This window comes from Ceratotherium simum, chromosome 23, assembly GCF_057802395.1.
Source record: "Ceratotherium simum simum isolate JZ-2026a chromosome 23, ASM5780239v1, whole genome shotgun sequence".
Lineage (NCBI taxonomy): Eukaryota > Metazoa > Chordata > Mammalia > Perissodactyla > Rhinocerotidae > Ceratotherium > Ceratotherium simum.
In genome coordinates this window covers 43,502,187-43,646,365 of record NC_141922.1, presented here as the reverse complement: position 1 = coordinate 43,646,365, position 144,179 = coordinate 43,502,187, and the positions used below count along the sequence as shown (strand labels likewise).

Below are 144,179 nucleotides of genomic sequence, written 5' to 3'. Positions count from 1 at the left end.
AGTAGAAGCTATTCACAAAACACAGTGGACTTCTGAGGCGCCCAGGCAGGCGTACACCCAAGGACAGAGGTGCTGGAATCCCCAGAGTAAGCGGAAGGAGGTAAGAGGAGCTCCCTTCCTTCCCCAAGGACTGCGACCCAGAGACTGAGACCACGTGGCTCTCAGAGGAGGGGGAGGGGTGGCTCACCGAGTGAAAATCAGCACTCTCCAAGGCCCCTCACAGCCTGAGGGGATCCCCCGATGGAGGGAGCGGAACTGGAACTGTTGTGAGGGTAGTTTCAACAGTTTCAACAAGCTAGCCCCTCAGGAGAGCAGAGAGCAACAGCGAGGCGAGAAACCTCTGAGATCAGGGAGGCAAGAGTAAGCTCCCCTCCACCACCCGGCCCGCCCGACTGGCACTTCAGCACAGTGGCACTTCAGCTCAGCCCCGTCCCCAGAGGTAGTGGCCCCCAGGTGCCCGGGCCCCACCAGCAGGTACAGCGTGACCACCCCATCCCCACAGGCAGTGGCCCCCAGGTGCCCAGGCCTGACCAGCACTGAGGCGAGCCTGTGCCTCCGCACCAGAGGCAGCGACAGCTCAGGCCCCACCACGCCACAGCCCCAGCTGCTCTGGCTGGACCAAGCCATCGCCCCAGCTTCCCCAGCTCCACCATGCCCCCCTCTAGCTCCTTCGGCTTGACCGCCTCCCCACCCCTGGCTCCAGCAGCTTCGGCTTGGCCTGTGCTCAGGCTCCAGCTGACTTGGCGCCAGTAACTTCAGCCCACCGCACTCCAGTTCCAGCTTCTTTGGCCCAGCGGTGCTCCAGCTCCTCCTTCTTCGGCTCAGCGCACTCCAGGTCCAGCTTCTTTGGCCCAGTGCACTCCAGCTCCTCCTTCTTTGGACCAGTGCACTCCAGCTCTTCCTTCTTCGGCTCAGCGCACTCAAGTTCCAGCTTCTTTGGCTCAGCGCACACCAGTTCCAGCTTCTTTGGCTCAGTGCACTCCAGCTTCCTTTTTTTTTTTTTTTTTTTAAGATGCAGACTTTCTTTCTTTTTTTTTTTTTTTTACTTTTCCCCCCACAGCCCCAGTAGATAGTTGTATGTCATAGCTGCACATCCTTCTAGTTGCTGTATGTGGGACACGGCCTCAGCATGGCCGGAGAAGTGGTGCGTCGGTGCGCGCCCGGGATCCGAACCCGGGCCACCAGCAGCAGAGCGCACACACTTAACCGCTAAGCCACGGGGCCGGCCCAAGTTCCAGCTTCTTTGGCCCAGCTCACACCAGTTCCAGCTTCTTTGGCCCAGCGCACTCCAGTTCCAGCTTCTTTGGCCAAGTGCACTCCAGCTCCTCTTTCTTTGGCCCAGCGCACTCCAGCTCCAGCTTCTTTGGCCCAGCGCACTCCAGCTCCAGCTTCTTTGGCCCAGTGCACTCTAGCTCCTCCTTCTTTGGCCCAGCGCACTCCAGCTGCAGCTTCTTTGGCCCAGTGCACTCCAGCTGCAGCTTCTTTGGCACAGCGCACTCCAGCTGCAGCTTCTTTGGCACAGCGCACTCCAGCTCCAGCTTCTTTGGCACAGCGCACTCCAGCTCCAGCTTCTTTGGCACAGCGCACTCCAGCTCCAGCTTCTTTGGACCAGCGCACTCCAGCTCCAGCTTCTTTGGCCCAGCGCACTCCAGTTCCAGCTTCTTTGGCCCAGCGCACTCCAGTTCCAGCTTCTTTGGCCCAGTGCACTCCAGTTCCAGCTTCTTTGGCCCAGTGCACTCCAGTTCCAGCTTCTTTGGTGCAGCGGTGCTCCAGCTCTTTCTTCTTCGGCCCAGCAGTTCTCCAGCTCCTGCTTCTTTGGCCCAGCGGCACTTCAGCTGCAGCTTCTTCAACCCACCCGCACCTGAGCCCCAGCTACTTCGGCCTAGCTATGCTCCAGTCCCAGCTGTTCCCACGCTTCCCCCCCCAGCAGCCTCCACTCAGCCATGCCTCAGATCAGCCAGGGGCTGACAAGAGTGTCCCTGGATTGAGGCGGGCCAGAATACACAGCCCTTGACCCTCACCCAGTGGCAGCAAGAGGAAACTGTGACCATGTATTTTCACTATGAGGAAAAGTAAGCAAACACTGACAGGCACCATGCAAAAATATATTAAATCTCCAGACCAAAAGGAAAATGACAAGCACCCAGAAGTCAACCCAGAAAGCACAGAAATGTATAACCTTAATGACAGAGAATTCAAAATAGCCATCATAAAAAAGCTTAATGAAATACAAGAAAACACAGACAGACAATTCAATGAAATCAGAAGTTTCTTCACAAAAGAGATTGAAACTGTAAGGAAAAAAACAATCAGAAATCTTAGAGATGAAAAACACAATAGAGGAGATAAAGACAAATCTGGAAGACTTAAGCATCAGTGCTGACAATATGGAGGAAAGAATTAGCAATATTGAGGACAGCAATGCAGAAATGCTCCAATGGAGGAGGAAAGAGAACTAAGACTAAAAAGAAATGAAGAAACTCTCTGAGAAATATCCAAATCAATTAGGAAATCCAACATAAGGATTATAGGTATTCCAGAGGGAGAAGAGAGGAGAAAAGGAGCAGAGAACTTGTTCAAAGAAATAACATCTGAGAACTTCCCAAACCTGGGGAAGGAGCTGGAAATACCAGTGAATGAAATAAATAGATCTCCTAAATATATCAACACGAAAAGACCCTCTCCAAGGCATATAGTAGTAAAGCTGGCAAAAGTCACCAACAAAGAAAAAACATTAAGGGCAGCTAGACAAAAAAAAATAACATACAAAGGATTTCCATCAGGCTCTCAGCCAATGGTTCGACAGAAACTTTACAGGCTAGGAGAGAGTGGAACGATATATTCAAAATTCTGAAGGACAAAAACTTTCAGCCAAGAATACTCTATCCAGCGAAAATATCCATCAGATATGATGGAGAAATAATAACTACCCCAGATAAACAACAGCTAAGGGAGTTCATTGCCACAAGACCCCCACTACAAGAAGTGCTCAAGAAGGCCCTCATGTCTGAGAAAAAAAAGAGAAAGCAGATTCGAAGTTTTGAACAAGGAGGAAAATAGGTCAACAAAACGAGAAAAATTGCAGTACTCTATCAAAATAGATTAGCAAACACTTAAATGTAAAACCAAAGATCAAGGGAGGGTAAACACCAAGTATAAATATAACCTCATCATGTTAAACACGATCTCACAACACAAGAGGGTATAAGATGTGACAACAATAACTTAGAAGGGGAAGAGGAAAGGGATCGAATCGACTTAGTCTAAGGGAATAAGAGGCCATCAAAAAATGGACTATCACATCCACGAGATTTTTTATACAAACCTCATGGTAACCACTAACCAAATAATCAGAACAGAATCACACACAATGAAGAAAGAGAAAACTAAGAGAACCTCCATACAGAACTACCAAACTAAATTGGTAGTCCGAAACACACAGGATGAGAAACAAAAGAAATGCAAAAGAACCAGAAAAATATTGACAAAATAACAACAACAAGCCCCCATATATCAATAATTACCCTAAATGTAAATGGACTGAACTCTCCAATCAAAAGACACAGAGTGGTGGGATGGATTAAAAAACAAGACCCAACAATATGCTGCCTCCAGGAAACACATCTCAGCTCTAAAGACAAACACAGGCTCAGAGTGAAAGGATGGAAGACAATACGCCAAGCTAATGGCAAACAAAAGAAAGCAGGTGTTGCCGTACTTAGACAAAGTTGACTTCAAGATAAAACAGGTAATGAGAGAAAAAGAGGGGCATTATATAATGATAAAAGGGACACTCCAAGAAGACATATCACTTTTAAATATATATGCACCCAATACGGGAACACAAAGGTACATAAAGCAACTGTTAACAAACCTAAAAGGAGATATTAAAAACAACACAATAGTAGTAGGGGATCTTGACACCCCACTCTCATCAATGGACAGATCATCCAGACAGAAAATAAATAAGGAAATAATAGACCTAAATGAAAAACTAGATGAGATGGACTTAATAGACATATACAGAGCACTCCATCCAAACACAGCACGTTACACATTATTCTCAAGCACACGTAGAACATTCTCAAGAATAGACCATATGTTGGGAAACAAGCCATGCTTATATAAATTTAAGAAGGTTGAAATGATAACAAGCATCTTTTCAGACCATAATGCCATGAAGTTAGAAATCAACTACAAGGAAAAAACCGGGAAAGTGACAAAGCTGTGGAGACTCAACAACATGCTACTAAACAACCAATGAATCATTGATGAAGTTAAAGGAGAAATCAAAGCATATCTGGAGACAAATGAAAATGAAAATACACCGTACCAACTCATATGGAAAACAGCAAAAGCGGTCCTGAGAGGGAAACTCATAGCAATACAGGCCCACCTTAACAAACAAGAAAAAGCCCAAATAAGCAACCTCAAACTACACCTAACAGAATTAGAAAAAGAAGAGCAAACAAAGCCTAAAGTCAGCAGGAGGGAAATAATAAAAATCAGAGCAGAAATAAATGAAATTGAAATAAAAAAACAGTAGAAAGGATCAATGAAACAAAGAGCTGGTTCTTTAAGAAGATAAACAAAATTGACAAACTCTTAGCCAGACTCACCAAGATAAAGGTAGAGAAGGCTCAAATCAATAAAATTAGAAATGAAAGAGGAGAAATTACAACAGATACCACAGAAATGCAAAAGATTATAAGAGAATACTATGAAAAACTATATGCCAACAAATTGGACAATCTAGAAGAAATAGATAAATTCCTAGACTCATACAACCTCCCAAAACTGAATCAAGAAGAAATAGAGAACCTGAATAGACCAGTCACAAGTAAAGAGGTTGAAACAGTAATCAAAAACCTCCGAAAAAATAAAAGTCCAGGACCAGATGGCATCTCTGGAGAATTTTACCAAACATTCAAAGAAGACTTAATACCTATCCTTCTCAAACTATTCCAAAAAGTAGAGGAAGATGGAACACTTCCCAACACATTCTACAAGGCCAACATCACCCTGATACCAAAGCCAGGCAAAGACAATATGAAGAAGGAAAACTACAGACCAATAACCCTGATGAACATAGAGGCAAAAAATCCTCAACAAAATATTGGCAAAGCGAATACAGCAATACATTAAAAAGATCATACACCATGATCAAGTGGGATTTATACCAGGGACACAGGGATGGTTCAACATCCGCAAATCAATCAATGTGATACACCACATTAACAAAACAAGGAATAAAAACCATATGATCATCTCAATAGATGCAGAGAAGTCTTTTGACAAGATCCAACATCCATTTATGATAAAAACTCTCGACAAAATGGGTATAGAAGGAAAGCACCTTAACATAATAAAGGCCATATATGATAAACCCACAGCCAACATCATACTTAATGGGGAAAAACTGAAAGCCATCTCTCTGAAAACAGGGACAAGACAAGGGTGCCCACTCTCACCACTGTTATTCAACACAGTACTGGAGGTTCTGGCCGGAGCAATTAGGCAAGAAAAAGGAATAAAAGGAATCCAAATAGGCAACAAAGAAATGAAACTCTTGCAATTTACAGACCACATGATCTTATATATAGAAAACCCTAAAGAATCCATTCAAAAACTATTAGAAATAATCAACAACTACAGCCAAGTGGCAGGGTACAAATTCACCTTACAGAAATCAGTTGCATTTCTATATACCAACAATGAACTAACAGAAAGAGAACTCAAGAAGACAATTCCATTTACAATTTCAACAAAAAGAATAAAATATCTAGGAGTAAATTTAACCAAGGAAGTGAAAGACCTATACAATGAAAACTATAAAACATTATTGAGTGAAATCAGTGATGACATAAAGAAATGGAAAAACATTCCATGCACTTGGATTGGAAGAATAAACATTGTTAAAATGTCCATACTACCTAAAGCAATCTACAAATTCAATGCAATAGCAATCAGAATCCCAAGGACATTCTTCACAGAAATAGAACAAAGAATACTAGCATTCATATGGGGCAACAAAAGACCCCATATAGCTAAAGCAATCCTGAAAAAGAAGAATAAGGCTGGAGGCATCACAATGCCTGACTTCAAAACATACTACAAAGTGATAGTAAATAAAACAGCATGGTATTGGTACAAAAACAGACACACAGATCAACGGAACAGAATTGAAAGTCCTGAAATAAAACCTCATATCTATGGGCAGCTAATCTTTGACAAAGGAGCTAAGGACATACGTGGAGAAAGGAAAGTCTCTTCAATAAATGGTGCTGGGAAAACTGGACAGCCACTTGCAAAAGAATGAAAGTAGACCATCTTCTTTCGCCATACACAAAAGTTAACTCAAAATGGATCAAAGACCTGAAGGTGAGACCTGAAACTATAAAACTCCTGGAGGAAAATATAGGTAGTACACTACTTGTCATCAGCCATAAAGGGATCTTTTTGAGTTCCATGTCTACTCCGACAAGGGAAACAACAGAAAAAATAAACAAGTGGGACTTCATCAGGTTAAAGAGCTTCTACAAGGCAAATGAAATCAGGATCAAAATGAATAGGGAACACACCAGCTGGGAAAAAATATTTGCAAACCATATATCTGGCTAGGGATTAATCTCTATAATATATAAAGAACCTACACAACTGAATAACAAAAAAACAAACAACACAATCAAAAAGTGGGCAGAGGAAATGAACAGACACTTCTCCAAAGAAGATATACAGATGGCCAATAGGCACATGAAAAGATGCTCAACATCACTAGTCATCAGGGAAATGCAAATCAAAACCACACTAAGATATCACCTTACACCTGTTAGAATGTTGGCTATAATCACCAAGACAAAAAGCAACAAATGCTGGAGAGACTGTGGAGAAATGGGAACCCTAATCCACTGCTGGTGGGAATGCAAACTGGTGCAGCCTCTATGGAAAACAGTATGGAGATTCCTCAAAAAATTAACAATAGAAATACCTTATGATCCAGCTATCCCACTACTGGGTATCTACCCAACGAACCTGAAATCAACAATCCAAAGAGGCTTAAGCACCCCTATGCTCACTGCAGCATTATTCACTATAGCCAAGACATGGAAGCAACCCAAGTGTCCCTCAACTGATGATTGGATCAAGAAGATGTGGTATATATATACCATGGAATACTACTCAACCATAAAAAAAGACAAAATCTTCCCATTTGCAACAACATGGATGGACCTGGAGAGTATTATGTGAAGTGAAATAAGCCAGAAAGAGAAAGACAGTGCATGATTTCACACATATGTGGAAGATAAACCAACACACAGACAGACAGAACTGTTTGGTGGTTACCAGGGGCTAGGAGGGTGAGGGGTGGGCACAAGGGGTGGAGGGATGCACTTATATGGTGACTGATAAACAATAATGTACAACAAAAATTTCACAATAATAAATAAATAAATAAATAAATAAATAAATAAATATAAAGCATCTGGATGGTAATAGGGTTTTCTATTCTTTATTGTATGCTCTAATTGCTGTATCACTACCAGATCAAGGGGCCCTATGTACTTGCTACTGGCTGATCAAGCTTGATGCCTTATCTCATTTTAATTCCACTCTTAGTAAGTGGTTGTAGGATTTCCTGAGGTTAACAGTTTCCTTACTTCTAAGACTGAAACAGCAACACTTTGCTAGTTGCTTTTACAAAGATGTCATAAAAAAAGAATGGAGAGAAAAACAGATTGGAAAGTAAGTATACCTTTCTTTTGTTTATAGCAGGCAGCTGATTTTTTCTACAAATTGATTTTTTAAAATTTTGATTCAATACCATATAAGTTTAATTTTGCCACGTTGTAGTAATATGTTTTAAAATCTAGTCCTAGATCCTAAATTTAAATGAATATTGATATGTTAATATCGGTAATACTGGATCTATACACATATCCTTAAAATATTCATGCTCTTTGACCCAATACTTTTCATTTTGAAAATTTCCCCTAAGGAAGTTATCACAAAATGGTGAAACAGCTTTATTTACAAAATATGTATCACATCATTTGTAATATGAAATTGGAAATAATGTAAATGTCCAATTAAATAGTAATTGTACACAATGCTATAAACATAAGATGAAATATTTTACCGCCATCAAAATGATATTCATGAATAACTTAGAATTACATGGGAAAGTGTATATAAAAATGCATATATGGTATGATTGCAACTATATAAAACTAAACAAAATTTTAATGATCCATGCATATATAAAAGCCTAGAAAGAAATATACCAAGGATCAGGGCTGTTTGACTACGAATATCACTTTATTTTTTTTATATTCTCCATGGTGAATTACTAAAGTCCTATATGGAACCTATCAAATATCATGTATTCAATAAGTATTCATTCCTTTCTTCTGCCTAACCACTCCTGGGGGTGGAGAGAGATTGTGTGTATTGCTTTATATTTTTATTCTTACTAACTTATGGAATATTTTCATCTTTTCTCTATTTGGTATTCCTAAATGAGACCATGTACTTTTGAATCTGTGTCAGAATGTTAGCTGTAAGAACATGGAAAATAAGTTGGCTGGCTGTTTCAGGCAGGACTCACAGTGAGGGTGCAGCATCTTAGCATGATCATGGTCTAGGTCCTAGATCTAGAAATAGGAGCTGAGCTTTGGCCTCATAGGGTTAGCAACTCTGGTTAACTGGTTTCCTCAGAAGTGATCAGAATAGAGCCATTTTAATCATACTCACAAATGACTAATTATGAACTAGATTTTAATGTTTTAATTTTCAGTGAAAAATGAGAACACATATGTTAACTCATCATTATAGACCTAATGTAATCAAAGTTGTGGAGGTGATGGCTGAACTCAGGAAACTCCAAAGCCCAGTATAATCAAGCTCTGAATGCCCTTTTCTTCTACTGGGATTTATCTAATAAGGGGATGATAACTGTAGCAGAAACAGACGGTTGCATCTTCTTCAATGCTGAGAATCCTGATTTGTTGAGGATACACACTCTTCATTTTCCTCCCTGAAACCATGCATTTCAGGAAAGCACACATTTCTTAGTCCTGATAATAGATCAGTTCAATTAAGTTCATTTTAGAAGGTGGTGATGCAGGTGGGCTCTCAAGGTTACGCCTATATTGTGGAAGCAAGCAATCAAGTATTTAATAGAAGCATTTGTATGTAAACAAAAGAAAAACAAGGTTAATGGTTGGAGCAAGTTGTAAAGCAGTTTATGAGTTTAGAGGACGGCCAGTTAAGAAGACTTTTAGATGTCAGGTCAAAGCATCTTTTGCAGTTTAAAATGTCTCTGATGATGTCATCGGGTAATCTCTTAAATTTATATCAAGCCCATTGGCTTCAGTTTGTAAGGCTTCAGGATAAAGGGCAGGTTTAGTTCTCAGTGATTCCAAATGAAAATCATGGAAAAAATGAAAAACATTAGTTTGGAGATCTGTAGCCAACTATTTTAGGAGACTAGAAGAAATCAGGATCCAGTCCAGTAAACAGATATAAAACAAAAACCTCAAAAGACAGTTAACAAAACTAGGATCTAATATCCACAAATGTATACTATAGTTTTTACTGAAATATAATTTTTCTTTCTAAAATCACCCTCATTTTTATCAAAGATAGCCAAATTAAAACTAACTAGTTTGCAAAATAAGTCTAGTTCCAATAGAGTTGGCCCAATTATTTACATAAGTACAGCAAGAAGTAGCAATTGATCATATAAGCTCTTTTATTTTTTTATTTATTTTTTTAAATAATTTTATTTATTTATTTTCCCCCAAAGCCCCAGTAGATAGTTGTATGTCATAGCTGCACATCCTTCTAGTTGCTGTATGTGAGACGCAGCCTCAGCATGGCCGGAGAAGCATGCGTCGATGCGCGCCCAAGATCCGAACCCGGGCCGCCAGCAGCGGAGCGCACGCACTTAACCATTAAGCCATGGGGCCGGCCCCATATAAGCTCTTTTAAATCTGCTTTGCTGGAACTTTTTATAAGGAATCTCAGATTGAACTTTAAAGGCCTCTCAAGGCCAGGAAAGCCAAGCCAAGAATTTTGTCATCAGACTTCACCTGCAATACCTACAGATTTGGGTGAATTCCTCCCTTCCGAGGTTCCCCCAAAATATTTCGAGGTTCCTTGTACCTGCCAGATAAGTGACATTCTTTACTTATCCTGGTAAGTGCTGCTTGGAACATAAGGTACCAGGCCAATATTTCCACGTGGCTTTATTCCATAAAGTCCAATCTTCATTCCTCAAAAGCTGTATGGTTATATCGCAAATATGATGTTCCAGTCACAGCCTTGGTAATATAACCAGTGTTTCCAATTGTGTCCTGTTATAAGGAGAACAGATTCTTATTGAACTTATGCAAATAACTATATTGCAATGAAAACAACAACACTCACTTACTATGAGTTTTTAAATTCTGGAGGGATCAGGTAGAGAGAAAAAGAAATATTTCAATTTTGCTTACAAAAGTATCATTTACCAAATTGCTATAAATCATAGCTAGCTCAGGAGAAAAGAGAAAAAGTTTTCCTTAAATCTGAAAAAACAAAACATTAAAAATTCAGCAATACTTCAAATGAAAAATCATAAAAATTATAATCATCCTTATCAGTTCATTTAGTCCTGTGTAATCCATTCTTGATCCCAATCTTTTTGTTAGCAGCTTCATGAAGTCATCAGTCTTTCCATCAGATTTCTGTAATTTCTTACCAAGTTCAGTTTTATGATCAGAAAGTTTGTCAGAAACCTGTACTCCAGTGTAAATGTCAGAGTCCTTTCCATGAATTTTTCTGAAGTTGAAACATTTTGCAAAAGCATTAGAGCAAAGAAATGTCTGTAAACAAGACCTCAAAATGGCAATTGACAAAGAAATTTGGTTAATTTTGTGACATACAACACTTTAAAATAATAATAACCAGAATTATGACTGGACAGATCAGAATTTCAGTAATGTTACACAATTTTAAAACACCTATATCAATAACATTTACCCACATAATAGCACCTAAGCAGGCTTATCATCACTTGTCTGACAATGCTTTCCGTGTAATTTAACATACTGAATAAGCCTAATAAGTTTAGTATCTTTCTCCTTATAGGAAGAGAGCAAATTTCTTTGAGAAGTTCCAGGGCCCTTTGAAAGTTCTCAAAGAAAAAAAGCAAAAAAAAGTACTTTATTTAAGATATGAATTTTGGGGAGCTTGTCAAAAATATAAAAAGTCAAAGCAAACAGAGCATTAACAGTCCAAAAAGCCTTAATAGAGAGACCTCAGTCTTTTGAACGCAGGAAATTATTTTAACAGGTTTTTTTTTTTCTGTCTTTTAGGTAGACTTACCCAAAGGTAAAGAAAAATCTTTCATAACCTCTTTATCAAGTTCAAGAAAATTATCCTTTTAAGAGAAATAAGACCAAATTATAATTTTGTACCAGCTTATTTCTGATATTAAAACTCATTTACTTAATTAAATTCATTTTAATCTTAGCCAACTTGACCATGCATAAAACTCTTTTTCCAGAATTCCTCTTCCACAAACTTTCTATAACTTCCTTTTTACATTCAGAATTTGTCCCTTGTCTTTCTTTTCCCTCCTAGTACTTGAGGACAAATTTATCTTTCTTAATCAATCAAACAAAATATTTTCATTCTTTGTATCTTTTTTATATATCTTATTTTCCCTGTACACAGATATATTTTTCTAAACTTTTAGTAGCTTCAATCACCTATATTAATTAGAAATTTTAACCTATAGAAACCTTGATTTGTAAGTAAAAACTAAGTAAACAATTATAAACTTTCTTTTACATTAGTATCTTGTGGCTTGGAAAATTTATGAACACTTCATAACTTCTAGAAATATGTTACTTTATAGTACAATCTTTTAATAAAACACATGTTTACCAATAGACCCAAAACACCTTTTAGTTTTCCTGTAATGAAAAGCCAAAAGTAGACAAATGTACATTTAGCAATCAATGTCTAATATCTTATCTTATTTGGAAATGATGATACTCAGAGAATTTTTTTTTTTTTTTTGTGAGGAGGACCAGCCCTGAGCTAACATCCAATGCCAATCCTCCTCTTTTTTGCTGAGGAAGACTGGCCCTGGGCCAACATCCATGCCCATCTTCCTCCACTTTATATGGGACGCCGCCACAGCATGGCCTAACAAGCGGTGCGTCGGTGCGCACCCGGGATCCAAACCGGCGAACCCCGGGCCGCTGCAGCGGAACGTGCGCACCCAACCGCCTGCGCCACCGGGCCGGCCCCTACTCAGAGAATTTTTATCATAAAATTTAGCAAAACTCTAAAGTTTTAAGTCACCAAAAAGAGTTTGGAAGCTGTAACCACCATAACACATAATTATTGTTTAAAGTTCATCCAACATTCATTTTTTTCACAAGTATTTAGTTACTTATTCCCAATAATTATTTAGATTGCCTACAAGACTTCATAAGACTTCAGATAAAATTAGCCATCATTTAAATTACTATTTTTGTTAACCAGTTCTGTAATAGAAATAACATCAGTTTTTTCCTACAAAATTTCATGTAAATTTCATCACCTCTTATACCTCTAAACATAGTTATCATTAAGATTTTTATCAATAGGTCTTGGTCTTCTAATTTTGGACAAGGGAAGCACTCCCAGTCAGACATTTTAAAACATACTCAGGCAAAGTTGATGTAACCTCTTTATATAAAATTAGCTCAAACATTCTAACCTTTATAATCTTATCAATACTTCCACTTTTACATGTTCTCAATTCAATTGTAACCTGAGTTAAGGTCTTAAGGCTATTCAAATTTTTCCCTTGCTTTTTCTGGCCTTTTCTTAGGTACCAAATAAATAATTATGTGAGAGTTCTCAAAACATTTTTTTCCCCCAATTTAGAAGTTTTTCCAATTCAAAGGATCTGTCGTCTGGCCATTGACGAGTAGGATCTTCATTTGTCTATTTATTCCAATAGCGACTCGATCCAATAAGCGTTTTTAAGGAAAGACCCGGAGGTAACTTTCCACGCTTAGAATAAATCTTTACCATGGACGCAAGAGGCGTCCCTGGTGAGGGCACAGATGATGTAGACCCCATGATTCACAGAATTCACTCCCAAAGATATTCAGAGAAAGTAAAGATCTTCGTTGCACAGGCGGTAAGGATGGTGTAGTGTAAATGGTGTCTCCGGTCTCCCACAATAGTGGGGGATGCCTCCAGTCACAGACCCGCTAATCTGTGACACCGGGCAGGCGATACTGGAATGGGATTTTTCCAGCACTAACAAGCAATAAAGGCTAAGATGACAAAAGCTCTTACGGACTGCGCCCTTTATGACAAACTCCCCTGAGAGCTTGGCACAGCCGGACAAAGACAGTTCGGAACCCCAGTCTACTCGACTGGCCACCAAGGTGCACTCCGATAAATGCACCTTCCGTATGGTGGAGACCAAGGAGAATATTCTCACTGGTCACAAAGCCAAGTTCTCAGGACACAGAACAAGACAGAGGCTATCTGGGAGGAAAAGGGATCAAGATCAGAACCAAGAGTACTCTACCAAATTTACCAGAGTCACTAAAAGCACAAGAAACTAGTTTCCCAAATATTTTCTCCTGCCAATCTAAATTTAGAAAGAGAAAAAAATTCTCACCGCTTGCTTCCACCAGACCCCACAGATAGAGATTCCGGGAGGCTGACATGGTAAGAAGTCTTACCTTTTGCCGGCTTTCATCAGGCGTTCCCGTATCTCATCATCTGCAGTAGTCCAGGGAGAAGGCAGTTCTTCTAGCCAGAGAAGGCAACTTGCCAGCCAGTGTGGTCCCTTCTTGGTCGCCAAAACTGTTGGGAGAGAGGGAGAATCTCCTTCTGCCCTTTTCCTTAAGGTTCTTATGGCTGGCCAAATAATTAACAAGACAGGTTAGCAGGAAAAAATAATACCAAGTTTAATAACATGTATACATGGGAGAAACTCAGAAATGAGCAACTCGTCCCTCTGTCTAAGCTGCTTGCTTAAGTATTGTAGCTAAAGGCAAGGAAGGTGTTGGGGGTGGGTAGTGGTCTGGGACTTCAGAGGGCAAGAAGACAATTCTTTTCAGGGTCATCTATAGATAATGTGGTCAGGGAGAGAGAGAGTTTTTTTGATAAAAGGAGCTTGGTGCCTTTCCTATTGTAACCTCTATCCTACATTATCTTTACAGCCATCATGATAATAACTCCTTCCTGAAACAGATCCTTTGTTTTAAATTCTTTAGGCAGTTAGTGGGGGAGGTCAAATGTCCCTCAGAGAAAACAATCAAGGTAAAGGGATATATTTCAGGGTGGCCAAATCTTGATCTCCCACACAACCCAAATGTCCATTGACGGATGAGTGGATAAACAAAACTAGAATGATATACAGCCTTAAAAAGGAAAGAAATTCTGACACATGCTACATCACAAATGAATGTTGAGGACATTATAGTAAGTGAAATAAGACAGTCACAAAAGGACAAATATTGTATGATTCCATTTAAATGAGGAAGCTAGAACAGTCAAATTCACAGAGCTATAAAGTAGAATGGTGGTTGCCAGGGACAGTGGGGAGGGAGAAAAGGAGAGTTACGGTTTAATGGATACAGAGTTTCAGTTTTGCAAGATGAAAAGAGTCCTGTAGATGATGGTAGTGAGGGCTGCACAAAATGTGAGTGTACTTAATGTCACTCAACTATACACTTAAAAATGGTTAAGATGGTAAATTTTATGTTATGTGTATTTTACCACAGTTTAAAAAAAGAGAGCAAGACCCCAGGATGAAATAGTTCCTTTTCTACTTCCTATTGTTAATGTGGAGTGCTACCTGGAGCTGCTGGAGCTTCAGTAGCCATCTTGCAACCATGAGGGGACTGCCCAACACTCTGAGGGTAGCAGAGCAGAAAGACAGAAAGACCTGGGCTCTTGGTGACACGGTTAATTCCCTGAATTAGTGAACTTTGGTACTGCCATACTTCCAGACCTCTTGTTATATAATATACTACATTACCCTTTCTGTTTAAGTCCTTCTGAGTTGGGTTTTCTGTTATTTACAACTGAAACATCTTAACACATATAGTAACATTGTTGTTCATTGGCTAGCATAGCATGTTCCCCAGGCAGGGCTAGAGTCATAATGAACAATGGTTTTCTCTAACTTTCCTTTTCTAAACCCTTCATGAAGGACTAGAAACTTATATTACTACAGTATCACCTCATGACCCATTATAGTTTTCAAGATTTCTAGCTTTAAGGTGATAGAATTCCAGATCAATAGTTTTTCCTTCTCTGGCTATTCCCTGAGGATATCTGCAAGAAAAAGTAGCTCTCTGTTACTAGATGTGTGCAATTCTCTGTTACTAGATGTGTGCAATTCTCTGTTACATAAATGTTATGATTATCGTGCTTTGTTATATTAAGACAGTATTACACTGGAGGGATGAAGCTACATCTTGTGGGTCTCCCAGGAAGGTCATTTCTGATGTCAGATACTGAGAGAAGAAGCATGTTTTTCAGACAGAAGCTTAAAACAAAGAGGACAGTCTAAGATAAAGAGTTAAGGTAGTTTTGCTGAATGAAGGGTCAAATGCCTAGAAACCACAGGACATTATCAAGAAAGTGAAAAGGCAACCTACAGAATGGGAGAAAATATTTGCAAATCATATATCTGATAAGAGTCTACTATCCAGAATATGTAAAGAACTTTTATTTATTTATTTTTTATTTTTATTTATTTATTTATTTATTTATTTATTTATTTATTTTTTTGTGAGGAAGATCAGCCCTGAGCTAACATCTGTGCTAATCCTCCTCTTTTTGCTGAGGAAGACCGGCTCTGAGCTAACATCTATTGCCAATCCTCCTCCTTTTTGTTTTTTCCCCGAAGCCCCAGTCAATAGTTGTATGTCATAGTTGCACATCCTTCTAGTTGCTGTATGTGGGACGCGGCCTCAGCATGGCCAGAGAAGTGGTGCATCAGTGCACGCCCGGGATCCAAACCTGGGCCGCCAGTAGTGGAGCGCACGCACCTAACCACTAAGCCACGGGGCCGGCCCTATAAAGAACTTTTATAGCTCAACAACAAAAAGACAAACAGTTCAATTAAAACGTGAGCAAATGACTTCATAGACACGTCTCCAAAGAAGATATGCAAATGGTCAACAAACACATGAAAAGATGTTCAACATCATTAGTTATTAGGGACATGAAAATAAAAACCACAATGAAATGCCACTTCATACCCATTGTTAGGGCTATAATAAAAAAACAAAAATAACAAGTGTTGGTGAGGATGTGGAGAAATTAGAACACTCACACATTGCTGGTGAGAATGTAAAATGTTACATCTGTGTGGAAAACAGTTTCTTGGTTCCTCAAAAACTTAAACACAGAATTAGCATATGACCCAGAAATTCTACTCCTAGATATATACCCAAAGAAATGAAAACAGAGACTCAAATACTCGTATACGCATGATCATAGCAGCACTATTCACAATAGCTCAAAAGTGAAAACAACCCAAATGTCCATCAACTGATGAACTGATAAACAAATTGTGGTATATATGTACAAACTAATATTAGCCATAAAAAAGAATGAAGTACTAATATATGCTACAACATGAATGAACCTTGAAAACATTATGCTGAGTGAGAGAAACCATACACAAAAGACCACATATTGTGTGATTCCATTTATATTAAATATCCAGAATAGGTAAATCCATAGAGTAGAAAGCAAATTGGTAGTTCCCAGGGACTAAGGGGAGGAAGGAAAGGGGAACGACTGCTTAATGGGTTCAGGGTTTTCTGAGGAGTGATGAAAATGTTTTGGAACTAGGTAGGGGTTGCAATTGTTTTGGGGGTGATGAACATGTTGTGCATTGTAAATGTATTAAAAACCACTGAACTCTTCACTTTAAAATGATTAATTTTATGTTATGTGAATTTTACCTCAAAAAAAGTAAATAAATAAAACCAAGATGCCTAGGTAGCTACTTCTGGGTATTGAATAAAGACGGCTTCTTCCATGGAGAGAAAAAGGAGCAGCCAGGAGGTGAGGGACCTAGACAGGCTACTTTAGGCCAACTTTTTGGAGCTAGAGTGAAAAGATCTCAAAAGGGCAGGCAGAATGGGAACAGATTAGCTGTGCTGAACACGGAAACTTCTTTGTGAAACACTGTTTATAATGCTTCCAATTTCTATATTTATTTACCACAATTTTGAGTAAAATTATTTGGAAAATTGAAACTATCTTAGACTATGAGCTTTTTGAAAGTCAAGAACTGTCATATCTTTGAGCCCTTTTCCCCTGGTACATAGTCGGTTCTATAAATGCTGATTTGATGAAATGTGAGTGGGAGGTTTTGATTACACTTGTACAGGAGCATAAAAATGAGAACAGCCTGCTTTGGAACATCGTTGTCATAGCAACAGTAAACAATTACAGATCCCAAGGAAAAGTGAAACTCTGAAACTCGGCTAGAGGGAGGAAGAGGACAGGAGTATATCTTTTTATGGTTAAATCAGTGTTTATTTTCTTAAAAGAGGTGGCAATCCCTTATGATATATGTCTTGCTATGGTAAGCAAACTCTATCAGTAAGAGGAATTTTGTCACAAGTAATAGAAAGCAGAACTCAACTGGCTTAACAATAAAGGAAATTTATTGGGTTGGACATATAAACGTCCAGAGGTAGGGCTGGCTCCAAGCTTAACCCTGAGGGCCAGTTTCTCACTATTTGTACACTCTGCCTTCTTTGTTATTTTCTGCTTCATAAAGCTGGCTCTCTTTGCATTTCCAGGGTGGTAGGCCAATGTTCCTGGGACGGCTTGCTTTCTCACTCACATCCAGCGGGAGAAGCCAGCACAGTTCTCCCATCAGCTTTTGCAGGAAAAATTCTGATTGGATTGGCCTTGATCCCTGCCCACCCCTGAACCAATCAGGGTAGCCTGTTGGCTGGACCACACTAAATGGTTTAGCCTAGGCCATATGTTTCATCCCTGGATTCAAGGGTGGAATCAGCCTCCCTGGAACCTTGGGATCCCAAAATGGAAACTGAAGATGGGGGAAGGGAGAGGAGGATAATGTTGCTGGGAAGGCAACTGACAAAAGTCCACTGCATAAACTATCTCAAAATCACATCGTAAAATCCATCTCACTTTTGTGGTCTAAAGCCCAAACTCAATTATGCTTAATATTAGCCCTATGGGATGCTCCTCAAAGAAAAGGTCCTATGATCAGATAAATTTGGCAAATAGTATATAATGTAAGCCCCTCTTAGAGGTTCTCACTGTACATTAGTATAGTGAAGGTTTTGGGAAATGATTCAGTAGAGAGGCCATCAAACTTGGTTTAGTCAACTGTTTCACAAACTTCTTTAACTGAAGAAACCTCTTTTTGAGTAACACCTATTAACAGCCATGGGACCTATTTTGGAAAAGACTTTGTCAGTGCAAACATGTGATGTCTTCAGATGTGGTTCTGTCTTTGGTGGCTGCAAATGGTTTGTACTTAGCTGCCAAGTCAACAATTACAGAGCCAGGAGTGATCTAGCAACCATACGATTTAATGCTGTTTTAGAATTTTTTAGCAATATAAGATTATTATTTCATAATTTCACGAGCCTCTTGTCTGCCAAAGATTGCCATGCCAAATCTTTTTGTATCCGGTTTTGATACCGTGGTTAGAAAGAAATGAATCAATAGTAAATAATTATCTCTGGGAAGAGCAAACTGTTAAGGGCACTGTCACAGTAAAAATTTTAGACTCTAAAATGACAAGAGCTCTAAAATCATAGGAGAATGAAACCTAGAATTTTCTAATATTCCCAGAAAATGTTCCCTATTAAAAGCTGTCTTTGTTCTACACCCATCTCTATTTCACAAAATGAAGAGGTCTCCTGCATATTCTTATAAAAAATCTTCTGGGAATATCCACTTTTTATTATGCTTAACCTGCCATTAGCATTTTCAAACTTCCTCCCAAATTATGTCACTGATTTAGAGGGCACTGGAGAAAAAATTCCAAAAGTGAGTAATGTAAAAGAAACACGAAAACTGTGACTCTCCATCAAAAAGCAGAAGAAATGTGGGCGCAGACGAAATTCTCTTTGAATATCCAGTGAAGGAGTTGAATGGTATCCAATTCCCAGCGTGATAGTGGTTGATAATATAACCTGCTATAGAGCCTCATATGATTCTTTATTCTTTTCCTATCTTTACCCCCTAGCTTTCTCTTAGTTCTCCCCATCTTGATACCTTGGTCTTCAGTTATATATTCATATAAAATGCCCAATTTCACACTAAACTCTGGTTTCAGAGACTTTTCAAAACATCACAACAGATCAATCAACAGTGTCCAGCAAGGTATATGATCTTTTGTAGGAACAACAGCTGCAGATTTATTTCCTGCACTAAGCATTGCTTACTTGATAGGCCATCTGGCTTTACTTTTTTATTGCATTGATGATTGAAACAATCCTTTAAAATCTGTAGTCTTATCCACATCCCTGTGGCCCAGGAAAAGCAAAGCAAAATGTGATGTTTGTGGAATGAATTATGATCAAGTTAATCAGATTTTCCAGTTTATTTAGCAGCATATATATTCTTGGTATATTTTGCATGATGTATTTGTGGAATTGCTGTCTAGAACTCCAGTATGCACCATAATACTCATTAGAAATATAGTTCTAAAGCCAAAAGATGGAGATTTCATTGGAATGCAGAAGAGGAAAAATAAATTCAGCTCAATTAGTAAATATTATTTGAGCCATTCCATGTACCAGAAATTATACCAGGCACTGGAGATACACAGATGAGTAAGACATATTCCCTGGCCTCACCTAGTTCAATCCCTGCTCATCTTTTCACCAGACTGTTGCATTAATCTCTTGATTAAACTCCTGCCCTCCAGTTTTGCCCCTCTTTAAGCCATCTGCCACACTGCAGCATAGCAGCACATCTACAATGTATATCTAACCTGCAGAAAGTCCAAATTCTCTAGCATCTTAGCTAAGACCGTCAAGACACTGCCTCCCTCTCTGTCTCCTATCACTCTTTACCTTGACGTTTATGTTCTAATTATATCTGACTCCTTGAGCTTTCTGCACATGTGCCATATTAATTGACACCTCTGAGCCTTTGCTCATGGCCTGAGCCTCTGCCAGGCTTGCCTTTCTCAGCATCTTCTTCCAGCTCAATTTTATTCTTTCTTCAAAGTTCAGTTCTTTCCTCCATGAAGCCTTTCCTGAATGTGCTGGATAATCTAAGTTCTCCCATATCTCTAGGCATCTCTCTAACATTGGACCTAGCATGTTATGTTAAAATCACGTGTGGGGGCCTGCCCCGTGGCTTAGTGGTTAAGTGCACGCGCTCCGCTACTGGTGGCCCGGGTTCGGATCCCGGGCGTGCACCGACGCACCGCTTCTCCGGCCATGCTGAGGCAGTGTCCCACATACAGCAACTAGAGGGATGTGCAACTGTGACATACAACTATCCACTGGGGCTTTAGGGAGAAAAAGGGAAAAAAAGGAGCAGGATTGGCAATAGATGTTAGCTCAGGGCTGATCTTCCTCACATAAAAAAAAAAAATCACATGTATGTCTCTTCCTTCTCAGCATTGGCTCCTTGAGGGCAGAGACTGTGCCCTATTCATCTTTGTACTCCCAGCATCCAGCACAGTCCCTGGCCCATACTTCACTCTCAACTATTGTTTATTTAATAAAATGGAACTGAATTGATAATCTTTAAGACAATTACTCCTTCTTTAAATTTTACATTTGTTAAATGAAATTAAATTTTCTTAGTAACTTTTTACAGTTAATGCAACCTACCAAGGCCTAGAGAAAATAATTAAAGTTGGAGATAATTTTCCTACCAAACATAAATGTAAACCTGTAAGAAAATCTCTTCAGTCTCAGCATAAACTCTGAGATCCATAATGGTGCAAATTACAGCTTTTTTCTTTTTGCAAAATAATGATCAATCCAGCAGTATTGTCATTTTCCAAATGAGGACAATCCAGCTTTAGCCCCCACAAGTCTGTTCACAGATGACAATCATCTTGAAAGGAAACTTTAGTGGACAAATGTGATTTCTCTGCCCCAAATGCCTTCCTTTGGGAACCGCCAATTCCCCACTCCATGTGGTCCAGAATGTGGTGCCGTCATTGAACCCCACCCCCTAAAGATGGCTTCGGATTAACCTGTCCATGTGGCAACAGCAATTGCTTCAAAGGTGAGTCCATAACTCAAGCTGGGGGAACCAGAGCCATTCCCTGATGACTGCACTGTTCCTGTGAGGCAGCGGAGCTGGGAGTACATGAAACTAAGGTGGTCAATGACTATCAAAGTGAATTACTATCACTTGACCAAGAGTTGTTTTTTTGTTTTGTTTTTTTTTGTGAGGAAGATCAGCCCTGAGCTAACATCCGTGCTAATCCTCCTCCTTTTGCTGAGGTAGACCGGCTCTGAGCTAACATCTATTGCCAATCCTCCTCCTTTTTTTGTCCCCCCAAAGCCCCAGTAGATAGTTGTATGTCATAGTTGCACATCCTTCTAGTTGCTGTATGTGGGACGTGGCCTCAGCATGGCCAGAGAAGTGGTGCGTCTGTGCGCGCCTGGGATCTGAACCCGGGCCGCCAGTAGCGGAGCGTGCGCACTTAACCACTAAGCCACAGCGCTGGCCCAAGAGTTTTGTTTAATACAACACAGAGTATTATTTAAAGTAGACTATTTTCATTAATGATATAGTCAGCAAAACAACTTTCAACAGTTTATAATTGTAAACACAACCAACCTTCTACACTTTATATCTGTAACAACACTATAACATTTTATAACTATAAACAAAACAATTTTCTATAATCTTTTATAACTAGAAACACACCAATCTTCTACACTTTATAACTGTAAACAACCTTCTGTGACATTTCATAACTGTAAACAAAACAACTTTTACAATATTTTATAACTGCGATCACAAGTTTAACATGACGAGAGAGACCTGCTGCCTATTTGACATTTTGAACACATATAAAGGTTTGAACAATACTGGCTTATCAGTTAATAAACAGTTTTAGATAAAAAATTTTGACTATTTAATGCATTTAGCATTTTTTAGCATACATATTCTCTCAGCGTACATCTCAATCATTATCATTTATGTAACAAGCATAAATTTATGTAACTACTATAAGTTACTCTGAAATTTAAAAAACCTATTCTATTTCTATTAAATTTCTATTAAAAAAATAGAAAATCCAAAGAAAGATTGAAACTACAAATTTTTTGTGTGTGTATGAGGAAGATCAGCCCTGAGCTAACATCTAATGCCAATCCTCCTCTTTTTTTTTTTTTTTTTGCTGAGAAAGATTGACCCTGAGCTAACATCCGTGCCCATCTTCCTTCATTTTATATGGGACGCCACCACAGCATGGCCTAACAAGCGGTGCATTGGTGTGTGCCAGGGGTCCGAACCTGTGAACCCCAGGCCGCCAAATCGTAGTGCGCACACTTAACCCCTTGCGCCACCAGGCAGCCCCAAAACTACAAATTTTAAAGAAGAATTTTTTAGTGACTGATTAAATTACAAAACTGGATGGAAGTAAATCTATACCTTTACAAATATATATTAAGCAGGATATGACCTAATCTTTTTTCCTTTGAATCATTAGTAAAACCAGAACATGACTTCCTTTTAGTTAAATCATTACTTTCATTTTATTCTGATATGGCTGTATCTTCATTAGAATAAACAGGTTATTTTGGCCAGAAAGGGTCACAGAATATTGAGTCTCAACATAAATGGTCCAAATATTGAAAAGGGCATTAAGACAAATTTTTATCTTACCAGTGTATAAAACCTACAAATGATAAATTTGTTCCTGAATTATTGAGTGCCACTCTATACATTTGTTTTATATTTCACTAGACTATTATCTTAAGAAAAAAATTTTTTGTATTCCTTTTCTAGAGTTAGTACAGTTAGGTAATCAGTTGATGTTTAATTAACATTCATTAGGAGCCAGCCCTGTGGCGCAAGCGGTTAAGTGCATGCGCTCCACTGCGGCGGCCTGGGGTTCGCCGGTTTGGATCCCGGGCACGCACCGGCCCACTGCTTGGCAAGCCATGCTTTGGTGGCGTCCCATATAAAGTGGAGGAAGATGGGCACGGATGTTAGGCCAGGGCCAGTCTTCCTCAGCAAAAAAAGAGGAGGATTGGCAGATGTTAGCTCAGGGCCCATCTTCCTCACAAAATAAATAAATAAATAAATAAATAAATAAATAATTAACATTCATTAAATAAACAATGAGCTTTAAGGGTACCCACACTATCAAGTGAAAATGAACATTGACCAGAGCCTCTCAGAGGTAATGAGAGACCTAGGTCACTCAGATTCGGAGAGGCTACTGATATACTAAGAATTGAAAAAAATGCCAAAACAGAGTTATAAGAATTTTGGTGTATTTTAAATGCTTATATTTAACACATTAATCCTTTTTAATATAAAATATAGAATGCAATATAATTAATTACATAAATCATGAAATAACTAGAGGATTTATTTAAAAAGTATTCATAGTATTCTACAGGCTGTGTGGTCTGGTAACAGGACATGAATTGAAAGTTACATGATGAATTTCTTCCTTCCCTTGTAACAGTATATCTCTGTTGTGATCATTCCCATCACCGAAGGTTGAGGTCCATTAGGTTGAGGCTTCATTGTGAATCTCTGACGGGGGCCCCTAGCCCCCTGGACCTACCTGTGAAAGAACACCCTGATTATTATAGAATTGAGAGATATTCATCATAATCATCAGGATCAACAACAAGGAACACTTGAACCACGTGAAATTGCAGCTGTTTGACATTTTTTGACCTACAAAATCCAGGGTTGCAACCTAATATTATGCCCTAGGAACTGAGTTGTTGAGGATGCAAGAAAGTGTAAGTCACACTTACAGCCCTCCAGGGGCAGTTGGGTAAACGGATCATAAGGAAGGTTCTATCTCCTTTGACAGAATCCAGCTGAGGTTTGACAAAGGTTGGAGACTCCCAACAGGAAAAGGGCCGCTCTACTCACAGCCTCGACTCTTGTTCACTCCAAGTCATTCTCCCTTTGGATATCGCTAGTGCTGCCCTTCTGGTACACTCCCGAAGTTCTGACCTCCACATCCTTTCCTCGTAACTCCCTACAACACTTACAGACGCCTTTCTTCTTTCACAGAGGTAGCTAAACTGTTGTGCTTCAGAAATGGCAGGAATTCGTGAATTAGGGGCAAATGACCCAAGGAGAAGTGAGGAGAATTTCAGGAGACAGGGTGGGCTGGGATGTACCTAGCATTTTTGACACCACGAGTGGATCGTTTTTAATAAACAAGAAATTAAATGAATGACAATAATGACCAGAAAAGAAATACAGAGACAATGACGAATTTCCTCTACTGTACTTTATCCATATATATGTGTGCCAGTAAAAATTTTTTAAATTAAATAATAAAATAAATATTGTAGTACAAAAAGGAAAAAAGCACAACTGCTTATTGAAAAGATTTCATATCTACCTACCGGTCTGAACTTTGATCCTTTGGTTACAATGTAACATAATAATATATTCTGTACATAATTGTCAGTAACTAATAAATTTTAATAAAATCAAACTGCTTGCAAAAGGTACATTTAGCAGTTGCCTAAATTGTACAACTGATGTAACTTTGTATTTTCTTGATTCTTTCTCTAGGTTTAAAACAATTAACAATTTTAAAAGAATACTACATTTCAATTGTAAAGATAGCATTCAAATCTGGTAAAATATTTCATGTATGAACTAAAACTTGTACTCACCAAACCAAAATATCAAAACTTGCAGTTTACACTCTATTTCACTGTTTTTTTTTTTTTTTGAGGAAGATCAGCCCTGAGCTAACATCCATGCCAATCTTCCTCTTTTTTTGCTGAGGAAGACCGGCCCTGAGCTAACATCTAAAGCCAATCCTCCTCCTTTTTTTCCCTTTCCTCCCCAAAGCCCCAGTAGATAGTTGTACATCATAGTTGCACATCCCTCTAGTTGCTGTATGTGAGACACCGCCTCAGCATGGCTGGACAAGCGGTGCGTCAGTGCGCGCCTGGGATCCGAACCTGGGCTGCCAGTAGCAGAGCGTGCGCACTTAGCCACTAAGCCACGGGCCGGCCCCTATTTCACTGTTGTAAATTTTAAACACAAATGAAGAGTTCAAGTCGTCACACAGAATGGCATAAATGAAGTAATTCAAATTCTTTTTCTTCGTCTATACAATTACTGTGCTGTCTTTATTTATTTCAAATCTAGTCTTTAAGAACAAGGATATGTAATAACACAAAGGTTGGAGATATGAACTGAGCCCAAAGTAAGCTCAGATCATTCCTCTATGAACTTACTCTTGAAATGACTGTGGAGAGCTGAGTCTATGTGTAACAGGAGCGACTGTATAATTAGGAGTCCTCCCAATTCACTTCCATGTAGAATACCAAGTTTATTAAAGAATAACTAATAAAAATATGTCAATTTGAAGTTGTTAAACCTCTCAACAGTACCTGTAGCAAGTCTTTAGAACTTACAAGACTTTTTAGGGGGGTAGGTTATTGCTTACATCATTTAGAGTTACTGGCACATAGTGACAATGAAAATCAGACCAAATTTTAGTTAAGTTTATTTTTGGTTTAGAAATACAGACAATGCACTCCCTCACTGCAAACAGAAATATTAAAAATAAAATTTCAACTTGTTTGCTCTGTTGTACAGTTAAGTTTGTGATTTACTACAAAGTCTTTACCAAAGATTTAAGAGCAACAAGTGGGAAATAAAGTTGAGAGTATGTACAGCTAGAGAATGTGATCTACAAAATCTCTGGTGCACAGCGCACACCTATCCAGGTCATGCTCTACTGCTATGAGTTGAATTGTGTACTCCCAAAATTCATATGTTGAAGGCCTAATCTCCAATGTAATTGTATTTGGAGATAGGCTTTTAGGAGATAATTAAGGTTAAATGAGACCTCTTTCTTTGCATACACAAATAGAGGAAGGACCGTGTGAGGGCATAGCAAGAAGGTTGCTGTCTGCAAGCCAGAAAGAGAGCTCTCACCAGGACCAAACTGGCAGGCACCTTGATCTTGAACTTCCCAGCCTCCAGAACTATGAGGAATAAATTTCTATTGTTTAAGCCCCCCTGCTATGGTATTTGGTAATGACAGTCTGAGCAGACTAATACACTGTCCCTCATAGTGAACCCACTTTTGCCCCATGGGAGTTGATAGAGGAGGTGGCTATAATCAAGGGGGCTATTCAGTCCATGGCAAGCAAAGAAAGTTCTTGGGCCTTAGAGTGTCCTTATTGGAGATGGCTGCGGACTTGGTGAGAGGGACTGCGGCTGGAAGGGCGACGCGTGAGACTGACTCCTGTGCCTCAGTGCTAGCTTTCCTTTCACCCCCAATATATGAGCACATCTGTGTGTGTGTGCCTGTGCATATTTTACTATGCCTCCCAGTATCTTTGGAATTAAGGCATTTTAAGTATAGCTTACAGTGAGTACAAGAAGAATGAAAGGAGGGGCATTAGAGAATAACCATAGAAGCAAATAGAAAGAGGCAGAACAGAACGAAAGAGGAGAAAATTAGAAGATGGGAATAAATGGTAGAGGAAACAGACTAAATAGTGTAAATTCCCTGCATCCACATCAACTGGCAACATGAGAGGTGACTAAAGAGTCAGCAGGTCAAGAAAAATTCAACCAGAGATTTTAAAAAAGTTACATTGATTATCGTTGGGGGAAGTTGCATGATTGGCAGCTAAGAACTCTCAGTACTGTTTTGTGAGTCAAATTATTTCAAAATAAAAAGTATATGCATATGTAAAAAAAATTGTAGCTTAGAATAAAAACTACCTTGAAAAACTCTACAAAGCAGATAATGTAGTGTACTATCAAATAAGAGTATAGTTCATATATATATTAATTGATCTGTTGAATAAGTATTCTTTTACATAGATTTTGTGCCAACCAGTATGCTAAGTGCTATGGATACAGAGGTGAAAAGACAAGATCACTATCCTCAAGGAATAGATGGTTTAGTGGAGAAATAGACACACAAAAATATAATATAACATGACTACTATTTCAAAGGAGATACGGACAAATTCTGTAGTGGACATTTGCTCATTCCGATTGTCCAGCTTCTAAATACCCTTCCTATTTGAAAACAATCTCAAAATCAACAAGAGGCAGGGCCTCACTGCCCAATATGGAAAACTAAAGGGGGCCCCGGCATTGTCTCCTGGCAACTAAAGCATGGGCATGTGATTAAGTGCCTCTAACTCTCACTCTTGAGGGAATGACCCAAAGCCGCAGGGTTGGGTAGAGCTATTCAAGGTAGCTACAGTGGAGTCGAGTCCAGTGGCTCACGGAGGAGTGTCCAAGGGTGGTGAACTCTACCAGCCCAGCAGCAAGAGGCCTGTGGCCGTATATCAGCAGTGGTAGCCTAAAAAATTCATTCCTACCGTAGGAATTTAGCTATGCTTCCCTTGCTTGGTTTTAGCCTGGGCCTGGCTCTCCAGCATTCTTGTATATTCTATGAGCCACCTCAATAGTATAACTACTTAACAATAAAAAAGTATGAACTACTATTACATATAAGCACATAGATGAATTCAAAAACATATGCCGAGCGTAAAAAAACAGAACCAAAGAGTACATACTGTATTATTCCATTTATACAAAGTACTAAAGTAGGCAGAACTAATCTACAGTGATAGAAAGCACATCAGTGATTATCTGGGACAGAAGACGGGGGCAGAGGGGAGATTGTCTACAAAGAGACATGAGAAAACTTTTTGAGGTGATGAAAATGTTCTATATTTTGATTGGGGTGGTGCTTACATGAGTGTATACATTTGTCAAAACTCATCAAAGCAAAGACTTACAATGGGTGCATTTTATTGTATGTAAATTATACCTCAATAAAGCCGATTTTTTAAAAGGTTAGAAGTCAGAATATATAGAGGTTTTAACATGAGACATATGGAAGAATATCCAATAAATTGAAAACATTGGTATCCTCTGAGGAAGGAAACTAGGTGACTAGGGGAGAGGTATCACCTTTAAAATTTTTTAATTTATGTGAGTGTATTATCTATTAAAAAATAAGTTTAAAAAAAAAAAAAAGTCCCCTGGAGAATTCCTGAGATGAATGACATTGTCAGTGACTTGGAGGAGGTGGTGATACCTAGCACATCCCATTTAAATCTCCACCATGGCAGGCACAGAAAAGGAATGGATTTTGAATAATGCCAGTGAATTATCAGGGTCAGGAAGGTTTTGAGATGTGGTATACCTACTGGAGCAAATCAGTACAGATCCCAGCACCTGGTATACATCTGCTGATCTAGAAAATGCTGTTTTTCTCCATCCCCGTATTCAAAAAGTACCAGAAACAATTTCTTGCACCTTTTGGGGATAACAATATAACTTCACACCTTTGACTTGGGGCTCAATTAACTCTCCATTTCTGGCAATAACATAAACTTTAGGAACCTTGATCACCTCATCATTCTACAAAACATCACACTGGTTCACGACATTGCTGATTTTATGTTAACAGATCTTGGAGCTCAGAAAATAATAAATCTCTCTCTCTAAGATACCTGAATGCCAATTGGTAGGAAATAAATACCATGAAAACAGGAAAGTATCACCTCAGTTAAGTCATTCGCCATTATTATTCTCGTTGCAGTAGTACGTTGAAGTCAGCTTGTACCAGCTCACGAGAGCTTATTATTAATTATTCAGGAATATTGTGAGAATATTGTGTCAATGCTGAGTGTATTAATTTCCTATGTCTGCTGTAACAAATTGCCACAAACTCAGTGCTTTAAAACATCACAAATTTATTATCTTATAGCTCTAGAGGTAACAAGTCTAAAATTGGTCACCAGGGCTGTATTCCGTCAGAAGACTTTAAGGGAAAATCTGTTTCATTGCCTTTTCTATTCCTTGGCTATAGGAATTACCTTCATCCAGCTTCAAAGCCAGCAGCATAGCATCTTCTACTCTCTCAATTTTTGACCTCTGCTTCTATCATCACATCTTCTCCTCTTATAAGGATACTTGTGATTACATCAGGCCCCCCTAGATAATCCAGGATAATCTTTCCATCTCTAAATCTTTAACTTAATCACATCTACAAAGTCCATTTTGCCATTTGAGGAAACATATTCACAGGTTCCAGTGACTATGTTGAGGACAGTTTTGGGAGCCATTATTCAGCCTACCATAATGATCAGTCATTCAACTCTTACTGAGTACAGACTTGGTCTCAGAATCATTCCCAACATAAGCATTCCATAGCAATAGGTCTGAGTCAGCATGGGAGATAAAAGTTATACTGTATTCCTATTTTTAGGAATGTTAAATTTATCCAACTATTCACTACATATGTATAAAGTTTTTACTATGAGCCATGTGCTATGCTGGACAAATGTTGATGGAAATGAACACCTAATGGATTCTGCCCTAATGGAGTTTAGAGTCTATGGAGGGAGAGACACACTAACCACGTAAACAAATCAATAAATACCATTAAAAATTAAGAAGAGTGCTAGGAAGGAAACCAATAGAGTGCTGATGGAGAAGAACAGACACAATGGTCAGAAGGTAATGTTTAAGCTGAGACTTGAAGGATAGGGAACCAGTGCTACGAAGAGTGGTGAAAGAGGGAACCGCACATGGGAAAGCTCTAAGGCTAGACTAAATGCATACATGGTACCAACATCGACAGCGTTGAGTCAGCAATAGAACGCTGTGGCAGCCACAGATTGCTTCCTCGAGGTAGAGATTCTCTGAAGAAAGCCACCTCATTTCCACACAGAGGACTTGCCACAGTGAGACTGCATTCACCTGTGGCCAGCTCCTGTCCCAACTTGGCCACAGACCAAGCCACACCCTTTGATTAGATCCATCTAGCAAAGAAAGCTGTTACGAAAATAACCTTTGCTCTGATTCTTCACCTGCCCAGGCTGTTACGCTTTGGCACTTGAGTTTGGTGAGAATTTTGCAACAGTCTGTTTTTCTATGTAGGAAGGAAAAATTGGATTTGTGTATTAGTTCAGAGGGATGTAACATTCTAGACAACTAAGTATTTCTTTTACTTTAAAAGAGCAACTGGTATGTAGTCTGCCCAGGAATCTGTTATTCATATTGACACTGTTCTTGGATTTATGGAGCTTACCACTTATGAGCACAAAATTAAACAGATACACTTCAGCTGAATAAAAAATGTAGTTTTACCTGCCTGTTGAGTATTTGAGAACATCATAGTAGTAGTTTTTCTTTATTTCCAGAACTGCTGTTTCTGTCTGGTTCATATTTCATATTTGATTAATATTAGCATTGTTCCTAAATGCCCCAACTGTTAACTACATTTTATTCACTGGAACCTACAATTTGTCTTTTATTATTGTCCTTGGTATGAAGAACTCCTCAACAGGGATGTCTATTTTAAGGAACTTGAACAAAGGGCTGGGAGGGGGGCAGTTGTAATTCTGCAAATTACTGTACTGACTCCATGTGGCCACCAGGGGGAGCCTGAACTGTACAGGCTCTGCCTATTTTATCGCCAGAGTCTCTGCAGTTTTTTCTTTAGGGGTAATCTTTGCCTTTGACTTGCTCCAACCCAAACGTCTATCTAACCTAGACGATCCAATTGCATAAGGCAGCCAGTCTTGTTTTCCTCATATTATATAATGCCTGGGAGCCTTTTCTGTTTATTTGCTGCTCCACCAAAGTGGTTAAGGAGCCAGTGTTCCAAGCAAAATCAAGGTTCTGAGGATCCAAATTCTAATCACTATTTGTGTGCAGACATGCCCCAGTAGATCGTGTAGCAAAGAAAGTGAACTCAGCTTTTCACATAGATCTGTGCTTCTTTTACACTCCAAATAGATCACTCTCAAAAGTGGCTGAAAAAAGAATTTAGGGGCCCTGAGTACTGAAAAGATAGTGTCTCAGCCATGCTGAAAGCAACACTAAACCATAAAAGAACAAGTCCAACACATTCTGAGTGCTACCCACCACTTCACAGAGGAGGAATCGCGAGGATAACCTCATGTACAGAAGTTCCCGCCAATACTGCAGTCAGCTGATCACCAATAGGCAGCTAGAATCATCCCAGCATGTATAAGTACAGATGCAGGGGTGAGAGGTCAATTTATAACTAGCGTCTAATCAATTTCATGGAAAAAATGCCTCTATTTCACATCTCTATTAATGAATCTAATAAAAGGAACGTGCTCAAATTTATCAAAAAAACCTAATAGTGTCAATTCAATTTTTTATTTCATTTATTATTTATTTTATATATATTTTTATAAATATATTTTGTATATTTATTTATTTTATTTTGCTTTTTTTTTAACTATGTCTTCTGGATTCTCTCTTAATGTTCCAATCTCCTGTGGAGTCTTAAACAAACAAAAAAACTATTTGGCCATGCTTTCTTAAATTCAGATTCAATGGCTAGGGGAGCTGGGCTTAGATACCTGAAATTTTTTTTTTTTTTCGTAAGGAAGATTAGCCCTGAGCTAACATCTGTCGCCAATCCTCCTCTTTTTGCTGAGGAAGACTGGCCCTGGGCTAACATCAGTGCCCATCTTCCTCTACTGTATACGGGACGCCGCATTGACAGGCAGTGTGTCGGTGTGCACCAGGGATCCGGACCCTGGGCCGCCGAAGCGGAGCACGCACACTTAACTGCTACACCACCGGGCAGGCCCAGACAGCTGAATTTTTAAAAAGCCAGAGATGAGCTTGATTCATAGTCAGACCTGAGAAAGGGTCACCTGGCCTATGCATTTGACACACTGAAATGCCATTTACAATCTCTGAAAAACTTTCGACCTTTCCACGTCCATGACCTGTCCAAGCCTAGCCCACTTCTTTCACTAAACATTTCTGATCTCCCAAATGGACTCGCTACAGCCATTTGTTCTTTTCTTACGTAATTATTGTAAACTTCCCTGAACTATTGGGGTTTATATACCTGTATTATCTCCTTAGTAGACTGAGAATTCTTTGGCGGCAAGCCTGCAACTTACTTATTTTTGCATCCTCTACAATATCTAGAATGTCTTAGACGGCCAAAAATACTTGTTCTAAATGCAATGTGATATCCCAGATTGGATCCTGTAACAGAAAAAGGAGATTAATTGAAAAATTAGTGACATTCAAATAAATAAAGTCTGCAGTTTAGTAGTGCACCAAGATGAATTTATTATTTTTGACAAATGTGTCGAGGTTGTGTAAGATGTTAACGTAAGGGGAAGCTGGGTGAAGGGTATACAGGAACTCTCTATACCATCTTTGCAACTTTTCTGTAAATCTAAAATTATTCCAAAATAAAACTTTATTTAAAGACAAAGAAAAAAAACTTGATAGAGCAAATTTAATTAAATAACCATCAGTTTATCTAAATGTTTCCCATCAAAAGATATTTATAATAAATCATTAAATTAAAAAAGGAGCTTATAAAACAGCTATACATATATACATTCTATAGATATAGATATAGATGAAATACAAAGAATTGACAGGATATCCAGCAAAATGTTACAGTTAGCTCTCCTTGGATGATGGGATTATAGGTGATTTTTATTTCCTGGTTACTTTTATTTCTAAATTTTCTGTAATAAAACAGGTGTTATTTTGGTAATAAAAGTAAGAGTTATTTTTAAAATTTAATATTCTTCAATATATTAACTCTAGAGAAGTCCCATATTACAACCAGTTACAACGCACAGCTCTGGGCTTTTCCCAGGGCTCTGATTCTGATTAGATGGTTCTTTCCAGGAACTGCTCCACTTAACGACGCTGGGCAGATTTTAGGGCTTTTCCACTCTAGGCAGGTATTAGGGAAGACAGATTCAATCTCCTCTGGGCCTTAGAGTCGGAGCAGACTCAGAGCTGGCTCAGAAAGCCCAAAGATGGCTCTCGTGAGAAAAAAGTGCTGTAGCCGAACCCAATCTGGGCTGGCCACAAGCCACCTACATTTGTTTCTGTGTAGTAAAACATACACAACATAAAATTTACCATGGTAATCATTTTTACGTCTACAATTTGGTGGCAATGCAGTAAGTACATTAACAATGTTATGCAACCGTCACCACTATCCATTTCCAGAACTTTTTCATCATCCCAAACTGAAACTCTGTACCCATTAAGCACTAATTCCTCATATCTCCTCACCCCCAGGCTCTGGCAAACACTTTTCTTCTGTCTCCATGAATTCAACTACTCCAGGTAGCTCATATAAGTGGAATCATTCAACATTTGTCCTTTTGTGTCTGGTTTATTTCACTTAGCCTAATGTTTTCAAAGTTTATGCATGTTGTATCATGTGCCAGAATTTCATTCATTTTTATGGCTGAATAATATTCCATTGTGTATCTGTATATATATGTATACACACACACACACACACACACACACCACATTTTGTTTATTCAGTATCAGTTGATGGACATTTGGGTTGCTTCCACCTTTTGGCCATTGTGAATAATGCTACTATGAACACTGGTGTACAAGTATCTGTTCAAGTCCCTGCTTTTAATTCTTCTGGGTGTATACCTAGGAGTGGAATTGCTGGGTCATAGGGTAATTCTACGTTTAACTTTTTGAGGAATCGCCAAACTATTTTCTACAGCAGCTGTACCATTTTACATTCCCACCAGCAATGCACAAATATTCCAATTTCTCTACACCCTTGCCAATAGTTGTTTTTTTCTGTTTTTGTTTTGTTTTGTTTTTTTATAATAGCCATTCTACTGGGTGTGAGAGCCACCCACATTTTGTGTCTCGTGTATCCTTAGCAAGCACACTACCAACAAACAATTATACTTGTTTGTTAAAGTTTGTCACACTAATTAACATTTGACCCAGGATGGTTGAAAAGCAAAGTATGCTGTTTACTTTTCCACCCCCGGACACCACCTAAACACTTTGTGTAGGAAAATAGGCATGTAACTAGATGGCCACAGGAAAGCCTGACAAGTGAGGGCAGGAGGTGGTCCAAGAGAAACGCTAGAGAGGGCAAGCACAGAACCCAGGGGAGACCAAGCAAAGCCAAAGGACATGACACAGAGATAAAAGTAGAAAAAAGAGAAAGATTAAGGAGTTAAGATTAAGAGTTAAGAGTTAATGAGAGCAAGAGACCAAAAATTCAAGGGAGATTTTACCCGAACAGAAATATCACCATCTGTCACTCATCCAGACCAAACCTGTCTCCAGAAAAGCCAGTTTGGCAGCTTGGAAAGAGAGGGTAAAAGTCAAAGCTTCTGATTTGAGTGTTAAAAAACATATCTAGACGTGACCCTTTTACATTTTGGTCTTTTTTGGTTACCTTGCTAATCCCCACCCATCTTTAAGCGATTTCTGAAATTAACCTGGGCATTACATAATCACAAAATTATTCAGGCATCTGCAATGAAATTCCTTTCACTAGTTTTCGAAAATAGATGTCTGGGTGTGTGCAATCAGGTAATTACCAAACCTGCATGTCTCATACACCATTCTATCCCACAAAAGCATTTTCTGGATCAACAACATACTTTACATTTTAAAAGATTATTAAAAAAATTTTCATTTCTATTTTTTGCTAGACTTGTTAGGTTTTAATAGAAGCCTTCTATTTCACCTGTAAAGAATTAACTTTTAAGCCTCAAATAAAAAACTTTAAAGAATATATAATATTTTTTGTTGCAAAAATTAACTCCTTTAGGGCCAGCCTTGGTGGCCTAGCAGTTAAGTTGAGCGCTCTGCTTCAGCAGCCCAGGTTCAGTTCTGGGGCTCAGACCTACACCACTCGTCTCGGTGGCCACACTGTGGCGGTGGCCCGCATACAAAACAGAGGAAGATTGGCAACAGATGTTAGCTCAGGGTGAATCTTCCTTAGCAAAAAAAAAGAAAAAGAAAGAAAAGAAAGGACTCATTTCCTCCATTTCACACCTGAACATGGTGGTCTGAAAAGAGATTTTTTTTTTAATCTTAAAATTAAAAACAACACTTGTGAAAAATGTTCTTCCTGAAAAATATTTTAAATTTTCTTGAAATGTTTGTCATAGGAAAAAAAAGTGAAAAATTCTAAATGGAATCCTGATCTATTATATTATTCTCCCCAGTTAATTTCATTTCTAGGCCTAAATGGATGCCTTTGGAAACCTTCAGGGAAAACCTAGTGTGCTGGGTCGGCCCTGTGGCTTAGCGGTTAAGTGTGCACGCTCCACTACTGGCGGCCGGGGTTCAGATCCCAGGCGCGCACTGACGCACCACTTCTCCGGCCATGCTGAGGCCACATCCCACATACAGCAACTAGAAGCATGTGCAACTATGACATACAACTATCTACTGGGGCTTTGGGGGAAAAAAAGGGAGGAGGATTGGCAATAGATGTTAGCTCAGAGCCGGTCTTCCTCAGCAAAAAGAGGAGGATTAGCATGGACGTTAGCTCAGGGCTGGTCTTCCTCACACACACACACACAATAAATAAATAAAAAATAAAAAATAAATTAAAAAACCTAGTGTTCTCAGGGACATAATATAGGGGATTTAGTGAAACGAAATTTCCTTCTGAGTCAGCACTGGGATGATACTGTTTATACTTAAAATAGTACATAAGGCATAAGCAGGTATCTCAGGCTGAAATTTAAAGGTGCCAAGTAAGCATTGTCTTATCTATTACTATATGACATTTCAAGAACATGTTTATTTACAACTCATCTCTTTCTTAACCTCTGCTGAGGCATCTTTTTTTCTTTTTTTTTGAGGAAGATTGGCCCTGAGCTAACATCTGTTGCCAGTCTTCCTCCTTTTTTCCTTTTTTTTCTCCCCAAAGCCCCAGTAGATAGTTGTATGTCATAGTTGTACATCCTTCTAATTGCTCTATGTGGGATGCCGCCTCAGCATGCCTTGATGAGCAGTGCATAGGTCTGCACCCAGGATCCGAACCTGTGAACCCTGGGCCACTGAAGCGGAGTGCACAAAGTTAACTGCTCCGCCACTGGGCCGATGAGACACCTTTTTTATACCATCAACCAATTTCTCTATACCAGAGAATCAATCAAACACTGTTTATTGAGCCACTTTTGTGAACATCACACTGGCAGGCATCTTGAGTGATGGAAATGAGGTAAATCATAATTTTTGGTCCTTAGAGAAGTGACTTTTTAAAAAAAATATTTCACAAGAGCTATGTGGCCTGTGTTTTTGTATGTATGTTTTGCCTTTGGTTATAATTAGTTATTTAAATGCCTGTCTCTCCCAACAGAATCTACATGTAAATTCCTGAGGACAGGAATAAAAGCTGTCCAGGAAGCAGTTTTTATTCTACCATGGATCCCTCCCAAGGCAATAAGTATTTGTTAAAGTATATAAACAGATGGGCCACGACTTATAATATCATGTGTTTCTATAGTTTATTAGTTAGTTTTAGGAACTCAGCACGACATTTCCAACAGAAACTTTTTATCTTTTTATTTATTTTTATTTATTTATTTATTTTTTGGTGGGGAAGATTGGCCCTGAGCTAACATCTGTGCCAATCTTCCTCTATTTTGTACATGGGTTGCCGCCACAGCACGGCTTGATGAGTGGTGTGTATGTCCATGCCTGGGAACCGAACTTGCGAACTCAGGGCCACTGAACCGGAGCGTGTGAACTTAACCACTATGCCACCAGGCTGGCCCCAGAAAATTTTTAAATTGCTAGTTCAATGACCAAACTGGTAAAAATGGAAATTTAGTGACCAAACCCACAACACTGGAAGTTGAATTTTGATACTAGATAAGTCTCCTTCTAGAATGTAAGGTGTAGGAAAGCAGGAGATGTGTCTACCTTGGTGTATCAGTAAGGATGTCTGTGCTACGAGCACCAGTAGTTAACTCTGGGGGAGCCTGTTGTGTAAAGGAATGTCATCAATGAAGCAGTGTGACAGAGGAACACATAGTGTACTATAAGAGCATGAGATGGAGAAGGGACATGAAGTTTCCAAGAGGCTGTTTCATTTAAGGTGAATCATAGAGGACACATTCCCAGGCAGACAAGACAAGAAAAGACCACGCAAATGGAGGAGGCAGCCTGTGCAAAGGGGGGAAAGTAAGAGGTTATTTGAGGCATCCAGTGAATGGCTGCTGTTTAGTATGGCAGGAAATAAAAATTTCGAGTATTCATTCATTGATTCACATTGAAATATTTATTGAGTGCTCACTATGCGTTAGTATAATGAATGTTTGTTTTCTTTTTAGCTAGTAGGTATCCATTTTCCCTTCCCAGTATCATGTAATTTCCTTTCAAGAAATTACCTTATCTCCATTGGTCAGTTATATGAGACTTCATCAGGGGCCTTGCTCTCATGGCTAGAGATGGGCATAGCTAGTACGACTAGATATTCCTTTCTTGAAATTTGCCTACCCAGAGACCAAAAATGGTTGAAGTTCACCCAGTTTGCTCCACTTACTGTTCTTACTGCTCCAACACTGTTCTCTCCACTTCTGTTTCCGATCTCTCAAGAACAGCCCTGGACCCTTCCTACTTCCAGATCTGGCTCTCCATCCTTCTCATTGAAGCTGATATCCCTCTTATAAATTCCCTTTGGTTTAGGTTAATCATAGTCAGGCTTCCATTGTAAATAACAGAAGACTCTAACTGATATAGTCAGTCTCCATGTTGGCAATGAGAATATACTACTAAAAAAGATGTTGTTTTTATTCTGAAGAAGCATATTTTCCAGAATGAGGTAAGGGGAGTAGTGAAGATTATATAAACAAACATAATTGAGTTATGTAAAAGATATAAGGAGAACAATCCTAAGTCTCTCTGGGAAATCAAGGCAGGCTTCACACAAGAGGAAGCTCTTGCTCAATCTCCTGAAGGAGAGGTAGGAATGTACGGATAGAGAAATGTGGAAGGACATACCAAGAAAAGAGAACCATAAACACGAAGGAAAAATCATGGCTTATTTGGGAGAACTGCAAGTATATTTCAGAATGTGAAAATGACATAGTATAGGATTCAAATATGATTGGATTTTATCCTACAAGCAGAGCCAAGTCATTCAAGAATTTTAGGTGCAGAATTGTATGATCCGATTTATATTTCAAAATATAACTCTGCAGACTCTTGAGGATAGACTGAAAGACAATAAGGGATGGGAAGGAGGAAGCAGTGTGAGGAGGAGGGGAGGGATGGAGAGGAGGGAAGCATTAGACTGGAAGAAGAGCTACAGAAACAAAAAGATTATGCAGAAGAGAAATGACAAGAGCACAAACTCAAAAAATTGTAGTGGGAAGGACTGAGTCTAGAGATATATCAAAAGGTAGTTGACAGAGTTCAAGTCTGTTGGCTGTAGGAATTGAGGGAGAGGAGAGGGAGAGGTAGGATGGTCTAAGATGAAGGATAAATCACTGGGTAATTGGTAATAACTAAGATAAGGCAGGCAGGGGAGGAGCAGTTTTGGGAAAAGATAATATGGCACCTCCAGGAGACTATGTCTGCAGGTCAGGTCTAGAGCTCAGGAGATGTGGATGTGGGAGTCATCATGAGCCAGTAATTAAAGGAATGGAAGTAGATGAAATTGCCTGGGAGAGTATGTACATGAGAAGGAAAGAAGAGGGCCCCAAATGGAAGCTTGACGTGTAGCAAGTCTCCAAAGATGGCCCCGATGAACCACGCCTCCCACTAATCACACCCTTGTGTAGTCCCCTCTCACACTGAGTCTGAGCTGGCAATGTTCTATGTCTTGATTGTGTAATAGCTACACAACCATATATATTTGTCAAAACTCATCAAATTGTATACCTAATATGAGTGAATTTAACATAAGTCAATTACACTACAATAAACCTGACTTTTAAAAAATAAAGAAGAGGAATAAAGCAAATGAGAAATTATGTGATACTTTATTTCTATTATCTACAGTGTCCTTGAGAATCAGGATTTTTAGTGAGGAGAAAATAAGGCACAGAAGTAATATACAAGGTTATATAAAACTCTTGTACTCCTGAGTTTGAATGAAAAGCATCAGTATGACTCATGAAGTATTCTATCAAAAAAAGGAAGGAAGGAAGGAAAGAAGGAAGGAAAGAAACAATGACCAACACAATATAATTAACAACCCTAACATCCAAATGTGATCTTGAAATACCATTTCCCACTAAAAAAAAAGCAAATCTTCTCGGGGAAAAAAGGCTAATCCCAGAACTAAAGCAGGAGGTGTGTAAGATGAGCCTGGGAAATCACGTCACATGAGAAAGAGAAAAACAAAATCTGTCAAAAATTGATGGACTTATGTTAAAAGGATTTCAGAGCTAATTTGAAGAGGTTGCCACTGGCCAAGAAAAGGACAGTTTGTGTATCAATAAAGATAAAAATACGTTTCAATTCGTATGTTTCATAATAATATTAAAGAAAAGTTTAGTCATCTTGGGAGGCTGCTTGGGAACCAACTCTTTACAGTATTTTGAAAACTAGTAAATAAGGAGAAAGACTCAAGAATTTATCTTGCCTTTCCCTTGAATATACTGCTGTGTAGCCGAATAACTGATGAGGGGAAGTTTGTCTGTATAGAAAGATTTCAACAATAAATGAAGAAGGGATGATAGAATTGGACTATCATCATTTTGCAACTCCTGATGAATTGAGCCTCAATGGCGGCTAGCAACATGAAAAGAGAGCTACCCAGACACTATGTGCTTCTTGATGAAGAAGACCACACCACCTGCAAAAGAATCATCCTCCCAAGAAGTCAAACCTGAGTCTGATGAAGCCTCTAGATTCAACTATCAGTTTGCAGGAAGTACAGAGGGCAACCTTATAATGTAGTTATAAGGTTGCAGTCAACAAAACGCTGACTCTGGGAAATTCTGTAGAACAATTTATCCAGTTTCTTCAACAAATAAATTGTGAAGAGGAAAAAAGAGATAAAGGAGAATCTATAGATTTAGAGACCTAAAAGACATATTTACAGAAGAAAAAAATCACCTTCACAGAGGGTGATTACAAGGGTGTTTGCCTTATAATAACTTATTAAGCTGTATATTAATTTTATGCTTTTAAAAAATAGTTGTTATAACTAAAAATGATTTTAGGTTTTAGATGGTACAGTGAAGGTATTTTCATTGCCATCTCCAAAATAAAGAAGAATAATAAGAGAGACACACCCCTATGCCCTGAATTTTCCAAGCAATGACCTATAAGGGATGCTAAAACCATCACTAGAATAGATCTGAAATATTATACCTGTTAACGTGAGCTCCACCTGACTCCTTACACAACTGAACAAAAGCACACAGCATTTTTTGAAGAAATAAAAAGCCACACCTTGCTAGAACTGACCAATCTAGAGTGACTAATTTTGTGACCTGAATGTACAATTTGTGCAATACATCTAAAAGATGAGCCTCCAGCCCCGAGACCTTCCAGCTGAGAGTTTCCTGGAGTCTAGTCGTCACAACCTATGAAAGTCTAACCCTGAATAAAGCATAGTGTAGGGCTAGTCACTGAGGGTGAGTTATTTTATTATCTAAATTTTAAATAGTTTTATATGTCTCCCAAAATGTAAAATGACACAACCATTTTGGAAAAGTGGCAGTTTCTAATAAACTTAAATATATGCCCTATGCCCCAGTAATTCTACTTCTAAATAACTTCCCAAGAGAAATTATAACATATGTCCGTGAAAAGAGTTGTACACAAATGTTCATAGAAACTTTATTCATAATAGCCTGAAAAGATCTAGAAACAGTCTAAATATCCATCAATGGATAAACAATAGGGAACGGATATGCAAATTATGGTATGTCTATACGATAGAATACTATTCAGTAATAAAAAGAACTATTACATGCAACAACATGGATAAATCTCAAAAACATGCCACGTGAAAGAAGCCCAGAGCAAAAAAAATTACATATTGTATAATTCTATTTATATAAAGTTCAACAACAGGAAAATCTAATCTATGGTAATAGAAGTCAAAATTGCAGTTATCTCCACTCTTCCCAGGAAGTTTTCTGATTTTGAAAATTACATGCTATAAATCCTTTAGTTTGAGTAATTTATGTTAATAGAAAACTAGTTTCTCTCCACCGTCACTAAATAAATGTTGAACATTTACAGAATATCTGTTAATTTGATGGGGTACCAAATTCTCAGTCCAGCCCTGGAGGCGCCATCCCTGTCATGAACAAGGGACATGGAGAAAAAAAGGAAGCATACCATTGAAGGGGTGAGGCAGAAAGTGTGACTTGTAGACAGAAACCCCTTGGCCTGCAGCATGCCCTAGAGAAAGCCAGTTCTCCTGAACCCCTTGAGTTGAGAGATTCTCCAGCAATTGGGTCCTTCTGGGAATGAAAGTTGATGACGGAGGTAGCTGCTCTAGAAAGAGGAAGTGCTGTGATTCCCATGAGAGGGGTGTCTTTCCAGTTTCAGCTACTAGGGGGCAGAATTGCAGCAACAGTAATGATGGAATGTTTCCAGAAATGGAGAAACTGGAAGCAGAATTAGGCATCTAGCCAGTAAAAAAGCAAGAAAAGGTACAGGCCAAAAAAGGCACAGGAAACATGGGCTCAGCAGAGTTGGTAGGCGGGAATGAGGGTGTGGACACACCAGGAGCACAATGCTGAGGTGGCAGTAGGCTACTGAAAACTGCTGAGATGCAGGGTGAGAGGGGCTCAACCGACCACCGGAACCTGGCATTGCTTCAACGGTACCCAAGGTGTAGCTACTACACACAAGAATCTGTAAGCCTGGATGCTTAGATATCTGTTAAAGGAGGAGGGGGTTCAACTAGGGAAGAACAGTTTTCCGAGGGAACCTCCCAGGAAAGTTGGAGGTGATCCAGAAGCAAGTACAGACAGAAAATGGGGGTGCCCATCAAATAGAGGTGTGATTTTTCAGGGGAGTGGTGAAGAAATTCTCCTTGGTCAGTAAATTGATGATTGAAATCTTGCCAGCTTGCTTTTTCCTGATCTTAAAGCTTTCATCCCAGTTAAAAGCTATGCCCAAGAAAAATGGAATACTTACAGCACCGTCAGTCATTTACACTGTGGAGCTAATGAGTAATTTGTCAAACAAACGCTAAATTGAACATCTGCTTGGTGGAGCTAGAGCTTGCATTCTAGTGGGGCTGGACCAGCAACAAACAAGTAAACAAAGGCATAAATAAAAATTTCAGTTGGTGAAAGGGCAATGGAGAAAATAAATCAGGTAAGGAGAAAGAGAAAGACTGGGCAGGCTGAGAGAGTCTTCGGATAAGACGCTCAGGGAGAGTCTCTCTAAGGGCGATGCTCTCCAAGACATAAATGCCAAGGAGTCAGCAATGCAAAGATCTGTTGGAAGAACCTTCCAGGCAGAGGGGACAGCAATACCAGGGTTCAGGACTGTGTTGTTTAGACTTAGGAAGCTCTAAAATAAGGGGTTAGATGTTATTCTGTTTACAATGAAAAGTCATTAGACAGTTTTAGATAAGAGAGTGGTCTGACTTCATTTACATTTTTAACAGTGCTCAGTGGAGCATCAACTCCAAGGAGGCAAAAACAGAAGCAGAGAGACCAAATAGGGAGAGATTGCAATAGCTTCCCATGAGAGATGACAGTGGCATGGACTGGAGAAACAGAGATGGTGAGAACAGAAGGATTTTGACTATGTTTTGTAGGTGGATGAGGGAGGTAAGCAGAAGCACAGATGACTGCCAAATGTTTAGTTTGAACAACTGTATGGATGGTGATGCTGTTAAATGAATGTGGAAGACTGCAGAATCAGCTGATAGTGTTGGTGGGGGGATCAAGAGCTCTATTTTGGACTTGTTAAGTTTGAGACGCCTATTAGATAGCCAATGGAGATGTCAAGCTGGCAGCTCTGGAAGAAGGTCAGGGGTGGAACTGTAAACACCATTAGCATATGGATAGTATTTAAAGCCATCTACCTAAATGGGATCATCTGGGGACAGAGCAGAGGGGCAGAAAAGAGAGCCAGCCAGAGCTCCAGGCATGGATCTTGAGGAGTGAGGCAGGGGAGGTGGAGCCAGCAAAGGAGCTGAGAAGGAAGAATCTGAGAGGTAGGACAGCTCAACATTGGGGAACTCAAGTTGAAAGTATTTCAAGCTGAGAGGGCGTGCCACCACGTCCAATGCTGCTGAGCTGTTGAGTAAGTGAGAAAAAGAAGTGATGATGACCTGGACAAGGGTAGTTCCAGGGAGTGAAGAGGTTGAAACCCCACTGGAAAGCAGGTTTTAATAAAAAGGAAAACTTTTGTGAAGACAGATCTTCCAGGAGAGAAGAATATCCAGAGATGTCAGAAAAAGTCCATCAGGGGGCACTGAAGACAAATCCTAAATAGAAGAGGTTCCCAATCTGGTTAAATGTTAGAATCACCAGAGGAAATTTAAAAAAAAAACAAAAAACAAGTTCCCTGGTCCCCTCCCAGCCAGATCTACTGAATTAGTAGGAGTGGGAATTGGAATATATATATATTTGTAAATTATTATTTTTATTGTCATTAGTTTTGAATTTAGTTTTTTTTTCTTTTTTTTTGGTGAGGAAGATTGGCCCTGAGCTAACATCTGTTGCCAATCTTCCTCTTTTTGCTGGAGAAAGATTGTCCCCAAGCGAGCTAACAGCTGCGCCAGTCCTCCTCTACCTTGTACGTGGGATGCCACCACAGCATGGCTTGATGAGCAGTGTATAAGTCTGTGCCTGGGATCCAAACCTGTGAACCCCAGGCCACCAAAGTGGAGCTCAAGAACTGAACCTCTATGCCACCAGGCTGGCCCCTGAATTTAGTTTTTACTAATGGAATTTATATTTTTTAAAAGCTCCTCGTCTAATCCTGATTTAGCTGATTAGAGTAGAAGGTGAGCTGGGCAGAAATATTCCCACCAGAACAGAATAAATACCTTCTCCTGGTTTGAAAAGAAAAAGGTTAATAAGTAGAACTTTCAAAGTTTATCTCCCCTGAATTTTTTTTCAACCCTTAGAGCTTGCTATCACTTGTCTTCTGATGAACTTTAGAACACAAAATGAATATTTACAGAAAACTCAGAAACAGGTAACCATGCTTAGATATCCTGCTCTTTTTCATGGATATTTGTGCTCATGACCATGATTTTATACTGCACATGTAGAATTAGAGGTATGTTTTTCTGCCATTGAAATTGTTTATTGTGCTGAATAGTGGAGCCGTTTTTAGCAATGTTGACAGTGTTATGCAAATTACATGCAGACTTTTATGGACTCTGCCATCAGAATAGGTTTGAGAATGCTTGAAAAAAGTCCTGCAAACCTCATGCTCTGTCTCTCTTTCTCCTCCTCTTTCCTTCTGTCTTTCTCTCTCTCCACCCCCCTTGCTCCCTCTCTCTCTTTCTCTCTCTCTTTTCCTCTCTCATTCTCCCTCCCCACCCCCACCACCTCTCCCTATCTCTGTTCAGGTAAGCAATTTCCTCAAGGGAGGCCTGAAAGTTAAATTTCTGTCCCTCTTGAGTTTAGCTGGCTGGGAGAAAAACTCAAAATGGGAGTAATTTGGTATGTCTGGAAGAAGCAGGGAAAAGCAAAATATAAAATAGGAGCTTCCCTCAAAGAGGCCATTATAATAACTTAGTCTTACATGGGTACCTCACTTTACAGTTCACAATGCATCATTATGTCTATTACTTCATTTGATCTTTATATCAATCTTGGGAGAAACTATGCTCTTATCAACTTCCCACTATTTAAAACAAACAAAACAAAAAACAGATGAATAAATGGAGGCTTAGAAGGGTTAAGACAATTTCCAGGGTCCTTCAGGTAAAAAAGTACAAACTTCTAAGTGACTTGTTCACAGTCACAGAGTAAAAAGGTAAATGAACTCAGCAATGAAAAGGAACAAACTAGTGATACATGTAGCAATTTGGATGATTCTTCAAGGAATTATGCTGAGTGAAAAAAGCCAACCCCCAAAAGTTATATACTCTATGGTTCATTTATATAAAGTTTTTGACATGACGAAATTTTAGAAACACAATACAGTAGTGGTTGCCAAGGGGTTAGCTATGGTGGAGGGGAGGTGGGGCAGGAGGGAGGAGGGTGTGGCCATAATAGAGCAACACAAGGGATCTTTGTGGTGACGGAACTGCACAGTATCTACACTGCAATGGTGGATACATGAACCTTCACGTGTGATAAAAGTGCCCAGATCTAGATACGCACGCACACAAATGAGTACAAGGAAAACTGGAGAAATCTGAACAATGGATTACATCAATGTCAACATCCTGGTTTTGATATTGTACTACAGTTTTGCAAAATGTCACCATTGGGAAACACCGGGTAGAGGGTACACAGGATCTCTCTGTTTAATTTCTTACAACTGCATATGAATCCATAATTATCTCAATAAAAACTTCAATTAAAAAAAATGAATGAGTCAGGGTGTGTCTTTGGCTCCTGGTTCTTGCCTATGCATTACTTACCTTCCCAAAGTGTAATGGAATGAGACATGGCCTTGTTCTTGGAATCCCCAGGTTGACTCAGTGCCCTTTGAGTGAGTGAGTTAGAGATGGAGGTATATCCAAATTTGACCCTGATTATTAAATCAGGCAAAGAAATAGTTTCCCCAGAATAATTAAACTCCCAGAGTGTTTCCTACATTGAGAGCCAGGGGAAACTAAATTCTGTACCGAGCTTTGCAACATTTTTATTTTTCTGAGCTAGCTATTCCAACACATATACCCTGAGTCTTCCCTGATTTTCGGGGCTCAGCTACTGACGAGGGACAGTGTTAAGGGTAGGGAAAAAAGGGAACAGTAATAGAGCCTTAGATCTGTGGGGTGGGGCAGTTGGGTTGGTGGTGGGAAAGGAGATGTTCTCTCACTGATTATGTGTGCAACGGAAGCAGAAGCTGAGGGTCGGCCTCCGACCAACAAGGCTGGAGTGCGATGCTCACGCATTCCACGCCTCAGAGTTTATTCCCCATTTTCCTTCTCTTCTCTTTCTGTCACATAATTTTAGCTGCTTCTCTCCCCACCCCCCTCTTCTTTTCAGTCTCTTTCTCTTGATTTTTATTTTTCTTCTTTTTGCTACATTTTTCTACTATGATCACATTTTAATTAATACACAATTTAAAATACTAACAAAATAAATTACAAGAAAGTCACCGAAAACTAATATGGTCACAGGATTGCAAGTCTAGTCCAGAGCAGTCTCCACTATGAAACAACCTCCTGATGCAGGGGTGCTTTATTGGGGGTAGGACAACCTGAGTTATAGTCTGGTCTCCTCCGCTAACTTGCCACTTGACCTAGAGAAGTTTGTTTCCTCACCTACAAACCAAAAGAGATGGGCTCAAAATTCCCTCTTTAAGTTTTGTCTGAGTCTAGAGAAACAAGCCTTTCTGGCCAGGAGTAGGGGGATGCTGAAAAAAGACTGGCGAATCTAGGTGGAGAATGAAAAGTTAGAAGGTCACTTCATTTGGAGCCTTTCCAGAGGATGTATATTCTTTTGCACCGGGAGGTTATGTTCAAACCATGTGCCATCGACCCAAGGCTGTGCAGGCCAACATTGTAATTACACTTAGGCCTCAAGGGCAGGCAAGACCTTGTAGGCATTGGACCATAGAGATGGGGCGGTTCATCAGGAGAGGAGGAGGGATCTGATTTGTGCATAATGACTGTCAAACTAGAAAATAGAGGTGACTCATTTCATGCATTTAGGCAAAGGTTTGGGTGGGGTGATTCAAACAGTGGCAGGGAGAAGGAAGAATTGGCTCTCATTAGGGACTGAGGGAAACATAGAAAATGTAGAGTCATCTACTGGAAAACAGGGAAGAAAGAGAAATTGCTATTTCCGAGGCTGATTCCCACGCACATAACAACCCCCAACTCCTAGGCCCTAACAGGTTAGGGTCAAAGTGGAGGAGGAATTTATCATCGGGGCGGGATAAACAAACATTTATCATGCTCTTAGTTTATGCAGACACTACCATGGGTGTTATTTAATCTTCACAGCAACTCTACAAAGTATTAATACTTCTATATTGTACCTGAGGACACTGATGTTCAGGGAATTTAAATCACCAAGTAGGACCTTGGGCAGAGCCAGCATTAAAGCTGGGTTTGTCTGAGTCTAAACCTGAGCTCTTCCCCCAGAAGAGCTGAAGGCTTCTTTGTAGGTTCTTTTTAGCAGTTGCTGAGCCACCACCTACAATGAAGTCTCTAGTCTCACCTTGCCGCTGACCACACTTGCTCATACACTGATGATAGCTCTGAGAATGCTGTATATCTGGCAGTGGGTAGGGAGCTGTGGCCCAGATTTTGAGTCAGAGAATTCTGAGTTTGAATCCTGACTCTGCTAACTTGGTGCCTGTGGGCAAGATGCAAAACTTTCTCTTAAGCCTCAATATTAATTTCTTTAAAGTGGGAACAACAATATCCTAAAGTCCTAGAGTTGTTGTGAGGATGATATGTAAACATAAATGAGAAGTCCAATGCTTGGCACATTATAAGTGCTTAATAAATGATAGCTATTACATTACATTAGTGTGAACCTAAGTGGTGGCTCTCTGGCTTCACTGCACATTGGAATCACCTGTGAAGCTCAAAAAAACACTGAGGCCTGGGTTGGCTCCACCCCCAGAGATTCTGGTTTTATAGGTCTGCGGTGCAGTCTGGGCATGGGAGTTTTGCAAACTCTCCAGGTGATTCTGTTGTGGTTCTCAAGACTTTAGCGCATACTTCAGAATCACCTGGAGGGCTTGTTAAAACACAGTTCGCTGGATCCCATCCTCCAAGCTTTCCAGATTCCTTAATGAAAATAGCATTTTAAAAAAATATATTTTATTGAGATCATATTGGTATATAACATTGTGTAATTTCAGGTGTACATTTTTTTTGTGTGTGTGTGTGAGGAGATCAGCCCTGTGCCAACATCCGCCAATCCTCCTCTTTTTTTGCTGAGGAAGACTGGCCTTGGGCTAACATCCATGCCTGGACTTTATATGGGAGGCCGCCACAGCGTGGCTTGCCAAGCAGTGAGTTGGTGCGTGCCGGGAATCCGAACCGGGGAATCCCACGCCGCTGCAGTGGAGCACGCGCACTTAACCGCTTGCGCCACCAGGCCGGCCCTCTGGGTGTACATTATTATGTATCAGTTTCTGTATAGACTGCCTCATGGTCACCACCAATAGACTATTTTTTATGCGTCACCATACGTATGTGCCCCTTCACCCCTTTCGCCCACTCCCCCACACCCTTCCCCTCTGGTAACCACTAGTCTGTTCTCTTTATCCATGTGTTTGTTTATCTTCCACATATGAGTGAAGTCATACAGTGTTTGTCTTTCTCTGTCTGGCTTATTTCGCTTAGCATAATACCCTCAAGGTCCATCCATATTGTTGTAAATGGGACAATTTTGTCTTTTTTCATGGCTGAGTGGTATTCCATGGTACATATATACACCACATCTTCTTTATCCATTCATCAGTTGATGGGCACTTGGGTTACTTCCACATCTTTGCTATTGTGAATAAAATGCTGCAATGAAGAAAGGGGTGCATACGTCTCTACATATTGTTGATTTCATGTTCTTTGGATAAATATCCAGTAGTGGGATAGTTGGATCATATGGTATCTCTATTTTAATTTTTTGAGAAATCTCCATACTATTTTCTACAGTGGCTGCACCAGTTTGCATTCCCACCAGCTGCGTATGAGGGTTCCTTTTTCTCCACATCCTCTCTAACATTTATTATTTTTTGTCTTGGTAATTATAGCCATTCTGACAAGTATAAGGTGATATCTCATTGTAGTTTTGATTTGCATTTCCCTAATAATTAGTGACATTGAACATCTTTTCATGTGCCTCTTGGTTATCTGTATATCTTCTTTGGTAAAATGTCTGTTCATATCCTCTGTCCATTTTTTGATCCGGTTGTTTGTTTTTTTGTTGTTGAGTTCTTTATATATTTTGGAAATTAACCCCTTGTCGGATATATGATTTGCAAATATTTTCTCCCAGTTGGTGGGTTGTCTTTTCATTTTCTTCATGGTTTCCTTTGACTTGCAGAAGCTTTTTAGTCTGATGTAGTCCCATATGTTTATTTTTTCTTTTGTTTTCCTTGCCTGAGTAGACATGGTATTCTAAAAGATGCTGGTAAGACTGATGTCAAAGAGCATACTGCCTATATTTTCTTCCAGGAGTTTTATGGTATCAGGTCTTACATTCAAATCTTTAATCGATTCTGAGTTAATTTTTGTGTATGGTGTAAGACAACAGTCTACTTTCATTCTTTTGCATGTGGCTATCCAGTTTTCCCAACACCATTTATTTATTTTAAAATAATTTTATTTATTTATTTTTCCCCCAAAGCCCCGATAGATAGTTGTATGTCATAGTTGCACATCCTTCTAGTTGCTGTATGTGGGACACGGCCTCAGCATGGCTGGAGAAGCTGTGCGTTGGTGCGCGCCGAGGATCCAAACCCAGGCCGCCAGCAGCGGAGCGCGCACACTTAACCGCTAAGCCACGGGGCCAGCCCAAGATGTGTGGTTTTATTTCTGGGCTTTCAGTTCTGTTCCATTGATCTGTGTGTCTGTTTTTGTGCCAGTACTATGCTGTTTTGATTACTATAGCTTTGAGGTATATTATGAAATCAGGCATTGTGATGCCTCCAGCTTTGTTCTTTTTTCTCAGGATTGCTTTGGCTATTCAGGGTCTTTTGTTGTTCCATATAAATTTTAGGATTCTTTGTTCTATTTCCGTGAAGAATGTTACTGAGATTCTGATTGGGATTGCATTGAATCTGTAGATTGCTTTAGGTAACATGGACATTTTAACTATGTTTATACTTCCAATCCATAAGCATGGAATATCTTTCCATTTCTTCATGTCTTTGATTTCTTTCAATAATGTCTTATAATTTTCAGTGTATAGGCCTTTTACCTCCTTGGTTAAGTTTATTCCTAGATATTTTATTCTTTTCATTGTGATTAGAAATGAGATTATATTTTTCTCTTTCTGCTAGTTTGTTATTAGTGTATAGAAATGCAACTGATTTTTGTAAGTTGATTTTTTACCCTGCAACTTTGCTGTAGTTGTTGATTATTTCTAATAGTTTTCTGGTGGATTCTTTAGGGTTTTCTATATATAGAATCATGTCGTCCACAAACAGCAAGAGTTTTACTTCTTCCTTTCTAATTTTGAATACTTTTTATTTCTTTTTCTTGCCTAATTGCTCTGCCCAAAACCTCCACTACTATGTTGAGTAAGAGTGGTAAGAGTGGGCACCCTTGTGTTGTTCCTGTTTTCAGAGGGATGGCTTTTAGTTTTTCACTGTTAAGTATAATGTTGGCTGTGGGTTTGTCATATATGGCCTTTATTATGTTGAGGTACTTTCCTTCTATACCTATTCTATCAAGAGTTTTTATCATTAATGGATGTTGGATCTTGTCAAATGTGTTCTCTGCATCTTTTGAAATGATCATGTGATTTTTATTCCTCATTTTGTTAATGTGGTATATCACATTGATTTGCAGATGTTGAACAATCCCTGCTATAAATCCCTGGTATAAATCCCACTTGATTATTGTGTACGATCCTTTTAAGTTAGTGCTGTATTTGGTTTGCCAATATTTTGTTGAGGATTTTTGCATTTATGTTCATCAGCGATATTGGCCTGTAATTTTCCTTCTTTGTGTTGTCCTTGTCTGGTTTTAGTATCAGGGTAATGGCCTCATAGAATGACTTAGGAAATGTTCTATCTTCTTCAATTTTTTGCAACAGTTTGAGAAGGATAGGTATTAAATCTTCTTTGAATGTTTGGTGGAATTCTCCAGAGAAGCCATCTGGTCCTGGACTTTTGTTTTTTGGGAGGTTTTTGATTACTGTTTCAAACTCTTTATTTGTGATTTGTCTACTCATGTTCTCTATTTCTACTTGATTTGGTTTTTGGAGGTTGTATGAGTCTAAGAATTTATCCATTTCTTCTAGGTTATCCAATTTGTTGGCATATAGTTTTTCATAGTATTCTCTTATAGTCCTTTGTATTTCTGTGGTATCCATTGTTATTTCTCCTCTTTTATTTTTTTATTTATTTTTTGGTGAGGAAGATCAGCCCTGAGCTAACTTCCAAAGCCAATCTTCCTCTTTTTGCAGAGGAAGATTGCAAAAAGAGGAAGATTGGCCCTGGGCTAACATCCGTGTCCGTCTTCCTCTACTTTATATGGGATGCCGCCACAGCATGGCTTGATAAGCAGTGCATCAGTGTGCACCCAGGATCCGAACCCTGGGCCACCACAGCGGAGTGCACACACTTAACCGCTATGCCACCAGGCCAGCCCCTCCTCTTTTATTTTTAATTTTAGTTTTTGAGCCTTCTCTCTATTTTTCTTAGTGAGTCTGGCTAAGGGTTTGTCAACTTTGTTTATCTTCTCAAAGAAACAGCTCTTACTTTCATTGATCCTTTCTATTGTTTTTTAGTCTCTATTTCATTTACTTCTGCTCTAATTTTTATTATTTCCCTCCTTCTGCTGACTTTGGGCTTTGTTTGTTCTTTTTATAGTTCTGTTAGGTGTAGTTTAAGATTACTTATTTTATATTTTTATTGTTTGTTGAGGTGGGCCTGTATTGCTATAAATTTCCCTCTTAGGACTGCTTCTGCTGCATCCCATAAGAGTTGGTATGTTGTGTTTTCATTTTCACTTGTCTCCAGGTGTTTTTGATTTCTCCTTTGATTTCTTCATTGATCCCATGGTTGTTCAGTAGCATGTTGTTTAGTCTCCACATATTTGTGACTTTCCCAGCCTTTTTCTTGTAGTTGATTTCTAGTTTCATAGTATTGTGGTTGGAAAATATGCTTTATATGATTTCTTTTTTTTTTTTAATAATTTTATTTATTTATTTATTTATTTCCCCCCCCCCAAATCTCCAGTAGATAGCTGTATGTCATAGCTGCACATCCTTCTAGTTGCTGTATGTGGGACATGGCCTCAGCATGGCCAGAGAAGTGGTGCGTCAGTGCTGCCTGGGATCCGAACCCGGGCCGCCAGCAGCGGAGCGCGCGCACTTAACCGCTAAGCCACGGAGCCAGCCCTACTTTATATGATTTCAATCTTAAATTTATCAAGGCTTGCCTTGTTTCCCAACATATGGTCTATCTTTGAGAATGTTCCATGTGCACTTGAGAAGAATGTGTATTCTACTGTTTTTGGATGGAGTGTTCTACATATATCTATTAAGTCCATCTGGTCTACTATTTCATTTAAGGCCACTATTGCCTTGTTGACTTTCTGTCTGGATGATCTGCCCATCGATGTAAGTGGGGTGTTGAAGTCCCCTACTATAAATGTGTTGCTGTCAGTTTCTACCTTTAGGTCTGTTAATAGTTGCATTATATACTTTTGAGCTCCTGTGTTAGGTGCATATATATTCGTAAATGTTATGTCCTCTTGGTGGAATGTCCTTTTTATCATTATATAATGCCCCTCTTTGTCTCTCATTGTCTTTTTTATCTTGAAGTCTGCTTTGTGATATAAGTATGGCAACACCTGCTTTCCTTTGCTTGCTATTTGCTTGGAGTATTGTCTTCCATCCCTTCACTCTGAGCCTATGTTTGTCTTTAGAGCTGAGATGTGTTTCCTGGAGGCAGCATATTGTTGGGTCTTGTTTTTTAATCCACCCAGCCACTCTGTGTCTTTTGATTGGATAATTCAATACATTTACATTTAAAGTGATTATTGATATATGAGGTCTTAGTACTGCCATTTTATCTCTTGTTTTCTGGTTGTTCTATATTTCCATTGTTTCTTTTCCCTTTTCCCTTGTATTTCTGACTGCCATTTCAGTTTGGTGGTTTTCTGCAATGGTTTTCTCAGTTTTCTCTTTATTTATGATTTGTGGCTTTGCTCTGAAATTTTCTTTAGTAATTACCATGAAATTTGTATAAAAGGTCTTATAGATGAGATAGTCCATTTTCTGACAGCCTCCTATCTCCATTAGCCTAAGCAGGTTCCATCTCTTTCCTCTTCCCTTTCTGAGTTATTGTTGTCACAAATTATCCCTTTTTGTGTGTGAGTTTGTGACTAAATTGAAGTATTTATAGGTATTTTTTTTAAAGATTTTATTTATTTATTTTTCCCCCAAAGCCCCAGTAGATAGTTGTCTGTCATAGCTGCACATCCTTCTAGTTGCTGTATGTGGGACGCGGCCTCAGCATGGCTGGAGGAGTGGTGCCTCTGTGCGCACCCGGGATCCGAACCCAGGCCACCGGCAGCAGAGCGCACGCACTTAACCGCTAAGCCACGGGGCCGGCCCATTTTATAGGTATTTTTGATGCTTTCTTTCCCGTTATCTTTCATGTGATAATTGTTTACTAACCTATTCTGATACAGAGCTACAATTTTCTGATTCTATTTATCTCCTTGCTCAAGGTTTTGTAAACTTTCGCTTTTTAGTTTCAGATGGGAGGGTTTCTTTCGACGGTTCTTGTAAGGCAGGCCTAGTGGCCATGAACTCCATCAGCTTTTGTTTATCTGGGAAAGCTTTTATTTCTCCATTGTCTGAAGGGTAGTTTTTCTGGATACAGTATTCTTGGCTGAAAGTTTTTGTCTTTCAGTATTTCATTCCATTTTCTCCTAGCCTGTAAGGTTTCTGCTGAGAAATCTGCTGAAAGAGTGATGGGGGTTCCTTTGTAGGTTATTTTCCTCTGCCCTTAATATTTTTTCTTTGTCATTGACTTCTGCCAGTTTTAATATTATGTGCCTTGGAGAAGGTCTTTTTGCATTAATGTAATTAGGAGTGCTATTGGTTTCATGTACTTGTAAGTCCAGTTCTTTCCCCAGGTTTGGGAACTTCTCAGCTATTACTTCTTTGAACAAGCTCTCTGTTCCTTTGTCCCTCTGGAATACCTATAATCCTTATGTTGCTTTTCCTAATTGATTCAGATATTTCTTGAAAGATTTCTTGATTTTTTTAAAATCTTAGTTCTCTCCTACTCCGCTTGATGCATTTCTATATTTCTATCCTCTAAATCACTAATTCTATCCTCTATAATGTCAGCTCTGTTTTTTATGGTTTCTATATTATTTTTTATCTCATTAATTGCGTTCTTCATATCGAGAATTTCTTTCCTTTTTTTTTTTTTAGAGCTTCAATCTCTTTGGTGAATTATTTCTTCTGCTCATTAATTTAATTCCTGAGCTCATTGAACTGCCTTTCTGAGAAAATTGATGAGTTTCTTTTTGACAACTATTTTGAATTCTCTGCCATTTAGATTGTAAATTTCTGTGAGTTCAGGATTGGTTTCAGGAGACTTGTCATTTTCCTTCTGCTCTGAAGTGTTACTGTAGTTCTTCCTGGTGTTTGATGAGTTGATCCTTTGCTGGCACATTTGTGGTAGTATCAGGTCACAGATTCCACCTGCCATCACTGGGGGGATGGGCAGGAGCTGTGTTTCTGATCCTACCCTGTCTGCTGGAAGTGGTGCCAGTAGGGCTGCTCTGCATTTGCATGCTGGCTACAGCCCCTTGGTAGGTCACACACACACGCAGGCAGGGCCTCTGTGCTCCATCTGCTGGTTGCTCTCATGGGGTCAGGACCACTGTGCTCAGTGGCATGGGACCACTGAGCTGCTGCACTAGGCAGGAGGGGAGTGGTGCTTTCTTTTCTGCCTGGGCTGGCTCTGTGCTTGTGGGCTGGCTCTGTTCAGCTAAGCTTCTGTGCTTGGTAGGTGGGGCTCTTTCATGGGGGCTGAGCCACCGCCACTCAACACTCAGTGGGGAGTGTTTCCATGGCAGGGCACTGCGGCACACAGCACGGGGTGGGGGGCGGGCCAGTGGGCAGGGGACACTCCCGTGGGCTGGGCTACCACTCTGAAAGTGTTCACACACAGGCTGGGCTGCTCCTGCCTCTTCTTATAGTTGAACTGGCCACTATGTGAGGACCCACAACCTGGATTGATGTCACCAGGGAGGAGGAGGGGTCTGCTCACCTGGTTCCACTGCTTCCTGGGGGTCCAGTCCACTCACCTTCAGATGTATGGCTCCATGGATCTTTCAGGCATTCTGTTTTGCTGTGTAGGGAATCCTCTGTTGGTTAATGAATGTGTGTTTAGTTGTAACTTAGAGTGGAGGGCCAAAGGAAACAATTCACCTTACCATGATACTGATGTCACCTCACTCTGAAAATAGCATTTTTGGGGGCCAGCCCCGTGGTGTAGTGGTTAAGTTCATGTGCTTTGCTTTGGCAGCCCAGGGTTTGCAGGTTCGAATCCCAGGTGTGGACTGATGCACCACTCATCAAGCCATGCTGTAGAGGCATCCCACGTACAAAATAGAGGGAGATGGTCACAGATGTTAGCTCAGGGCCAATATTCCTCAGCAAAAAGAGGAAGATTGACAACAGATGTTAGCCCAGGGCCAGTCTTCCTCACCAAAAAAAAAAAAATAAAATGGCATTTTTTTTTTTTTTATTGAATATCTATTATGTGCTGGACATCATGCTAACTGCTTTATAGGTAGTATATCTCATTTTATCCTCACAACAACCCTATGATTATTTTTCATTTAATAGATGAAGAATCAGGCTCAGAGAGGTTAAATGACTTGTTCCAGGTCCCACACCTGCTAAATAGACAGACACAGTTTGGGCTCCCAAGTGCATCCTCTTAATCAAGACCCTATAGGGCCTCCTGTCCTTCTAATGCAGCTGTTCTTTGATCTTACTGAGACCTCCACAGCTTGGCCTCTTTTTTCTCCCAGTATCTCAGCCATCTTCCTTCCTTCCTTCTCTCTCTATCATCCAGCGACACCAAGGGTAGAGCCTGAGAATTTGTGTTTCTAACAAGTTCTCAAGGTGATGGTGATGCTGCTGGTCTGGGGACGACACTTTGAGAACCACTAGCCTAGAGGAAGTGGAGAAAGGACTGAAAGGTGAAAGAACACTTGTTTTGAAATCTCATACCCAGGCATCATGTTTAGGTCTTCAGTGACTCACAAACTATTTGCTTCCAAGAGCAGAACAGGGTTGCAAGACTGGATTTCCTCGCCTATTAAATGAGTTGGTTCTGAGTTGTTGGGAGATGTGGACAAAAGGCCTAGGATCTGGTAGGTGGCATTGAGTCCACGTCCAACATCTATTCTAGTCTGTGACCAAAGGGCCACCTTGGCCCTAAGCCCCAATATATTTAGAAAAGGGAGTCCAATCAGGAAAGGAACATTCTTACAAGATCTTTACACATTGCTAGACAAAAACTTTTCCTCAGTGGCCCCATTCAGAGAGTCCCATACAATGGCCTTCTCTCTCAAACTCTGCACAATAAAGCATCATAGGTTTACTCTATTATCACCCACTGGAACATTTGCAATTTAAAAGAGATTTATGGGGAGTGTGAAGTTAATCACAAAGAAGTGAATTGCTATTAGATGGAACTATATAGAACTAATAAAAATGCCTTTCAGTGTGGAGAGAGAGAGCTCAGTGAGAAGCCACCAAACTGTACCAATGGGCAGGGTCCTTCCCTTTGCTCAGTTTCCTTGTTAACTCTGAAACACTGTTAGGGTTTGGAGATGAGCTGACCAAGTCAGAGTAATGTTTTAGCAAGGTCACCAAAGTGGGGTGGAGGATGGATTTAAGAGGGCAAACCTGGAGTCAGTGAGATGGGTTCAGAGGCTCTTGGAGTACTTAAGATGAGCAACCAGGGGGCCTGAACCAGCCAAGAGGAAGCACAGATGGAGAAAAAGCACTGGGCATGAGATTTTAAGGAACAAGAATCTGCAAGGCCATGTGATACATTGAAAGTGAGGGGTGACAGGGAAGGAGAAAAGTCTGGCATGATGCAGGATTCTAACTAGTGTAAACCAGAAGGGAGTTTAGAAAGATGAGTGGATTTACAAGTAGAGAAAATAACGAGTTTGGTTTGGGACATATGTAGTTTTTTTCATGTATTTGGAACAGCTGAGTGGAGGTGTTAAGTAGCTAACATTTACTGATCAAATATGATAGATACTGTGATCGGTCCCATACAATAAGAAACTTTATTTCTCAACTCTTTTGGAGAGGTACTTTATTTTCAGATGAGACAAACAATTAATAAATAAGCTAAATAAGTTGCCTAAGGTAGATGGTAGAATTAGGATTGAAGCCCAGACTCTGAACTAGAGGATATTAACATGGGGAGGAGAGGTCTGCACTGAAGATGGGAGACCTGGGAGTTATCAACAAATAAAGGGTAGCTAGAGCCATGGCAGTGGATGAGAGAAAGAAGGTGGAGTGAGATGGGTGTTCAGAGGAGGAGAAATCTGCAAAGGGCATCGAGAAGGCCTGGCCACAGAGGTAGGAGGAAGACCAGGATAGACTGTTCCCTTAAAAACCAAGCAGAAGGAAGTGGTGCACCATGTGAAATACCATGTAGGAGAAGACAAAACAGCGGCAGTGGGATTTGGCAACTTCTCACTGGTGACCTTTGCCAGGGTGAGCGTCAGCAGTGCATGGGGACCTAAAGCTAGACTATTGCTGGGTTGAAAGAGGGACTACAAAAGGAAGAGGAGGAAGATACTATTTTTTTGAGGTAGTGGCTTAGAAGAGCAGGAAAGAGCAAAGGCTTTAGCTAGAGGAGAGTCCAAGAAAGGTTTCCTTAACGAGAGGGAAGGTTTGAAAATACAATTAAAAAATATAGATATACATATTATTTTTAATCATCTAAACTTTTGTATTATGAAATCTTTCAAGCAAACTGAAAATTGTAATGAGGTAATGCATCCTCCACTCACTTTTGTCATATCTTAATGTTTTGCCACATTTTATGTTAAAAAAATAACCACACCATGTCTAAGTTTTCAAATGGAGAATATTATTGCGTGTCCTCAGAGTCTGTAGAGATAATGATATGATTTATTTTTACTCATTAAGTGCAGTGGCCCTTTGCCCTTCATGATGCCTATGGTACAAGCCTGTTCAGTCAGAGTGGGGAGCACTTGACCATGTCTGTGTAGCACAGTTGGGTTGCACTCACATTCGAAAACAGAATTAATCTGTAAATATTTTCTTTCTGGCTATTATTCTTGTCAAGTTTTTGGAATGGAAATGCTTTAGCCTCATATTGATCAAAGGGTGCAAACTTTCAGTTATAAGATGAATAAGTTCTGGAGTCCTAATTTACAGCATAGTGACTGTAGTTAATAATATATACTTGAAATTTGCAAAAAGTAGATCTCAAATGTTTTCTTTTTTTTTTTTTATAATTTTATTTATTCATTTATTTTTTTTCCCAAAGCCCCAGTAGATAGTTGTATGGCATAGCTGCACATCCTTCTAGTTGCTGTATGTGGGACGCGGCCTCAGCATGGCTGGAGAAGCGGTGCGTCGGTGCACGGCCGGGATCCGAACCCGGGCCGCCAGCAGCGGAGCGTGCGCACTTAACCGCTAAGCCATGGGGCCGGCCCTCAAATGTTTTCAACACACACACACACACACAATGGTAACCATGTGAGGTGATGGATATGTTGATTAGCTTGATTAGCTAGATTGATTGAAAGGATTGGTGTCCTTTCACAATGTATATGTATATCAAAACATCACACTGTACATTTTAAATATATTCAATTTTTATTTGTCAATCATACCTCAGTAAAGCTGGGAAAAAAATTAAAATAACATTAATCTCATAAAGTAAGTAACATTGTAAATCATGTCCCCATTTTTTAAAAAAATAGTGATGTAATATAACATGGGGATTATGTAATGTAATGTAATATGGGTATTGTATAGTTTTTGAAAGTTTAGAAAAGTCTTCTAAGAATCATTTGAGTCAAGTGACCATTTTTCCCTAAACAGAAATATCTTTATTGATTTTACCGGTTTTAGTCACTGTAAAAAAAAAAGAACAATTGAAATGTTTTAAGTAAAAGAGAAGTCTTCGAATCTCACTCACTAGAGATAAACACTGTTACCAGTTTCATATACATCCTCCCAGCCTTTTTTCTTTCTTTTTTTTTTTTTGAGGAAGATTGGCCCTGCGCTAACATCTGTTGCCAATCTTCCTCTTTTTCTTTTTTTCTCCCCCAAGTCCCAGTACATAGTTTTGTATCACAGTTGTAAAGTTGTAGCTTTTCTATGTGGGATGCCGCCTCAGCATGGTTTAATGAGTGGTGAGCAGGTCTGCACCCAAGATCCGAACAGGCGTACCCCAGGCCGCAAAAGCAGAACTCATGAACTTAACCACTATGCTACCAGGCTGGCCTCAGTCCCAGCCTTTTTTTATTGGATTATATATACATACCTTTCATAATTTGTGATTTTCTTTTGTCAATAGATTTTGGCCATCAATACATAGAAAATCGTACTGTTTTTATACCACATCAAATTTAGACAGTTTCTAAATTTTTTATTCTTAAAAACAATCTGTGGTGAAAAATCTCTCTTTTTTTTTTTTTTTGGAACATTCATATTTAAACATTTCTTTAGTAAAAATATCTAAGGTACAATTGCTGGGTCAAATGGTAGCCACAAAAAAATCTTGATATTTCTAAATGGTATTCCAGAAAAGTTCTACCACTCACCCTCCCAGCAATAGTGCATGAAATGGTGGATTTTTTGTTGTTGTTCTATTAATCATTTGATAAGTGCCAATTTCTTTCTTTGCTGAGTTTATCTTCCTGGTTTCTCTCTTTGGCTACCTTGAATTTTGTATCTTTACACTATTATAAGTAGTTATCCTCTTCCACTTTAGCATATTTTATAAGCTTGTGGCTTAAAATTATGTTCCTGTCATTAAAAAAATGTTTGAGTTACATCACTTTTTTCTGTCTATTGTTTTGTTAATATGAATTTTCCTTTTATTTTATTAACTATGCTGGTGGTTTCTCAATTTTTTCTCAAGCCAGACTGTTGATTTGTCATCAACTATGTAAAATAAAGACAAAAACTAGAATTGATAAGCAAACCAATATAGTTCTTTAAAAATTAATAAAACTGATTTTACACAACCCTAATGTTAAATAAAATATGGCAAAATGTTAAGATATGGCAGAACTTGGTTGTAAAAGAAACATTTGTTTCTTTTCATAGTCTTTAGACAGAGACTTAATTCATCATATTTCTTTCCTAAGAAAATTTTTTTTACTACTATAAGCATTTAAGAGCAAAGATGTTTTCCTCTAAATACTGAGTTAATAGCATCTGATATGTATCTTATGTTTTAATTTTTGTTGTTTAGAAAACTGATGATATGTGATCTAGATTTGCTTCATAACTTGGGTTTTATTTAAGAGAATATATGTATATATACATATATATACACATTCATATACACATACATTTGTACATGTATTTATTTTAACAGACATTGCATTAAAAACATAATTAAATTTTTTCTGTCATTGTCTGAGAATGCCATATAAAGAAATAATATCTTGAGGTATTAACTATGCATATCTGTCCTATAAAACAGGATTAAATTATGTGAATCTTACAACTATGCTTAGAGAGAGTGTGTTCCCCACATTCTACCAGTAAGATCTTTTCATATGTAATGTCTGCCACGAATTTTCCAGTTCTATAATTTCTTTAATCCTTTCATTATTATGGGAGTGACATATTGACTTTTCAAATATACTCTACTATTATGGTTCCTTTTCATCTTTCATTCTGCCAGATTTCAAAATGGGTTTGGTGGCTCTGTGACTTGGCTCATCCAAGCAGTAGGAATCATGTGCACAAAGAAAGAGATGCCATACTACACACCAGTCAGGTAACTGTGAGTGGTTTGGCATGGCTGGATGATAGCAGCTGTAGGACCTGGAACAAGTCACTTGACCTCTCTGAGCCTCAGATTTCTCATCTGTAAAATGAAAAGTAATTGTAGGTTGTTATGAGGATTAAATGAGATATACTACCAGTGAAGCAGTTAGCATAATGTCTAGTACATAATAGCTAGTCAATAAAAATGTTATTTTCATTAAGGAAGCTGGAAAGCTTGGAGGATGTCTGAAAGATTTCAGATGTAGAATTATTCTTAAGTATAATTGCTTCCTACACATAAGTAATGTTCCCTAACTTTGTTTCTTAAGAAAACTTCTATATCATTACAGCACTTGCCCATTATAACATGTATTCACATTGTATTCTAATTACTTGTTTCCCTAATGTAGACTAGGGCCTCTGAAAGCTGGGGTGGGGCCTCATTCTTGTTTGTATTCTCCATGCACCAGGCGTTTTGTCACTCCTATGACATCTGTTGAATTGAATTTGGAAGTCATTCCCACAGAGGCCTATAGCTGAGGTAAATGAGCAAGATCTCCAGGAGAGAACTTTGGGTCAGGAACTGCACACCTTGCTAGAGACTAACAGTTTCAAGATTTGATTTCCATTCTCATGAACTGCACTTACAAGTCTCACAGAAACATATTTTCACAAAGTCCCCATCTGCTGGGTTCATTACTTCACTCCTTGAGGGCTGCCTGTTTATAAAATTGATAATAAGCACAGTGATGGTTTTTTAAAAATTTAAAAAGAGCAAACCTAACAGTTCTCTGCTGCCTTATTGTTTACACACAGGCAGAGGCAGCTACCCCATAAGTCAGACCTTCCTGCCTCAGTAAAGGGTAAGAGAAAAAGCAACCAATTACAAGGAACAGCTGGCTTCCCAAGCAGAGTTTGCTACTTACTAGCTGTGTGAACTGAAGGAATCCTTTAACCCACCCAACTCACATTCCTCTCATCTGCAAAATGAAGATCATACTTGCCTTATCCTTTTTCTTTTTAATAGGTTTGAGTACCAGAATTTTTTTAGTACTATCAGCATTTAAGAGCAAAGAGGTTTTCTTTTAAATACTGAGCAACAACATCTGATGTGTGAAATCCTTGAAAACAGCATAGTTCTATTCTATTCAAATGGAAGATTGTATTCTCACACATTCACTAGAGCCTGGCTTTTAAGCTCTTTCTTTTTTTTTTTTTTTTATAATTTTATTTATTTATTTATTTTTCCCCTAAAGCCCCAGTAGATAGTTGTATGTCATAGTTGCACATCCTTCTAGTTGCTGTATGTGGGACGCAGCCTCAGCATGGCCAGAGAAGCGGTGCTCCGGTGCGCGCCAGGATCCGAACTCGGCCGCCAGCAGCCGAGCGCGCGCACTTAACCGCTAAGCCACGGGGCAGCCCCTAAACTCTTTCTAAAACATTGCTACCAGCAGCCCATTAGAAATGCTTCACTCGACACTGGATACTATGACATATATTGAGGGCACAGCTTACTTATTTGATGCCATATCCAGTGCCTGTGACAATACCTGGCAAAAACCAAGTGCTTGATAAATATTTGTTGGATGAAGGAAGGAAGGAATGAAACTGGGCAGGTGGGTGTGAAGAGTAGGTTTCTGGCGTTAGAGCTGTGTGCAAGCAGGGCAGAGTAGCTGTGTGAATGAAGCATGACGATCACCTTAGGCTTTTAAAGCAGGATTTCCTGAGTGGGCAGAGCTGGTTGTGGCAGCCAAAGATGAAACTTCTCTCCTCCTCTGTGTTTTTCCAATTGGAGCAACTTCCCTTGTAGCTTTTGACTAAACTGAGGTAGGAAAAGGTGTAGGGGAGAGAGGTTGAATCAACATTCTGTCTGAAAATATTTTTCGTTAGCAAACACTGTCAATTAACAATATTTAACAACAATTAAGAACGGAACAAACTTAGTAGGTAGTACCGCCCTTACCGCTTGTATCTGGACTGCTTCCTCTCCTGCATCTCCTAGCCTGGTTGCTCAGACCTGGTGCTTTTCCTTCTCCACGCCTCTGTTCAGCCACCAATAATCTTTCCTTCCATCTGCCTGTCAATGTCTTAAACTTCTTTCAAAGATTTCAATAAATTAATTACTGGATCAACGAGTATTTATTGTGTTCATTGAGTATCTACAATGTGGAAGGATGAAGGGAGTTCATAGTCTAAGTCTAGTAGGAGGAGAAACACATATAAACACATAATTTTAATGCTATATGATAGGTTCCTTTTTTATATAATAGCTTTATTGACACATAATTCTCATACCATAAAATTCATTCTTTTACAGTGTACAGTTCAGTGGTTTTTAGTATATCACAGAGTTGTAAAATCAACATCATTATCTAAATTTAGAACATTTCATCACCCCAAAAAGAAACCACATGTTCATTAGCTGAAATTCCCCATTTCTCCCTCCCTTCCAGCCCCTGGCAACCACTAATCAACTTTCTGTCTCTATGGATTTTCCTGTTCTGGACATTTCATGTAAATAGAACCATATAATATGTGGCCTTTTGTGTCTGGCTTCTTTCACTTAGCATAATGTTTTTAAGTTTCACCCAGGTTGTAGTATGTATTAGTACTTCATTCCTTTTTATAGCTGAATAAAATTCCATGGTATGAATACACCACATTTAGGTCTATGATCCATTTTGAGTTAATTTGTGTGTATAGTATATAGTATAGCTTCATTCTTTTGCGTATGGCTATCCAGTTGTCCCACCACCATTTTTGAAAAGACTATTCTTTCCCTATTGAATAGTCTTGACATCCCTGTAGAAGATCAATTGACCATAAATTTAAGGGTTTCTTTTTTAACTCTCAATTCTATTCTATGGATCTATATGTCTATCCATAAACCAGCACTACACTGTCTTGATTACTATAGCTTTGTATTAAGCTTTGAAATCAGAAAGCAAGAGTACTCAAAGTATTTTCTTCTTTCTCAAGATTGTTTTAACTATTCTGTTCCTTAGCCTTCCATCTGAATTGTAGGATCAGCTTGTCAGTTTCTGCAAAAAAGTCCACTGAGATTTTGATAGGGATTGCATTGAATCCATAGATCAATTTGAGGAATATTTCCATCTTAAGTCTTCCAATCCCTGAAAATGGGATGTCTTTCCATTTATTTAGGTCTTCTTTAATTTCTTTCAACAATGTTTTGTGGTTTTCAGCATACTAATCTTGCACTTCTTTTGTTAAATTTATTCTTAGTTATTCTTTGCCATGCAATTCTGAATAGAATTGTTCTTTTCATATCATTTTTGGATTGTTTATTGCTAGTGTATAGAAATATAATTGATTTTTGTATATTAATCTTGTATCCTTCAACCTTTTTGATAGTTTCTTAGTTCTAATTTTTTTGTGTGTGTTAATTCCTTAGGATTTTCTATATACAGTATCATGTCATCTGTAATAGTTTTATTTCTTCCTTTTCCACCTGGATGCCTTTTATTTTTCTTGACTAATTTCTTGGACTAGAACTTCCAGCATAGTGTTGAATAGAACAGGCAAAAGCAGACATTCCTGTCTTGTTCCTGATCTTATGGAGAAAGCATCCAGTCTTGCACCATGAAGTATGAGGTTGGCTGTGGGTTTTTCACAGATGCTCTTTATCAGGTGGAGGAAGTTCCCTTCTATCCCTAGTTTTTGAGTGTGTTTTAACCATAGAAGGGTGTTGGATTTTGTCAAATGCTTTTTCTGTGTTAATTCAGGTGATCATGTGAATCTTGTCCTTTATTCTATTAATATGGTGTATTACATTGATTTTCTGTATGTTGACCCAATCTTGTATTCCTGGGATAAATTCCACTTGATCAAGGTGTATAATCTATTTAATATGTTTCTAGATTCAATTTGCTTTCTTTTCTTTTACTTTTTTTTTTTTTGGTTGTCAAGTGATCCTTTATTGAAGTATTTTCCTTGGTGGTTCTTAACTAGCTGGGCATTCCACTGGACCACTGTTGATGTCATCTATGACTTCATGAGGATGGCAGCCATCAACATTGCATCCCACAGATGGGGCAGTCCCAAGGATCTCTTTAATGGTTCCAGAGTGTTCTCTGGCCAATGATCGGTGCCGCATCTGTCAGGTAATGTTGACAATCTCATCAAACATGACATTTCTATGATGCTTAATGTTTTTCTGCTTCTTCCTGTCTCTTGGCAGTTCCTTCAGGGCTTTGATGATCAGGGCAGAGGCAGAAGGTACCACCTCAATCTGAGCCTGTCGGTTCTGAATGGTCAGTTTCACCGTAATCCTCAGACTCTTCCAATCACCAGTTACCTTGGCGATGTCATCACCAACCTTTTCTGGAGACAGACCCAGGCAGCCAATCTTGGGGGCCAGGGCAGACGTGGCACTGACTTCCGCACTGGCCCACCTCTGGTACATGACTTTGATCTCATTGGGGTCAAACTTAGATGGGTGAGGCAGCTGGTGTTGGACGAACCTGGATTCGGGATAACTGAAGAAAGTTGCACCGTGGCCTCCTCTGAGCCAAAAGCTGAAAGCCAATTTGCTTTATTTTCTATAATCATAAGGGATATCGGTCTGCAGTTTTCTTTTCATGTGATGTCTGTCTGGTTTTGGTGTCAGGGTAATACCAGCCTCGCAGAATGAGTTGGGAAAGTGTTCTCTCCTCTTTTATTTTTTGGAAGAGTTTGTGAAGGACCGGTGTCAGTTCTTCTTTAAATATTTGGTAGAATCACCAGTGAAGCCATCTGGGCTGATAGAGTCTTAAATACTATACGATAGAAAGTGCGGACAGTTGTGGGAGATTAGAGGAGCAAGTGATCTACTCTGCCTAGATGAGTAGGAAGCTGGGAGAAGAGGAAATAGTAAGGGTTTCATTTATATAGCTGTTATGTTGGGGATAAGGTGAATGAGAGAAAAGGGGCTGGAAAGACAGGCTGGAGATAGATAAGGCAGGACACTGAATGCCTGATCTAGACCCTCACCAGATATAATCTGCTACTTCTCCTATGTGGTTACTGTTGTCATTTGTTTTGAGGGCAGGGGAGGTAGGGAGGTTAGTTGAGGGTTTTATTTATTTATTTATTTTATTTTTAATTTTTTTAAAGATTTTTATTTATTTATTTTTTTTCTACCAAAGCCCCAGTAGATAGTTGTATGTCATAGCTGCACATCCTTCTAGTTGCTGTATGTGGGATGCAGCCTCAGCATGGCCGGAGAAGCGGAGAAGCGATGTGTCAGTGCGCGCCCAGGATCCGAACCCGGGCCGCCAGCAGCGGAGCGCGCGCACTTAACCGCTAAGCCACAGGGCCGGCCCTAGTTGAGGGTTTTATACCAAAGAAGAATACAGCCACTGACCAAGCCATGGGAGGAATTTTGCTAGCCAACTGTCAGTCAGTAAAGATCACACTTCAAGGTAAAGAATGTAGTTGAAGCCTGAGTGTCCAACAAGGAAGATGGAGAGCTGATAGGGTAGGTACAACAAGTTGGAGGAGGTAACAAAGTGAGGATAGAAATGGGATAGCCATATTGATGACCCAGGGGTTCAGAAAACACTCCTGTGCAGACCGTCTGCTGCAGCATCCTTCTTATGTTTGCTCTGGGCCAGGCCATGTTCTTAAGGTGTCCACACCACACCAGTCAGCCAAGCTCTTTGAGCTTTGCCTCTTTTGTTGGATTTCAAGCTCCTTAACAGTAGAGATCATGTCCTGTGTATCTGTGTCTTTTACAGAGATTTACCAAAATCAAAAGAAGGTATCCATTAAAAATTTTTTGGACAGTTTTTTAAAAAAGAATGGCTCATCTAAACTCCACCTCCCACCTCCTGCCCTACCACCAAAACTCTTCTAAATTCTCAATGTGTCAGGCAGTAGCTCTAGAATCAGATTCCAGGATAGCAAGGAGAGGTGTGTCAGCATCAGAGTTGGACACCCAAGTCCTCTTTCCATCCCCCAGGCTGCAAAGAAGATCTCTCAACCAAGATGTCTTTCCTCTACCAAAACTTTAACAAGAGAGATAATTTTAACCAAACCAGCTACACAGACATCTCTGAGTCCCATCTAGAAAGTCTATCATATTCTCAGAGGGAGCACACTGTATGGGTAGTCATGGACACAATAGGGAGAGAGCACTGGGTTGGGAGCCAGGAGACTTGAGCTCTGAATATAGTCCTGCCGCCAATTAGATGTGTCACCTTGGTTGGGCAAGTCACTTAACTTATTTGGCCTCTTGTGAAATGAAAGAATTGGAATAAAATTTACAAAAGTCTCTTCCAAATATGAAAACAGTAAGCTTTGAGACATACTTAATACTTATTTTAACTACCATGCTATTTATAATTATTGTACAATGTTACTTCTTTAATGGATCCCAAGCATACTTCACAATTTATGGTTATCTTGTAAACAAGCTGAGATATAAAATGCAGGTTATTTCATAAAATTTAAGTTGTGATATTGCTGTTGTGGCTTATTATTGGTCATGCGTATGTGTTGCAGCCCAGCTCTCATAGGGAGATATGTTTTACTTTGTGAGAGTCTGCCCTATTTTAGATTATTAGTAAGATTTTCTAAAGTATAGAAATGGTTCATGTTCAGTACAATGCAGTGGCTAAAAACATAGTCTCTGGAATCAGACTCCCCAGATAAAAATCCCAGCTCTGTCAGTGCCACCCATGTCATTTTTACCAAGTTATTCTTAACCTTCAGTTTCCTCAGTTGTAAAGTAAAGTAAAAAACAGTACTTTTACATCATTCAGTTGTTATAAGAATTAAATGAGAAAATACTTGTAGGGGCTTTGAATGGTGCTTGGTATACAGTGTCAATTCAATAAATAAAAGCTAGGGCCGGCCCCATGGCTTAGCGGTTAAGTGCGTGCGCTCCGCTGCTGGCGGCCCGGGTTCGGATCCTGGGCGCGCACCAACGCACTGCTTCTCCGACCATGCTGAAGCCGCGTCCCACATACAGCAACTAGAAGGATGTGCAGCTATGACATACAACTATCTACTGGGGCTTTGGGGGAAAAGAATAAATAAATAAAATTATCAAAAAAATAAATAAAAGCTATTTTATTATTGTTATTTATGTACGTAAAGAGAAAGATCTCCCTTCTGCTCTCTCTCATCAATTCCATGGACCCACTTCTCAGAGGGAGGAAGTGCTAATGGTTTTTTGTGTTGCCTTCCAGAGTGATTCAAAATATTGTTTGCAGAAATGGATTCTGATTAAAATCAGATATTTCCTCTGCCAGCTAAAGTAGGGATACAGACGTGGACAAGAAAGGGATGTCTGTTACTGGGAGCAGTTCTTTGACTTCAGAAATGTTTCTTTTTCCCCCGAAGGCCAGCATCATTGATGGGTACCCTCACCAAACCCCTTCCCAAGTTTTAAGCATGAGCAAGTTCTACTGGTTGTTAAAGTACACATAAAGAGAAGACTACAACGATGGGAATGAAGGCAGCCACAAGGTGACCATTAATTGAGGGAGTATAGAATTTTAAGAAAAGAGTCATTGCCTACTTGAAATAAATAATATAGGGCAGCATTTTAAGTATATAGTCTGTAGCAGTAATCACTGAGGGCTTAACTATTCAGGAAGCATCATAGATAGATTTAGATTTGAGCTACAGAGTATATATTTTATTCCATAGCTCCAATTCAGTTTGAAAAGGGGAAGAACAAGATTAATGTAGGCTTTTATACTTAAAAAAAAAAGATGGTTTTTAATATTAGTTAGTACATGTTATTTATGAATGAGGAGGTGATTACAAGAACAGAAAAACAGCTGAAAATGGACAGTAGCTGCCTCTGGGAAGCAGGAATAGGAGTTCGGGGGAGGAGAGACAGGTGACTATAGTTTTTTGTTATAAACCATGTAGAACTACTAAACTTGTAAAATGATATACTTGTATTACTTTGATTTAAATAAATATAAATTAATTTTTAAAACAAGTGAATTTTAGAAAAACTAACATTGATAATTGGTTTGATAATTGATCACCAAACTAATAATTTTCAGAAGTAGCTCCCAAATCCTGGTATATGATTTTCTCCAATGCGAGGTTGAATGAGACAAATAACAATGTGGCAAATGTTTCATAAAGCTGATTCATGTAATACCCGAAGTGTCATTTATTCTGAGATTAGTCTACCTTTCTTTTCGGTGCTAAAATAGCCTTTCTTTTATGAAATGAAGGGGACGGTAAATGGTAATTGGTTTTGTTTTGTTTTTAAGTATCCTTCTTAGTAAAATTACAGATTGAAATCCTTTCTATAGCAGTTGCCCTTCCCTCCTTTTTGGTTAGATTTTAAAGATCTGTGAAATCCAGTATTCCTAGAAACCACTGAATGGATGCATGGGAAAGGTCAGTGCATACAGTGGAGTTCTGGGCCAAAGGGGTCACCTGAGGACTGGAGGGGGAGCCATCCGAACATGTTATCCCCGGGGAAAACTCCAAGGGACTTGGTGACCAACTGGACACTGGGAGAAGTCAAGGGTGATTCCTGAGATCTCGGCTTCTTCTCCTCATGCATCTTCTATCTTTGGGCCGTTCCTCAGTTATTACCATTACCAAGTGCCTTCCCACCACGGACCTTTGCACATCTGCTGCTGAGAAGGCTCTTTCCCTCTTCCTTACCTGCTCCTACTTCTTTGCTTATTTCACCTCCACTTGCAGATTTTAATTCAAATGCCACTGCTCATTGAACAATTTCTGGTCTCCATAGTGGTGATTATGTCCCCTTGTGCAATCCCAGAACACTGTGTAACTTTAGAACACTTATCACCGTTTGTATTGATACGTTTGTTTTTGTGATTATTTGTCTCCCCCAGTAAGGGCAAGGACCATGTTTGTGTTTATTTGCTATTGTGTTTCCAGTGCCTAATACCTTCCTTGCCTGGCGCATAGTATGGTGCCAAAAAGTATTTTAGATAAATGACTGAATGTATCCATCAGGTCTGATACTCTGTATAGTGTTTTTAGTCACTTAGAAATCCGTAGTGAGAATGCACTGACATGCAAATGGAAGAGATACAGGCTCATCATAAAAATGTTCTTCACTGTCTCCAGATGGCAGTTTCCACCAAGTATACTATCTCAACTTCACAACACTTGAAATACTTCAAACAGACACAAAGCAGGGCTACAATTTCCTGGTCTTTAGGTTACATTTTGGCAGAATAACAAAATTGGCCCTGTATCAGCCAAATGGGTGAATGAGTAGAGAGACTACAGGGAAGCAGAGGAACTGAGGAAACAGAAATAAGAGAAACAAAACTTCTTTTCCTTCTTAAAATCTTCCTTTAAACACCCACTCCTGTCAACCCATCATGACTTGAAAGATAAGGTTTGCTGCTGCACTTCCCTCTCTGACTGGATTTTGGGAGATGCAGGGATGTACTCCTGAGCAAACGGCATGAGGCCAGGAATAAGGAGGGAGGAATTCCTCCGGTGGCATCATTTCCCTGGATGCCCAGTTAAATGGATCAGTTCTGTGGTCCCAAGGAGAAGGCATATCTTGTCTGGATTCATAGAGCATTTCCCTATATGTAATTTTTCTGTGTATTTCCCCATGACACAGCGATCAGTAAAGTCTTGTTTCAATGTTCCAGCCTTCCTTGATGGTGTCTCTAGTCTAAGCTAAGGTTGGAGGGTTACTAGCCTTTGTGGTTGTTGTCTGGAGAGACCCCTCCCCACTTGGAGATTCCTCTTGAGTAGTACCCCACCTGGTTCTCAGGTTTGTTTTCTTTAAGGAAGACACTTCTTTATACATTTCCTTTCCCCTTAAAACCTATGAAGTGTGCATTATCATCATCTGCATTTTTACAGGTGAGAAACTGAGTCTTGTGAGGCTAAGGAACATGCCCAAGGCCATGAGGTAGCAAATGGCAGGGCTGATTACTAAACCCATACTTTTTCCATACAGACGATCTATAATAATCGCTATAATAAATGTCCAGACCAGTAATTTGGTTAAGTGTGTAATGCACAGAGTAATTCATAGAAAATTATAATGTATTTAGTTATCTTGACCATCACTTCCCCCTACCTCTCCACTTCAGAGAGGTTGGACTTGTCCTGGGAGTATAAAATGTGGTCTCTTTTACAACTGGATCTAATACAAATAAGTAAGAAATATAAATGGTTTGTGGTAGCCTCAGAACACAAGCTTTTACTTTGATTTGTTTTTTAAAAAACTGAAATATAATTCACATACCATAATATTCACCCCTTTAAGGTGTACAATTTAGTGGTTTTTAGTATATTCACGTTTGTGTGACCATCACCACTATCTAATCTGATAACATTTTCATACTTTGATTCACTTTTGAAGCCTCTTTTCTTACAGGTACAAGAGAACTGGGTATGTGCAAGTGAGAACTCCAAGAAAGATCTAGAGATCTCAAACAATAGTGGAGCCAGTAAATGCAGTGTTGCTACTGTAGTCTTAAGAAGGGAACTGCATGACAAATTATAAGAATAAGATATATAGGTACCATTGTGTCAATGGTCAGGCCACAGAGGACACACCTGTCTTCTGTCCAGTTCAAGAGCTGCTCTCTAAAAGTGATGAGAGGAAAAGGGTCGAAGGAGGGTAATGACGATAATTAAGAGCAGGAAAGTAAGATTCCTGATGAAAGCTTTAAAGAGCTTGCGGTAGTTTAGTCTAGAAAAGTTATTTAAGAACAATCTTAAAGGATACGAAAAGATTGTTATACAGAAAATGCTGATCTCTTCTTTCTCCTTCTTTCACTAAGGAAAAGACAAAGAAAATGGATTCATTCTACAGAATGGAAGATTAGATTAGCATAGAAAGTCATGAGACAGCCTTGTTAAACACTAAATGGTGGTGGCAGCAAAAAGTCCTCTGATGCTTTTAAAAAAATTTTTTAAGAGTTGCAAATAATAGTATACAGAATTCCAACACGGGGCTGGCTGGGTGGGGCAAGCGATTAAGTGCGCGAGCTCTGCTGCAACGGCTCGGGGTTCGCAGGTTCGGATCCCCGCTCGCACCAACGCATTGCTTGGCAAGCCATGCTGTGGCGGCGTCCCATATAAAGTGGAGGAAGATGGGCACGGATGTTAGCCCAGGGCCAGTCTTCCTCAGCAAAAAGAGGAGGATTGGCAGATGTTAGCTCAGGGCCGATCTTCCTCACACACACGAAAAAGAATTCCTTCACTCAGATTCCCCAGTATTGACATTTTCCCACATTTGCTTTATTATTTTCTCTGTCTATATATAGGTATATATTTTGTTGGAATTGTATGAGAGTAAGTTATAAACATGATTCCAGTTTATCCCTAAATACTGCATACTTCTTAAAACAAAGGACATTTTCCTGCTGAACCACAGTAATATTACAAAAATTGAGAAATTAAAACTGATACAATACTATTATTTAATTTGCAGACCTTATTCAAATTTCTCCTATTGTCCCAATAATGTACTTTAAAGCGACAAAAAATTTTTTTGGTCCAGCATCCATGTTGCAGTTAGTTGTCATGTCTCATAAATTCCTTTATTCTGGAAGAGTTCCTCAGTCTTGGTCTTTCATGACCTGAATAGTTTAAGAATATAGGCCAGTTATGTTGCAGCCTGGTCCTCAACTTGGGTCTCTGCTGCTTTAAAAAAAAGATTCTTACTTGTCTTGGGCGTTTTAGACATGGTCTTGACTGAAGACCACAGGTAGAATAAGCCTCTCTTCTCAAGGGTCTTCCCACCCACCTCATACTGATTATTCTTACTATATTAGAATAATTTATAGATGGTGGGATGGACAATAAAACATTTTTGTATACAGAATTGATCTGCTTGTATTACATAATTTTTTTTCTCGGCATTCCTGCACTTTACAAGAGTTTAATTTCTTTAGCAAAAGTAGGTTTCTCCGTCAAAGAATTAGCACCTACTCTTTTTAAACATCGAGACTTAAATTACCTGTAGACTCCCATTTTCAGAATCTCACCTTTGCGGTGATGAACTATGCCCAGCTCAGGAGACAAAGAACTGTAAAAATGGTTGGGTGTTACTCATTAAAATCATTCTACAAATATTTGTTGAATGCCTAGTATATGTCCGGCTCTGTTCCAAGCTCTGGGAATACATTAGAGAAAAAAAAAATTCTGTCTGTGTAACCTAGTTAGACAAATTTAAATTTAAATTAAAAAGATCAGAAACCAGGGATCCGACTTCCCTAAACAAGAAAAGACAAGTCTGTGAACAGGGGGAACCTGAGATTCGATTCTAATATGGATGACGCTGCGAAATCCCTGGCGAACGCGCTGATCAAGTTCTCAGTTGATCCAAACGCGCTATACAAATGATTAATCCGCACACCGGAGGCCAGAAAGGACGGGCGGGGCCGGACTTCCTGAGCTGTTCTAACCGTTCTCAGCACAGTCGCCAGCCCGGCGTCGGGCCTCCGGGCCGCCCCGCAGGGCCACGCACCGGCTCCCGCGCCCCCACGAGGCAGCGCCCCCCGGCCCAGGCGGGGCGGAGCACCTGGGAACCGCGCACCGAAAAAGCCCCGCAGGGAGGTGGCTCCGGAGAACCGGCTCCTCCGGGCGGCCTCGCCCACTGCAATGCAATCTGGGTGGTTTTTCCAGGTCCCTCCCTGCCCCGTTCCGCGCCCAGGCCCTGCCCCCGCGGCGCCTGCGGGCCCGAGAGGGTGGCTCCGACACAGGGGGACTGGGGCGGGCCGAGGCTGCCGCTGCCAGCCAACCAGGACTGCGGGGGCCCTTTAGCGACCCCGCACCCTGAAGTCCCGGGGCGAAGAGCACGCGCCGCTGAAACTCGAGCTGCGGACGAGGGTGGCCGAGCACCTTCGAGGGCCCTTGCAGCGCTGCCTGGCCCCGGCAGAGCCCGGCCTCCGCCCGCTCTCGGGGGACGCGAGCTGCTACCTGCGCCGCGGGCGGCGGCGCCTCCGCCCGCACCCTCTCCTGCAAGGAAACTCGGCGGCTCGGGCTCCTCAAACCCCTTCCCCTCACCCTGCCGCAGCCTCAGCTCCTCCCCACCAAGTCCGCGCTTCCTCCCCGTCGGGAAAGCGCGATCTCTAGCGTCCCGACATGCGTCCTGAAAGGTTCTCGGGTTTGTACCCGGAGTGGGTTACTGTAGTCATAGGTGTGTGGTTGCCTAATTTCACATCACAAATATAAAGGGCTGGACACCTGGAGCCGAATTAGTAATACTTCAGACGGAATTCTGTTCCCAAGAATAGAGCACTTTGAAATGTAAAACTCGAGGACACTTCACCTCTGGTGCTTTTCTTTCTGTGAACGGGCCCACCACATTGCCGTCCGACTCGGGGCTGGGGGGTGATGGTGGGCGCCCAAGCCGCGGTGCAGTCCGAGCTGAGCTAGAGTAGGGAGACTGCTTGGCAACTTGGCCAAAAATAGACACACAAGTACAAAGGCAAAAGTATGAGGGCGTGGGACCAGAGCGGGGAACTGAGGAAAAAGCTTTGCTTTGGCTTGATTTAGACAAACAGCTACGCGGAGTACATGCGTTTTATTTAGGGCTCAGGGCAAATCAAAGGAAGCGGGCTCCTGCCCTGGAGGAGGTGCTAACCTCGAACTAGCACTCAGGACCAAACAGGACGTAGCAATTAAGGGAGTGGTCGAGAGGAGAGAGAGTGGGGTCCCCCTGCCGCTTTGCGCGCGGTAACTGCGTCTTTGGACGTAACTCGGTGGCCCGGCGTCCAGCCCCCGCGTCTGGCTCTGCGGCGCGCCGGGGTTTCACTCCCGAAGGTGGGCAGCGCCTCCGGGTTTGGAGGACCGTGCGCCCGGCTCCTGCCCGGAGAGGGGGAGGGCCTGCAGGGTTTCGCCTGCTGTTTGCACTTAAAGGTGTGTTGGGCTCAGGAGCGGCTTTTCCGGTGCTTGGCAATTGCCCCCGTCACCTCCCGGCTGCCGTTGGCCCGTCCCTCCCTCCGCGGCTCGCCCTTTCGGGGCGCCGCGCCCTGGGCAGCTCCGCACCCCGGGCCTCACCTCTGGCCTCCTTTCGCCTCCCCACGCCAGGCCTTTTCGCTTGACCCTTTAAAACCTCCGGCTTCGTTCCCCATAGCCGGCATTTCTCCAAGCCCCCCACGCCTCTCGGTTACCTCCATAGGAGTACCCCCTACAAGCGACTCGGCCCGCCCCTTTTCCCCTCACCCTTTTCCCGTCTGGCCTCCGCTACCCTCTGGGTGGCAACTGCCGCTTCCCCGCCCCTCGCGTCTCCCCCTCCTCCTTTCTCGCTCTCCCCTCTCCATTCATCCTGCCATTGTCTCCCGCCCCCTCCTCCCCTTTCCCCAGGCGGCCTCCTCCCCCACCGCTGCCACGTCGTGGTTTGAAGGAGCCAATGGGCCGGCGCCGCCAGGTGTCTCTTACCTGCACCACGTGGGGGAGGGGGAAGGGGCGGGCAGGTAGAGCCACATCCCAAAACAGAAAAGCTTTCAGCCATTGCGCGCGCCTCCTGGGGGTGCAGCCTTGCTCCTGGCTTTTTGCATAGACTCACCGGTAATTGAATACAAAAAGGGCAGGCCTCCTGCGCCCTCCTTCCCACCCCCCTTCCTGCCCTGGGTGTGGAGCACGGGCCAGGTGTGGGCTTGGGTGGTTGGTTACCGCCTTTTGCACAGGCGGCGAGGAGGGGGGGTGGGCGCTCTTTCTTTTTCTCTCAAAAGAGGTTTTAGCACAGGTTTTCTTGTTCTCACTTCCACCCTACCTCATCGCCTCCCGACCCCCCCTTCTCCCCCTCCCCACCTATCGTCATGACGGCGTCTCCGGATTACTTGGTGGTGCTTTTCGGGATCACTGCTGGGGCCACCGGGGCCAAGCTGGGCTCAGATGAGAAGGAGCTGATCCTGCTGTTATGGAAAGTGGTGGATCTGGCCAACAAGAAGGTATTTCGCCAAGTTTCTGTCCAAATGATGGGAGTGGGGCAAGAAGTTTGTTGTAGAAGTTTGGGGAGTCGGTAAACAAGTGCTCTTGTTTGCCCACTTGTGAGGCTGCACCCGAGGCCTAGAGAATCCAGAGTAAAACCAAATTTGTTGGCCAACCGCCTTGGAGCCATTTCAGTCCCTCGAAATCTGGCTCAGGTGGGGAGGCCTGCCGCCGCGGAGCCGGGTTTTCTGCCCGTCGAGGGACGCCCGGCGGAGCGGGGTGGGATCCGCGGGGACCGGGTGCCCACTTCCCGGGCCTTTCCGACCTGAGCCGCGCGGGGGTGGGGCCGGGGGCAGGGCCGCGCCGACCTCCCGGCCAGCAGAGCTGCCGGTGACAAGTGAGCTTTGATTTTGCGGCCAGACCCCTCGAGAGGCGCGGGCCGTCCCAGGAGAGCAGCGAGGGAGGAGGGTGAAGATAGAGGCTCCCAAATTGAGGAAGGGAGAAACTGAGCCTTGCTTCTTTCCCTCCGGAGGTGGGACAGTTGCACGAAGTACTAGTTAGACCAGATCAATTGGAGCTGACGGAGGATTGTAAAGAAGAAACGAAGATCGACGCCGAAAGCCTGTCCTCGGCGCCGCAGCTGGACCAAGCCCTCCGACAGGTGACAGCCTTGGGCCGCGCCACCCACCCCGATCCGAGCCGCCCAGGCGCCCCCGAAGCTCTTGGCCTAGCCCTACCAGGCCCCACGCCCTCGTCGGGCGGTCCACGCGCGTCCTCGGGGCAGGTGGCCAGACGCCCGGCGGCGTGGGTGGAAACCCGGCCTGGAGGCCCGGGTGGACTTTTTGGGAGGAGGTCGCTGCTCCTCTTCGCCTCCCAGGCCCCTAGGGTCTTGGGCCAAAATTCGCTAGTTTTCAGGTTGCTTCCTGAGTCATTCCTGGGGCCAGAGAATCAGCCGGGTTTTACCAATTGAGTGATGAGCGGGGTTTGAATCCTAGCGCCCCCTTCTCCCGGCCCAGACCCCAGACGCGTCTGTCCTCTGCCGGGGTTTGGGTCTGTGACTCAGCCCTGGGGCAGGGGGCGCTGTGGTGTGGAAGAGCGGGCGGGCCCCGCGTTGAGCGCTAGAGGCGGCTCCAGTTTGGTCGGAATCTGAAGGTGCCTGCTTGGTTTCAGGCTTCTAGAGGCTCGGTTCCGGTGCCTTTATTACTTCCTCAGTGGCCTTGGTCCTGGCGCCGGGGAGGGTTTGCAGGCCTGAGCATGTAGGGCTGCTCCTTGGGTCACCGTGAAACTGGTGGAATCCCTTTACTGAAATTGAGGTGACCTAAAAAGCGTCTGCACCGGGTGCTGATGGGTACTGGATCGAGGATAGGGCGGGGCGCTAAACACCTGTGCACAGGTGAGTGTCTGGCGCTTTCACGGCCCCTGCCCTCGCACACTAGTTGCGAATTATAGGGGAAAGTTATCATTTCTGGGTTGTGTTCTAGGAAACGTGTTACCAGACTTTCCAGAAGTCTGTATACCCACGTTAGTTTATCAGAAACTGGCATCTTTCTTAAGCCTGGAACATCCAAACATTAAAAAAAAAAAAGAAAAGAAAAGAAAACACCAGAGAATGATGTAATCTGAAGGCAACCTGCTGATGAAATGAGACCTGGCTTAAAAGTCTTGAATGGATTTATAGCAAAAATAGAAGGGGGACGGAAGGAAGAAAGCATTTACTAAATTCCGTCCGTAAATTGCAGGTTGACTGGAAAGCTTGCCTATCTAAAGGAAGCAAGACAGTTTGTGGCAACGGAGTCTGTCTCTCTAACGTTGCCCCCAGCACCAGGGCACCCTTCACGGCAGTTAGCGCGGTTTTCTCTGGGTTATCACTAAGTGGGGCCACTTTGCCGAGTTTGTAAATCCTGCATCAGTTGCGTCCCTATGTGTGTCTTATTCTTTTCAGTTTAACCAATCAGTGAGCAATGAGCTGAATATTGGGGTAGGAACCTCCTTCTGTCTCTGTACTGATGGGCAGCTTCATGTCAGGCAAATCCTACATCCTGAGGCTTCTAAGAAGGTAAGAATGCTGGCTTCTCAAAAAACGATTTGGGGTGACTGGAGCTTTTTTAAAAAAATGGTTTATCCAAGTTTCTCTATTTTAAAAAGATACATGTGGGGAGTTATCATTTCATGGGGACAGAATTTCAGTTTGAGATGACAAAAGGATGGTGGTGATGGTTACACAACAATGAGAACATACTTAACGCCACTGAACTGTAAACGTAAAAATTGTTAAAATGATAAATATTGTGTTATGTATATTTTGCCACAATAAAAAATTCATGACACTTTCATAGAGATGTTTGATTACAGTAATTTTATGGATCCACTTTGGTGACTTAATAAAACAGAGTTTCTCTTTTTGTTTATATCAAGTTTTTGAGATGCTTGACATTCTCCCTTTTCCAAAGCATATTAGCTGAATTTTTGACATTTAAAATAACTATAAGTAGGTAGGAGAGAACTGTATTTTAGTACATTGTAATATCCTCATCCATAGGAAAATGCTTTATCCTAGAAAGGAAGGAGCAAAGAAAAAAGTTCAATTAAACCTTTTTCATTGTAATTCTAATAACTTCATTAAAAAGCTTTGCACTGTGTAAAGTAAGACTTAACCATATAACTAGTGAAATAATTATGGTATACTGTGCTTGTCTGACAAAGTAAATACTCAAACTGATTGAATCTTGTATCAAAACAGTAAAGTCAGCCTTTCTTTTACCTTTGCTGATCTTTCTGACATGGAAAGGAGTATGGAGGGAGAAAAATATCTTACTGTGGATATGTGATTTCTCTTCCTGGGAAGAATACTGAGGGGCTGTGAGAAAATGGAGAGCATAGTCAGCAGACTCAGAGCAGCCAATCATTGCTACTATAGTTGATCTTATCAACTTAATTACTTTGAGCTGTAGCTTTTTATTGTGGTAGGCAGATACTGGACTTGAAAAGATGGAAGTAAAATATTTTTAAGGAAACTGTATGAGGCAAGTCTTGCAATGAAGTGTTTTAGCCTGACAATTGGTGTCACAAGTAAGTGAGTAGTCATGCAGATTTTCTTTCTTTTTACCCCAGTAGGGAAAAGGGAAGAAATGAGTTAAATGGATAATGACAATTTTAAAAGTTTGAAGGAGAAACTCAAGTTCCTGTGTCTTAAGGGTTGAGAAAATCACTTTTTTTATAGCAACCATAGTAATTATTTTATTAAAAGAGGGGAGTATTTTTTGTTAATTAAACGCTAGACCAATTGCTGTACCCTTGATCCAGAAATAGATATATATGAGGATTTTTTTCCCCCTCAAACTCGTGAAGAGGGATAAAACTTAATCCCTTCCCTATTGGGCTGCAGGAAAATGGCTGTTTTTGTTATTTTAGATGGACTGCTTTGGATATGGGAAAACCTCCAGAGAAAAATTGAGACATTTTCCTGAGTCACTTCTATTAAGATTTGATCAAGAAAACTAAAATAATTAATTTAGTGTCATAAAACGAGAAACTAAAACAATTTAGTATCATAATGAAAATAATTCTATTCATTAAGGAAAAGTAGGGAAAATGGTAAAACACAAAATAGTCCTGCCACTCAGAAAACAATATACTGAAGTGTTTTTCTCTAATATGAACATATTTGGATATATTCTTCCAAATTTTTGTAGAAAAGCCGTATTTTTACAAGGAGCATTCATGCTATGTAAACCTTTTAGTGTATTTTATAATTTAATATATCATCCATATCTTTTGAAAGCACTAAATAAAATACTATTTTAAATGGATACAGCTATTTAAACCAATCTTTTATTGTTGGACATGTGAGTTATTTTCATTTTAAACAGGTTTTAAATGAGCTGTTTGGAGGTAACCTTGAGGATTCACGATTCTTTTGGTAACTATGATGAAAACTGACCGTGAGGCAGTGATACCTATTTCAAATATAGCATGAGCGGGTCACATCTACCAGAATCCAATAGAGGAAGTTTGGATAGAAAGAGATATTATTGCATAAATGTTATGGGTCACAAACATGAAAAGGTCTTTATTTCCTTGACATTCTAATGTACAAATGGGTAGAAATTCCCAGTAAGTGAAAATAGACTATCTTGAAATTTTAAGAAAAGTCTAGGGCCGGCCCAGTGCCGCAAGCGGTTAAGTGCACACACTCTGCTGTGGCAGCCTGGGGTTCTCAGGTTCGGATCCCAGGCACGCACTGATGCTTGTTAAGCCATGCTGTGGCGGGGTCCCATATAAAGTAGAGGAAGATGGGCACGGATGTTAGCTGAGGGCCAATCTTCCTGAGCAAAAAGAGGAGGATTGGAGTTGGATGTTTAGCTCAGGGCTGATCTTCCTCTCACACACACACACACACACACACACAAAATCAGAAGCAAAATGGCCAAAGAGAAAAATAAAAACCACAGAAAATTATTGAATAAAAATATAAAAGAAAAATCTAAATTCAGTTTAAAAAAATTAATCTTTGAAAGTTATTCATTGAGGAGTTTTTTTCAGGAAAGAAATGGAATACTAATATTTATCCAGACAGTTGAGCTTTGTTTAATAACCACAAGAGTGCTGCTAGTAGCTGAGAACAGCAGGTAGCCATTTCTCCTTTGCCTCTGAGATTTGTGATATCTTTTTTTAAGTCCAATTTGAGTTCTCAGGTAGAGCCAGAATATTGGTCAGGAAAACTAATGTGGGACTATAATTTAGCACAAACAATTCTGTTCAGGTAATCAGGAATTTACTATCTTAATCTTGACTGTAGTGCAGAACATATGCATTATCAGAATCCAGTATTTAAAACTACTATGTTTGGGCCGGCCCCGTGGCTTAGCGGTTAAGTGCGTGCGCTCCGCTGCTGGCGGCCTGGGTTCGGATCCTGGGCGCGCACCGACACACCGCTTCTCTGGCCATGCTGAGGCCGCGTCCCACATACAGCAACTAAAAGGATGTGCAGCTATGACATACAACTATGTACTGGGGCTTTGGGGGAAAAATAAATAAATAAAATCTTTAAAAAAAATAAAATAAAACTACTATGTTTTATAACTGAATCCTATGTCTAGGTATACGTTGTAAATATATAGATCTGTATGAGCACAGAGAGGACTAATCTTGCTGCCTGAAGACACAGATGATCTAAAATGATTATGGCTGGGAAAAGAGTGTAGTTTTATCAACCAGAAAATATAAAATATAGCAGCCCAAATGTGTTATAGCTTCAGAATTGTTTTGAATGGAATGCATAATGGAGAGCAAACATTATAATCCACTGCCTTAAAATAAGATGAATATTTTTCTATGAGACTTGTATATAGAATGCAATACTGTAGCACAAAATAAAGTCAGTCTTAGATTTTATTAAAAAATTTTTTTTAATTGTGGTAAAATATACTTACACATTCAATTCTTAGGTTCCTAATTATTAGGGAAACGTTGAACTAAAGTCACCTGGTTAACAGTGTCCACCTTGTCCTTCCTCAGAATGTATTATTGCCTGAATGCTTCTATTCCTTTTTTGATCTTCGAAAAGAATTCAAGAAGTGTTGCCCTGGTTCACCGGATCTTGATAAACTGGATGTTGCAGCGATGACAGAGTGTATCCTTTAAGTAATTGCCCAAGAATCATTCGGAAAGGGAGCACCAGAAAAAAGGGCAACTCAAGAAACTTTACAACATTTTTAACTTTGTCAGTGTATGAATGAAATTGGCCTGTTCAAAATTTGTCTACTGTGCTAAGAAGAACTAATAGTACAATTATAGCCATCTTTCAACGTAGTTATGATTTAGTGAATTTGAAGTGACTTAGTTAGATGGACTTAGAGATGAATTTTTGTGAGTTGAACACATCTAAAACAGGATTCAGTTTCAGATTATGGGAGTGTTTTGTGGGTTTTTTTTGGTTGTTGATGAATGGAATGTGAAGACTACTTTCTTTGCCGATTCTAAGACAGCTTGTTCTTGACTATCTTGGTTTTAGGGTTTATTTTGGCTTCTTTTGAATGGATGAGAATTTTTTAAAGTAGTGGACATGCTCTTTACAAATGGCTGTAAATTTATACCCCTTTTAACCTCTCCTGATGATAAAATGAAGCTGGGATTTTACCTCAAGTTCTTTCATTACCAAGATAGTATATCTGATGTATTATGTGTTGTAAAAGTAAATTTTATAGTCGTGAATCTTATAGTCATGAATGACCCATCATCTTTCATCTCGCAAGTCCTTAAATTTCTAACTAACAAGCAGTCATGTGCTAACGGATCAGATGTGACACTGAGTAATAGAGTTAGGTGACTTGCCCAAAGCCACTTTAAAAATCATCACGAAGGGGCCGGCCTGGTGGTGCAAGCGGTTGGGTGCACGCACTCTGCTGCGGTGGCCCAGGGTTCGCCAGTTCAGATCCCGGGCGCGCACTGATGCACCACTGCCAAGCCATGCTGTGGCAGCGTCCGATGTGAAGTAGAGGAAGATGGGCCCTGGATGTTAGCCCACGGCCGGTCTTCCTCAGCAAAAAGAGGAGGATTGGCAGATGTTAGCTCAGGGCCGATCTTTCTCACAAAAAAAAAAAAAAAGGAAAAAAATCATGAAGTCGGATTTAAGTTAGTTTCAGGAATTGTGGGTTATAGTTGTTTATTTATTTATTTATTTTTTTGTGTGAGGAAGATCAGCTCTGAGCTAACATCCATGCCAATCCTCCTCTTTTTGCTAAGGAAGACCGTCCTTGAGCTAATATCTATTGCCAATCCTCCTCCTTTTTTTCCCTTTTTCTCCCCAAGGCCCCAGTAGATAGTTGTATGTCATAATTGCTTATCCTTTTAGTTGCTGTACGTGGGACGGCCTCAGCATGGCCTGACAAGCCGTGTGTCGGTGTGCGCCCAGGATCCGAACCCCGGGCTGCCAGTAGTGGAGCGTGTGCACTAAGCCACGGGGCTGGCCCCAATAGATGTTTATTCTTAATCTTTCTCATTCTTTTTCAGGAGCTAAAGTCTTGTTTTTGTTGTATTTCAAAATGTCTCTTCGTGATTGAAAAAGGTGGTTTGCATATTTTTCCTAACCACTTATAAGCAGATCAAACCCATTTTATTTGCCTTCTTCCTAGAAGCAGTTAGCTGGATTTTTGGTTTAGCTGGTTTAGCTATGGGTTAGTTACTAGTTTACCTCCCAATAGTGCTGGGAGAAGGGTGGAATAAGCTCATTTTGAGGGAATTCTTTTAGGAATTCCATTAGAAGGTTGGGGCAGCAGAAAAATTCTTGCTATTTGTTTTGTTGGTTTGAATGTTGTATTACTTAGCTCGGGTTGCTGTAACAAATACCATAGACTTGGTGGCTTAAACAGCAGAAATTTATTTTCTGACCAATCTGGAGTCTGGCAAGTCCAAGATCAAGGTGCCAGCATGGTCAGTTTCTGGCTTGCAGATGGCCACCTCCTTGCTGTGTCTCACACGGCAGAGAGAGGTAGGGGAGATATCTTTCTTTTGCTCTCTTTATAAGGCCACAGGCCTAACAGATTACGGCCCCTTCCTTATGGCCTCATTTAAGGCTAATTGCCTCCTAAACACTCTATTTCCTGAAATAGTCACATTGGGGGTTAGGGTTTCAACATAAGAATTTTGGGGAGGGACACAATTCAGTCCATAACAAATGCTAAACCATTTGATGCATTGATACAAAACAGAGAACAAAAAAAATCAGTAAATAGTGGAGGGAAAGTCTAGTAAGTTCTCTTAATTTAGAAAAAGAAAATTTGAGTAAGAAAAGCAGTATATTAAGAATTGTTTATCCCTGGTTATTCAGTCACATCTTTTAGCAAAGAAAACCTTTCCAGAGTGTGTCGCATTTAACTGCTTGCGCGACCGGGCCAACCCCTGTAAGGTTTTCAATATGGTAACTTGGGCTTGCTCTATGCTGTATTATCTACATACCAGGATATAGTATTTTTTAAAATAAAAACTTGCAGGGCTGGCCTGGTGGCATAGTGATTAAGTTTGCATGCTCCACTTCAGTGGCCCGGGGTTCGCGGGTTTGGATCCCGGGCATGGACATACGCACCACTCATCAAGCCATGCTGTGGCAGCATCCGACATACAAAATAGAGGAAGATTGGCACAGATGTTAGCTCAGGGACATTCTTCCTCAAGCCAAAAAAAAAGTCAAACACATTAAAAATTGTTAAAATTAATTTAGAAAAATAAAAAATTTAAAAAAAATTAAAAGTTGCATTATCTGACCTTTAGGTGAATGGGTAGGATGTTAGATGCCAGTTATTTTTTTCTGTCATTCCTTTTAATCCTAGCTCTATAACTATTTGGTGATGGTTCTTTTTCAAGTGCCATGGATATGAAAATCAGAAATATTTGACTAGAGTAAACAGATGAATTGTGAAGAAAGCTAAGTTGGGGTCCATTTCAGGCACATCACACCTGAAATTTGAGGAAGGATCTCATGGCTATTAAGTAATTCATTGAAAAACTAGGGAATTTTATATTTTTTAAAAAATTCCTTAATTATAGCCTAGTTTCTTTGGGCTTAAATTGGAAGAGTCTTAGATTTATAGTTTCATTGCCAATCCAAAAGTGAATTTTAACGTTAAATGTTTTTGTTAATGTTATATTTGGGTTTTTTTTTGTTGTTTGTTTGTTTTTGTGTGTGAGGAAGATCAGCCCTGAGCTAACATCCATGCTAATCCTCCTCTTTTTGCTGAGGAAGACCGGCTCTGAGCTAACATCTATTGCCAATCCTCCTCCTTTTTTTTTTTCTCCCAAAGCCCCAGTAGATAGTTCTATGTCATAGTTGCACATCCTTCTAGTTGCTGTATGTGGGACGCGGCCTCAGCATGGCCGGAGAAGCGGTGCGTCTGTGTGCGCCTGGAATCCGAACCCAGGCCGCCACTAGCAGAGTGCGCGCACTTAACCGCTAAGCCACGGGGCAGCCTTTGTTAATGTTATATTTGTATATTTCCTTCCCCTTTTACAGGTAAGAAATGTTATTAAGCTTTCCTAGCAGTGGTTTTTATTTTACATTGCTACTGTGATCATTTTATGACTCCTATTCAGAGGAATCATTATTTCTGTGACTAGGCCACCAAAACAATTGCTCAGGTCAAAAGCAATCCTACCAAATTTGACTGTCAACTTGTCTTTATCTATGCAAAGAATTTCTGCAATGTCTGAACTGAAGAGTTATTCTGTTCTTTCAGACCACTAAACATTTTCCTTTCTAATATGGAAATGGCACTGAATTTGGAAAGATAAAGATGGTCATTACTACCTCCTTGATAGTTTTGCCAAGTAGATGGAGAGTCACTTGCTCCTAAGGGATTACCTGTTCCACCAGGTAGACTAGCAGGGGAGGGAGAGAGGCTTTTGCCAACCCTTGGAAAGGAAGAAGTAAGAGAATATGCAGCTTTGCTTTCCTGGGAAAGTTACCTGCCTCCTCCAGGCCTCACTTTATCTCAGCTATTCCCAAATGAACGCTTTGTAAACCATCAGGTGCTATGTAAATGAAAAAGTATGACCACTTTGATAAAGAAAGGGTTTAGGAATTTCTTGAATGCAGTTCTGGTTCTTATTTTAGCACGTATTTCCCTCTCTTGTCTTTGTGTTGGTTCTAAAACCACTTCTAGTGTTAGTGTTGGGCCTCTCTGGGTTATTCCAGTTGTAGTTTTGTTACCTGCCCTTTGAGTTATGCAGTCGCAGCTGGAGAGAAGACCTCATTTAGCAGGTGAACTGTAGGTGGCATTTTGTAAGCTTTTTACTTAATCAGGTGAGGTGGTGAGGGTGTGATAAGGATTGGGGCCTCTGTGATTTTTTTGGGGGGGAAGAAATTATCTTAGATCCCTCCAGGAAATTAATACTAGTTGTCTCCTGCTGAAAGGATATTTTGGTTATGGGACTATTTGTATAAATGACTTTTTTAATCCAATTTTTTAAAAAGAGCAAACCTATTTTCCCGCCTAATGTTGGATAGAATTACTTCCTCCTGGTTTCTTAACCTGTTGTTTGTTAGCTTTGTTATTCATGAACTGATTTATTCTCACTAATTAAGACTTCTACCGCTGTGTTGACTTCACTTTGCAAAGCCTCTACTGCAGTATGGCCTTGTAAGGAGAGCAGGTGAAAGAAGAGACCGATTGAGTGCTTACTGTGCGACGCATCAATAGCCTCACAACAGCCCGGTGGAGGAGGTGTCACTCCCTTTTTATAGCTGGAGAAACCAAGGCTTAGGGGTTTTGTCTTAAGTTAGTTAGAAGTGCCAGCATTTGAGCCTGAGTCTATCTGATGCAAAGATCCTGCTCGTTAACTAGGGGGTAACGTTCTGGAATTTATAAAGATCATTCGAGGGTGGGGTTGGCTATTCAAATAGATTATCTCCTCTATAAATTTATGTTCTATGTTTCCTCAGCACATACTGACTAAACTATTCAGCAGGAAAAGGAAGTTAATTTTGTAAGATTTCTATCCAGTTGTGGGGTATTGCATCCATATGTGCTGTTTGACATTATTAGCAAATGCCATTTCACTAGTGCAGCCTTCCATTGTCAGGGTAAAAAAAAAATCTCTAAACCACTCTTGCCTGTCCATCCAAGTGTTAGTAGGGGTGTGTGTGTGTTTCACCACTTCTTGATGGGAGTAAAGGGTGTGTGTGTGCGTGCACATTCTACTAACAAAATGGCATTGGCCCGTTTCTCCCATATCTTAAAGATGGAGATAATAGCCTTAATAGCAGAGTGGTTAAGAACATGAGCTTTGGAGTCAGATTTATTGGGGGTGAATTTACTACACCTTTCAGCCTCAGTTTCCCCATCTTACAATGGGCATGACTATTGTAAGGAGTAATGAGATAGTATATGCAGCCACTTAGCCAGTGCCTCTCCAGCATTGACTAATCGTTTGAACCTCACCGGGTTGTTGGGTGTCTCAGATGAAGAAAAACAGCTGCCAACGACTTTGAAAAGGACTTCCTTATTTAAACTATTTTACACTTAAAAAATTTTTTAACTTTGTGTAACACTGGATGTAGACCTTTTAAAGCATCAGCTACACGTCAGTACAGGTAAACTTCAAGGTTAATTTTGCTTCTCCAGTTGTAAAACATCGTGAGTGTGGTTCATTCTGTACTTACATGCTTATTTGTTTCTGGTTGCTTGAGTTGGGCCTTTGCAATCTCACAAACCTTCATTGCCCTGCTTAAAAGTGGAGGGAATTGCTGAATCCTCCTTGGTACCTTTGTGAGTATGAAAGGGATTTTAAATATCACCAAGTGTACAGTTAAGCTGGGTTAGTAGTTGAGCTTGTTAGCTGGAGGGGGGAAGACGTTACCTTTGGCATCACATCGGCAAGATGTGAGCCAAATCGGCAAATACTCTGGTTTGTGGTCTGTAATAAGTTAAGTGACTAGAAATACTGTATATTCTTGGACAGCACTCAGAGTTATGTTAGTTTTGTGTGATTTACTTTAATTATAAAATAATTTACTTTCAAAATGTGAGTTTGGGAATTTCAGGATAATTTTTTTGTTTGCTTTAGGAAGTTTTAGAAGATTTGTAATCATGGAGTCTCCCTTTCTTAATTTATCTCCTAAAAATGTTTTCTTCTAAAGTAAAAAATTTTCATTTCTTTTGTTGCATTAGCCTCTACTTCCATCTTATTTCCTTGAGGGTATAACTGACTTGTCAGTTTTGTGCTTTGTCGCAATAATACTTCCTGAAGTCATATTTGTTAGGATGGATCTCATTTTTTTCCTCTTGGAAAGAGTAAGCTTCTGAGGAATAAGTTAAAACTATGGTTTCAGATTCTTTTCCCAGCATTTTATTAGTACTGTTAGAAAAAGTTTTTGTTGCCTTGGCTCCTAGTTATGTTCTTTTATGGTGGCATTCTTGATTTGCTTCTTTTGAAGCTCACTTTAAAATATAGCAGATTATTTGTAGAACCTATTTTTTGAATTATGCAGCTCATTTAATGATTATTTGTCACTTGCCTCTCTCCCTTCTTTCCTTCACATAATTGTAGGAAATGCAGTTCTTAGTTGGGGCACTAATTCACCTTTTCTCTTGCCATATCTTATATTTGCTCTTCCTTTGTTCATTAGCAGAGGTATTTTATTTTAATATGTCTGTCAATATAGGCAATTGTATTGTAAATGGAAAAGTAAACAGAGCAGAAGGAGAAGAAACAGACTTGTCTACTGAGGGGTCTGTGCAGGGAAAAGTGGCTGTGAGTTGGAATTTTGAATTGGGATGCAATTATAACGTAGTTTAAACTTAATCATTCCACAATGTTATTTTATATGGGTGATTCTCTTCAACAGAAACAAAATTTAGTTCAAAAAAGATGTTATTTACAAGTGAAAATTGGGTGTTTTGCAACTGAATGTGTCCATTTTTTGATAGAAAAGACAACTTTTTTTTAGTAGATAAGCTAATATTGATGAACTTTTTAAAATTTCTCTGAATTCCACCTTCAGCTAATATAAGTGTGGGTTAAATCCTGAAATCTGTTTCACTAAGGGTGGCACTAAGGCACACATTCCTCCTGCTCAAATATAGACAAATGTCTGGACATCTCGAAGCTCTGTATAAATGCGGCACTTTGCTCAACTGTAGCTTGAAATGTTAGTTTTGTTCCCACCATGTCTGGCTTTACCCTTCCTCATTTCCTCATGGCATTGTAAAGCTGGCTAAGCCTGTTCGTGCTGTTGTGGCTGCCTCAAGGGCAGAATGAGTAAGTTGCATGACGAGCCATAAATCAGGAGGCACAGACTCATCTTTCCTTCCCTCAAGATCAGACGTGCAGCAAATAATTCAATGTGTTAATTATAAATTGATAGGGGAAAGAATTGGTACTAAAACTTTTTTCTCGCTCCCCTTTATTTGTTATTCATATTAAGTTCTGGTAAGGATTATGGATTGAACAAACCTTCCGAGGAGATGGGTGTGTTGGGGGATAAAGGGGGTAGTTTGGGCATGCAGGAGGTTGGGTGACTTTTAAAAGTTGTTAGGAGCTTAAAGCTGCTGATCTTCTTGGTGTGTGATGACTTGAAGGGGAACTTGTTGGGACGTGTTTTGTGGAACCAAGTTAGCCAAATGTCCAGAACATATTATTAATTAAACAGTAGAATTCAGTAAAATAATACTTCAGCTACAAATCTGTCTACAGAGACAGGATACTTTACATTTTTATGTTTGCTCTGTCTCTTTCACTTGGCTTTTATATATACATTTAGAAAGCTTCTCGCAAAGTATTGCCCAAAACAGAACAAATTAAGCAATTTATCTTGGTGCCAGGAATTATGTACACATAGTCAAATCAGAGCCGTATTATAATTCCAGCTCCATTACCTACAAGCCAGGAGACTGGGTGAGTTACGGAACTTCTCTAAATCCTGGCTTCTTCGTCAGTTTGGTTTTACTAATATCTACCTGGCAGGGCTATTGCAAAAGTTGGAGGAAATAGACGGTGTTTGGTGTTTAATAAATGTCTTCATTTATTTCAATAGATCTTTAGAAGTGATAGAGGCTGTGGTAGATGGAAGGAGATCAGAGGAAGGTAGGGGCCTATGCTCAGGAGATGTATAATACAGCTAAGAAGAGAGTAATATATTAGAGGAATAGTATCTACTTCACTCTTAAATTGCTGGTTTCCTGGAGAGGTTAGGGAAGGCTTTGGTGCTGAGTGGGCGTTACTCAGGATCTAATTTGATTAGGGGATTAGAGAGATAAGAAGGCTTTTAGGGGAGTTACCTGAGCAAAGGTGAGAAGGCTAGATACCTCTTGTCATTTATAGAAGAGAAAAAACAGTTGTTTTAAATGGAATAAACTTTCCCACTCCTATTCCTCCAAAGCTTGATTTTTCCCCAATATTCTGTTTTAGGGTAGAAAGTTACGATGTGGCAAACATTCCTGTGGCGTTTTGTTTTTGGCAATCTCTATTCCTCTGGGTCAGAGGTCATCATATTTTTTTAGTAAAGGGCCAGATAGTCAATATTTTAAGCTTTTGTGGGCCACATATGGTCTCTGCTCATATTCTTTTTATAATCCTTTAAAAAAGTAAAATCTATACTTTTAGGGCTGGGCTACACAAAAAGAGGCTGAGGACTCCCACTGTGAGCATTTTTCTTGTGTCTTCTGTAAGGTGGGGGTATGTGTGTCAGCTCAGTGGGGTCTTGACTGAGCATCAGATTGGTCCTTACTCAGGGTTTCCTTGGCAATTTTCATCAACATCACTGTCCAGTAATGGTCTCTTCCCTGTAGAAGTTTTCTCTGGAGGACCACTACATGGTGAGAGGTGAGGCTGGAGCTATTGGGAACTGTTTGCTTACGCCAGTGGTTCTGAACCTGGGGTGGTTTTGCCACCCTGGGGACGTCTGGCAATGTCTGGAGACATGTGTAATCATCATAACTGGGGGTGGGTAGAGGCCTGCATACTACTAAAAATCCTATAGTACACAGGAGATCCCCCCTCCTGACAAAGAATTATCTACCCTACATGCCAGCAGGGCCAAGGTTGAGAAACTGGCTTATACAGTGAGGTTGCTCTCCATTTCTTGGATCCTGTTCTCTTTACTCCATTGTAGGCCCTGACAAGGCTGAAAGTGTTATTAGAATTGCAGGATTCCCGACGATCGTTCAGTGGCAGAGTTTGCATGATAACTGGCTAGTCACAGCTAATCTTAGTTCTGTAATGATCCTGAAGGTCCCCTTAGGTCCCCAGAAAGTTTATCGCAGCTGTCTTCGCAAAGCATCTTCATCCTTTGGCTCTGGTTTTTCTGTCCTGTCATCATATTCTTTGAAAATGGCACTAGATTAACACATACTTTATGATACAGTCTTCCAAGGATAATCATTTTAATGACCCCAGTTGGTGGTCGTTGCTCTGTTGCTTGAACATCTCCTGGGATTAATTTTCTTACCCCTCGATAGGCAGCACATTTATTTCATCACTAGATGATGTAAAGGGTGGGATTGTGGGATGAAATTATTTACTATTTTAGCTTGATGATTATCCTGTGAGTATACAAATAGGCATCTAGTGAGTTCAGATTTTTTAGTCATAAATGTGACCCTCCAAGTATGGTTATTGTGGGTTATGAAAGTTGGTCACCTGAGGGCTCTAGGAAGAAGGGGAGGGGACGTCACTTCTTAAATGCCTGCTTTGTGACCTGGGCTTGTTTTATCTCATTTAATCTTCACAAAAAAGCCCGGGGAGGTAAAGATTATCACAGTTTTGGCTTTACAGATAAGCTGAAGTTTAGTAGGGTTAAGTGATTTGCCAGGGAACATGTGGCTGCATTTCTACATGTAGTATATTTAACTGCAGACATATGTAGCTAGTTGAGGGAAAACACAAAAATTAATTTGCCTAGCACAGTGGGAAAGCAATGCAATGTCTCTACTGGAGAAAGGAAGGAAGAAGCTGGGGGATGAACTGGAAAGGGATTTTGAATCGACAATGGAAAAGGATATTACTTATTGAATTAAGTCTTCAGATGATTGGCTTTGATTCTTGGTGAGAGGGAGGTCTCTGAATTGTTTTAACATTGTATCCACTTAGTTTACAGTTAAATGGTACATACAGACTTTTTCTTAATATCTGTCTTCACATTTTACCCTTATTATAAAATACCAGTGAGAAAACTATGAAATAATGCAAACATTCTAATAACCACCTGCTAGATGGCTGTTTTCGTTTTAAACTCAAGAAAAGTTATATGCTTTGTACTACATCACAAAATTTATACATAATACAAAGTGTGACTATAGCATTGAACCATAAAATTAAAGAAATTAAACATTTCAATGACTGATAGCTTCCTAAAGTAACTATTTTGACAAAAATACATGCTTAGAGAGATTGCAAATTCATAAAACTGGATGAAAATCTCTTCTGGTTTCACCCTCAAACCCAATTTGAGCCATGCATTTCTTAAAAACCATGTTTCCTGGCTTACCCAAACAGTGTACTCACTTGATCAAGAGCCACATTGGCCAGTATTGGCTCTGAGTGCTTGAATTGTTTCTACAAATTCACTCTTAAAATGACAAGCGTTTCCTGCCATCCAAGATGGCTATACTATGGGGCTCTGAAAACCTTCTAGAAGAGAAGTTCCGAGTAAACGTAGCATCACAGAAATAGTGTGATCAGTAATCTGAGCTGTCTTAAACATTAGGCTAAAAGTAGTCATTTAATATCTCATGGTCTTGACTGATGTAACCATATCTTTAGTCAGCATGGTCATTGCCTTTTGTGTGCTGTGATGATAGAGGGGATGGAGGACTATTAATTTTGTTGTATACTTCGTGGTTTAAAACCAAAAAAAGTGCTCAGCACTCATGCATTTGCTACTACTCAATAAACAGAGATTTGATTCCTGGTAGTAGCTGGGAACAGGACTGATTGGCCATTTTACCCGAGAGTGCAACTGGAGGCTTGAGGAGTATGGGTGCAGTCCAGACTGACTGGGAGCAGCCGTTCTGAGATTTCAGTGAATTGCCAATCTAGATGTGTTTTACTTGGCTTCTTGCTTGCTCTGTGTGAGTGTAGTTTTGCGTTAGAAGCCACCTTATTTTACCTCCCCAAAATGTTTCCTTAACTTCATCTCCCAGGTTTACATTTTGAGAAGAATAGTTCAGTTTCCCGGTATGGAGCCTCTCAAGTTGAAGACATGGGGAATATAATTTTAGCAATGATTTCAGAGCCTTATAGTAAGTATTGCTGTTGTAATAACACGGACCTAGAATTTGATTCCACCCTCTTCCCCTCGCCTATACTTTTGAATTTCCTCCCACAGCTTTGTCTCCCTAAAAGCTAAAATGATGACTTACATGTTCTCATTTTTAGATCACAGATTTTCAGATCCAGAGAGAGTAAATTACAAATTTGAAAGTGGCACGTGGTAAGCACTTGAGTACTATTCCATTCCAGCCTTTTGATTTGTTTTTATTCATGTTGTGATATTTAACTCCTCTTATGTTTTAGTAACTTGATTAAACCTTTTGGCTATCCATTTTTTTAATATTAGGTCATTTATAAATGAAGGGTGTATTTTAAAGTAAGCTTGGATGTTGGGATTAACATTTAATGAAGTGTTTGCATCCTTGAGCACTGTGGCCTTAGGTACATCATGTGCTCGCATCTGTGATTCTTATTTTAGCCTCTCTGAACTGTCCATCCTCTCACTGGAAAACTTCCAAAGGAAAAATCGTAGGCTCTAACAGCATTCGCAAGATTTTTACTGAGATAATTTTAAGTATGTTCTATTAGCATCGACTTTAAAGCAAAGGAAATAACTGGGGAGGAGTATGAAATGGTGCTATCTCTGTTTGTGATCGCAGGGAGACCTCTTTGAGTTTGTGAATCACTGTAGTGAATTGTGTGAGATTGCCTGGTGCCTGAAGTGAGCAGAATCTTCTGACATTTTTGCCCATAGAGAGACTTTGAGGCCTATTTAATTGTGGAGAAAATGACTCATTAGGAAAATGTCCTAGGAGTACTGAAAATATGAATATGGGAGGAATAGAACATCCAAAGGTGTCAAGATATATAATAGGTGATTTGCAAATGACTCATTAAGGTGTGGGGACTCCCAAGCATTTCCACAAACACTCTGTGAAGGCTCCCCTGTTTAATATGGGAGATATTTTAATGGCAGACTTCTGACCACGGGCACACATTCCTGGTGTGGGTTAATGGCCAGCTTTATGCAGATCTTAAATTTTGCTGTCAAACTGGATTTAAATCCTACTCGTGTACTGGCTAGCTCTGAGAATGAATTTAAATCTATCATTCTTGGTTCTAGGAACTTACAGGCCATTGGGGTATTGGGAGAACTTTGCTTCCTATGAATTGATCCTGGGTCCTTACTAGAGTTTATGGCAAGCAAGCAGCAACTCGATGGATAGATGGTTTGCTGGGTGAGCTAGCTGTATTGGACCTGCATAGTCAATTACCTTTCTATACTAAACTATCCAAAGAATACTTTGAACTGTGCCCAGATAATTTTTGAGGTTATGAAGTGAATCAGGCAGTATTACAAGTCTGTCTGAATTCCAAATAAAGAATACCTCATGTGTAAATAGGCAAATTGTCTTATAGGGAGTCAGATTCACTAGCATTAATCATGCAATGTTTTGCTTGATCCACAGCAGCAAGATGGAACTTATTGATGACAACACCGTAGTTAGGGCACGAGGTTTACCATGGCAGTCTTCAGATCAAGATATTGCAAGATTCTTCAAAGGACTCAATATTGCCAAGTTGGTTTTCTTTAATCTCTATCTTACTTAACAATCCCAAAAGGATAATGGGTTTTCCTATCATGTTTTCCTCACTGTATTTTTTTTCCCTGCCACTATCCTCTCTGTTCTGTTATTTTCAAAGGGGAGGTGCAGCACTTTGTCTGAATGCCCAGGGTCGAAGGAATGGAGAAGCTCTGGTTCGGTTTGTGAGCGAGGAACACAGAGACCTAGCACTACAGAGGCACAAACATCACATGGGGACCCGGTACATTGAGGTATGTCCTCAAAACTTGAGAGCCTTGACATCTTGAATGAGTATTAACATTAGAAGACTCAGAAACTGTATATAATTTCTCTCTCTTTTCTCAGGTTTACAAAGCAACAGGTGAAGATTTTCTTAAAATTGCTGGTGGTGAGTGCCCTTTATATAATGTGGCTATAAGAAGAATCTAAAATTTACTTATATACAAAGGGTAAATAAATGGGATCGTGAATGGGTTTTTTTTCTTTTTTCTTTTTTTGGTGAGGCAGATTGGCTCTGAGCCAACTTCTATTGTCAATCCTCCTCTTTTTGCTGAGGAAGATTAGCCCTGAACTAACATCTGTTCCCATCTTCCTCCATTTTGTATGTGGGACACTGCCACACATGGCTTGATGAGTGACGTATAGGTCCACGCCTGGGATTTAAATCTGTGAACCCCAGGCCATCGAAGCAGTGCGCGAACTTAACCACTATGCCACGGGGCTGGCCCATGAATGGTTTTTATTTCCCAATGAAGCATGAGAATTGATTTTTGTTTTGTTTTGTTTTGTTTTGGTGAGGAAGATTCACCCTGAGCTAACATCCCTTGCCAATCTTCCTCTTTTTTTTTTGTTGCTTAAAGATTACCTGAGCTAACATCTATGCCAGTTTTCCTCCACTTTGTATGTGAGATGCCTCCACAGCATGGGTGACAAGTGGAGTAGGTCCACACTCAGGATCTGAACCCACGAACCTGGGCCACTGAAGTGCAGTGTGCGGAACCCTAACCACTCAGGCATGGGGCCGGCCCCTAATTTTTTTTTTTTTTTTAATAGGAGGCAGAAACGTCCGATAGTATCAGGGAGTGTAATGTATAACACTTGCCCTAAGGCTTGAGTCAACCAACTGTAGTTAAATAGCCATTAAAAATAGTACTATACAAAGGTGAAAGGGTCATATAAAATTGTGTACAAAGGGAAAGAGTAGTTCTTGTAAGAAATTAAACAGTCTGAAAACTACTTTCAAACGGCCACACCAGAATACCTGGAATTGTTGTATGTGTGCTTTTAGTTTTTCTCTTAAACTTCCTTAGCTCATCAGTGGCCAGGAACACGATAGTTTTCTGGCTTCTAGTGTTTTTGGATATGTAGTGTTTGCAGTAATATGGTCAGAAAGAAACAGGAACAGATATAGTCTTTGTCCAATCCTTGAGTGGTTCGTAACTTTAAAACCTGAAAGTAAAAGATGCATAAAAAATGCTGATTGGCTTGTCCGACAGATTGTTCCTATGCGTGTAACTACTTCGTAAGTTTCTAGTGCTCTGTTCATACTGCTTTGTAACTTCCTTTCTCCTTTTAGTATATTATGCTATGTTAGTCAGTTTTCTTAAATGTTAATTGCTATACAATATTACATGTACCATACATTTTTCTTAAACATCCCTGTTGGGCATTTAGAGCTTATTTCCAACTCTTCCCTCTAAGTATGTTGCAGTGAATATTTTTGTATCTCTGTATAGGTCACTTATTAGGATAAATCTCTAAAAATAGGATAGTTGAAGAATGTGGGTGGACCTTTTAAGAGGCTTTTGACACCTTTTGTGAAAATATGCTTAAATACAGAGAACTTAAATACGTTTAAATACAGAGAACACATGTATTCCTGCGTTATATAGCACTGGTGAAAATCTTTGCAACTATAGAACTTATGGTAAAAGCATCCTGTTTGCACAATTTGCTGGTATATTTCTATTCTGATACTTATTTCTTTAGATAAACCAAGGCTTCCAAATTCAGAGCTTCAAGTTGAATAGTGTTTCCAAAGTTCCTAAGCAATATTTGATATTGGTTGGGGATAAAGTATGTTTGGAGTTGCTATGGTTCTGAGGTTCCATGGTATGTAACATTGTAAACTGCAGATGGCAAAGTTAACTAATAACTCACATTAATGCCTGGGATTTCATGGTATGTGGGCAGTATGATAATAATGTGCTCTTAAGGGAAAATGTTACTAGTGTATGAGCTTGAAGGATGTGCATTTGAGTATTTGCTACATGGCAGTACTGTTCAAAATGCTTTATGTTTGGTGGAATGTTGAAACTGGCTGCCAAGTATATTCATTATACTCTTTACTTGAGTATGTTTGAACCTTTATTTCTCAATAAAAAGTAATCAGAAAAATAATAAAAATCACCAAATTGCTTTATATGTAATAACATTTAATTATCATAATTTATGAGGTAGGTAATTTTACCCCCATTTTACAGATAAGCAAACTAAGACACAGAGGTTAAACTTGACAAAGGTCATACCCTAGTAATTGGTAAAGCCAAGATTGGACCTAGGCATTCCAGCTCCGGGCCCTGTGCCCTTAACCACGGTGATGACTTACTGCCTCTCCATGAGAAGAATACAGTGGTTGGTCCATGATTTAATTGTCTGACCACCTTTCTAATTCAAGAGAGGTGTTTTATGATGGTGGTAGGGGAGAAGTTTCAAATTTGTAGGAAGAGAATTCTGATTCCTGGAATGTTATTTTGAATTCAGTGGGAGTGCGGGTTTTAATTATGAACTCAAGACATTGCCAAGAATCTTACCATTTTAAATTTGGTAAAGTGGATGTCTTAACCATTTCTCCCCTTGCTTTCCTGATATTTGTATTCCTTAGGTACATCCAATGAAGTAGCCCAATTTCTCTCCAAAGAAAATCAAGTCATTGTCCGCATGCGGGGGCTCCCTTTCACAGCCACAGCTGATGAAGTGGTGGCTTTCTTTGGACAGCATTGCCCCATCACTGGGGGGAAGGAAGGCATCCTCTTTGTTACCTACCCAGACGGTAGGCCCACAGGGGATGCTTTTGTCCTCTTTGCCTGTGAGGAATATGCACAGAACGCATTGAGGAAGCATAAGGACTTATTGGGTAAAAGATACATTGAACTCTTCAGGAGCACAGCAGCTGAAGTTCAGCAGGTTGGTTTTTAAGAGCGTGTTGATGACTTTGCATGAATTTCTATTCTTTGTTTCTGAAAACAATCCTACATTATTCACTGCATTAAAATAAAACTTGGAAAATACAGAAAGTGTAAATGCGTGAAAAAAATCTCATTCCATAACCAAAAGATAGCCACTACTATCTTGTATACACAGAGAAAAAATATTATGTGTTTTTGTGTAACTGGAATACAGCTCTAGATATACTTTTATATTCTATTTTAAAACTACATATCTTGAAAGATTACCCATGTCTAAAAAATTTCATCTTTAAGTTAATATTATGTTTCCTGGAGGTACATAATTTATTTAGAAATTCTATTGTACCTTTGGGGTTTTTTCCTACTATTAAGAAATTTCTTGATAAACTTGCTTATGAATTCTCAATTTCTAATTGATTTCTTTAGAACTGGATAGAGGGGTGTGAGCTTTTAAGATTTTGAATGTCTTGCCAAATTTATTTCCCAAAATGTTTGATCATTTCCGTATTGCTGGTGACAATGTGAAGTGCCCTTTCGTCCTGTTACTTTCTTTCAGAATTCACAGTTGTTTTTGAGGCACAAATGGGAAAATCAGTTCCCCAAAATGCACTAAGACCAGGCATGAAACCGTCTGTAGGGTCTCAAGCCTTTTGACTGTTCTTCTTCTTCTTTTTTTTTTTTTTAAATTTATTTATTTTCTTATTTATTTTTATTTTTTAATTTTTTGTTTATTGTGGTAACACTGGTTTATAACATTGTATAAATTTCAGGTGTACATCATTATACTTCTATTTCTGCATGGATTACATCATGTTCTCACGTTCACCACCCAAATACTAATTACAATCCATCACCACACACATGTGCCTAATTATGCCTTTCGCCCTCCCTCCTCCCCCCTTCTTTTTTGGTAACCACCAATCCAATCTCTGTCTCTATGTGTTTGTTTGTTGCTGTTATTATCTACTACTTAATGAGTGAGATCATACGGTATTTGACCTTCTCCCTCTGACTTATTTCACTTTGCATAATACCCTCAATGTCCATCCATGTTGTCACAAAGGGCTGGATTTCGTCGTTTCTTATGGCTGAGTAGTATTCCATTGTGTATATATACCATATCTTCTTTATCCATTCGTCCCTTGATGGGCACTTAGGTTGCTTCCAAGTCTTGGCTATTGTGAATAACGCTGCAATGAACACAAGCGTGCGTGTATCTTTACGCATTGGTGTTTTCACATTCTTTGGATAAATACCCAGTAGTGGAATAGCTGGTTGTTATGGTGGTTCTATCCTTAATTTTTTGAGGAATCTCCATACTGTTTTCAATAGTGGCTGCACCAGTTTGCACTCCCACCAGCAGTGTGTGAGAGTTCCCTTCTCTCCACATCCTCTCCAACACTTGTTTTTTCCTGTCTTGTTGATTATAGCCATTCTGATGGGCATGAGGTGATATCTCATTGTAGTTTTGATTTGTATTTCCCTGATAGTTAATGATGTTGAACATCTTTTCATGTGCCTGTTGGCCATCTGTATATTTTCTTTGGAGAAATGTCTGTTCAGGTCTTTTGCCCATTTTTCAATTGGGTTGTTAGTTTTTTTGTTGTTGAGATGCATGAGTTCTTTATATATTTTGGAGATTAACCCCTTATCAGATGTATGGTTTGCAAATATCTTCTCCCAGTTGTTAGGTTGTCTTTTCCTTTTATTGGTGGTTTCCTTTGCTGTGCAGAAGATTTTCAGTTTGATGTAGTCCCATTTGTTTATTTTTTCAATTGTTTCTCTTGCCCGGTCAGACATGGTGCTTGAAAATATGTTGCTAAGACAGATGTCAAAGAGTGAACTGCCTATGCTTGCTTCTAGAAGTTTCATAGTTTCAGGTCTCACATGCAAGTCTTTAATCCCTTTTGAGTTAATTTTTGTGTATGGTGTAAGGTAATGGTCTATTTTCATTTTTTTGCATGTGGCTGTCCAGTTTTCCCAACACCATTTGTTGAAGTGACTTTCTTTTCTCCATTGTATGTTCTTGGCTCCTTTGTGGGAGATTAGCTGTCCATAGATGTGTGGGTTTATCTCTGGGCTTTTGATTCTATTCCACTGATATGTGTGTCTGTTTTTGTGCCAGTACCATGCTGTTTTGGTTACTATAGCTTTGTAGTATATTTTGAAATCAGGGAGTGTGATACCTCCAGCTTTGTTCTTTTTTTTCGGGATTCCTTTAGCTATTCGGGATCTTTTGTTGTTCCATATAAATTTTAGAATTCTTTGTTCTATTTCTGTGAAAAATGTTGTTGGAACTTTGATAGGGATTGCATTGAATCTATAGATTGCTTTAGGAAGCATGGACATCTTAACTATGTTAATTCTTCCAATCCAAGATCACGGAATATCTTACTATTTCCTTGTGTCTTCTTCAGTTTCTTTCAGTAATGTTTTATAGTTTTCAGTGTACAGATCCTTCACCTCTTTGGTTAAGTTTATTCCTAGGTATTTTATTCTTTTTGTTGCAATTGTAAATGGGATGGTATTCTTAATTTCTCTTTCTGCTACTTCGTTGTTAGTGTATAGAAATGCAACTGATTTTTGTATGTTGATTTTGTATCCTGCAACTTGACCGTATTTGTTTATTACTCTAAAAGTTTTTTGGTGGATTCTTTAGGGTTTTCTGTATATAAATCATGTCATCTGCAAATAGTGACAGTTTCACTTCTTCCTTTCCAATTTGGATCCCTTTTATTTCTTTTTCTTGCCTGATTGCTCTGGCTAGGACTTCCAATACTATGTTGAATAGGAGTGGTGAGAGTGGGCATCCTTGTCTGGTTCCTGCTCTTAGAGGGATAGCTTTCAGTTTTTCACCATTGAGGATGATATTAGCTGTGAGTTTGTCGTATATGACCTGTATTATGTTGAGGTACTTTCCTTCTATACCCATTTTATTCAGAGTTTTTATCATAAATGGATGCTGTATCTTGTCAAATGCTTTCTCTGCATTTATTGAGATGATCATGTGATTTTTATTCTTCATTTTATTAATGTGTATCACGTTGATTGATTTGCGAATGTTGAACCATCCCTGCATCCTTGGAATAAATCCCACCTGATCATGGTGTGTGATCTTTTTAATGTATTGTTGTATGCAATTTGCTAGTATTTTGTTGAAGATTTTTGCATGGATGTTCATCAGTGATATTGGCCTGTAATTCTATTTTTTTGGATTGTCCTTGTCTGGTTTTGGTATCAGGGTAATGTCGGCTTCATAGAATGAGTTAGGGAGCTTCCCCCCCTCCTCAATTTTTTGGAAGAGTTTGAGAAGGATAGGTATTAAGTCTTCTTTGAATGTTTGGTAGAATTCACCAGGGAAGCCGTCTGGTCCTGGACTTTTATTTTTGGGGAGGTTTTTGATTACTGTTTCATCTCCTTACTGGTGATTGGTCTATTCAAATTCTCTATTTCTTCTTGATCCAGTTTTGGAAGGTTGTATGATTCTAAGAATTTATCCATTTCTTCCAAATTGTCCAATTTGTTGGGATATAGCTTTTCATAGTATTCTCTGGTAATCTTTTGTATTTCTGAGGTGTCTGTTGTAATTTCTCCTTTTTCATTTCTGATTTTATTTATTTGAGCCTTCTCTCTTTTTTTCTTGGTGAGTCTAGCTAAAGGTGTGTCAATTTTGTTTATGTTTTCAAAGAACCAGCTCTTGGTTCTATTAATTTTTTCCGTTGTTTTTTAGTCTCTATTTCATTTATTTCTGCTCTGGTTTTTATTATTTCCCATCTACTGATTTTGGGCTTTGTTTGTTGTTCTTTTTCCAGTTCCTTTAGGTGCATTGTTAGATTGTTTATTTGAGATTTTTCTTATTTGTTGAGATAGGCCTGTATTGCTATAAACTTCCCTCTTAGAACCGCCTTTGCTGTATCCCATAAACTCTGGCATGTCGTATTTTCCTTTTCATTTGTCTCATATTTGTCACACATTTCATATGTGGGACGCAGCCTCAGCATGGCCTGACAAGCGGTGCGTCCGTCCGCGTCCGGGATCCGAACTCGGGCCGCCAGTAGCGGAGCGCGCGCACTTAACCACTAAGCCACGGGGCTGGCCCTTCCAGGTATTTTTTGATTTCTCCTTTGATTTCTTTGTTGACCCAATCGTTGTTCAGTAGCATTTTGTTTAATCTCCACATATTTGTGGCTTTTCTGATTTTCTTCATATAGTTGATTTCTAGTTTCATACCATTGTGTTCAGAGAAGATGCTTGGCATTATTTCAGTCTTCTTAAATTTCTGGAGACTTGTTTTGGGCCTAATATGTGATCAATCCTGGAGAATGTTCCATGTGCATTTGAAAAGAACATGTATTGTTCAGTTTTTGTATGGAATGTTCTGTATAAACCTGCTAGGTCCATCTGTTCTAGTGTGTCATTTAAGGCCAGTGTTTCCTTATTGATCTTCTGTTTAGATGATCTATCCATTGGTGTAAGTGGAGTGTTAAAAGTCTGCTACTATGATTGTGTTACTGTCTATTTCTCTTTTTATGTCTGTTAATAATTGCTTTATATATTTAGGTGTTCTTATGTTGGGTGCATAAATATTTATGTGTTATATTCTCTTATTGGATTGTTCCCTTGATCATTATGTAATGCCCTTCTTTGTCTTTTTTTACAGTTTTTGTTTTAAAGTCTATTTTGTCTGATATGAGTACTGCTACCCAGCTTTCTTTTCATTGCCATTTGTGTGGAGTATCTTTTTCCATCCCTTCGCTTTCAGTTTGTGAGTGTCTTTAGGTCTGAAGTGTGTCTCTTGTATGCAGCATATATATGGGTCTTGTTTTTTTTATCCAGTCAGCCACCCTATGCCTTTTAATTGGAGCATTTAGTCCATTGACTTTTAAAGTAGCTATTGATAAGTACATACTTATTGCCATTTTTTAACTTTTTTTTCTCGGTGTGTTAATAGTCTTTGTCTGTTCCTTTCTTCTTCTCTTGCTCTCTTCCTTTGTGGTTTGATGGCTTTCTATAGTATTATGTTTGGGTTCCTTTCTCTTAGTTTTTTGTGTATTTATTATAGGTTTCTGGTTTGTGATTACCATGGGGTCCATATACAGTAACCTACGTATATAGGAATCTATATTAAGTTGATGGTCTCTTTAGTTTGACCTCTGTCTGAAAGCTCTACTCTTTAACTCACCTCCTCCCACATTTTATGTTTTTGATATCATATCTAACCTCTTTTTTGTGCATTTGTATCCATTACCCTCTTATTATGGAAATGGATAATTTTTCCTATTTGTGTTCTTCTCTTTTGCCCTTAAATAAGTCCCTTTAGCATTTCTTGTAGTACTGGTTTCTTGGTGACAGACTCCTTTCTTTAAGTTTTGCTTGTCTGGGAAACTTTTTATCTCTCCTTCCGTTTGAATGATAACCTTGCTGGGTAGAGTATTCTTGGCTGTAGGTTTTTTCCTTATAGCAGTTTAAATATATTGTGCCACTCTCTTCTAGCCTGTAAGGTTTCTCCTGAGAAGTCTGCTGACAGCCTTATAGGGTTTCCCTTGTATGTAACTTGTCTCTCTCTCCTGTGGCTTTTAGGCTTCTCTCTTTAACTTTAATTCTGGACATTTTAATTATGATGTGTCTTGGTGTGGCCCTCTTTGGGTTTATTTTGGTTGGGGCTCTCTGTGCTTCCTGTACCTGGATGTCTGCTTCCTTCCTTAGGTTAGGGAAGTTTTCATCTATTATTTCTTGAAATAGATTCTCCGCCCCTTTGTCTCACTCTTCTCCTTCCGGAACACCTATAACACGGATGTTAGTGCGCTTGATGTTGTCCCAGAGGTCCCTTAGACTGTCCTCGCTCTTTTTAATTCTTTTCTCTTTTACCTGTTCAGCTTGGGTGATTTCTTCTAGTCTTTCGTCCAGCTCGCAGATCCGTTCTTCTGTATCCTCTACTCTGCTTTTGAGTCCCTGTAGCGAATTTTTCATTTCCAGTGTCGTATTCTTCATTTCTGATTGGTTCTTCTTTATATCTTCCATTTCTTTGTTGACATTGTCACTGAGTTCATCCATTCTTCTCCCAAGATCAATGAGCATCCTTAACACTCTTTGTTTGAACTCTCTGTTGGGTAGGTTGCTCACTTCTGTTTCACTTTTCTTGGGTTTTGTCCTGTTCCCCCACTTGGAATGTATTCCTTTGCCTCCTCATTTTGCCTCTTTCCCTGTGCTTATGTCTATGTATTAGGTAGGTCAGTTATGTCTCCTGATCTTGGAGAGGTGACCTTATATAAGTGATGCCTTATGAGGCCCAGCTGTGTGCTTCCCTCAGTTCTCAATGTTCCAGTAGTGACCCTTATGTGGGCTACATGTGTCCTTCTGTTGTGGCATGGTTGCTCTCCCTGTAGGTGCTCAGGGAGGCTGAGCTATGCCCCTGGCCAGCTGTTGTAATGCTCAGCTGCTTGTAGTTGTTGTGGGCCCTTCAGTCTCTTTATCAGGTGTGGGGAGCCCCAGCACAGTCGGCTGCATGTTCTAGTAGCACATTTGTGTTGCAGTATTTCTTTTAAGTGAGTAGGCCCCCAGTGTGGCAGGTTGTTAGGCTCAGGGGCTTACAATTGCTATAAGCCTCCAGCCTTTAGGTCTCTTGTCAGCTCTCTGAGGATTGCAGCTGTGTGAGGCTGGCCTGAGGCACAGGAGCACCCAATTGTTTCAGGCTTTGGAAGGTGGGGCAAACCCCCTATGTGGGTCTTTGAGAAGAACAAGTCTTCTGCATCTGACAAGCCTCACCGCCCACAGGTCCACATACACAGTCAACACAGTCCTGCCCCCTGTGCACGCCCTGACCACCTGAAGTGGACCCAGTCTCTCCAAGTCAGGAGCCACACACACCCACACACTCCACCACTGCCCCACACTCACCACCCACACCTTGCACACACCCTGCCCCACAGAGGTGGACCCACTCACCAGGCTGTGGAGAATCCAGGCAGCTCAGTTAGCAGGCCCACAAGTTGCCCGAGGGCTTGTTGTTGGGTGGTGCCAGTCCCTAGGGTGGGCTACCTGCCCTGGCTGAGCTGGATTAAATCGGTGCTCTAGTGGGTGGGACAGACCCTGGGCTAGCAGGCCCCAGGGAGAACTCCAATGGCGTCTGCCAGTATCTTTGTCAGCACACCCACACCAGGCCACAACAATGGCCACCGCCAATGTCCCAGTCCCTGGAGAGGTCTCACCTTTCACCAAGATGCACTCAGAGCCTATCAGGTGAGTGTCTTTCCACCAAAGCACTGTGCACCTTTCTTTCTGGTGATTTTTTTAGGTTGCTTTTTGAAATGGGTGAATTTGTGTGTGGGCCCTTTAAGAGCCAGTTTTAATTTCTTTGTGAACCAGCTTTTCTGGGGGTACTCCCCGATGTTTTAGTAGCAGGCAAAGTCAGATATTATGTCAGTTGTCTCGATTGTGCTGGGTCCACAAAATGCCTACAGTGGGAGCGCTCCCCGGCTCAGGGCCCCGCGCCTCCAGGGAGGGCTGTGGACCTGTGGGCTGCTCCCTAGTTGCCGTGAAACTGGCGGCTTATGCAGGTGGTGTTTTTTCTCTCCAAAAGGGAATTTCTGCCTCTTCCACCTCAATTAGGATTGTCGTTGTTGCAGGGGTTCCTCTTATCCAGTTTTCAGTTCTCTCTTAGGTAATTTTTCCCCGAGTAGTTGTAAATTGGCTGTGTCCATGGGAGGAGGTGAGTTCAGAGTCTGCCTATGCCGCCATCTTGACTTCTCTTCCTGACTGTTCTTCTTGACTCACCAGCTGAACATTCTTCTTCAAGAGTCACTTGTACTTCCTTTGTAATTGAGGTCATGTTGACTGCTTTGCTCTTCTCACTTATTCTACTTGGGTCCCATGGTAGAACAGTCACTTCCGTGATTCCTTTGGTCTTTTTTTTGCAAGCAATTAGAACACTGACTCTACTATTATTTCTGTGAGTTCATAAAACTATTTCGTCTAGCATCTGCAAACCCCATTGTTTTGTTCATATGGAGATTTAAAATAATTGCCCAAAGTTAAAAAGAACTTTTTACTTTCTAGGATACAAAATGATTTTTTTTTTTTTTTTTTTTTGTGAGGAGGACTAGCCCTGAGCTAACATCCAATGCCAATCCTCCTCTTTTTTGCTGAGGAAGACCGGCCCCGGGCTCACATCCGTGCCCATCTTCCTCCACTCTATATGGACGCTGCCACAGTGTGGCTCAACAAGCAGTGCGTCGATGTGAGCCCAGGATCCGAAACGGAGAACCCCAGGCTGCCGCAGCAGAGCGCACGCACTTAACCGCGTGTGCCACCAGGCCAGCCCCCAAAATGATTTTTATATCTAGAATAAATACAGGTGAAATTTTAAGTTATGCATTCTATTGTATTGATGCTCTTGAACCCTAAACACTGAATATACTTGGCAGTTTAAACAATTCTGTACCTTGTTGAAAATGAGTATCATAAATTCTGTATCTCTAAAATATGCTTAAGGATTCAAACTTTACATACATCTGTCCCAAACTAGAGGGGGAACAAAGGAGATTTTATATCTTTAATTGGAAGAACAGTTTTTCTGGAAATCATGGCCTAGAATGGACCATAGGCTCTGCACTGTCTTCTTTTCATTACTAGCAACTATTTCGTTCAATAACTATTCAGCTATAACTATTGCTTACCCACTCTTTGGCAGGTACTGTAAGGTGCCTGACCATTTCCTGTCCTGAGTTTGTCTATACCACATTTCTATTCATGTTCATCCCCTAACGTTTGTGCTGTGTGTGGAGTGTTTGTATAATTTTTAAAGGTCTTATCTCTTTGTCATGAAATTTCTTTGTGTTGCATTTGTTCTTTGATTTCTGTCACCTTTTATTTAGATAGCAACTGGACAGGGTGTGAGTGAGGAAATTAGGGCAAATTTGGGGGGGGGCATTCGATTCTTCTGTATTTTCAGTTCATGGGCTGCAGTGGTAAGTTGTTCAGAAAACCTAAGGATGCAACACATGGTGTTTGCACAGGGACCTCCTAGTTGTATGAGCTAGGAGTCATGTTCTAAATTGAGACAAAGGTAGACAAGAACTTTGTAATATGAGTTTTGCCTGGCAGTAATCCTTTCCCCAAAATGTACCTGACCTCTCATCCATTCTCTTTCCTGGGTGAAAAGCATGAATCCCTTTCTCCTTGAGTGCTTCTAAACTTTAATATGCTTATGAATCACCTGGGGATCTTGTTAAAATGCAGATTCACATGTACTAGGTCTGGGGTGGAGCTGAGGTCATGCATTTCTCCCAGGCTCCCCAGTGATGCCAGTGCTGGTCTGCAGAGAGCACTGGAGGAGCAAGGCTCTAAATCACTTCTGTTTTTCTTTGAGAACAGGTGCTGAACCGATTCTCCTCGGCTCCTCTCATTCCACTTCCAACCCCTCCCATTATTCCAGTACTACCTCAGCAATTTGTGCCTCCTACAAATGTTAGAGACTGTATACGCCTTCGAGGTCTTCCCTATGCGGCCACAATTGAGGATATCCTGGACTTTCTAGGGGAGTTTTCTACAGACATTCGAACTCACGGGGTTCACATGGTATTGAATCACCAGGTAAGAAAGTCGCTTATTGGAAAACTGATTTGCTTATTCTTATTATCAGAGACACCCCCAATAGAAAAGTACAAATGTTCATCAGTATAGTAAGTCTTAAAGGAAAGCTTTAACTATAAATGCAATAGGTCTTTAAGATGAGCTCCAGAAAGAATGCTATCATTGTTCTGGTAATTGAAATTCAGCTATGATTCCGTCATCACATATGTCCATCAAATTGTCAATAGCATCAGGTGGGAGACAAATACATATATTATCAGTCTAATACAACATTTTATTGTTGCAACTACTGAACTCTGTAACTCGGCTATTGTAATGTGACAGCAATCATAGGCAATATATAAACCAGTGAGTATGTCTGTGTTCCAGAGTGTTTTGTATCCATAGACTGTTTAGAAATGGCTTACTTTATTTCATATATATATATGTTAGACATCAAATTACATTCAGTAGAGTACCAACTCAATAAGGACTTGTATCTGCAGCACCTAGAACACAATGTGATCATAACAGGCATTGAAATGTATTAATGAATTATCGTTGAGAAGCCTCTATCAAAATCTAACCAAATTACTATGGTATGCAAGTATATATTCTAAGCATATTAAAAGTAGTTCCTAGCTTGATGTCTCTTGATTTTGGTTAAATAAAGTTAATCATATTAGTTGCTGGGCAGTTTCCCAATATTTTGTGCTATCACAGGCAGGACAGAATTCTGAAAATCTATAAACCAAATAGTTCTAACTAAAATTTTAGAACTCTCTATTAAAAGCAAAGTTGTATTAATTTTTGAAAATAAGATGTTTTCTGAGCATTATGGGTTGAATATAGGTTTGTATTAGAAATACAAGGGGTCAAGGAATCAGAAAACATCCTGAGCCCCTGCTTGGTTTTCCCCACCAGTATATGCGCATTGTAACTCTTATATTAATACTTTTATCTGACAGGTACCCTCTCAGCCATGCTTCACTGGTGGGAGTCTTTTTGAATAAAATTCCCCACAATTCAGCATCACCAGGGAATTGTTTGGTTTCTCTTTGAGTCACCATTTCTAATAACCTAGCGGCTATTATTACTCTTTGATTAACAACAGTAGACAGATTTGCCTCTCATTGACCCACATGGCCTGTTGACCTATTGTGATTGCACTTGGGAGAAATGCTTCTTTGATGATGGACAAGCTCTTAGCTGCCTCAAAGATGTTAGGTTTCCATCTTGGACTGGGTTCCCCTGGTATCCCTAATTTCACTGGTATGGTAACTCTTATGGTAACTTGCATGGTAATAATTTGCACTAAATAGTCCCTTAGAGACTTTTAAAGAAATCCATATTTCTTTAAAGAAGAAGTATTATAAGCTGGTTGTGTCTTTTTCTCCCTTATAAAATGTCCATGTTAAATAAAACTAAGGCATTCTGGTTCTGTAGAACAGAAATCTACCAGCTTGATTTTAAATAGGGGATTTTTAGCAAGCTATTGGTAATAGAGGAAATGACTATAAACACCTGTTTGACCAAGGTTTAAGATAGAGATGCAAGGGAAGAGGTGAGAGAAGGGCTTCCAAGCAAGGCTGATGATACAGCTCTCACCAACCTTCACTGTGCTTTGCAACTCCCAATTCCTTATCCCCCTTCCCTATGCCGAAGCCAGGTCCCAACCTAACCTTCAGGGAGTAGGGAAAGGGATGTTGCAGATTAGTGATAGACAGAACTGAGAGCCAAAAAAGAACTCTGGTTTGTACAGTTCCACGCAGGAGGATACAGAAAGCTCTAATACTGGTTCTGTTACTAGCTTTTCTCAATCAAATAAGATTTAATTGGATTTTTCAGAAAGGAAAAACCTATTATACAATCCTATACTTTGAAATCACAGTCACAAGGAGACCCTTTCAAAACCCCATAAATCTGATACTAATTAATAGAAAACCAAAAAGGATCACTTTCAGCTATGAGCTCTCAAAACTGTTTCTTCAAGGTTTTGTGGGCCATTCTGGTGATTAGATGATGAAATGCAAGTCAGATTTCAGTAGATCACACTGTCACCCAGATTCTGTGGCTAAACGGTCTGTACTATGGGTGATTGTCACTTTGCATGTTTTGTAAGCAACCATTTCCTTGTTGAAGGAGACAGTCTCCTTTTGTTTCTATTCTTCCCCCACACGCTCAGGGCCGCCCATCAGGAGATGCCTTTATCCAGATGAAGTCTGCCGACAGAGCATTTATGGCTGCACAGAAGTGTCATAAAAAAACCATGAAGGACAGATATGTTGAAGTCTTTCAGTGTTCAGCTGAGGAGATGAACTTTGTGTTAATGGGGGGCACTTTAAATCGAAATGGCTTATCCCCACCGCCATGTAAGTTACCATGTAAGTTTTTCTTGGGTCTTGGCGCTATTCTACGCTATATGCTGGTAGGTGCTTAAGCCGCTTTCACACCTTTCTGTGTCCCTGGTTCTTTCTGAGGCAGGCAACGCGGTTACGGTTACATAAGGCTTTCCCATCTGAAATCGGTAGTATCTGGTAATCATTTAAGACCTTGGTTGTGGACACCCATAATTAGAGATGCTACAAATACCTCCTTTCAAATTATATTCTTGCTTTTCCAGTGATAAGCACTTGATTTCTGAAGCTTAGTGTGCTCAAGATAAGCACTGACTCTGGGAGGCAACCTGGCTATGTAGATATTTTAATACGCATTTAAAGGTAAAATAAGTATGGCTGGATCCTTTGTCTGTTTTTCTGTAACACATTTAGGTTTTTTTTAGAAGGGTGATTTGATGCCCATTTTACATTTTTAATTTTTTGAGGATTAAGTATTTTTTGGAAAGGATAACCTGGGGAGCATTTCTCTTGCTCTCCAGGATATCTGGAATGAGCAAGTTAGTAAAAAAATACAAATGCGTAAATAAATTAGCCAAAGTTTCCATTGGATCGCAGGATCAGTGCTTAATTTCAAGCCATGCTCTTGCTCATTGGCACATAGGTGGAATCCTGTTCAGAGGAATAAGCCCTTTAGTTTGGTTAGTGACTAAGGAACATTTGGGGATCTGATGTTAACACTTGAATATTCCTGATGCAGTTTTCACTTTTGAAATAAGACATACCTTGTCAGGAGTCATGTTGGTTATGTTTAAAGAATGTAGCACCTGGAATACAGTCCAAAGATAACTGAGAAAGTAAATTGGATTATGTACTTGATTCCAAGAAAATGGGGAGTGTTAGGACATCACTTTCTAGTAAAGAGAGATCTTTAATAAACTGATAAACCTTTATTTGATAAAGCATTATTTGTAGAACATTCGGTGGGGCTTAATCCTTTTTTTCCCTTGGAATTTCTAAATGCTAATATTCCATTTATTTGCTGCTTGCTGTTGGTGAATATCTAAGAGTTGATCACTAATGAGTATCAAGTTTTGCTAATTAATGATTGGGTTTAAGTGGATATCTTAAAGTAATTTTAGTCATATGTATTCTGACCATAAAACATTGATAATGTCAGTAACTTTTACAATTTCCTTTAGTGATAATCTATCAAGCATTGTGAGATAAGGGAATTCTCCATCACGTGTAACCTAAAGTCTTCTGCTGGGATAGCCTTTTACTTCTTTCTCTTCCTGGTGGAAAACTGGTCATTATAGACTTTCTTCATAAGACTTTAATTTCTGGGGACTGGCCCGGTGGCGCAAGTGGTTAAGGGTGTGTGCTATGCTGCAGTGGCCCGGGGTTCGCCGGTTCGGATCCCGGGGCGCACCGATACACCGCTTGTCAGGCCATGCTATGGTGGCGTCCCATATAAAGTGCAGGAAGATGGGCACAGATGTTAGCCCAGGGCCAGTCTTCCTCAGCAAAAAGAGGAGGATTGGCAGATGTTAGCTCAGGGCTGATCTTCCTCACACACACACACAAAAAAAGACTTTAATTTCTTCCTCTTTGCTCTCACAAGCCCTAAAATAATAGAAAAAATTTTAAATGCATTTTTCCACATAAAAATAAATTTCTGTATATTTTAATACTTTCCAAAAATTTTAACTAAAATTTGACCACTTGTTATTTTAGTGGAAGAGTTTACTCATTTTTTTAAAAAAATCGATTCCAATTTATACATGCTAATATTATGCCCTATTCTACCGGACTTTCTTTCCTGCCAACTCACTTGAGGTGATTGCCTATTTATACAGCAACCAAAAAACTTACAGAAAGTGCATGTGTTTGAACTAATCTCAAGGACTAAAGCAATTAAAATAATGATTGGTTATTCCCCACTGAGGAATTTCTTGTTAAATTTGGGAAAGAAATGCTGCTAAAGTCTCATGTTTTGAAATTTTAACCTTTAATGTGTTTATTGAAATTTTAACTTTTTCAAACAGTTAAGCATTTTAAGGTCAACTCCATTTTTCTACTCTATGAATATACACATCTGATTCTCTTCTAGCAATACAAGAATAGCTGTCCTTTGATTTGAGGAATACTCAAATCTGAGCAGCCTAATCTGTTTAGTTATCAAAAATTTCTTCTTCATTTTGAGGCAGAACAGATGTCTGTCTTAGTTGTATGAAGCACTGTCATATAATGAATTGCTTGATAGTTTTGAAAGCAGGATATAGGCACAGGCTTTATAATTTTCTATATGACATAGGAGGCTCAAATTGTCATTTTCCCTTTTGTGGACTCGTTAAGGCCGAGGATCATAATTTAAAAATTTATCTACATTAGGTATCTAACATGTAGCACAGTTTTGGGTGAGTATGAAGGAGGCACCCAAAAGTGGAATATAAGGTCAATATGTTGGACTTTGGTGTACGTACCCACATTCAGCTGACTCTCTTACTCAACTCCATAGATGTGTAGAAACTCATAAGAAGAGCAAAAAAGACAATAGAGATTTTCATGTGAATAGTTATCCTTTGGTCCCCTGCTATTTGCAAAATATGTTAGGTAGTTCTAGGTGTGAAAATTAAAGTCAGGGACCCCAAATTCAGGCAACCTCTCAGTTATCTCTTCTGTTGGAAGCAGATGGCTTGATAGTTGTGTTCATCCCACATGTTAAAGCTGGTGACCAGCAACTGGTCTGACTTAAGTGAATTACTGGGCCTGGAAGATGTTGAGTAACCAGAAGACAAAGGAATTTCATCTTTTCTATTTTCTTTTTAATCGGAGTCAGCTTTTTATCAGATGACTCTCAAGAAGACTTGTGCATGTATTCAGGATTATTTCCCAGGTTAGATTTTTTTTTTCCCCCCCACAGTTCTGAATATGTAGATTAGCTTCAAAGCCCATCTTCTGGGTTGGCTTTAGGTGAAAATAATGCAGAGTTAATCTCCTTATAGGTCAGTTTACTTTGGTGCAATCTATGCTTTGGCATAATACATGGTACTGGCAAATAGTGTTTTATAACCTTTTCGTCTTACGTTGTGCTATGGAGTAGATAGGAAGATGGAATAGCAGCATAGCTCTCAAAAAAACAAAGAAAAACCCCACAGCTTTTAGTTTCAAGTTATACTAAATGTCAGTATAACCCTTTCTTTCCTCAAAGGGTTAGTTTAACTGGCACTCAGGAGTGGAAAAAAAAAATCACATGTCATGAAACGATTGAGAAGACTTGAAAGTATCTACTTGATATTGGTTTTTCCAAATTTCAGACTAAGAACGGTTCTTTAGGTTGATGGAGTGTGAGATATGAGATTAGTTCTAGATGTTATCTAATCAAAAGGAAGTCACTTGAGATGGTATAATGACCTGGTCTTTCTTTAAAATGTATATATGCAATGCTGACCTTATGGCTTTAGTGCTAGCACATGTGCCAGCTGTTACAAATGTGTCTCAAAGTCTCTCTCTTTGCTTATTTAGGCCTGTCTCCTCCCTCCTACACATTTCCAGCTCCTGCAGCAGTTATTCCTACCGAAGCTGCCATTTATCAGCCCTCTGTGCTTTTGAATCCACGAGCACTGCAGCCCTCCACAGCGTACTACCCAGCGGGCACTCAGCTCTTCATGAACTACACAGCGTACTATCCTAGGTGAGGCTCTGATGGAAGTGGAAATGAGGGACAGAAACAAAAGACTCTTTTGATAGCCAGTGCCTGAGTTTACAAAAGAATATTGTGTGCCACATTGAAGGTTAGCATGGCAGGCAACAGATTCTGGTCATATCTCTGACCAAGTAGTTTCAAGACAAACTGAAATAAATTTATTTTTTAACCATATAGTATTGACAGCATGATCTTTTAATTACCTATGTATATAACTTTCCTTTTTTCCTTCTATCTTAGGGCCATTAGTGAGTAGCACAATAATCACTGTAATGGGGTGGAGTATCATGTGACTGAATTATAAAAATGGAAAAATACATAATGAGAACAATTCTATTTTTAAGTAGCATGAATTCATATGTCAAACCACAATCAATAAAAACTGTTGTTTTAAGGTCGGTGCCGTGGCTTAGTGGTTAAGTGTGCGCGCTCCACTACTGGCGGCCCGGGTTCGGATCCCGGATGCACACCAGCGCACCGCTTCTCCGGCCATGCTGAGACCACGTCTCACATACAGCAGCTAGAGGGATGTGCAACGATGACATACAACTATCTACTGGGGATTTGGGCGGGAGTGGGGAAAGGAGGAGGATTGTTAATAGATGTTAGCTCAGGGCCAGTCTTCCTCAGCAAAAAGAGGATGATTAGCATGGATGTTAGCTCAGGGCTGATCTTCCTCACAAAAAAAGAAAAAAAACTTGTTTTAAATTTTACAAGGGTTGTATTCTTTCCCCTCTAAATCTTTACTAACAAGTCCAGAATGAGATTATTCAGTACTTTCTTAGAATCAACATATTTTCAATCTGATTCTTTTTAGTTGTGCTCAATTTCTGGGAGGCAGCAGGGCATAATGGAGAGAAAGTTGTCAGTCTAGAAGTTGGGAGACCTGAGTTTTAGTTTCATCTCTTCTTCTAACTGGGGCAAGTCACTTACCCTTTCTGGTTCTTATAAAATGATGGGCTTGGCCAAGTTTTTGGAGTCTTTCTAGGTCTGAAGGCCTGTGATTCTAACTTGGATATATAATGACCTCTCATCCTCAATTTTCTTTTCAAAGAAATTTTTAAACTTTATTTAGCCAGTAACCAGTTCAAACCTTATTAAAATAACCTTATTAAAATAAGGTTTTACTTTGGCACAAGCAATATTGCTCAAAATTTTTAAAATTATACAAGGCCTTGTATTTTCTTCTCAAGGTATTTAGACCAAATATTTTGAGTACCTCCACCAATATGTAAGTGAAGTTTTTGATAAGTGGCTGGAACTAATCTATCTGATCCCTGTAGTTGCTGTGTCACATTGTTATTTGCTTCCCTCTCCATCTATAATTTTCCACTAGGGAGCAAGAACTTTGGACTCACAGCAATGAAGTTTGTAGCCACTGTTAATTACATTTGTTTATTTTTTTTAGGAATTTTAAAACGATTAATGCTATTGAAAATATTCTTTATTCTACTGGGGAAGAAGAATAGGGAGAAAGCCATAAGTATCATCAGCTGGCCATTTTTGAAGCTTTGAAAAGGCTCAGGAGCATGAGTAATTTGTTCATGGTTGAGTATCATGTCAGGCATTTAGCCCAGTCCCAATCTGTCACCTTCTCTGGACCCTGTGACAATCACTTGCTGCCAGTGGGCTCTGGCTATAGGAAAGATCTTCATCCACCTTTCCTACACCATCAGAATGTCAGGAATGGAATGCATTGTGCCACTGGAAGCCTGGTGCAAGTAATACATTTGCAGAGTATCCAATTCCACCATTGACTTGCTATCTGGACACTGTTAAAAGAAGGGATCTATTAGAAATAGTTTCCCTTCACGGTGAGATGGGAACTCGAGTCTTGAATCGAAGCCCCAAAGGCAGGAGGAACTGACATTTATGGTTTAATAATTCCTGTAATTTTGGGCTTCTGACATTAGGTTAATTTTTTTGTACTAGTAGTTTTAAAGTTTGTAACGCCCTCATTGTTAAGTCTAGGAGTATAGACGAGTATAGTGAGTCAAATCAGACTCCCATTTTACACACCTACAAGGCCAGAAGTAACCACTGTTATCAGTTTGGTAACATGCGTACATGTGTGCTTCTAAAGAGTGTGGCATACTTAACATGTACTGCCCACTTGTTCTTTTTTCTTTTTTTTTTTTTTTAAACTTGCCAGTATGTCATTAATTTCTTCCCTAAGGAATATTTATATATTTACCTCATTCTTGTAACTTCCACATGATGTCCCACAAGTGAAAATACATCATAACTTAACAATTCCTTTACTTTTAGACATCTAATTTCATTTTTCTCTATTAAAAAAAGTTCATATTGATCTTTTTTTTTTTTTTTTTGTGAGGAAGATCAGCCCTGAGCTAACATCCATGCCCATCTTCCTCCACTTTATATGGGACGCCACCACAGCATGGCTTGCCAAGCGGTGCGTCGGTGCGCGCCTGGGTGCGCGCCTGGGTTCCCAACCGGCGAACCCTGGGCAGCTGCAGCGGAGCTCGCGCACTTAACTGCTTGCGCCACTGGGCCAGCCCCCTCATATTGATCTTTAAATACTTATATTTCCGTAGGACAATTTCACAGAAGTGGAGTTTTGGAATCAAAGGTCATGTGCATTATATTTAAATTAATGCTTCTGAATAACCCCTAATATTTCATTATTTTAATTTACATTTTCCTAATTCTAGTGAAATTACCCACACAAATGCATGAAAGTGTTCAAACTTGGCAGTATGCTGTTAGTTATACTGCAAAATCTGGGATAATTTAAAAAGCAAATTCCAAAAACAATAAAAATATTTTACATTTTTGGCAGAACACTGTTAATTTCTAGCCTCACATGACTATAAGGCATTCAAGGCTATTGGAAAACGGTTACGTAAATGTTCAAGTATATTTTGGCCTATTCTACGATAAGTAGGAAAGTCTGAGATAGCATACTTGAGGCTAATAAAGGGTATTAAATCAGGAGCTCTGGAGTTTCTCTTTTTAAATTAAAAATGTTTTAATTCCCTCCATTTTTAAATTGAATGTGTCAGGTTGACTTCACATTAATGCAATGTGTTCACTACTTTAAAACATCAAGATGTTAATGTATTTTGCAGATTTCTAAAAGCATGTCCTTCAAAAAAAGTGATTGGTTTTAACTGTTTTTAACTTCCAATTTAACTGAGCAAACTGTTATTTCGTACCTCTGTGTGTGACACATTGGGAATGTTAAGTTTAATAAAACATGGACCCTTTCCGGTACCAAGTAGGTGACAGAATCCTCTCTGCAAAGCCAGTGACTTTGAAGGGCTCCAGCTAGAGGGCATTTGTCCCTCTTTTATTTCCTCTAACGTGGTATATTGAGAAATGTGGAGATAAACTCTATCGTGGGCATTGCTCCAAGAATATGCTATTTTTCATCATTAAGGATTTGGGTTACTTGAGGAACATTTAAGGAGAAAACGTGAACCAAAGAATTGCTTTTCGTTTGTTATTAAATGAGTTTTTAGCAGTCTAAATGTGTCGCTATGACAATAGCATCTTGACGAGCAAGTGAAATTAAAGCACTTGTTCCTCAAGTGGGTCTGTTTTCTCTGCTTATGAACATTTTTTTCCTTTCCCTTCTTGGATGAAGGTTTCAGTTACCCAGTATCCCAGAGCTTAGCCCAGGACACAAAAGAATTAGAAGGGGCTCTCTGTTCATGCCCAGCTGCTCATCACTCAAAACTTGGTTATATCATGCCTTTCCTTTCCCATTACATAAAGCCCTACCTTTTATTCTGACCTCTCATTTTTCTTAGAAAAGAATATTCTCCTTTGCATCAGAGCTGTAGCACAGGTGAGAAACATGCTGATTCTTCAGTTAAATGTCGTCTAATTTAAGGAAAGATGTACTAACATTAGTCTTGTGTGCATCCCCTTGCCTTTTGTAGGACACTAGAAATAATAAGTATCATATCACCTTGAACCAAAAAAGAAGGCAAGGGATATTTGACTTTCTTCATGAGTGATGCTTCATTTGCATGCCTATGTGAAAAGTTTACAGTGGGGGGAAATTTTTTTTCTTTCTTAGGATAACCATTTCTTGTAAAATCAGCTTATTTCTACCTAAGCAGTGAATATGTATATTTAGTAATATTGAGGCCTTCTGCAACGTTTGGTTTGTTGTATAATGTTATGGTATTCTATTCTGGAATTCTTTGCACTTGAACCAAAAGACTACCAAGCCTCTGAGAGATGCCTGCGTTTCTTATTTTGAACATTTTGCTTTCTTGTTCAAGTTTACTTTTTTTATTTGCATTTTTTGAGATAAGTATAGATTCACACACAGTTGTAGCAAAATGGTACAGAGAGATCCCTTATACACATTGCCTAGTTTCTCCCAATAGTAACATTTGTCAACCAGTTTACTTTCTAATTTGCTTGTTGAAAGTTTTCTAATAGGATCAAGAAGAAAGATAAAATAGTCTGTAGTATTGCGTTCTATTTTTCTTTTTTTACAACTTAAATATTTAGTGCCACAAATGCAAACTGGAATTCAGCATACAATGAAATACTAGATATTGTAATAATGCAATATCAAGCATTATATAATTGTAATATTGTAATAATGGAGAAGTGTCAGATAATTTTTGTTGGTGGGAGTAATTATAACTCAGTTTTTTCAGTTTGGATGACATTTCTAAATGATGTAAGCAAGAAGATCTGCTGCAGGCAATTCAGTCTCTACTGTCAGTCAGTGACAATTCAGTATAGCTTTCGTAGAAGAAATAGTCACTTGCTAGTCTACAGACCTTATTCATATAATGAGCAGTTCTAGAAATTAAATATTAAATATGCTTAAAATTCTTTTTAGCATTGCAGAAAATTATCATGTGCAGCAAACCTCAAGGAAAAGCAATTTAATCACCCAAAACACCTTATAAGATTGTTTTCAATTTATGTTTGTTTTTCTAAGGATTTTTTTCCTTACAAAATTGGGGTCTTATTATATGTTATTTTCAAGCATAATTTGAAATCTGTATTGTAGAAATTTGCAAACAAACATAAGTTGAGGGAGTATCTATTACCCGTTGTAACAATATCAATATTTTGCCAATCTTGTTTCATCTGTTTCCACTGTTTACCCCACTACACTCCTACTCCCAGAACATTTTAAAGCACAAAACCTGGAGATCATTTCTTTTACCTGCTACTATTTATGTGCCAAATATATCTTTAAATTAAGCACCTTTTTCTTAAAGCATTAATGATTTTAAAACAGGAGGACTTAATAAAACACATGCCAACCTTGATAAACAAAATAACCCTATTTTGCCTCTATTGCCCTATTTAAACATTTCCTTGGTATCTCTCCAAGAGATTACACTGAAGGAGGCCTAAAGGAATAATTGATATTTGACTATGAATTTTATTTAACAATGCAGATTAATGACTTTTGACTTTGATTTTCTGTACTGTATGTTATGTGGTCTTTTAAACTACCTCCTTTTTTTTTTTTTTAATTTCACCAAAAGCAAAATGGCTTTATAAGGAAATATTTTCTATTTAAGTTCAAAATAATCACTAAACCATCTCTGGAAAGATAGCCAATAATACCCAAGAAGCAGGAACAGAGTTGCTTCTAGAGAGAGGTTCTGATTTGTGGGGGGTAGATGGTGTGATGGAGTCATGTTACTTGCTCTATATTTGTACTTTCCCCTGTTGTGCTCTACTCCTGTTAAAAAACAAGAAGAAAGTGCCTTTCAAAAACAGTGACCCAAAAATATCTTCAAAAGTAAATTTTGTGAATGTGCCCCTCCGGAAATTGTCCTCTCCTTTTACTTTGGCAAGGAGCGCAAAATGTCCATGGATCGCGTTGCTTGCTTCTTCATCTAGATTTTTTTATCAAGCTATTACTTTTAAAAATGTCTTTTTTTCTTAAACATGTAAGAGGATCACTTGTGTTGTTATTTTGTACTTTCAACTGAGCAACAAGATTACTTTCAAAATAATTTCTAGTATAGGATTCAGTTTTCAAATTAAAAATGGGGCTTTGTGGGGGCTATCTTTGTTTTGAGTAAGCAGTCTACTACATATTTGGAACATATTCTGATTACTGTAGTAGGGGGTTATATTTTATAATCTTTGACATAACCAGGAGTAAATTTAAGTTTAGTTACCAAACTATTTTGACGGTACATAAATTTGCTGACTATTTAGGTGAAATAGATCCTTGGAAGATTTCTTTATTTGTTCCAATGTGTTTTTATATTTGTTGGTTACTTAAACTTTCTGCTAGAGGTAAGTGCACATGCGCAGAGAAGCTTGTGTGGCCTTTAAGAAGAACTAACAGAAATCCAGGGTCCACATGTAGTAGTCAGTCCTTGGGCAGCTGCAGTATTAAATTCACAAAGAATGCTGAGAAGTTAACTTTGAGACTGTTGATTTCAGAGGAAAATTTAAAGTTCAAAAACTTCCTACATGAAAATTGACTCCAGCCTTTACACTTGCTAGGACTGAAACAGTATTTTTCCATTTACTTTCCAAGCATATGGTCTCTGTAACAGGGGTTTTAGTGAATGTTAATACAAAGGCTCTGTGCAGCAATTTTACAAGGCATTGGAAATAGATTTCTTTCTTCCCGACTTCTCAGGGTGCTTCCTATGTTAATGTGTTATGACTCATGCAGAGGGGAGAATACAGTTCTCTAATCTTCTTTCACTTAACCCACTTCTCTAATAGAATAGGTAAGCTTTGATCCTCTCTTCTCTAGAGAAATGTGACAAGTCCTCAAATTATGAATATGATAACATTGGGTTACCAGTGTTTAGTAATTTCTAATTATTAAATAAACGAAGGAAGGGTATCATGAACCTGGTTTTCGATAGAGTATGTATTATGAGTGTTCTGATATGGTAGGTATCCTGGCCCCTAGTATTTTCATTTATCTTTCCTTGTTTACAGAGAAGTTTGTCTGACTTAATTAGGATGCATTGAATATTATAAAATTAGATGAGATAAATTAGGAGCTGGGAAAATATAGGATAGGAAGAAATGTTTGGATGGTCTGGCAAGAGAATCTTAGGCAATTAAATTAATGTTGGCATAATAGTGACGGCCTCTGAGCAGGTAGTCAGACAAAAAGGACACTTGAATTGCAAAACTCAAAACTTCAAAGGAGAGGAAGTCATAACCTCTCAGTGAAATCTAGTTTTTCTCTACATTGGGTTTGAAAAAGTTTTTACCTAAATATGTAGAGAGAATATGGAGTGCTGCGGTAGAGGAAATTGTCAACAACTTTATAATCCTTTCACTCACGTGTTTCATTCAGCAGTTTCTTAACACGATCTCAGTGCAGCTTGCTGAAGGAGCCTCAGCGATAGGTCTTCACAGCTGTGATGGTCGAGTGGTTTTCCAAGTGTAATCGTTTAGAAAAGCCACTCACATGCTATTTTCTGTTTCCCTTCATTTCCCCTCACCTCCCCTCAGTTCTTTGTTCAGGCAACTCCAACAGGGTTTCTTATCCAGCACAAGTACAGTCTCCTGGTTAGTCTATGTGATGTGATACAATTCCTCCAACACTGTAGGACCTCTGGATTCAGTGTTATATTGACTTGCTCATTTGGCCCTAACCCTTTGGTTCCTTTGTAGTCCTATCAATTTTTGAACTTTTGTAGCTTTTGAGTAGAAGTTACATTATTGACATCATGTACGCATGAGACATTGATAAATACTGGGACGTGAGAATCTGAAACCTAACTAAAGATATAATAGAGGTAAGAACCCAAAACAGTGGCTAATGATTGAGCATAAAGATTAGGATGAGCTACTGATACAGTCTGGTTTTGATGGGCAGCTCTCATTCTCTTATTTGGAGTGTAGATAGAAAAATTCCTGCTTGAACTCCTTATCTTTCTCTAAACCACTGCCATAAAGCAAATGCATGTAATTTTTATGTTATCCTTATTCTGTGGTGGCAGAAAAATCCATACATGCTTTGAAGCTATTCTTGTGTTTAAAGTTGTATGCCTTGTCCTCTGACATATAGCACTCACTAACATTCCCTAAACTACATAGAATCTGAAAAGGGCTAGGATTTTCTGATAACTGAGTAATGTATTTCTCATGAAGAGCACTAAATATCTCAAACATTGACTGTAAATTGTTTAAAGTGGAGAAATGCCATTTTAACAATATTATGTCATCTGTTTATGAACATGGGCTATCTTTCCATTTATTTAGATGATTATTTTAAACAATGGTTAGTAGTTTTCAGTGTACCAGTCTTGCTCTTAGGTTAAATTTTTCCTAAGTACTTTATTCTTTTGGATGCTATTGTGAATGGAATTGCTTTCTTAATTTCATTTTTGAGTTGTTCATTGTAGTGTATAGAAATGCGATTGATTTATTTTGTGTATTCACCTTGTATCTTGAAACTTGCTGAACTAGTTTATTAGTTCTAGTATTTTTTTAGTAAATTCTGATTTTCTACATATAAGTGTACCTTGTCTCTATCCTATCATTTTTATTCTATAAATTATTTTTGCTGATTCTTATTTCAATAATCTGTGAAAGATCTTGGAATTTAGGTTGATAGAAAATTCTTATTCTCATGCCCTGTCAGGTAGATATACAGATTATTTAATTTTCCTTAAGATGCCTTATATACAGCAGGTAACCATAGCACAAAAAGTAAAGATGTGAATCCAATTTGTGTTGTGTTTGGGCTTCATCAGAATAGGTGCTACCTTATAGATGCTGAATGTAGTTGTCATTTATAACCTTAGATTTCTAGTTGGATAACTTTTATTTTGCTATTATTTTGTCTTTGTTATATTTTGAAGGTACTAGACACTTAGATTTAATTTATAGGAGATCTTTATCAAAAGGAATAGAATATGCCAGGACAGAGTTGTGGAAGTAAGTCGTATGTATAATGTGGAAATTATCTGACTTTCATATCCAGTGTGGAAATTCTGAATAACTTGTAATGAAATACATGGAGAAGTCTTGATGGTCTTTGAGTATTAGAGTTAGTATCTATCAGGCGTTTTGTTTGTAGTTTGTTTGTTTTTTTCTGAGGAAGATTCACCTGAGCTAACATCCATTGACAATCTTCCTCTTTTTGTATGTGAGCCACCGCCACAGCCTGGCAACTGACAGACAAGCGGTGTTCTATCAGGCATTTGACAGAGCAAATATGGGCTTTGAATGACTGATGATTATATAGGGCAAAGCACTGAACTAGAAGTTGAGAAATCTGGATGGTTCTTCTGGTTTGGTGAAGAGCTTGCCTGGTTGTGTGACCTGTGGGAAATTGTTTAACCCTAAGTTTCTGTTTCCACCTCTGTAAAAATGAGGAGGTGTGGCTGAATGATGGCTCAAGTCCTAAAGTTCTGCATTCCCTCTGTCTCTTCTCTCAGAGCTGCACGTATATTGGCTTTTAGTCTCTAAATAGGCTCTCCTTAGAGAGAGTTGAAAAGTCTCTTCTAGTGACTCTAATATGTAAACAAGTTGAGGATCTCTGCTTTAGAGACCTAAAAGGTTAAGGGCAGCTTGATGTCAAGTAATATTTTCAGGCTCCCATATTTTAAAAATGTTAAAATAGAGTGATGGTTATGGATATAGCAAGAGTGAGGTAAATTATTGCATTTTTTGGTTTATGGAGCAATTTGATATGTTAAATCATTGAATCTGAAGAACAATTCAGTGAAACTGGGAAGGTGCTATCATCCCCATTTAGTAAATGATGAAATAGAAATCAGGGAAATTAAGTGACTTGCTCAGGGTTACTGTGCTAATAAAAAACAGAGTTTGGAACTAGATGCACATCTGGTACCATTCTTTCTATTAACCCATCAGTTAGGATTATGTAGGATAGATAATCTCAATGATTTTTAGTCCCTTCCATTATGTGTTTACTTGTCTTTGAAATGGAATAATTACCTACTTAGAAAAATTTATAAGGGTTAATAATCTAAGGCTGTGGGGGTTTTTTACTCTTCAAACTAATGACTTCTTTAAAAAATTTCCGTATGTATATTTTCAATTATGGATATCTGGCCACCAATTATGGTGGAAAACAGATTGGGTGGGGGACAGGGTGAAACTAATTGAATCACATGGTAACCACTTGAGTTGCCACATAAAGAATAATTAGATATTCACTTGGCTTGTGCTCCTTGGAGGTAATTACTACAGATACACTAAGAGAACCCATGTATCAATTTCTCCTCGTTTTAATGGTGATTGATTTAATTTGTTATGCATCCCTTCCAATTTACACCTCCCCTCCATTTTTTTTTCAGTCAGGTTGGAAGAAATAATTCATGAGCCCTATTATACTTTGCTGTATTATTGTGCTGTACACTTGCTATATATATAGGTAGAACAGTCCATTCTTTGGAGCAATCAATTTGGATACTTTTGGTCTCTGTGGCTATGGTCCCTGTTAGTCTTTTGTATTCATGCCTTTTTATACCTTGGTATTCCTGATAACTAGCCAGTTAATCATCAATGAGCCGGGCTTTGGAAGTGGTGCTTTGTAGTTGAGGGACTGTGAAGGCTTAATTTTCTCCTTCTCGCTTTAAGAATCTCAGAAGTGGATCTTTGGGGAAGCCCTGCATTTAACTCTGCATTAACTCTTCTACCTTTCAACCTTTGGCTTTTGTGGAAATGTGGGACAGAACAGCTATGGTGTTCTTACCTGTCTTGGGAGAGGTAACTTTGAGAAGTCTAAGAAAGATCACGTTGAGAAAGTCTATTTCCTTAAGTAACTAATGTTTTTAGAGTAAATATTCAACATTGTCTATTTCTATTGGTTCACTGTGCTTTTTCTCCCTTTAGCCCCCCAGGTTCGCCCAATAGTCTTGGCTACTTCCCTACAGCTGCTAATCTTAGCGGTGTCCCTCCACAGCCTGGCACGGTGGTCAGAATGCAGGGCCTGGCCTACAATACTGGAGTTAAGGAAATTCTTAACTTCTTCCAAGGTTACCAGGTCAGTAGCTTGAAGAAGAAAAATACTCAGTGCCCGTGTTACTTAAGCTGATTTGCCTAAAGAATGCAGCCAGGAAAGAAACAGAATTTCTGAAACTCATGTGTGTACCTGTGCTAATAGATTTGCTTGTGGAGACAAAAAGAACCAGAGTGCAAGTCAGGGGGACTAGTGTGAGTGCTGGCTTCAGACTCCTCTCTTTGACAAGATTGGGGCTTTTCCATGCAATTTTAATTGTTTAATTGTTTCAACTTCATCTGTTGGTGCTTTTTTTTTTTGAAAATTGGAGTACTTTGGGAAAGCTCTTGAGGGCACACAGCAAGTGTGGGTCTTTTCATCTAGAATACAATTGGCTAAGAAGGAGTTTTCCTCAAAGTCAAATTCTTGACTAACAAAAAAAGTACTTAAACAGGGGCTGCCCCGGTGGCACAAGCAGTTAGGTGTGTGCGCTCCACTGCGGTGGCAGCCCGGGGTTCGCAGGTTTGGATTGCATTGCTTGTTAAGCCATGCTGTGGTGGCATCCCATGTAAAGTAGAGGAAGATGGCTACGGATGTTAGCTCAGGGCCAATCTTCCTCAAGAAAAAAGGGGAGGATTGGCATCAGATGTTAGCTCAGGGCTAGTCCTCCTCCCAAAAATAAAAAAAAAGTACTTAAACATGGAGCTTATGTTGGGTAGTTAAAAAGTAGTCAGCGGCCTCTCTGCCTAACCTGGAAAAAACAAAAGAGACTCAATGAATCTTTAGATGGTAACTCCTTCAAATGAACTCTAGGATATTCAGTGAGCCTTTTATGAAATGATCTGCTGTTACTTCTCATGAAACTGGTACTTATTCTTGTCAGTTTTTTCTACCGCTGCCTGTGTCCATCAGTTAAGTTTTCTGACTTAAGCTAAAGAATGAGATGTTTCTTGGTAAGAGCTCTTTGTGAGCAAAATCTCCTCACTGCCATCTCATCTGAGCAGACAGCTTTGCTTTCTCAGATCACGTAATTACCTAGAGCTTGAACTCCTTCTTTCCTGCATTGTCTAAAAATCAGTATCTTGCAGCAAAAATTCTTTCTTCTTGGAGCTGAACCTTGCTTGAGTCTTTAGAGTTGAGAAGCATTTATAGGCATAATCGTCAAATCCTAAAATAGCCTTTGAGCATTGACAGTACAGCCTTATAAGCGTTGTGCCTGCATAGGCTGTTTCGCTATCAGAATGGGTTTACAAGCTTGATATGCATGAATCATGGAGGATTGTCCATCTCAGCTAAAATTATCTCAGTGGGGATGCCCCAAACCTACCAAATTACCAAAATGGTCTTAAGGGCTCTTAACATACAAAGGATATTTTCTGACAAATGAAGAAAATCTATGACTGATAGTGAAAAAGTTATCTTTTGTCACTGCCTGGCTTAGCACATTCTCACCAAAAGTAAGATTTCTTTCCGAGATCAGTGGATACTTTGCTCTTCCTAAACAATTATACTGCCTATTGAAAGCCCTTGCAGGGGTAAAAAAGTTACTTTCCAAACTTCATATCTGATTCATTAGATTATGAAAAGAATAGAGAATTTTACTGAAGGAAATGTTGCTTAATCTCATGGAGAAAACATTTGAGTTTTGTATTTTCCCCATTGTTTTCCAATTCTAGAAAGTACAAAGTTTTAGTTTTCAGTGGTCAGCTGAATTAATTTCTTTTTTGTTTTGACTAATCAACTTTTAAATTCATGCTGAATAGAATTAAGCAGTTATACACATAAGTTGATTATGAGATTTGTCAAAATTGCTCTTATTATGAAGAGTATCATGGCTGGCTTTTGTGGGTATTTATTCTACCACAAACAAGTAATAGCAGTTATTTCTAGATCTATGACTAAAAGATTGACATGCTTCAAAATTGAGATAAGCTGCTACAGACTGAAATTATTTTATCTTTCTAGTATCTTCTAGGGAATCAATTCAAGGTTGGAGTAGAGTCATCTGGTATAATCAGAAGCACAAAGATTGTGCAAAATTATTTACCCTCAAGGCATTTGGCCTTCATTTCTGAAGTACTTGGAATTTATGAACTGGATCAATGGATTAGGATTACATGAGAACCTCAATTATCCAATTCTGTATATCAAATTATTCCAATGTCTGTCTTCAGTAATTTGAGTTTTAAGGTAGTTACAATGCATTAATTCAAAATCTTTTGTAGCTAACCCAATTTCCTATCACTTTTACATGAAAGCTCATATTTTCTACTGTCTTTAGGAGCTCATGCTTTCTTATTTATTTTTTTCTGTTCTGTGATTTTCTTAATAGCCGGTAGCTATGGGATTTCAGATTCTTTAGATATAGCTTTGTCATATGACAAAAATCAGTGGGTGACTTTTTTTAAAAATTGTGTTCTCTTAAGTTAATCTTTCCTACAGTGTATTTATCACTGTTACTGACCTACTGGGAGGTTTTCATTTGATTTCTGGTTATTTATGATTAATTTTACATAATTATATCATTTTACTTATATAATCAAGCAAATACTTGGTAATAATGGGTTGACTGAAATCTCTTGATGGTTTCTGATTGTGTCTTTTTAAGAATATCCACATCTTGATGTAATGATGGCGTATGTCATTCTCTATAAACATTATGTTTAAATACAATTTTTGGATGTATGTTTCCCCTACCCTCAGCAAAATTCTTTCCATAAAATGACTCTGACTTAATTTTTCCAGACTTCATTTGGGGTGGGGGTGTAAAGCTGGAAAGGGCAAGGATTTTCAAAAAGGGAAGAATTCTGACAGCCAAAGCAAGATGCAAGACATGGGTTCTGCTATCAAATCTGCAATCTTGTAAAGTTAAAGTACCTGAGTTAGGCTCATTTGATAAATGAGATTAATAGAATGAGGACGGAATTTATGAAGACAAACTACCATGAACTATTTGGTAATAAGAGCATCATTCTGGTCGTGAAAGTAAACCTGTATCTATACTTTAGTTGAAGACCCTCTTATTCTGAAATGGACTCTGATATCCTTACACAATTCCTTTAACTTTTCCATTTGCTATTTGCTTTACTCTTGACTGTCAATGGCTTTGCATTTTCAATAGTGCTAGTTTTTGTTTCTCCTCAAAGGACTGACTTTAATCTTTCTCTTTTTGGGCTTCTCACTACTAAGATTTTTACTTGCTGTCCTACTGAGAGAATTAGATTGATATTACAAATACATTTAATACTATTTAAAGTTCACAGAGTTGTTTGGAGATATTGGGCTTATTGTACAATACCTTGCAAATAGTTGTTGCTCAAATATTTGATACCTAGTCACAACTGTGGTATCATGGAAACTGTACCATTAGAAAGATCTGAAGTATTTGGTGGTGTTTATCATGGTATGGTGTTATTTTTTTTTTTTTAAGATTTTTTTTTTTTTTTTTTTGTGAGGAAGACCAGCCCTGAGCTAACATCCGATGCCAATCCTCCTCTTTTTGCTGAGGAAGACTGGCCCTGGGCTAACATCCATGCCCATCTTCCTCCACTTTATATGGGACGCCACCACAGCATGGCTTGACAAGCTATGCGTCAGTGCGCGCCTGGGATCTGAACCGGCAAACCCCGGGCCGCTGCAGCGGAGCGCGTGCGCTTAACTGCTTGTGCCACCGGGCCGGCCCCATGGTGTTCTTTTTTTATCCGTGTGTTCAATCAACTTCCCTCCTACACAGGATTTGTATGGTATTTAGACGTGTTAAGTAAGAAATGAAGACTTGGAATTAGCAGTTACATATATGGCTTATACCAGTGTTAACTTGTTTCCTATCATCTATCTAAATGTCCTATAATACTGTTGGTAGATCTATTCAGTTGAAATACTAACGATCCATAGTGACAGTTTGTCGATCGTTTGATCCTGTTTGTTTTAACTTGCATTTTAGTATGCAACCGAGGATGGACTTGTACACACAAATGACCAGGCCAGGACTCTACCCAAAGAATGGGTTTGTATTTAAGGGCCCCAGCAGTTAGACCATCTCAGAAAAGAAGGTAAGGTTCTATGATGTGCAAGTTAAATTATAAAGGGCCAAATAAATACAGTCAAGAATCTGAAAGAGATTTTTTTAGGAGTCAGGTGAGAGATTCGTTTTTTTTTAGTGTGATGTAAGAGTGTCAGAAATGGAGACTGGAATTCAGATTGTCATCTAGGTAGATAGTATCCAAGCAACATTTATGGAAAACAGTTGTATATTATTTTGGGGTAAGGGAAAACTTTTCCTTTTGGAAATTTATTTGCTATATCTTATGTGGAATATAGGGTGGGTTTGCTTTTTTTTTTTTTTTAATGTAAAAATTCACATGACATAAAATTAATCATTTTAAATTATATAATTCGGTGGTATTAAATGTGTTTGCAACATTGTGGAACCACCGTCTCTATCTAGTTCCAAAATATTTTCAACACTCCAAAAGAAAACCCCATATCCATTAAGCAGTACTCCCTATTTTCCTTCCTTGTAGACGCTGGCAACAAATCTTCCTGTCTATATGGATTTGCCCTTTCTGGATATTTCATGTAAATGAAATCATACCATATATGTTCTTTTGTGACTGGCTTCTTTCACTTCATGTGTTTTTGAGGTTCATCCATGTTGTAGCATGTATCAGTACTTCATTCCTTTTTATGGCTGAATAATATTCCATTGTACGGATATACCACATTTTGTTTATTCATTTATCCATTGATGGGTATTTGGGTTGTTTCCACCTTCTAGCTATTGCAAATAGTGTGGATATGAACATTTACACACAAATATTTGAGTACTTGTTTTTAATTCTCTTGGGTATATATCTATGAGTAGAACCACTGAGTCATATGACAATTCTGTTGAGTTGGGTATACTGTTATCCCCCAGTTTCTTTTTTAAAAAAATTGTGGTAAAATATATGTAACATAAAATTTACCATTTTAACCATTGTTAAGTGTACAGTTTAGTGGCATTAAGTACATTCACATTGTTATGCAACCATCACTGCCATCCTTCTCCAGAACTTTTCATCTTCTTAAACTGAAACTCTGTATACATTACACAATCCCCATTTCACTCTTCTCCCAGCCCCTAGCAACCACTATTCTACTTTCTGTTGCTATGCATCTGACTATTCTAGGTACCCCAAAAGTGGAGTAATACAATATTTGTCCTTTCATGACTAACTTATTTCACTTAGTATAATGTTTTTAAGGTTTGTCTAGGTATACTTTTAAATGTGCTTCATTCCAAAACGATCATGAGGTTTTTGTTGCATCTCTTTATCCTCTTCTAAAACTAAATCTAGAGGGAAGGAAACCGGATAGTTTTTGAAAATAGTTTTTGTCTTTCTCTTATTCCATAACCTTTTCTTAAAGGATACCTGCATTCTGTGTGATGCTCCTCAAGAGACAGAGTTGTAAGGACATGGTCAGGAGTTGATGTGGCTTGTTTCTTCATTTTTTATTAGATGTGCTGAAATTGATGTGCTGACGTGTAATTTTCAAATTTTGTTACCATTTTCGTGGCTGAGGACCCTGTAGGCTTCAACCATATGGGTTCTAAATTGGATACAGGGTTATCAGTACAACGTTGTCCTTGGGAAATGACAATTGGTGTCTTAGCCTCTCATTCTGAAGATGTAGAAACCCCAGTTCTGGATTGGAAGTGATGATTCTCTGCCATTTTCAGTGAAGTTTCAAGGAATCTTGGTACTACCAGAGAGCATCTCACCCAGATACTTTGCAGTGGGAGTGGAGTATTTTCTAGTCTACTTCACAGTGGTGAGAACACATTATTCTAGCCTGTTGATGATCTTTTTGGTCCATACCTTGTCTTTCCAAATGTTCTTTATTCAACCCCTTAATGGTGTCTATGAATTTGATAAGCATACTATCTATATTGTAAAATGAGTATATTGAATAAGAAATGACTAGAAATGTAACCTTTCGTTTTCATTAGAAATGTCCAAATTGACCATAACCATTACTTGATACCTCTAATTCTATATTTTTATATATTTGGGGTCATGATAGAATAACAAATTAGGTGTTTCGTTAAAATCCTGATGTTTGGGGCCAGCCCCATGGCTTAGCGGTTAAGTGTGCGTGCTCCGCTACTGGCGGCCGGGTTCGGATCCTGGGCACGCACCAACGCACCACTTGTCAGGCCATGCTGGGGCGGCATCCCACATACAGCAACTGGAAGGATGTGCAACTATAGCATGCAACTATTTACTGGGACTTTGGGGGAAAAAAAGGAGGAGAATTGGCAATAGATGTTAGCACAGGGCCGGTCTTCCTCAGCAAAAAGAGGAGGATTGGCATGGATGTTGGCTCAGGGCTGATCTTCCTTTACCAAAAAAACAAAAAAAAATCCTGATGTTTGTATTTTCTTATTTTAATAACATCAGATTAATCTACATTTATATTGAGAAATTTTAAAAATTCACATGGAGTACTGTGTGAAATATTTGGCATAAGTTATCTCAACAACCCTGGGAAGTAAGGATCATAAAAGTATTGTGTGCTTATTATAAAGCATTTGCAATATATAGACAGGTACAAAGAAATCACTAATAGTCCCACCTCCAGAAATAACCACAATGAATATTTCTTTTAAGCTTCTTTTTTTATAGCCCTCATGTAATTTTGGACCTTGTTTCCTTCGCCTTAACCTTATATTGTGACTATATATTGGTACAGTTTTCTCCTCGGCCATATTGATATCAAATTCGTCATCACCAGTCATCTTTTAGACCAATAAAGCGGCTTATGCTCTTAAAGCACTTCTATATCTACAGTCTCATTTGAGTCTCACCACAGCCCTATGAGGCATCAGGGCAGGTACCCATGGCTGCATTTCATAGATGAGGAAATGAAACCCAGAGAGGTTAGACAGCTTTCACAGAGTCACATAGCTGATGACCAAGCTGACCAAAAGACCATCACTTCTAGCTTCAGCCTTGGTGCTCTTTTCTGATGACCAAATAAGAGCATGGCAGAGTAAGTTCTTGTAGTGGGCTGAATGGTGGCCTCAAATATGTGTCCACATCCTAATCCCTGGAACCCGTGGCTATTACTTTTACCTGGCGAAAGATGTAAATTAAGGATCTGGAGGGGAGGAGTTTATCCTGGATTATCTGGGTGGGCCCTAAATGCAATTATAAGAGAGGCAGGGGGAGGTCAGACAGACACATATAGGAGAGGAGGAGGCAGTGTGGCCATGGAGGCAGAGATTGGAGTGATGCGGACACAAACCAAGGAGCACCTGCAGCCGCCAGGAGCTGAAAGAGGCAGAGAAGAGATTGCTCCCTAGAGCCCCCGGAGGGTGTGCAGCCTGGCTGACCCCTTGATTTTTGACTTCTGGCCTCCAGAATTGTGAGAGAATAAATTTCTGTTTTTCCAAGCCACTAAATTTGTGGTAATTCGTAACAGCAGCCACAGGAAACTAATACAGCTCTCTAAAAATTTATTTAAAGAATGATGTTGCTGCTGGTTATAGAATCAGGTGAGGTAGCCAAAGCCCATGATAAGGTAAAAAAGCCCCCCTGTTCTGTCTCCTCGTGTGGCCTTTTCCCCTCAACCTAGCTGACATGTGTTGACTATCCCCAAGGACTACTGTAGATATGCCTCTTTTTTGTCATAAAAGACCCCCACGGATAGCTCACAAGCCACTGAAGATGCCCAAGGGGGCCTCCAGGGAAGGAGGTTTGATGGCTGGCTGGAAAAAAAGCCTCCTCAGATGGCCAGAGCTTGCTTGTTTGTTTTTCCCCTTCTCTTGTTGTTTTTTTTTTTAAAGCTCCAAGTCTCGTATTCCTAGGGTCTCAAAGGAGCAGGTCAGCTCATAAATTTAAATCAGTCAACAAGTGCTTGGATATAACTATATTTTCTTATATATTGAGATGGCAGATTTTTCTTTTATTATTGATGTCTTAATAGTTTATAATTTTGTGAAATTTTAGCTGTACATTATTGTTTGTCAGTCACCATATAAATGCCTCCCTTCACCCCTGTGCCCAACCCCCTACCCCTTGGTAGGGGTACCAAGGGAACCACCAAACTGTTCTCTCTGTCCGTGTGTTAGTTTATATTCCACATATGAGTGAAATCATGCGGTGTTTGTCTTTCTCTTTCTGGCTTATTTTGCTTAACATAATACCCTCCAGGCCCATCCATGTTGTTGCAAATGGGACAATTTTGTCTTTTTTTATAGATCTTTTTTTTTTTTTTTTGATGAGAAAGCTTAGCCCTGAGCTAATATATGTTGCCAATCCTCCTCTTTTTGGGGAGGAAGATTGGCCCTGGGCTAACATGCCCATCTTCCTCTACTTTATATATGGGACGCCACCACAGCATGGCTTGATAAGCGGTGTGTAGGTCCGCACCCGGGATCTGGGCCTATGAACCCCGGGCCGCCAAAGCGGAGTACGCAAACTTAACCGCTAGGCCACTGGCCCAGCCCCGAGGTGGCAGATCTTTAAGGTGACATTTCCCTACTGTATAAAATGGGCATAAAATCCCTTCTACGTATGTGACTTCACATTTTTGAGGGGTGAGAATCAGGTGGATTAGTGAGTATAAACAAGTTTTATGAACCCATAAAGTTATATTTATATACAAATAACAATTGTATTGTGGTGATTACAATAATCATTGCAAAACCATTGCCCCTGTAATTCAAGGTATCTTTTGGATAATAAACAGTGTTCATAATCGACAAGACTTCTCTCTCTTCTCTCTCGACTACTATTTACAATAGTAGGCAAGAACAGCTAAATGGGGCCGGCCCTGTGGCTTAGCGGTTAAGTGCGCCGCTCTGCTGCTGGCGGCCCGGGCTCAGATCCTGGGCGCGCACCGACGCACCGCTTCTCCGGCCATGCTGAGGCCGTGTCCCACATGCAGCAACTGGAAGGATGTGCAGCTATGACACACAACTATCTACTGGGGCTTTGGGGGGAAAATAAATAAATAAATAAAATCTTTAAAAAAAAATAAAAATAATAATAAAAAAGAACAGCTAAATGAATGCTGAGTCTATTGATTTAAACGACAAAAGGCTGTCAAACAAACTTTCTTTATTAAAGAATCTGAGTTACGGGTTTTATTTTAGCTTTTGTATAAGGAAGAAAAAACTGTTCTCTGTCCTCACAAAGAAATCTCACAAGTGACCTATACTTTTCAGAAAAGAGATGTCAAAATTACAAATATTACAACTAATCAGAATTGCAGCCTTTTTAAGGGGTTTAGGTTCATTTCATAGGACATAACATCAGTTCGTGAAATCTAGACATCTTAAAAGACTTCTTTGTACATAGTACTTTTTTGTGAGTGTGTGAGGAAGATCAGCCCTGAGCTAACATCTATTGCCAATTCTCCTTTTTTTTTCCCTTGTCTCCCCAAAGCCCCAGTAGATAGTTGTATGTCATAGTTGCACATCCCTCTAGTTGCTGTATGTGGGACACCACCTCAGCATGGCTGGACAAGCGGTGCGTCGGTGCATGCTCGGATCAGAACCCGGGCTGCCAGTTGTTCATAGTACTTTTAATGACAGTTTGGTGCAAAATCATATTTTGTCACAGATCTTACTAGAAAGGAAAGACAGATTCCTGAATGTTTGCAGTTGTAACTTCAAAATTCTCTTTGCATAATAGTGTTTACTTTTCTGTAGGTGAAGGGGAATAGGAAACATTTTCTGCTTACCCTAGATTTTTTGTTTTGTTGTGTTTGTTTGCTAGCAGCTAGGAGTCTGCAGTTGTATTGCTAAACACTAAAGTTCCATTGGATACCACTGGGATGAAAAGGCAGGTTAAACTTTTAACTTCTTCCATCCCTTTTCACATTTTCACGGAAGACGAGGGTATAGTTTTCAGTATCTACAGTGGTTTCCTACTGGAATAATAATAATATTGGCTGAGAAGAGGGAAGGTGGAATTTCATTGACTCTGATAACAGGCCCGGAGTTGACTGACTTGGCTGGATCCAAGGGCTCACCGTCAGCCGCTCGCTCCATGAGGTGCCTCCAGCAACTTTTGGCTTACGCCCTTCCATTTTCAGTCCAGAAGCAAGCCAGGAACTCAGTTTCACTGGCCTGGCTTAAGTCCATCTCTGAAACCATTATGGACAGGGACATGCAGGGCTCTAATTAGCAGTGTCTGGGTCACTTACTGGGCTCAGTGGTAAAGTTGCCTCTTTATAGGCTTGAGACTGGTTGAGGGGGGCGTTATTTTAGGAAAATTCAGGTGCTATTGCCAAAAGAAGGGTAAAATAGATTTTGGGCAATAATGTTGGGTCAATGATAGAGATTCTCTTATCTGTATTTAGTATCCAAAGAGACGCTTTCAGCGCACAGTGTTTTAAGCTAAGTGTTAAATTACGGTCACTTTGTAAACTGCATTTTAAAAATGAATTCTAACAAACAAGTATTTCTCTGTTTTTTAAATCTGTATCAATTTTAGAATCTGTCATTAAAGCAAATCTAATCTTGACCACAATTTCAAACTGGCCATATGTACAAGACTGAACTCGGAAGAGCTATTTTCATTTCTATCTTTATTTCTGTTTTTCATTTACATGTGAAAGTATGCACAATGCCTAGTTAAAGTTTTCATTTTAAAGATTTTGTGTGGTATGTAAGTGTAATAGCACAATGGAATCAGTCTGTGTTCAAATTCTGGATCTGCCAATTATTGGCTTACTTGGCTCTGTGCCTTAGTTCCTGCATCTGTAAAATGGGGATAACATGGTAATAGGGTGGTTGTGAGGATGAAATAAAGTAATCCACATAAATGTTGCTTATCAACTAGTCACTGGCATGTTTGCTTTCATGTCATTCCTCAATGCTTCTTATTGATTCAAATATTTTTGTTTGAAATTTCACATACTAGAATTTAATTTTAAAAATTTGTCTTAATGGTTTTGTTTATTTTTAAAATGGTATTGTGGGCTGGCCCCGTGGCTTAGCGGTTAAGTGTGCACGCTCCGCTGCTGGCGGCCCGGGTTCGGATCCCGGGCGCTCACGGACACACCGCTTCTCCGGCCATGCTGAGGCCGCGTCCCACATACAGCAACTAGAAGGATGTGCAGCTGTGACGTGCAACTATCTACTGGGGCTTTGGGGGAAAAAATAAATAAATAAAATTATATATAAAATGGTATTGAGCCTCTAATATCAGAAGAATGCTGTGATAACTTGGGGACCCAGACTAAGGAATGAATAAAATAGTCTCCACACAGGAGTCAAGTAGGGGGCTGAAAACATACACATTATTCCAGGCATGATAATGCAAAGCGCAGGGAGTTGTGGTAATGCCAGTTATCACATAAACTTCACTTGCCAGCGCTGTACTCCCTGGGAATTTGCCATGTAAATGCCAACTATGTTTCTGTAAAATAAAGATTTAGACTACCACAAGGCTTTTTTTTAGACCTTTTGGAATTCAAAATCTTTTTTTTTTTTTTTTTTAGATTTATGATTTTATTCAATGGCCATGACCCCCCAATGTTATTCTTTTCTCAGATCCAGAGATGTAAAGTAACTCTCACAATGTCACAGAGCTAATAGGATTCAAAGATAGACCTGCCTGGTTCCCACACTTATCAGTTCTTCTTTTGACTTGGAATTCTTTATTAAATAGGGAAAATTAAAAGCTTCTAGAAGAATAAGGTTTTGGGAAAAGGGGAATTCTTCCTCACTACTGGCAGGAACATAAATGGATATAACCTTCCTAGGGAACAGTTTGGCAGTATGTATTAAATATCTAAAAATGTTCAAAATCATTTTTTAATGGCTACTAAGAATTGAAAAATTTAGAGACTATAATATTTCCTTTTATTCATTTTTTTCAGTGTTTGAAAGATGTATGGTGATCCTGAAACCATCAGACGTAAGACAGCTTCTAGCAACTTCAGGGGAAGTATGTCTACACTCAGGCTGCAGTATTTTCAGCAAACATGATTGGACAGTGGGCCTGTGCTCTGTCTTTTGGTGGAGTGAAAAATTTGAGCCAGTGAAGCCAAATCCGTATAGCAAGCAGCATGCCTGGCTCCTTGCTGATTGCAAATAGGCATTTAAAATGTGAATTTGAAATTGGATATCTCCATTACTTCCAGGTACCATGGCATCATAGGTGTTTCCTAAGTTTTAAGTCTTGGGAAAAAACAATACTCCACTAATATCTACCATCTCCACCAGGAGCTCTGTAATGGAAACTTCATTTTTGTGTGTTCCCACTCTTCTCTCTCCATCTCCCTATCTTCTGCACAATCATGCCCTTTTACTAAGTACTTCAAGAATAAGGTCTTGGAATACTTAAATCACAAACTTAAGAAATAAAACTAATATTTTCCCAGTCTTTTGGCCATCATGATGTCTTATAGTTAAAAACGAATAAATATTTTTTTAAACACCTTGGGATAAATTAGAAGAAATAGCACACCCACTACAAAATATACATGGTTAAGTAGTTGAATCTTTTTCTCAGCAGGTACCAGTTGTAAATAAGAATGAACTAGGGGCCAAAATGCGAAACCAAAAATGAAGCAGCTACAGGTAGTTAGTAATTTCTAGTTTGAACTGTAACTGAATATTGTGGCTTCATATGTATTATTTTATATTGTACTTTTCTTATTATTGATGGTTTGGACTCTAATAAGTGAAATTCCATAGTTTTTAATATCACAAAAATGAGAATATTTGAACAGTGTATTCTAGACAGCAATATACTAACTGAACTGAAGTGAATGCTTGTATATATTAAGATAGCCTTAAGCCTTTTTCTCTAATACCTTAACTGTCAAATAATTAAAACTTTTAAAAGCATAGGATTCTAGTCAGCATGCTAGACTGAGGTAAACACTGATGTGATTAGAGCAGGGACTGCCACTGTCAGTGTTTCCCACTGTGTTTAGCTGTGTTCATGCTACGGAAGTGCAATATTAGACACTAGCTAGCTAGTACTGCTGCCTCGTGTAACTCCAGAGAGGAAAACAGGATTTGATTAAGTGCACATGTTTCTTTAAGTTACTCATATCGTCCTTGGCTTGGATGCAATGCCGTGCAGGTTTATGTGGCTGCTATTTTTATTTACTTTGCATGACTTTGATTAACACCTTGAATGGAGAGCCAAACATTCCCTCTTCAGCTGACCAGCAATGGCCCTTTAACTACAGTAGTAAAAATAAAAATAAAAAACACAAACCATTTTGTGTGGAAATTGGTGATAACTGGCACTTAAGATCAGAAAAAAAGTTCTTTATACTTGATGCCTTAAGATGCCGTCTGCGCAAAGCTCTGAAAGACTTTAGGATAGGCAGGAAGACTTGCTGCAGTACTACTGAGTTTTTGTAGAATTGTTACATTTGATAATAAAACTCGCTCGTTTAATCTCAATGTTTGCGTTCTTTTTTATTACTAGGAGAGTTGTGGTAATGGTGGGAGGGTGTGGGTAAGCCGTCTTTTCCTGAGGTGGTAAGGTTTTGCCCTAAGCTTTGCATAGGTGTTTGTAAAAGCTATCAATGATAAATGCACTCCAGGTATAGTTCAAACAACCATCCTTAGAGCATAAATCATTGAAACTTTGATTTTGAAATTCTTCACCATTATGGTAGTCGAAGATAGTAATATTTGGCCCTTGTGTCATATTACTGGAGCTCTATTTGCTTGACAATTTGAAAAATCTATTTAAGCCACATAAAACTAGTAAGATCTAGAACTTCAGTGTTTCTGAATCCCATACACTCCTCCTTTATTCTAATTACTGTCTTTGCTGATGCCAAGTTCTCCAATATTCTCTCATCCAAATTCTATCCATTCCTTAGGACCACAGTTAAGTCTTGCCTAACTTCTACCATTTCAGAGTTACGTATATTGTCAATATCACTTACTTGACATATATACTCTTGGTATAGAGCTCAAGTGTATCAATTCCAAATTTAAATATATTTATTTATTTAGTGTGTTTGTGTGTGTGAGGAAGATGGGCCCTGAGCTAACATCCATGCCGATCCTCCTCTTTTTGCTGAGGAAGACTGGCCCTGGGCTAACATCCGTGCCCATCTTCCTCCACTCTATATGGAACGCCGCCACAGCATGGCCTGACAAGTGGCGTGTTGGTGCGCGCCGGGCATCCGAACCTGGGCAGCCAGCGGGGGAGCGTGCGCACTTAACCACTACGCCACAGGGCTGGCCCCTCAATTCCAAATTTAGATTATAACCTCACAGGCAGGAAGTATTTCTCTCAATGTCTAGCACACTTGTCTTGACCGAGTATGCCCTTGTTAAGCATTCATTGGATGATGTTTTATTCACCTGGGAGAGTTTTTCCGTCCTAGTCCTTACCAACGTGATGTACAAAAATGGAGCGGTTGCTTTCAGGTTTGTACTTCAGCTTTGGGTCTCGGCCATCATCTGCAAGGAGGCAGCAGCATTCTCTCAGCAAGCTGAGGTTCTGACCATGTTCCTCTTGGCTTTGATGTCTCTGGCAGGCATTTAATGTTGGCCAGGCTATTCCCTGCCTTAACAAAGTCTGAGTTGCCTGGGCTAAACTGGTTTTCTTATTTACCTCCCTGAAATAGTACCTTGTGGCTGCTCTCCTCGTGGCAAAAAAAAATGGGCAGTCAGGAGGATGTGGAATTGAGTAAGGCTGATGGGGTAAAAAGGGAGGATGAGAGTAAAGAGGACAGAACACAAAAAAGATCTTAAAGGTCCATCGCTTAGGTTTATAGTTGATTACATAATTTCTCCTCTCTCTGCTTTCCCCAGCTCTTTGCGGGAAAACAATTGTTTTGAAAACATATAGAAAAGTAGATAGAGTAATATAATGAACACTATGTACTCTACCCAGTTTCAACAGTTATGAACTAGGCCAGTTTTGCTTTATATTTCTTTACACTTTCCCCACTGTTTTATTATTTTGAAGCAAATTCTTTGGGTCAAGTTTAAAATGGAGCTACAGCTTTAAAATTGGGCCATCGTAGGAAGTCCTGCTCTTAATGAGAAAACGAAAAGGATAAATAGGAATGAACGGGCAGAAATTTTCTGTTTCTGGATGTCTTCTGTTCAAGGTTGAATCTCTACAGTTGTACTCATTGCCTTGAAAGAGTATACTATAAGCTACAACAAGACAACTGCTGAGATCATGTATGCCCAACAATAATAAGCATTGTATTTGTTAAATGAATCTTCACAACAACCTCTTACAGTGGGTACTATTATTATTTTATAGACTAGGAAATTGAAGCGTAGGTTAAGTAAAACCTGCTCACAGTTGCACAGAAAGTAAAGGAAGAGATCTGGAAGATAAAGTAAGAGACCAGTTGATGTGGTTAGTACTCTCATAGTTGCTGCTTTATCTGCTCTGGCTCTTTTCTTAGCATTGCGCAAATGTAGTTCATTGTTTCCAGTGTCACAGAGTGGGGCTTCATAGTGTTCCTGCCTTTTTGCTCTATTGCCAGCATGCCATTAATTCAGCAGCTGAATTATTCAGTAGCTGCACATTGTTGCTGTTCTAAAAGTGAATGTTGATAAATGGTTAACAAAGCTGCTGGTTACACACTTAAATTTGATCCTGTGTTTTATAACTGAAACCCGTGTGATAGTAAACACAAGAAACACATTTTAAAAAATCAATGTGTTGGGCCGGCTCCGTGGCTTAGCGGTTAAGTGCGCGCACTCTGATGCTGGCGGCCCGGGTTCGGATCCCGGGAGCGCCCCGAGGCACCACTTCTCCGTCCAACGTGAGGCCGAGTCCCACGTACAGCAACTAAAAGGATGTGAACCTATGACATACAACTGTCTGCTGGGGCTTTGGGGGGAAAAAAACTGAATAAATAAAATCTTTAAAAAAAAAAATAAAAAAAAATAAAAATAAAAATAAAAAATCAATGTGGAATTCTCAGCTTGTTCTGGTTCTCAGCCTCCTTTGTGATTCATCCTTCCCTACCTGATGGTGTTTCTCATGGTTCCTACCCTCAGGCGCCTTCTCCATCTATTCATTCTCTGGGCAAACTCATTCCTTTACTTCCACACCCCTCAGCAAAGCTAGAGACGTCTATACCCGACAATATAACGGACATTTGCATTTGGACGTCTCTCTAGGCATTTCAAATTCAACATGCTTACAATAGAACTTATCTTTCTGTGTCCAAAAACCTGCTGCTGCTTGTGTTCTTTTTATTTCAGGAACCACCAGCATGTACTGCCGGGTGTTAAGAAAGTCATCCTTAACTTCCTCTCCTCACCATCCTAGTCACCAGTGTTTCTCACTTTTTTTTTTTGCCTCAACATTGGACTCCTTTTATCAAATTCTGCTTTCCTCTATTGCCAGAATGCTTTTTTAAAAAAAAAAGCTTTTAAATTAAAAACACAGCTCTGATTACGTGTTTTTTAAACCACTTATTGAGGTATGAGTGAGATACAAAAGGCTGTACATACTTAATGTATACAATTTGATGAGTTTGGAGATTAGTATACACCGGTGAAACCGTCACCACAATAATGCCACAAACATCCATCACCTCCAAACATTTCCTCCCACACTCCTTATTGTTTTGTGTATGTGGGATAAGAACACAACATAATGATTATGTGTTCTTAAAATCTTTTTATTAAAGGTTCCCATTTGCTACAGGAAACTCCTGTGTATGACTACATGCTATTGCATGAGCTGACTCCTGCCTACCTCTTGAGCTTTTTTCAAGGGACTCTTCCCCTCATGCTGTACACTTTATTGTACACTTTATTGTTTTTTGCAGGAGAGATGGGCTTTAGCCTTTGTTTCCTCTGCCTGAAATACCCCTTTTCTGTTATTCCTCTCTTTGACTAACTGCTACTCAGAAATCTTATTTTCTGAGGAAGGCCTTTTCTGACTCACTAGACTTCATGAGAGCTCCCCATATTGTAACTTCCATCACAGCCTCGTGTAACTTCTTTCCCACTGTATCCTTAGTAACTAGCCAGTGCTTGGGATATATAAATAAATAAATATTTGTTGAATGAATAAATTTATGTTCATTCCTGCAGAGAAAACTAATGTGATTCTACAGTTTTCTTTTAAGAATTTTATAAATTCAAACATTGCTAAACAGCAAAAATTTTCTTTAGCACCATTTTAAAAAAATGCTTAAAATGTTAGTATTAATCCAGTTATTAATGGTATGCTTTTTACAATGAAGTACAAATTCAAGAGTCACTTTTTACATTGAAGTACACATCCAAAGAGAATTTGGTATGAAATTTACCTAAACAGGATGATTTTGGCTGCTTCTGCCATCTATCCGACACATAATACTACTGGCTATTCAGGGTCCTCTTCTCAGCTGGAGTGTTTATCCAGGATTCTAAAAGGATTTTAAAATTTATCTATATTTAAATCATGTCATAATTGGTGAATAATTTTTTTTTACTGTATTAACACAAAAAAGTCACAGCAATTTCCCTGTTACACATAAACTGTTACAGTGATAAGTCATAATTTCGGTGGGAAACATTTTTTTCCCCCAAAATCATTGTGCTCTTTTGGTTTTAAGATATCTAGGGGCCGGCCCCGTGGCTTGGTGGTTAAGTGCATGCGCTCTGCTACTGGCGGCCCGGGGTTCAGAGTCGGGGCGCGCACCGATGCACCACTTCTCCGGCCATGCTGAGGCCGCATCCCACATACAGCCACTAGAAGGATGTGCAACTATGACATACAACTATCTACTGGGGCTTTGGGGGCAAAAAAAAAAGGAGGATTGGCAATAGATGTTAGCTCAGAGCCAGTCTTCCTCAGCAAAAAGAGGAGGATTAGCACGGATGTTAGCTCAGGGCTGATCTTCCTCACAACAACAACAACAAAAAAAAGATATCTAGAATTTGGAAGTGGGATTAGTTCTCAGCCCGGCAGGTCTAGAATGCCTGGTAAGTCATCTGCACACTGGTTGACTGAGAAGAAGTTCAGCAGCAGCTCCAGGACTGCACTAGGCCCACCCAAGTCTAGCCTGAGCCCTTTGTGGGGTGGGAAAACACCAGAAGAAATTTCATGTGTCAGGACTTTAGGAATGGCAGATTCTTTTCTGAATTAATACAACTGAGGTACTCAGAGTCCACCTGCTATCTAACTGCCTTCCCTCTATTCTAAGAAAGAATTCAATTTGTTATCTACGTGTGCCCAGAAGACCTGAGAGTAATCAATGCTAGATGGCTTTTAATAAGCAAGTCTCAATCCATAAATAGGATTGACAGAGCTAGCAAAAACAAACAAAAAACCAAACCAAACCAAACCAAAACCAGGATACTCAATTAAATGGGAATTTCAGATAAACAGCAAATAATTTTTAGTATAAGTGTGGTCCAAATATTGAATGGGACATATTATACTAAAGTGTCCTGTATTTTATCTGGCAACTCTAATATAATTCACTTCAATTTCACAAATATTTAGGGGGCTTACTATCTGAAAGAAGAGAGGACGAGATCTTGGTACAAAGTCAGCAACCTTTGTCTACTAAAATAGAAGCTTCGCCTGGGAAAATCTCAATAATAGGCCACCTAGTACCAATAATGCTTTGCTTTATTTATGAGTATTATTTCATATGACCATTTGGTCAAAAATCTCTTTCTAGAGGAGTTTTAACTAGAAAAAAACTGTACTTTAGAAAATGTCCTAAAATGTCTAATACATTCAATTTAAAAATGTTTAAATAGAATACACACTGTTTAATACATCCCACTTGGGAGGATTATACAGTCCCAGTTTGACTCTGTTGGTTTGTACGATTGTAGCTCTCCCAGACAGTGGAAAAGAAAGACAGCTGACCCTTGTGATGAGTGATAATACGGCAAATGTATTCAGGAGGCACTGAAGCACAGCTTCAAACAGTGACGATAAGGTGTGGCCTGCTTGAGAAACAGCTGCAGGAGGAACTGACAGTATGTCCCATTATCTCCCTTTTTACATAAAAGGTATAGGAAAAAGAAAAAAACACTGATCCATAGTCACAATTAGAACTAGTGACAAGCTGAGACAAAATAGCTTCAAATCAAAGGATTGTTCTCACGCATAGTGCAACTTAGGTTGGTCTTCTAAGCCACACACACAGCTAATACTATTATCAACAATTTTTAAGTCAATTCCCAAAATAATTGTCTACAACGTATTTGCAAAGAATTGAAAGGATGGGATAAAACGTGACCAAAATATAAGCCAGGATATGATGGTGGTAAGGGTGTTTGGTGTTTTCAAAGATGAACTGATCACATTTGGTTCAGAATGGTGCATCTGCCCACGCCTGGGACCCGAACCTGGGAACCCCGGGCTGCCAAAGTGGAGTGCACGAACTTAACCACTACACCACTGGGCCAGCCCCAACACGGGGGCTTTTGTTTTATATTCTCGTATCCTGGTAGCACATTGTGCCTGGCACATAGAAAGCACATGATTAATTTCAAGATAGAAATCTCAGGACTCTTCATCATTTATCACATCCAATTCGTCATCAGGCCCTGCAGAATTTATCTCTAGCACCTTTTGAATCCATTCTCTGAATATTTTTATTTCCATTGCCTTATGCGAAGCCTTTATTTCTTACCCAGTTTACTACAATAGTCTCCTAATCTATATTTCCTAAAGACCTAACTTCTTAAAATAAAGAACATTTCACATCACTTCCTAAAAATAATCATTGCCTACAGAAGCAGTCCTCAAATTCTTAGAGGTGGTAGAAAATCATATTGTTCTCTGAGAGTAAATTGTAAATAAAAGACCATTTGAGAAAATGAGAGGTGTTTAGGATTGGTCAAGGTGTGGCAAAGGGTAATGAAATGACCCTTCAAATTTTGGTCTGGAAACTAGAAGGCCATGGTTTGCAATAGTAAAATCGTCAATCAAGTTATCTTTGGAAGTTATCTTAGGACCATGTGTCCACTAGTTATGTGCATTACCATCTGGAAGCAGCTGGTCTTGTGGAATTATGGAATGACCTACTGAGAACTCAGCTACAATGCCTCCTACAAGGAAATATCTTGAGCTGTTAAAATTCTTTTTGGATGTAGCATACATTTTGAATCAAAAGTTGCCAATTTCTCAAGTAGCAAAATTACCCTGGTTTGGGAATAGAATGATCCACTCTTACTATCCTTATGTGGAGGTTTTAGGGTTTGTTGACCTTAAGCAAATAGGCAGCAGTTATTTCTTCAGCAAAATGGGTTTACTCGGAATCAGCAAAGAACCACAATGCAAGGCCTGCAACCACACAGAGCTACCTGCAAGTCCCCAGCAGCAAGGGGAGAAGAAACTGTTCACGTAGGGAAGAGGAAGGGGGGGGGGGGCTGTTGTAAATAGAGAGTCCATTGGAGGAACTGAGAGTTCCAAGTGTAGTGGCTTTCGTTGGCTGAGTTGTGACAGTCTCATTGGCTGGATTTCTTGACCCATCAAGGAGGAAATCTTTCTACTTCCTAGTTGGGCTCTGCTATGGAGGTAGGGCATGAGAGCTCCCCCTTTTGGCC

General features: G+C 39.5%; 1 protein-coding gene, 1 long non-coding RNA gene and 2 pseudogenes across 7 annotated transcripts; 2 read left to right on the top strand and 2 right to left on the bottom strand.

The window, feature by feature from the left end:
* Positions 1–60,463: 60,463 nt before the first annotated feature.
* Positions 60,464–63,072, bottom strand: LOC147914017 (uncharacterized). Its single transcript, XR_015555931.1, has 3 exons — positions 62,770–63,072; positions 62,506–62,628; positions 60,464–60,906 (listed from the first exon to the last, which is right to left on the bottom strand). It is a non-coding gene; the product is annotated as an uncharacterized LOC147914017 (long non-coding RNA).
* Positions 63,073–64,610: 1,538 nt separating this feature from the next.
* LOC101404204 (large ribosomal subunit protein uL11 pseudogene) lies at positions 64,611–70,226 on the bottom strand (annotated as a pseudogene).
* A 2,840-nt stretch (positions 70,227–73,066) lies between these two features.
* LOC147914016 (uncharacterized) lies at positions 73,067–75,148 on the top strand (annotated as a pseudogene).
* Positions 75,149–75,406: 258 nt separating this feature from the next.
* On the top strand, positions 75,407–137,087 carry ESRP1 (epithelial splicing regulatory protein 1). Of its 6 annotated transcripts, none has more exons than XM_004431174.3 (16): positions 75,407–75,685; positions 76,198–76,326; positions 77,608–77,721; positions 81,183–81,297; positions 92,300–92,398; positions 92,535–92,589; positions 93,839–93,949; positions 94,074–94,206; positions 94,301–94,343; positions 96,840–97,141; positions 106,516–106,734; positions 108,899–109,085; positions 112,578–112,746; positions 123,562–123,712; positions 127,611–127,719; positions 135,545–137,087. In XM_004431174.3, the coding sequence occupies exons 1-15, from the start codon at positions 75,554–75,556 to the stop codon at positions 127,683–127,685; spliced, it is 2,034 nt and encodes a 677-aa protein (XP_004431231.1). In that variant the 5' UTR covers positions 75,407–75,553; the 3' UTR covers positions 127,686–127,719; positions 135,545–137,087. The 6 variants fall into 6 exon arrangements, with proteins under 6 accessions (XP_004431231.1, XP_014643549.1, XP_014643553.1 ...); XM_014788063.2 differs by having other exon boundaries at positions 108,899–109,097; XM_014788067.2 differs by lacking the exon at positions 123,562–123,712 and having other exon boundaries at positions 108,899–109,097.
* The last annotated feature ends 7,092 nt before the right edge of the window (positions 137,088–144,179 follow it).

What these genes read in the sequence shown, in the direction of transcription:
- ESRP1 (XM_014788063.2), top strand. Translation starts at nt 75,554, where the DNA reads ATGACGGCGTCTCCGGATTACTTGGTGGTGCTTTTCGGGATCACTGCT. An exon ending in AAATTTGAAAGTGGCACGTG is followed by an intron (nt 92,590 to 93,838) that starts GTAAGCACTTGA and finishes CTTGATCCACAG; the next exon opens with CAGCAAGATGGAACTTATTG. An exon ending in TACACAGCGTACTATCCTAG is followed by an intron (nt 112,747 to 123,561) that starts GTGAGGCTCTGA and finishes TTCTCCCTTTAG; the next exon opens with CCCCCCAGGTTCGCCCAATA.